General features: G+C 37.8%; 1 pseudogene; it reads right to left on the reverse strand.

Annotated features, from left to right (window-relative positions):
* Window positions 1-34,553: 34,553 nt before the first annotated feature.
* On the reverse strand, window positions 34,554-102,555 carry LOC122896604 (annotated as a pseudogene).
* Between the last annotated feature and the right edge of the window lie 27,005 nt (window positions 102,556-129,560).

A 129,560-nucleotide genomic window follows, 5' to 3' on the forward strand; every position in this document is an offset into this window, starting at 1 on the left:
AGCGAGGAGCCTGCTTCCCCCCTCTTCTCTTGGCCTGCCTCTTACCTATTGTGATCTCTCTGTCAAATAAATAAAATCTTTTTTAAAAAAAGATTACATGTCTATCTAAGCAACCCTGCTAATCAGTGTAACTCTGAATAAGGTAAATAACTTCTTTTAAAAAAACAATAGTAACTGTGATATAGTTCATATACTATGAAATTACTTTTTTACATTTCAGTGCCTTTTAATATATTCATAGAAATGTACAATCATCATTTCTGTACTACTGTAAAACATTTTTATCACCCCAGAAAGAAGCCCCATACCTATTAGCAGTAATTCCTCATTTTCCTCTTCTGCAATCCCTGCAACCGCTAATCTAACTTTTGTCCCTGTGGGTTGGTCTGTTCTAGACATTCATATGAATGGAATCCTACAATATGTGGTCTTTATGTCGACATCTTCTATTACATAGCATGTTTTGGTGGTTTACCCATATTATGGTATATGTTAGTATTTCATTCGTTTTTATGTTGAATAACATTCCACTTTATGGATTAACTTCATTTCTTCTTTTCATCTCTTGAAGGACATTTGGGTTTCCACCTTTTGACTTTCAACAAATAGTGGTATAAACATTTGTGTACAAGTTTTCATGTGGACATCTTTTCATTTCCTTTGGTATACATACACTTAGCAGTAGATAGCTTTGTAGTATGACAACTCTATTATAATGTCGTGAGTAATTTTGACAAACTTTATAAAATGACTGCACCATTTTACGGTATCACGAGCAATGTATGAGAATTTCAACTTATCCCCATTCTCACTTGTTACTTTTGGTCTTTCATAATAGCCATCCTAGTGGATGTGAAGTATCTCACTGGTTTTTACTATTTCTGCATTGAGCAACTTTTTATGTGCTCATTGGCCATTTGTATTTCTTTGCAGAAATGTTTATTCAGATCCTTTGTTAGAATTGGGTTGTCTTTTTTGTAGTTTTGTTGTGATAATTCTTTCTATACCTCGATAATAGACCCCTATTTGGTACTTCGATTTGCAAATATTTTTCCATTCTCTGTGTTGTCTTTTAACTTTCCTGTTTGCAGTATGTAAATTTTTAATATTGATGAAATCCATTTTATCTAGTTTTTGGTCACTTTTGATTTGGTGTCATAACAAAGAAACAATTATATTGAGGTCTGATCCATTTGGCATTTATTTTTATATATGCTGTGAGGTGTAAGTTCAACTTTATCCTTCCGCATGTTAGATATATAATTGTCCTACCACCATTTATTGAAAAGACTATCTTACTGAATTATCTTGATACCTGTATTGAAAATCGATTGATTCTAAATTCAAGGGTTTATTTGGGGCCTGTAAGTTTTTTCATTTATCTCTATATCCTTATATCCAGATCACACAGTCTTTATTATTTTCGTTTTATAGTAAATTTTGAAATCTGGAAGTATGAATCCTCCCAGCTTGGTTCATGATTGTTGGACGCTGAGTTTCTATATGAATTTTAGGATCATTTTGTCAGTGGCTATAAAATAAGAGCTAGAATTTTGATGAACATCACATTTAACCTTAGATCACTTTGTGGAGTTTTGCCATGTTAACTGTTGTTCTCTTAGTCCATTAACATGGGATGTCTTTCCATTCATATAGTCTTTAATTTCCTTCAACATTGTAATTGTCAGAATAAAAAGTCTTATATTTCCATATAAAAATTATTCTAAATGTGTTCTGTATTTTCTGATATTAAAAATAGAATTGCTATTTCATTTTGATTGTTCATTGCTAATATATAAAGTAAAATTATTCTTAATTGATATTGTATGTAAGCTTTCTGAACTCACTAGAGTTGCTTCTTTTTATTCTAATAGTTTTAATATTAGGTGGGGTATGGGGTTTTTTTAAATTGGTAGATTCCTTGGGATTTTTATGTATAAGCTTATATCCCCTATAAATACAGATCACTGTACTTCTTTCTTTCTAATCTCATTGGTTTTTATTTCTTTTTTCTGCCTAATTACTCTGGATAAAACCTCCTGTACAGTACTGGCAAGAGCAGGCTTCGTTGTCTTAGTGAAAATACACTTGCTTTTTTTCCATCAGTTAAAATGATAGCTGTACAGTTTTTGTAGATTCCGTTTGTCAAGTGTAGAAAATTCCCTTCTGTTCCTAGTTTGTTGAGGTTTTTGTTTTTTTAAATCATGAGTGGTTGTCATGAAATTTTCAAATGTTTTCTACATTTGTTGATATGATCATTAGGTTTCCTCTTTATTCTGTAAAAATAGTGTGTTAGATTTATTGATTTTCCAATACTAAGCCAACTTTGCTTTACTGAGATAAATCTGACTTGGTCATGTATATAATCATTTTCATTTCTAGATTTAGTTTGCTCCTGTTATGTTGGACATTTTTGGGAAATCTATATTCAAAAGGTAGCTTGCTCTGTTTTCCTCATTTTATCTTTGTCTAGCTTTGTTATCAGACTAATGTGGACCTCATAGAATGAGTTGGGAAGTGTCTCCTCGAATATTTTTTTTGGAACATTAAGCAAGGGATTGGTATTCTTTAAACGCTTCACCTATTACCGTTAAAGTCATCTGTTCAAGGACTCTTTGGGACTTATATAGATTAATTACCATATGTATTTTTATAGGTCTATTCAGATTTTTCTTCTTGAGTCCGATTTGGTTGTGTCTTTTTATGTTTAATGTAATTAAACATACTGCTCATATAGGACTGATGTCTGCTCTTTTCCAGTTTGTTTCCGTGTGTCTTAAGACTTTTTGTTTCTCTGTTCATTTATTACTGCCTTCTTTTGTGTACAATTTTAATTCCTTTGCTTCTTGTACTGTATTTTCTAATATTCTTTTCATGGTTGCTCTGATATTTCAGGGAACATCTTACTTAAAATAATTGTTTTCAGATTAATATCAACTTAATTTCAATTGTGTACAAAATTTGCTCCACTATATCTTTGTTCCCTCCCCTCTTCTTTTTGCTGTTACTATTATGCAAATTACATCTGTATGTAATGTAAATACCTCAAGGCAATCTTCTAGTTACTTGTTTATGCTATTGTCTTCAAGTCAGAAATGAGCAAAAAATGTTACAAATAAAAATAGAATTTTTTTTGTCTTTTAAATTTATTTATGCAGTTACTTTTACTCGTCCTCTTTATTTTTCATGTATATATGAGTTACTGTCTAGTTTCCTTTCTTTGCTGCCTGTAGGACGCTTTTGTACCCCTTGAGGGTGTGTCTATTAGCACTGAATTCTTTTAACTTTTGTGTATCGGGGAATGTCATCATTTCTCCTTCACTTCTCAAGGATAGTTTTGCTGGATACAGAATTCTCGGTCAACGGTCTTTTTCCTTCAGTAGTTTGAATATAATCATCCCACTATTTTCTGGTCTCTGTGGTTTATGAAAACTTACTTAAGATCCATTACATATGATGAGTTGTTCTTCTCTTGCTGCATTCAAGATTCTGAAGTCACTTTGACAATTTGATTATTATGAGTCTAGATTTGATTTGAATGTCTTAGAGTTTATCCTTCTTGGCATATACTGATCTTCTTGCATAATGTGTAGATTAATACTTTTTCATCAGATTTGGCAAGTTTGGGCCATTATCTGTTCACATATTCTTTGTGCGCTCTTCTCACTTTTGTTTGACTTCCATTATATTTGTTATGTTTACTGAGTAATTCTTTTTCATTATTTTATAATAAATAAGAACATAAGGTTCTCTGTAGTACTGGCTGAATCTCATAAGTGGTGTTCTTGTTTAATTGTATGTTTAGTGTGTTTGATCAGGGGTGCCTGGGTGGCTCAGTAGGTTAAAGCCTCTGCCTTCAGCTCAGGTCATGATCTCAGGGTCCTTGGATCAAGCCCTTCTTCGGGCTCTCTGCTCAGCACGGAGCCTGCTTCCCCCCACTCTCTCTGCCTGCCTCTCTGCTTACTTGTGATCTCTGTCTATCAAATAAATAAATAAAATCTTTTAAAAAGTGTGTTTGATCATAATTTACATTACTTTAAAGATTTTATTTATTTGACAGAGACAGCACATATTTTATAGTATATAAAATATATTGTTTTATCACATTGTGATTAGTGTGGTTGCTATCCTTTTGTACATGCCTAGTTCTTAATAACTATAGTACAGCAAGTCCCTCATTCTTTAAAAAAAATGGCTTTATTTTCATGTACTTATTCTTCCAGGAGACCTTTAGAAACAACTTGTCAAGTCCTCAGTATGAATACCATTGGAATTGCAGTAGGAATGGCATTGAATGCGTAGATTTAATTTTTGGAGAGCTATCGTCTTTATAATCTCCTCATACATGAATGTGGTATGTTTCTCCTCTTATTTAGGTTCTTTTTTTTTAAAGATTCTATCCATTTATTTGACAGAAAGAGAGCCAGAGCACACAGGCAGGGGGAGTGGCAGAAAGAGAGGGAGTAGCAGGCTCCCCGCCAAGCAGGGAGCCTGATGTGAGGCTCAGTCTCAGGACTCCAGGATCATGACCCCAGCAGAAGGCAACTGCTTAACCAACTGAGCCACTCAGACTTGTGTGTATCTGTTCTAGATAATAATGTTATCTTCATTATTTTTCCTTAATTTCTGGAAGAAATAGATGTCCTAGGAACTGAGATTCTGTTTGAAAAGTACAGATGTCATCTACATAGACTAGATTCTTCAGTATAAAAGATCATAACAAAATATATTTTTATATATGGTAACATTTCTTCCACGTGATCCTAGGAGTCTGCCTTATTTGTTTTGTATTAATTACAGAGATGATGTCTAATAATAGGGAAATTATGTAGTAAACCATTTGTTTTCAGTGCTGTCAGCATCCCTTTGATCCTCTTCTTTCCCATTTAGAAGTGCTTCCTCCATCCTGCAAGCTTCTGGGAACTCAGTGCCCATTGTGTACAGGATATGTACCCATTGAAGACCTTCATGCCCTCCAATATAAGGCTAACTGTGTTCTCACTACAGAAGTTTAGAATCAGAGAGGTAAGAGTCCCATTCCACTTGATGTTTTGTTTCAGTCTTAAAAGCAACTCTCTGAGAGGGAGCTAAAGAACATCCAGGATTCTCAGAGGGATTTGAACGTGGATCCTATGAGAAGCATCATAGGAATTAGAGCTGTTTAGATTGTGGGAGACAACACGTCCAAAGTAAATAGTTTGATAATCTATTTACAGATCTTTTGCAGAGTAAAGGATAGTTGATTTTTGCTGCTTTTGAAGGCAGTTCTAATTAATGGATAAACAGATATAAGAACTGTCCAAAGATATAAATATTCTCGGAAGTGATACCTAATGGTCTCTGTGACCACTTGGAATGGAATTTGAAAATCTCCCTGCACTGTAATGAGAGGTTGGATTACATGCACTTAAAGGTCACATTTATTTCTGAGATTCTGACTATCTCAGTAAGGACAAATGAAACTGAGTACTTTCTGAGGCATCCCAGGGAGGTAGAATAAATTTGTTAAGGTAATTCACCTAATTAATGGCAGAGCATACTTCTCCAGTGTATCTTAATCCACAATATTTCTCCTCCAGTATATATTAATTTACAATAGTAATTCCTTAAATTTGTATAGCACTTCATCATTTAGAAACCTGTCACAAGCATGGTTTTATTTGACCCTCATAAAAATTGGGTGAATTTGGAGGAACAGATTTCATATGTTTATTTTATAAGTGGAAAAACATAGGTTTAGAAACTCTGAGTTTCTCTAGGGTAAGAGGGCTCTGGGAGACCATTCAATACAGTCTCCATATTTTGCAGTTGAGGAAACTGAATACCAGAATTAAAAACCCGTGTATTTTGTAGGTATTCTTTGATTTGTTTTGGAGGGGGGAGAAGGTCAGGCTAAATGATTTCCTGGGGGTACAGAAGGGTTGTGTTGCTTTTATCCACCCTTTAGTATACACTTGATAAATGCCGACTCACCACATTAGATTAAATGGCATTTTAACAGGCATTGGTCAGAGGCAATAAGGGTTTAAGGAGAAAACTTAAGGCTTTAGGGAGCAGGTTGTGGAAGATACTTTGGGTCATGAGATCCTTCTTGGTAGCCCTGAAAACATTTGAAGTGTTTTCTGCTCCTGGTTTAAGGGACACCTGGGAAGCAGGGCATGAGAGAATGGGTTATGTTGTTAGTTTGCGATCAGTCTGGTATGGATGGGAATGAAGCCTCAGCCCCTGCCACAGTCCTGGGAGCCACTAGTCACTCGTGGGTGAGCATGATTGCTCTCTTGAATATGGCTTAGATTGCAGATTTAGAACCTCAGAGATGGAGGGACCTTAAAAACCTCATATCCAAACCAGCTGATTTCAGTTTGATCCTAATTTAGATTCTTCTAAAATATACCCAACAGATGGCCTTTAATTTTGCCAGTGGAGCGGTACAATTAGCGACAGGGAAGTCCTTCAGCTTGTCTCTTCTTGGAAGACTTCTGTGCAGTATTGAGTGGAAATATATTTTTCTTCAGCTTCAACTTAATCAGCATATTTGTGTTGTACCCCAATTAAAAAATACTGCCTTATTGTTCTCTCTCCTGCACCTCTAGTTTCTTCTCTCTGCTGCCTTTTGAGCTGCGGCACTATGCTGGGAGATGGGACTATGGAGACGAATTTAGGCACAGTCCCTGCCCTCAGGTGTTCTCAGTCTAGTGAGAGGGTTCGACGTGTACACAGATAATTACAACAGTATGGTATGCTCTACAATGGAGGTATGTACAAGATACTATGGGGTTTAGAAGAGAAATCATTTGATTGAGTATAGAGATGCCAGAGGTTGGAGAAACTGATGCTTAAGTGGCTTAAAAGAAGTTAACGCTAGACTAGGAAGAAGACAGGGAAGTACCTGTTAAACATAGGTGTGGACATTGGAGATAGAATGATGACATGGGGGAACTACAAGTAGTTCCTAAAATTCAGACGTGGGCTGACACTAGGTCCTTATGTAGTATTCAATGAAATATGGATTTCATTTTGAGTGTTTAAGTAGGAGATGCTTTTGATGGTCACTCTGGCAGTATTCTAGAGTATGTTCTGGAAGATACTCAGATCTGGACAGGGAGATTAGTTAGTAGGTAAGATGATAAATTACCTAAGGCCAGAAGGAGTGGGAGTGGAGGAATGGAGCTAACCTCTTAATGAGAGGCTGTACAAACATGGACATAAGAGAACATGGGAAAACTAATAGAGGGGGCAATTAAGGCTCTCAGACTTTGGCAAATGTGCAGTCACCTATCTCCATCCCTGGCCTTGATGAGAAATCCTCTCATGTTTTCTGGAAGAGCATTGCTGCTGTTTTCTTTTGAAACAGGGCTTGACTGTACTGTTTTTTGCAAGTTTCTTTTTGGGATGGCAGCTGTGTATGAAATGTTGAGTCTCAGAAGGACGTCTGAACAGCTGCAGACCTTTCATAGGATTACTTAGTTCCTGATCCTTCTCACCAGTAGCAATTCTCCCTCACTGCCACCTGTCACCCAAAGTCAGAGTGAGGCTCTCATCTCTCAGACCCCCTGGGGGAAGAGACAGCACTTGTTGTTACTGTCTCAGTTCTGTTTTGCTGAGGGATTTTAGTGTTTATGCTTACCTCCCAGTAAAACACATTCAGTAATCAAAAATCTATACATGCAGTATTCGTTTTCTCTTTTTTCAAAGCAGTAGGAACATGTCCTTTGGAAAATTCTCCACCCAGGGCTCAGAGGAGTGACCTTGGGAATTCAAGGAATGGATCTCTGTGACTAGAACAATTAACAGGAAATTATATTTAATTAGACCTTAGGTATTTTCAGTGAACCCTGTGTAAGTAGCCATCCTAGAGGGTGGTAAGGGGAAGAAGGGATGGGAAAGGGAGCTCTGAGTAGGACAGCAAAGCAGAATAGTAAAAGTTTGGGCCTGGGGACTAAATAGCCTAGGCTCAGATCTGCTCTTACATTCACCAGTGTGGTGTCAAGCACGGTTTTTCACCTCTCTGGTACTTGACTTTCTCTTACGTAAAATAGGGGTAATAATCTTTTTTGCAATGATTTGGGGAGGGGGTGATCTCAATGATTTGTAAGGATTTAATGGAATTGTTCGTGTAAATTGCTTGGAATGAATCTGAAGTATGCTAAATACTGTATCAACTATAATTGCTGCTGCTGCTGCTGTTGACCGTGAAAAGGATTAAAAGAAGATAGTTAAGAAGAGGTGCTTATTATATTTTACATTGTCAATGAGACTCTTGGGGTTCGAGAAAGAAAGGATAACAAACTGATGTGAAGGTTTTCAATGGTGTGCTAGTATGAAGTCAATTCGTCAATTCTCTGCCTTCTTTTTTCTTCTCTGCCAAATAGGTTGGGAAGCCAGATGAAGTTTGTCCATGCCCTGATCACTAATCTATTGCCTTTGCTCTTATTTCCAAATAGAAACCTGTTGAAAAGTTGTGTTACACCTGAATAAAGGTTATTCTAAAAATGTAGAAAAAATGCTTTGGAGTTGGTCAAAACTGGACTTGAAACCTGACTCAACTGCTTACTAGCTGTGTGATCTAAGGCATGTTATTACTTAACCTCATTGAACCTCAGTTGCCTCATCTAATATCATAATTAATTTGCAGGGTTTCTCTGAGGATATTTGTCAAGTGTATGTCATAAGCACTCTATAAATCATAGCTATCATTGTTAGTTCTTGGGATACTCACCATGTGACAGAGACAACAGCACGCCCTGGTGGCTGGGAGGACTGCATGGATCCATCCTCAACCTGGAGTTGTGCTCTTCTGAAGAAATCCTACTCGGATGGATATAATACAACCTGCTAAGTGTCCTAGCACTTATCAGGTTGTATTATCATTGTCCGTGTCTATGGCTCTCGTCTACCAGACTCTAAATTCCTTACAGGCAAGGACAGTGCCTTATTCATCTTTGTATTCGGTGCCTAATCCCGTGCACATTGTAGGCCTCATTAAATGTTTGTTGAATGAAAAACTGAATCATCAACAGACATTAATTGGGCGCCTGCTCTGTGATCTCCATGGGCTCAGCTTTTTCCCGCCAGTTGCCTACAACGTCCAAGCTGTCTTCAATATGCTTTCTCCTGAAGCTTACTCCTATCTTCTAATTCTTTTGCTGAGGACTTTTCTGTGTAGTGCAAGGAAAGCCAATATATTTACTTCATCTCAAGTACCATCTCCAACTGATTGAGAGTACCTGCCTTGATTGTGTTTATAAAAAGGATTCTGAAGCCAGGTCTCAGTTCAGTGTGAAAGAGCGTTATGACTAATCAGCAGTGTTTGCCAAGGGTGGGGGAGGGGGGCATAACAGCACAAGGGCCATATCTGTGTCTTATTTGATACTATGTTTGCCGTGAAATACTCTGTTTCTATGCCTGCATTTTAGTCTTGGCTACTTGCAGATGTTGCATGGCTGCCGCTGCCGCTGCCCCTACTACAGTTGCTGCTGGTTGCTCCCTGGGTAGGACCAAAGTGATCATTGATCAGAAACTTCATCCTCACAGTCTGGGGTTTGCTCCTGTGGCTGGTATTCACAGTTTCCCCTTTCAACTTTACCTCAGCTATCCCCTTACCTACCACACTGACAGGTAGGCTTCCCCTTTCCATTCACCACCCAAAAGGCTCATATTTCTTTTCTTATTTCGTATGATTAATTGTTCTTGTTCCATGAGAAGCCTTCTTTCTGTTAGAAGATGTGACAACTAGAATACAAGTTAAACGATTCCATCAGGGCACTACAGTGAGTCATATAAGCTTCCCCTTTACTGTGGGAGAAAATTGCAGACTTTAGGGCAGGAAGAACTGAGAAAGGATGTGCGTTGTAGATGTGGGAGAGGAAGACAATAGCAGATGGAATAAGATCCTGGGAAACAATGTAGGTTGGGAGGGTGAAACCTGTGGCTCTAAAATAGGGATGGAGGGTTGATAGCCTTGGTTGAAAGGAGTTTACCTCCTCACTGGAGCGTAGGGATAGGAGTCAGGAAGAGTAGCTGAGAGGGTTGTTGAATATTTGTAATTGCTGAGGTGAGTGATGGAGAGGAAGCTGACCCGGGACAGGATTATGGAGACAAACCAGAGTCTAAGGACTATTCGGGCCAAAAGGCTGGAGTGGGGCCTTTTGGTATGTTAAAGTGGGATACTATCATATTAAATGATAGATGATACATTCAGTTAAAGTGAGAAGCCAGTTTGAAACATGATTAGAAACTCAGGAAATTATAAAGTGGTCTTGGGCCACTGTCACAAGTAAATTTGATTGCGTAGGACCAACCTTTATTGACTGAGGAGTGGACAGCTAGCAAGAGAAGGGTTACACAGAAATGAATTTGGAAATCCAGACTATGTGTGGAAGGCGGTTAGGTCAGAAGTGAGCTCAGAAGTCTGAATACAAAGAGGACTTGGTGTGATCAAGATGGGTGTGGAATAGTTGGAATATTGCAATAATAGGACCTGTAATCAGAGAGTAGATTTTTAGAGATTTCAAAACTGGAGTGGTCAAGATACTTGTGAAACTGGGATGTTAGATAGTCAGCTACATAAATACTGAAGTGAGCCAGGATTATAGCAGAAGCTGGACTGGGAACAAACACTGGGGGCCAGATAGAATAGGCTTTGGTGCCTGAGGAGTGGTTAGAGCTTGGCTCATGGCAGCGGTGCAGGTGCAAAAGAGGAAAGGATGTGGCGGGATAGTAGTAGGAGCCCCAAAAGACTGGCAGGGATTATTAGAAGTTACAAAAAAAATTTAATTTGCACGTTGCACTGCGGTGTTGGCTTGCAGAAGGCCCAGCTAAAATGATCCCCTCATTTACTGAGCTCCTGCTCTCTCCCTGGCGCCTTGCTCTGTACTCTCCATTTACCCTCTTTGGGTCTATCACATAACCAGGTGTGAGAGAATGAGCAGCAGTCCCAAGCAAGGACAGCTAGGGTAGCTGCTGGCCCTCAGAACTGATGGAATGCTGTGGCCACCTCAGCAGACTGGGCAGCTTGAAGTGGCATAAAAAGATTTCCTTAGGATCAGAATTTTCCCTTGACATTGACCTAACTTTATTACATGGTACAAGCTCGTGTTGGCTGTTCCATAATGTACTCTGGCTTCCAAGCTTCTGAGTTGGGGAGTATGCTGGTACTGTCCTTTAAAAAACAAAAACAGGCACACTTGAAAAAACACGCATATTGATTAACTCTTAAATAAGACAGTCTGGTTATCTATTTGAGCTTTTAAGATAAAGGATAGATCAAAGAAAGCTCACATCGATGGGTGAATAACAAAACCACTTTGGAAAACCACTCTGAGGTCAGGATTTAGTGGACTTACTATAGATAACTGCTGTGCTGTTGGGAAGGAGGGCTAGAGATTGAGGCAGAAAATGTCCCTTAGGACCCAGAAGGTCAAGTTGAGGAGAAGAGAGTTTCTCTGTGAACCCTGTGACATTGCATGTAGTCATTTTTCTTCAGTTACAGTCTTCACATGAGTTACGAAATTTCAATGAAGGTTTAGAGCCACTGTGATAGACCAGGCCCTCAGACAGCCCATCCCCTCCTTTGGGGGCTGCTTTATATTTATTCCTCAGGAGGATCTGGTAGAAGACTTCGTGGGGGGAGAAGAAAAGGCAAGAAGCGGACAAGGACTACAGCCTGTCTTCATCTCAACTTCACAAAGCATGGTTCAGCAGAGGGATCATCCTCTTGAGACTCTCCAGACCACAGGTTGCTCCTTTCAGTTGCATGCTTAGCCCTCTCAGCTACTTTCTCTGTTCAGAAATTGTATTATATGTGTATATACGAACTGTCACTTCCATAAAGAGTACTCCACATTCCCAGGGGGAAAAAATCCCTAAAATAAGGTGTAAGGCTTGCTCTGTTAGGTTTCTAGTTGTCAAAAATTGCTGGATTCCCCAATGCTGGGGTATAGGCCACCAGAGAAGAGTTTGGGTTTCAACAGCAAAGGACCCCAGCATCATGGAAGGAAGGCAGTCAGCTGACTTGAAAGTAACCCCCATCCCTGCACTTCATATTACTACATTTTCCTTCTGCTCCTTGTCTAAAATACCACTGGCAACAGCGAACCAAAGCCATACTCTCTTCTCCCACTGGCACTTTTCTGGCCTGCGTGAATGCTGTTAGAAGTCACTCTTTCATTAGCACGTCCTTCCCATTTCTTAAGACCCAGAGAGTCATGAATGCTAGAGTTGGGGTCGAATTTGCCCTACTTGGCCTCTCTGGTTGGGGAATACTAATGTTAATCAGCCTCATACGCACTCACTCCTGATTTCATGACAGATGCTAGAGAAGCTGTAGCCAAGGCTGGCAACCCTGTAGACCCCAGCCCCGGGATTTATTTGATGTCTCAGCTGGTTACAGAATACTTGGAGGAGGGCTTGCCTTAACCCAGCCCCCCTTCTGAGTTAGCCATCAGAAATCAGGACTTGTCTTAGGGTATATGTTACATAAGGACAGATGCCTTAGGGATTAATAGTAAACAAGATCAGGAGTCCAAGTTACCTTTTCTGTCTCTTGGGGACGGGTGGCATAGGGTAAGTGGAAAGTCTTGTGACTTTCAAATATATTCCCAGTGATTCCTCAGGATACGCTGGGTCACACCATCTGCTATCTTATCCCGGGTCTTGCCTTTCCTTCAGAGTTTTTCTAGTGCTCTTCTTGGCTCTCACTAACCACCTTTTATTCCCTGCCCAACCCTGTTGGGTTTCAGCAGGTGTTTTTTTTCCTTTTCCCTTCCTCAGGCCACCTGTGACAGTCGTCACTTGGGGGGAGCCTTGTTGTGAATGAGTGAATGAAGCCTCAGTGAGTGAGTGGAGTGGCACTCATGTTTTTCTCTGAATATAAGGAGAGGGAAGGAGGCCATGAAATCCCATAATGGAGTAACAAAAATTTGACATTTTAGTAGATACTGGACCTAGAAGCCTACATGAATGAAGGAAACAAACCGGAGAGATCTTGGTTGTGAGTGAATGAAGATAGGAGTGAACTCCTTATTACCCTTAGTAATGGAGGAAGAGGGGAAAAAGTGCGAGGGAGGTCATAAAATCCTTTATGTCCCCAGAGGAGGCCCTGAAACCAGCTTCATAAACCAGTGACTTTTTAAGGTGGATTAAAGATGAGTTGTTGCACTGCACTACTTCCGTTGCTGTTTGTGTTGAAAGTTGCTGTTCCAAGCCATTTTCCCATTTTCTCAGGTACAGCTGCCTTTGTGGAGACTCCTCTTGACCCCTATTGAGAAACAGCCCAGAACAAGGTTTGCAACTTAAAACTCTCTGGATCAGTGACAGTTTTAAAGGGGTCGAGGACAGAGGAGGTAGCACAAGTAATACCAAATATCTCGGGTTTTTATATATATATAGGATGGATGGGATAGAGGTGGAGAGCACAATGGTTTTAGGCAACTCCTAACACCCGGTGAGGCATAAGGAAACAGTACACTGAAAGGTCAGCCCTTCAGCCTGTTATTTGTCAATCTCCAGAGCATGCTAGAATATCTAAAAGTTGTAAAAGATTCTTTCCTAGAAGAGATTCAGAAGAGGAGAACTTCCCATTATGTAATGTGGGTATTGCAGCTTTTAAAGAGTTCCCTACATAGGTCATGGAGATCGTTACTCATATCAGCCTGTGGGTGACCAGGCGAGTATTTTTTTTTTTTTTTTTGACCAGGCGAGTATTAACTTTGAGGTTTCATGCCCTTGGAGAGATCCTGCCACTCTCTTGCTTTGACAGGTGTTCATCTGCAGAATGAGTCCAGTACTTGAAGAAGTAAGAGGACAACAGGCATCAGGGGACAACAGTGTGGTCTTCTAACTGAAGATGGCAACAGAAAAGATCATGAACTTGGCTGGTTTGGGCTGGGCTTGTTTGTTGTTTCAGAATTTAAAAAATACTTTTTTTTTTCTTGACATTAAAAGTAACAGATGATCATTGTTGAAAAAGGTATAAATAAAAAAGTCAAGAACACCTGTAATCTTACAACCTAGAAAACAACTCAACATTTGAGTGTTTCCTTTTGCCCTTTTAAAAAAGAATGTCTGTAACACAGTTTTTCACATTTTTATTTTAATTTCCGTTAGTAAACCTACAGTGTTCTGTTCATTTCAGATGTACGATTTAAAAACAAAAATTGACATCATGTTGCATGTTTTCCATTTTTCTTCATTTGAAAATAACGTATTTCCATATCATTACCATTCTTTGAAAACACAGTATTGGTACAAAATTTAGTTAGGTAATTGAATGCTGCTGGACATTTTGCATATTACCAATTTTGCCTATAAAATGTAATAAATGTTGTATGTTAATCACTGTGTACATTTCTAATTATTTCTTCCCAGTAAATTTCTAGAATTGGAATTACTGGGTTTGATGAGCATTATTAGGGCATCTGAAAGGTACTGTTGAATTGTCCTCAGTATAGTTGTAAAAATTCATTCCCGTCATTGGTGTATGTACATGCACGTTTCTCCACACATTCATCAAAATATGGCCTTTCTTCTCTTTTTATAAATCTTTGCTCATTTAATAGGTAAATGTAAGAGATTGATTGATTGATTGATTTATATATTTATTTAAGAGGGAGAGCATGTGCATGTGTTGGGGGAGGGGCAAGGGGAGAAGCAGTCTTCTTGCTTAGCAGGGAGCCGAATGCAGGGCTCGGGACCCTGGCATCATGACCTGGGCCAAAGGCAGACCCTTAACTGACTGAGCCACCCGGATGCCCCTGTTCTATGGGTTTTGACCTAAGGCAAAGCCAACAGTTGAATGTTAACCTACTGTGCCATGCAGGCACCCCTCCCTGTTCTTTAAGTTTTTAAATTCCAGTTAACTTACATTGTTCTATCAGTTTCAGGTGTGCAGTATAGTTATTCAACACCCATACAGCGCCCCATGCTCATCACAGGTGCCCTTCATTCCCATCACCTGTTTCATTCATCCCCCAACCCCCCTCCCCTTGAGTAACCATCAGATTGTTCTGTATAATTAGTCTGTTTCTTGCTTGTGTCTCTGTCTTGTGTGTCTCTGTCTGTGCCTCTGTCTCTGTCATTATTTTTTCCCTTGTTTCATTTGTTAAGTTCCACATGTGAGTGCAATCCTCATATATTCTTCATACAAGTCCTTTGCCAGGTGTGTTATTTGGAAATGGGTTTTCAGAGTCTGTGGCCTGTCTTTCCATTAGCAATACTTTGCTCAGAGCAAAAGTGTTTAACAGAGTCTACCTTATCCAATATATGACAATGTAAGTTGGGATGGGTATAAATGGAGTTGAAGTGTAAGTGTTCTAAGCCACTTAAATTATCCAGGAGATGTTTAATTGTAACAAATATTTATTGTAAAACTATGACTCTAAAGATAGATCTAAAAGATCTATCATGATTCTTAACACTGTGTAATCCCCTTCCCTTAAATGTGGGCAGGACCTGTGTCTTCTAACCAACAGGGTATGGCAAAGTTGATGGGATGTTACTTCCATGAAAATGTTATGTAATATTGCATATACATTTAGAAATAGCCTCAGAATATACAAAACATTAATTGAAGTCCATGGAGAAATTGCAAATCTACCAAGTGAATGAAATAATTCAACACCTTTTTAGACTGAGAAATCGCATATAGGGGTGGCTGAGTGCTGGCTCAGTCAGTTAGGTATCTGACTTTGGCTCAGGTCCTGATTCCAGGGTTCTGGGATTGGGCTCACCACTCAGCAGAAAGCCTGCTTCCTCCTCTCCCTCTGCCTGCCATTTCTTCTGCTGTGCTCTCTCTGTCAAATAAATAAATAAAAACTTTAAAAATACATATTTTAAGGGGCGCCTGGGTGACTCCCATCATTAAGTGTCTGCCTTTGGCTCAGGTCATGATCCCAGAGTCCTGGGATTGAGCCCCGCATCAGGCTCCCTGCTCAGTGGGGAGCCTGCTTCTCCCTCTCCCACTCCCCCTGCTTGTGTTCCCTCTCTTGATGTCTCTCTGTCAAATAAATTAAAATTCTTTAAAACTTTTAAAATAAATATATATGTATTTTTTTAAAAAATCACATATACCAATCAACAGCATACAGAAGATTTAAACAACCCGACTCACCCAATGGAAATACTGTGCTTCTTCTTTGAAGAATTACAGAAATAATTCATCCAAAGCATTTGCAACAGGCACAAGAACTGGTTCTGCATTAGATCAGAAAGGTTACTTACTAATTTAAAAAATTGGCATTATAGGATTCATGCTGTCTTACCACACTGAAATTAAGTCATATATTAAAGGTAAATAAAACATCTACATATATTTCATAATTTAAACACATTTCTAAATACAGTACTTGGCTTTTTCCTGATGGGATTATTTCACTTAGCATTATACTTTAGCTCCATCCATATTGCAAATGGCAACATTTCATTCTTTTTAATGGCTGAACAATATTCCATTGTGTATATATAACACCTTCGCTTATTCATCTCTGGATGGGCACTTGTTTCCATAAGCTTAGCTATTATAAATGCAATAAATGGGTGCACATACCTTTTGAATTAAGTGTTTTCATTTGGGTAAATATCCAGTAGTGAGGGGCGCCTGGGTGGCTCAGTCAGTTAAGCATCTGCCTTCGACTAAGGTCATGATCCAGAGTCCTGGGATGGAGCCCCATGTTCCCTGTTCAGTTGGGAGTCCCTGCTCTCCCTCTGCTTGTCTCCCTAGCTTGTGTGTGCACACACTCTCTTTTTCTCTCTGAAATAAAATCTTCTTTAAAAAATACATCCAGGGGCGCCTGGGTGGCTTGGTGGGTTAAAGCCTCTGCCTTCTGCTCAGGTCATGATCCCAGGGTCCTGTGATCAAGCCCCGCATTAGGCTCTCTGCTCAGCGGGGAGCCTGCTTCCTCCTCTCTCTCTGCCTGCTTCTCTGCCTACTTGTGATCTCTGCCTCTCAAATAAATAAACAAAATCTTTAAAATACACATGCACACACAAACACATCCAGTAGTAGAATTACTGAGTCATGTGGTAATTCTATTTTTAATTTTTTGAGGAACACCCAAACTTTTCCACAAAGGCTGCACCAGTTTGTTTTCCCATCAACAGTGCATAGGGTTATTTATATGGATCAAGTAAGAAATGAGGGACATCTTAAAATTTAATGATAATGAAAAAACATTAAAAACTTGTGAGATGGGGGAGGAGTCAAGATGGCAGAGAAGTAGCAGGGTGAGAGGACATCAGGTAGCGGGAGATCAGCTAGATTATGAGACCATTCTGAACACCTACAAATCCAACAGGAGATTGAAGAGAAGAAGAGCAGCAATTCTACAAACAGAAAATCGACCACTTTCTGAAAGGTAGGACCTGCAGAGAAGTGAATCCAAAGTGACAGGAAGCTAGACCTGGGGGGGGGGGCGCTGGCTCCCAGCAAGCAGCAGAGCAATGGAGCACAAAATCAGAACTTCTAAGTCTGCTCCACTGAGGGACATCGCTCCAGAGGCTAAGCAGGGGTAAAGTCCCTGCGGGGACAGCATGGTCTCAGGTCCCGTGGGGTCACAGAAGGATCGGGAGTGCCTGTTGCAGAGCTCATGGGGAAGCCAGCTACAGAGACAGAGCTGAGGAGTGAGCTCTCAACTCGGGGTTACCTTAAACTGTCATCTGTGGCACAGTCAGACCACTGCTCTTTAAGCAGGGACCCCACAAGTGGCAGATTCAGGAAGAACCCCCTGGGAGAGCAGCACAGATCTGCTGGGTTTGGAGACTCCAGGTGGGGCTGTGTGCCAGAGATAGAGATGCTTGGTCACGGGCTGGGTGAGCTCGGAGGGCAGCCAGAGGTCAGGGAGATGGGAGTGATTGGGTGCTTTTCTCCGAGGGCACACTGAGGAGTGTGGCCACAGCTCTCAGCTACTCCAGGTGGAGATTGGGAGGCTGCCATTTTCATTCCTGTCCTCCAGAGCTCTACGGAAGGCAGAAAGCGTTCAGGGAACAAAAGCTCCCAAGAGCGAAACTGAGCAGATTACTTATCTGTAGCAAAGGTGGTGCAATTCTGCCTCAGGCAAAGACAGTTGAGAATCACTACAACAGGCCCCTCCCCCAGAAGATCAGCAAGAAATCCAGCCAAGATCAAGTTCACTTATCAAGGAGAAGAGTGGAATTCCAGAGGAGGAGAAAGCAAAGCATGGAATTCGTGGCTTTCTCCCCATGATTCTTTAGTCTTGCAAAGTTAATTTTTTTAACTTTATTTTTTCTTATTCTAATTTTTTTAACTTTTACTCTTTCCTCTTGTAACATATTTAACTAGTTTATCTTAACAATATGTTTCATTAAAAAATCTTTTTGAACCTTCATTATTATACTCATATTTTATCCTTCATTGTATCTAAGTTTATTTTTTGTATGCACATAGGGTTTTTTCTCCTAAAAAATTTTGGGATACAACTTCTTCTAATAGATCAAAATATACCTTAAATCTAGCACAGGGTTTTGTTCTAGTCTCCAGCCTGAGCAAATTCTCTCCACTTTCTTTTACATTCTTTTACCAACCAACTTATCAACTCCTTTTTTAGAATTTTTTTTTAATTTTCATCTCTATAGTCATCTTCCATCCCTTCACCCTTATTTTGTGTGTGTGTGTGTGTATTTTTTTCTTTAAAATTTTGGGAGGTAGTTTCTTCTAAGAGACCAAAATACTCCCCAAATTAAGTTGGGTAGCCCTGTTTGGCTCACCAGTCTAATATATATTTTTTTAATTTAAAAAAATGTTTTTGGGGGGCGCCTGGGTGGCTCAGTGGGTGAAAGCCTCTGCCTTCGGCTCAGGTCATAATCCCAGGGTCCTGGGATCGAGTCCCACATCGGGCTGTCTGCTCAGCAGGAAGCCTACTTTCTCCTCTCTCTCTGCCTGCTTCTCTGCCTACTTGTGAACTCTGTCAAATAAATAAATAAAAATCTTAAAAAATATATATTTTTTAACTTCTTTTTGCCCCCTTTCTTCCTCCCACAATTTGGGGTCTCTTCTGATTTGGTTAACACACCTTTTCCTGGGGTCTTTGCCACCCTTTTAGTATTTTATTCTCCTCTTCATATATTCTTATCTGAATAAAATGACAAGGTGGAAAAACTCACCACAAAAAAAAAAAGAAAGAAAGAAAGAACAAGAGACAGTACCGAAGGCTAGGGACCCTACCAATATGGACATTGGTAAAATGTCAGATCTAGAGTTCCGAATGATGATTCTCAAGGTGCAAGGTGGGCTCAAAAAAGGCATGCATAAATATCTATGCCCCTAACATGGGAACAGCTAACTATATAAGCCAATTAATAACAAAATCAAAGAAACACCTCAATAATATGATAATAGTAGGGGACTTTAACACCCCCCTCACTGAAATGGACAGATCATCCAAGCAAAAGATCAATAAGGAAATAGAGGCCTTAAATGACACACTGGACCAGATGGACATCATAGATATATTCAGAACATTCCATCCCAAAGCAACAGAATACATATTCTTCTCTCTTGCACATAGAACATTCTCCAGAATAGATCACATCCTGGGTCACAAATCAGGTCTCAACTGGTATCAAAAGATTGGGATCATTCCCTGAATAGTTTTGGACCACAATGCTCTGAAGCTAGAACTCAATCACAAGAGGAAAGTTGGAAAGAACCCAAATATATGGAGGTTAAAGATCATCCTTCTAAAGAATAAATGGGTCAACCAGAAATTAAAGAAGAATTGAAAAAATTAATGGAAACAAATGATAATGAAAACACAACTGTTCAAAATCTGGGACACGCAAAGGCAATCCTGAGAGGAAAATATACAGCAGTACAAGCCTTTCTCAAGAAACAAGAAAGGTCTCAAATACACAACCTAACCCTACACCTAAAGGAGCTGGAGAAAGAACAGCAAAGAAAGCCTAAGCCCAGCAGGAGAAGAGAAATAATAAAGATCAGAGCAGAAATCAATGAAATAGAAACAACAAAAAAAATAGAACAAATCAACAAAACTAGGAGCTGGTTCTTTGAAAGAATTAATAAGATTGATAAACCACTGGCCAAACTTATCAAAAGGAAAAGAGAAAGGACCCAAATAAATAAAATCATGAATGAAAGAGGAGAGATCACAACCAACACCAAAGAAATATAAACAATTATAAGAACATATTATGAGCAACTATACGCCAGCAAATTTGACAATCTGGAAGAAATGAATGCATTCCTAGAGATGTATAGTCTACCAAAACTGAAGCAGGAAGAAGAGAAAACCTGAACAGACCCATAACCGGTAAGGAGATTGAAGCAGTCATCAAAAATCTCCCAACAGGGACGCCTGGGTGGCTCAGTTGGTTAAGCGGCTGCCTTCGGCTCAGGTCATGATCCCAGCGTCCTGGGATCGAGTCCCACGTCGGGCTCCTGCTTCTCCCTCTGTCTCTTCCTGCCATTCTGTCTGCCTGTGCTCGCTCTCTCTCTCTCTCTCTTTCTCTCTGACAAATAAATAAAATCTTTTAAAAAAAAAGAAAAAAAGAAAAAAAAATCTCCCAACAAACAAGATCCCAGGGCCAGATGGCTTCCCAGGGGAATTCTACCAAAAATTTAAAGAAGAATTAATACCTACTCTCCTGAAACTGTTCCAAAAAATAGAAATGGAAGGAAAACATCCAACTCATTTTATGAGGCCAGCATTACTTTGATCCCAAAACCAGGCAAAGATCCCATCAAAAAAGAGAATGACAGACCAATATCCTTGATAAACACAGATCCAAAAATCTCACCAAAATACTAGCCAACAGGATCCAACAGTACATAAAGGATTATTCACTACAACCAAGTGGGATTTATTCCAGGGCTGCACGGCTGGTTCAACATCCACAAATCAATCAATATGATATAATACATTAATAAAAGAAAGAACAAGAACCATATGATATTCTCAATAGATGATGAAAAAGCATTTGACAAAGTACAGCATCTTTTCTTGATCAAAAGTCTTCAACGTGTAGGGAAAGAGGGTACACAACTCAATATCATCAAAGCCATCTATGAAAAAACCCACAGCGAATATCATTCTCACTGGAGAAAAACTGAGAGCTTTTCCGCTAAGGTCAGGAACACGGCAGGGATGTCCATTATCACCACTGCTATTCAGCATAGTACTAGGAGTCCTAGCCTCACCAATAAGACAACAAAAAGAAATTAAAGGCATCCAAATAGGCAAAGAAGAAGTCAAACCATCACTCTTTGTAGATGATATGATATTTTACATGGAAAACCCAAAAGACTCTGCTCCAAATCTGCTAGAACTTGTACAGAAATTCAGTAAAGTGTCAGGATATAAAATCAATGCACAGAAGTCAGTTGCATTTCTATAAATCAACAAGACAGAATAAAGAGAAATTAAGGAGCCAATTCCATTTACAATTGCACCCAAAACCATAAGATACCTAGGAATAAACCTAACCAAAGAGGCAAAAAATCTGTACTCAGAAAACTATAAATTATTCATGAAAGAGATTGAGGAAGACACAAAAAAATGGGAAAATATTCCATGCTCATGGATTATAAGAACAAATGTTGTGAAAATGTCTATGCTACCTAGATCAGTCTACACATTTAAAGCAATCCCTATCAAAATCCCATCATTTTTTTTTCAAAGAAATGGAACAAATAATCCTAAAAAACCAAAAAAGACCTCAAATACCCAGAGGAATGTTGAAAAAGAAAACCAAAGTTGGTGGCATCACAATTCCAGACTTCAAGCTCTATTATAAAGCTGTAATCATCAAGACAGTATGGTACTGGCACAAAAACAGACCCACAGATCAATGGAACAGAATAGAGAGCCCAGAAATAGACCCTCAACTCTATGGTCAACTCATCTTCGACAAAGCAGGAAAGAATGTCCAATGGAAAAAAGTCTCTTCAACAAATGGTGTTGGGAAAATTGGACAGCCACATGCAGAAAAATGAAATGGCAATTTCCTTACACCACACACAGAAATAGACTCAAAAGGGATGAAGGAGCTCAATGTGAGAAAGGAATCCATCAAAATTCTTGAGGAGAACACAGGCAGCAACCTCTTCGACTTCAGCCACAGCAACTTCTTCCTTGGAACATCACCAAAGGCAAGGGAAGCAAGGGCAGAAACGAACTATTGGGACTTCATCAAAATCAAAAGCTTCTGCACAGCAAAGGAAACAGTTAACAAAACCAAAAGACAACTGACAGAATGGGAGAAGATATTTTCAAATGACATATCAGATAAAGGACTAGTATCCAAAAATCTATAAAGAACTTATCAAACTCAACACCCAAAGAAGAAATAATCCAACTAAGAAATGGGCAGAGGACGTGAACAGACATTTCTGCAAAGAAGACATCCAGATGGCCAACAGACACATGAAAAAGTGCTCCACATCACTGAGCATCAGGGAAATACATATCAAAACCACAATGAGATACCACCTCACACCAATCAGAATGGCTAAAATTAACAAGTCATAAAATGACAGATGCTGGTGAGGATGTGGAGAAAGGGGAACCCTCCTACACTGTTGGTGGGAATGCAAGCTGGTGCAACCACTCTGGAAAACAGCATGGAGGTTCCTCAAAAAGTTGAAAGTAGAGCTACCCTACAACCCAGCAATCGCACTACTGGGTATTTACCCTAAAGATACAAATGTAGTGATCTGAAGGGGCACATGCACCCAAATGTTTATAGTAGCAATGTCCACAATAGCCAAACTACAGAAAGAACCTAGATGTCCATCAACAGATGAATGGATAAAAAAGACATGGTATATATATATATATATATATATATATATATATATATATACTATGCAGCCATCAAAATAAATGAAATCTTGCCCCCTTGTGAGGACGTGGATGGAACTAGAGGGTATTATACTGAGCGAAATAAGTCAATCAGAGAAAGACAATTATCATATGATCTCCCTGATATGATGAAGTGGAGAGGCAATGTGGGGGAGCTTGGGGGGTAGGAAGGGAATAAATGAAACAAGATGGGATCAGGAGGGAGACAAGCCATATGAGACTCTTAATCTCAAAAAACAAACTGAGGGTCGAAGGGGGGAGGGGGATAGGGAGATGGTGGTTGGCTTATGGACATTGGGTAGGGTATGTGCTATAGTGAGTGCTGTGAAGTGTGCAAACCTGGCGATTCACAGACCTGTACCTCTGGGGCTAATAATACATTACATATTAATAAAAAAATTTTTTTTAAAAACTGTGAGACATAGTGAAAGATTGTTTCAAGGGAAATTTATAGCCTCAAATACTTCTAAAAGAAAAGGGGGTGAAAATGAGGTTAGTATCCAGGCTAAGAATACAGTAAGAACAATAAGAAAAAGGAAAAGGAGGTATTAAAGGGAAAAGCATTAGTTCATGAAATAGAAAACAAAGACATATTAAAGATCAATAAAACCCCACATTTGTTTCTTTTACAAAACTAATAAAGGTGTCTGGGTGGCTCAGTCAGTTAAGCATTCAACTCTTGGTCGCCTCTGGTCATGATCTCAGGGTTGTGAGATCATGCCTCATGCTGGGCTCTGTGCTCAGTGCAGAGTCTGCTCGGGATTCTCACCCTCTGCTGCTGCTCAGACTCATGCTCTCTCTCAAATAAATAAATTCTTAAAAATAATAGACAAATGTTTGGCTGATTCATCAATATAAAAAAGGGTACATAGTAATAATACAGAAAAAGAGGGAACATAAAAACACAAAGATTAGGAATAATAATAATTCATGCCAGTATTATTGTAAACTAAGAGGAAATAGACAAATTCTTACAAAAATGTAACAAAAAACTGACAAAAATAGCTCATAAGACATAAAACATTAAGATAATTTAAGTAGTTATTCAAATTTTCCTCAATACCCCACTATATGCTTTCTACCAGAAATGCAATTTAAATAAAAATGCATAGGTAAGTTATATTATGCAACCACTTTTCAAAGGAAAGTTGGGATGACTATATTAAAACAAAAAGTAGATTTCAGAAGAAGTAATATGTTCAGGATAAAGAGAGGGCATTACACAGTGACAAGGAGGGCAATTTACCAAGAAGACAAAACAACACCTGAAACAAAAACTGACAGACTGCAAGGAGACACAGACAAATCCACAATTGTATTTGGAGATTTTAATACTTTTAAGAATTAACAGAAGAATTAGCTAGAAATTTAATAAGAATAAATCTAAACAACACTAGAATCAACTTATAATAACTGACATTTGTAGAACACTATACCCATTAAAAGTAGAATTCATATTCCTTAAAATTTCACATGAAATGTTCACCATGATAAGCTATATCCTAATTCCAAAATAAACTAAAAGACTGGCTACTTTCACTTATCAATATAAATTTAAATTTAAATGTCCTCCCTGTCTCTTCATGGCTGAGTATCTCGTTTTTTTAAAGATTTTATTTATTTATTTATTTATTTATTTATTTATTTGCAGAGATACAGGGAGAGAGGAAACACAGGCAGTGGAAGTGGAAGAGGGAGAAGCAGACCCCCAATGAGCAGGGAGCCTGATACAGGGCTCAATCCCAGGACTCTGGGATCATGACATGAGCTGAAGGCAGACACTTAACAACTGAGCCACCCAGGTGCCCCTCATTTCTTTTTGTACCTGGATAACATTCCATTTTATGGATGAATCTCACTTTAACCATTTACCTGTTATGGGACATCTTGGTTGTTTCCAGTTTGGGGCCACTATTAATATAGCTGGTATAAATATTCATGTGCACATTTTTGTGTAATCATAAGTTTTTACTCATTTGGATAAGTGCCTAGAAGGGCAATTGCTGTACGACATGGTAAGTCTATGTTTAGCTTTGTAAGAAACTGCCAAACCTTCTTTCAAAGTGACTGCCATTTTACATTCCCCCCAGAATGAGTTCCTCTTGCTCCAAATCTTTGACAATAGTTGGTATTGCTAGTATTTAGGAATTTAGCCATTCTAAGAGATATGTAATGATATCTCACTGTTGTTTTAATTTGCAATTCCCTAATGACATGATCGTGAGCATTTTCTCATACATTTTTCCATATGTATATTTTCTGTGGTAAGATGTCCCGATTTTTTCCCCATTTTAAAATCTGGTTACTGTTGAGATTTAAGAATTCCTTGTACATTTTGGATAAGAGTCCTTTATCTGATATATCTTTCGCAAATATTTTCTCCCAGTCTGTGGTTAACTGCTCATTCTCTTGACAGTGTCTTTTGCAGGGCAGAAATTTTTAATTTTAAAAAAATCCACTTTGTCACTTTCTTTCATGGATTATGCCTTTGGCACTGTATCTTAAGAAGCCACTGTCAAACCCAAGGTTAACTAGATTTTCTTCTATTTTCTAGAATTTTTATAGTTTTGCATTTTACATACAGGTCTATGATGCATTTTAGGTAAATTTTTGTGGAGCATATAAGGTCTGTGTGTAGCTCCTAGTCAAGGCTTACCATACCTCGGCTGGGTGTCAGCATTTCTTCTGCTCTCCAGTTCGAAGTTGGAAAAATCAAATTCCTGGTGAGTACAGCCAAGAGTCTGACAGCTCTTTTTCTTCATCCAGTTCCTATTGATAGGGCGGATATTTTACTCCAGGCATGGCAGGTCTAGAACCCTGGAATCCTGACTTCTCACCCTTGCTCCAGCTTTTTCATGGGGCAGAGGTTCCACAGAGGGAGAGAAAAAGCCAAGAGACTACCACTTCACCCAGAACCCATAGTAGTTTTTCAGAGAGTTTTTCAGGGGCAGAGACAGTCCATAAGAAAAGTGAGCTCCAAGCTATACCCAAAGCAAATGACTGAGAGTGTAGGAGGTTCAAGTCTAAAGAGCACTCTTGGCAAATGGCTATTTGAGAGTGTAGGAAGTTCGAGTCTAAGAGACACTCTTAAAATAATTAGTTTCAGGATACCTGGGTGGCTCAGTCGGTTAAGTGTCTGCCTTTGGCTCTGGTCATGATTCCAGTGTCCTAGGTTGGAGTCTCGAGTCTGGCTCCCTGCTCAGTGGGGAGTCTGCTTCTACCTCTGCCTGCTGCTCCCCCTGCTTATGATCTCTCACTTGCTTGCTCTCTGACAAATAAATAAATAAAATCTTTTTAAAAAATCAGTTTCTCCCATTTAAGAGCAAGAGGTTATACCATAAGCTGGCTAATTTGCCAGAGAAACCAGGGAAAAATACATCTAAAAAGAACTTCTCTGGGAGTAGAATAAACTACAAAGATTGGCTTCAAACTATACCTTCGTGAATTTAATTAAATCAGACTGCCAAGCAATTTATTCTTCAGAGCATTGTTGAAAACACTGTTAACAGTTGGATGGTAATTAGTGGAGACTAATAGGTAAAGTATAATAAAGCAGATAATTGAAAAGAGAGGTCAGAAAAAGAGTCAAAGAGCACTGCTACACTGTCTGTGATCCCAGGATGACTATGCACATGCTCAAGTCTTCCGTCTCTGAAGAACAATACCCAGTGCTTCACAGCACAAGCAAATAGACTTTACTAAAACAGCAAGCCACAAAACAACAATAACCAAGTAAACAAGAATAAAAATGAGTCTTGGAGAGGGTTAGAAATTAGGATCCAGTCTTCAACATATCATCTAAAATGTCCAGTTTTCACACAAAAAATGAGATATTCAAGGAAATAAGAACAAGTAACCTATAAATGGGGGGGAGTAGATAAGAAAAACTGCCTGTGAAAGAGAACAGATGACATATTTAAGAGACAAAGGTTTTAGGTAACCATTATTCAAAAAAATCACTTCAAAGCACTAAAGGAAGCTATACCTAAATAAAGGAAGGAGAGTATATTATGAAAAACTATATACCAACAACTTGGAAACCTAGAAGAAATGGATAAATTCCTAGAAACATACAAACTACCAAAACTGAAGCAGGAAGAAATAGAAAATTTGAACAGACCAATAACCAGCAAAGAAATTTAATTGATAATCCAAAAACTCCTGACAAAGAAAAGTCCATGACCAGATGGCTTTACAAGCAAATCCTACCAAACATTTAAAGAAGAGTTAATACCTATTTTTCTCAAACTATTTCAAAACATAGAAAAAGAAGGAAAGCTTCCAAATTCATTTCATAAGGCCAGAATTACCCTCATACCAAAACCAGATAAGAGACACCACAAAAAAAGAGAGAGATAAAGAAAGAACTATAGGCCAATATCCCTGTACATGGATGCAAAAATTCTCAGTAAAATACTAGCAAATGAAATAGAACAATGTTTTTTTTTAATCACCACAATTAAGGGGGATTTATTCCTGTAATGCAAGCATGGTTCAATATTCACAAATCATCAATGTAATACATCACAACAAGAAGAGAGGATAAGAACCATATGATCATTTCAATAGGTTCAGGAAAAGGTACAACATTCATTCATTCATGATAAAAAAAATAGGTACAGAAAAAGTACATTCATTCATGATAAAAAGCCTCAAAAAAGTAGGTTTTAGAGGGCATAAACCTCAACATAGTAAAGGCCATATATGAAAAACCCACAACTAATATCCTCAATGGGGAAAAACTGAAAGCTTTTCCCTCTGTGGTCAGGAACAAGATGAGGATGTCCACCCTCACCACTTTTATTCAACATTGGACTAGCCCCATCAATCAGACAACACAAAGAAATAGAAGGCATCCAAATTGTCAAGGAAGAAGTAAAACTTTCACTATTTGCAGATGACATGAGACTACACATAGAAAACCTGAAAGATTTGACCAAAAAACTGCTAGAACCGATGAACAAATTTAGCAAAGTTACAGGATACAAAATCAATGCACAGAAATCTATTGCATTTCTATACACCAATAATGAAGCAACAGAAAGAGACATCATGGAATCAATCCCATTTACAACTGTACCCAAAATAATAATAAGATACTTAGGAATAAACCTAACCAAAGAGGTAAAAGACCTGTACTTTGGAAACTATAGGACACAGATTTAAAAATGTAAAGGTGACACAGAGAAATGGAAAAACACTGGATGCTCATGGATTAGAAGAATATTGTCTATATTACCCAAAGCAATCTACACATTTAATGGAATCCCTATCAAAATACCAACAGCATTTTTCACAGAGCTACAATGAACAATCCTAAAATTTGTATGGAGCCACAAAGACCCCAAAGCAACCTTGAAAAAGAAAAGCAAAGCTGGAGGCAACACAATTCCAGACTTCAAGTTACATTGCCAAGCTGTAGCAATCAAGATAGTATGGAACTGGAACAAAAATAAACACACAGCTCAATAGAACAGAATAGAAAACCCAGAAATGCACCCACAACTACATGGTCAATTAATCTTCAACAAAGCAGGAAAGAATATCCAATGGAAAAAAGACAGTGTCTACAACAAATGGTTTTGAGAAAACTGGATAGCACCATGCAAAAGAATGAAACTGGAACACTTTATTACACCATATAAAAAATAAATTCAAAATGGACTGAAGACCTAAATGTAAGACAGGAAATCATTAAAATCCTAGTGGAGAACACAGGCAGTAATCTCTTTGATATTGGCCATAGCAACCTCTTACTAGATATGTCTCCTGAGGCAAGGGAAATAAAAGCAAAAATAAACTATTGGGACTTGATCAAAATAAAAAGCTTCTGCACAGCAAAGGAAACAATCAACTAAACTAAAAGGCAGCCTATGGAATGGGAGAAGATATTTGCAAATGACATATCTGATAAATGGTTACTATACAAAATCTATAAAGAACTTATAAAACTCAACACCAAAAAAAAAATTGAATAATCCTGTTTAAAAAATGGCAGAAGAGGGGCGCCTGGGTGGCTCAGTCAGTCAAGCATCTGCCTTAAGGCTCAGGTCACGATCCTAGAGTCCTGGGATTGAGCCCCCATTGGGCTCACTGCTCAGCAGCGAGTCTGCTTCTTCTTCTGTAAATGAAAACTATAATGAGATATCACCTCACATGTGTCTGAATGGCTAAAATCAACAACACAAGAAAAAAGAGGTGTTGGTGAGGATGTGGAAAAAGGGGAACACTCCTGCAGCATTGGTGGGAATGCAAACTAGTACAACTCCTCTGGAAAACAGTATGGAGTTTCCTCAAAAAGTTAAAAATAGAACTACCCTATGATCTAGCAACTGGACTACTTACCTGAAGAATACAAAAATACTAATTTGAAGGGATACATGCACCCTGATGTTTATAGCAGCATTATGAACAGTAGCCAATTTATGGAAAGAGCCTAAATGTCCATCAACTGATAAAAGGATAAAGAAGTTGTGGTATATATACATGCAAAGGAATATTTCTTAGGCATGAAAAAGAATAAAATTTCATCCATCTGTGTGGATGAAGCTAAAGAGTATTATGCTAAGTGAAATAAGTCTATCAGAGAAAGACAAATACTATATGATTTCACTTATACATGGAATTTAAGAAACAAATAAAATGCTAATAGGGGAGAAAAAGAGGCAAGCCAAGAAAGAGTCTTAACTATCGAGAACAAACTGATGGTTACCAGAGGGGAGGTGGGAGGGGGAGTGGGTTGAATAGGTGATGTGAATTAAGGAGCGCACTTGTTGTGATGAGCACCAGATGCCCTGTGTAAGTGTTGAACTACTAAATTGTACACCTGAAACTAATATTGCACTGTATGTTAACTAACTGGAATTTAAATGAAATCTAAAAAATAAAAATTAAAAAATAATAAAAAAGCTGAATGACAAATGTGTATATTCTGTACTATTCCATTTATTTATTCATTTATTAACATACAGCGTTATATTACTTTCAGGTGTACTATATGATGATTCAACAGTTCTATAGATTATTCAGTGATCATCATAAATGTACCCTTAATCCCCTTCACCTATCCACCCAGTTTGTTCTCTAAGAGTCTGCTATTTTGTTTCTCTTTCTCTTTGTTCATTTTTTTCTTAAATTCCACATAGGAGTGAAATCATATGGTATTTGTCTTTCTTTGACTTACTTCACTTAGCAATATACCCTGTAGATCCATCAATATTGCTGCAAATGGCAAGATTTCATTCTTTCTTATGACTAAGGCAAGATTTCATTCTTTCATATGACTATGGGAGGAGAAGTGAGTTGGGGGAAATTGAAGGGGATGACAAACCATGAGAGACTGTGAACTCTGAGAAACAAACTGAGGGTTTTGAAAGGGAGGGGTGTAGGGGGTTGGGTAAGCCTGGTGGTGGGTATTAAGGAGGGCACGTATTGCATGGAGCACTGGGTATGGTGCATAAACAATGAATCTTGGAACATTGAAAAAAAATAAAATTAGATTTTTCAAATTTGGGGGAAAAATAGGGCTTTTAGACTTTTAGACTTTTAGACTTTATTATACAAACCTCCCAGAAGACCAGCTGAAGAAGGGCTTAATGGAAGAGATTTTGTGGTGTGGTATTTATTCACAGGAGACCAAAAATTATTTTAAAATAATTATTTTAAATGACAACACAAAAACACCACAAAAAAAGAAAAAAAGGACTTTGAACCCTCAAAACCTCGAAGTGAGCAAACTGCAAAAGCTACACAGTTGAAAGTACAGGTTACCTATCATATAAAAGGAAGGGTAATATAGAGGGTGGAATAAAGTACCCTGAGGGAGAACCAAGAACCAAGGAAAATTATTCTTGGTCAGGAATGGGACTGAGTCCTAATAAAGTAACTTCTAAAATTTTCCCGCTTTCATTTCAGAATTTCTATGTATTCCTTTGTACCTCACATTTTCTCCCTGTTTGAATAGGAATGTCCATTGGGGTTTTCCTTTCATAGTCTCACCCTTTATGTTGAAAAAATGAAATGCACACAACTTCAGACTCAGGGGAACCATACTTGAGGTGATTTACTTAAGAAAGTGCACCTGAGAAAACTCATCTGCTCACAAATCTGATTTAGATGATGAAATCATGGACTTTGAGCTAATGGTGTAATGAGATATAATGAGAGAAGGCTTTTGTGGGCCTTGGTAGGAGTTGAGTGTATTTTGCATGTGAGAGGGTTGTAAATAACTTGTGGCCATAGAAAAACCTAGAGGGTTTTTAAATTCAAATAAACTTTACATGACATAAAATTCACCATTTTAAACAATTTAGTGGTTTGAGGCACCTGGGTGGCTCAATCATTAAGCGTCTGCCTTCAGCTCAAGTCATGATTCCAGGGTCCTGGGATCCTAGACCTGCATCTGGCTCCCCGCTCAGCAAGGAACCTGCTTCTCCCTCTCCCACTCCCCCTGCTTGTGTTCCCTCTCTCGCTGTGTCTCTCTCTGTCAAATAAATAAATAAAATCTTTTAAAAAATAAAAATAAAAAGATAAAAAATTTAGTGGTTTGTGGTATATTCACTAGTTTTGCAACCATCACTATAATATTGTGTATATTTATCTAACTCTAGAATATTTCAATGGACAACCCCCAAAAGAAAGAATCATACCTAACAGCAGTTAGTCCACATTCATCTTTCCTCTTATATGCTGGGAATTACTAACCACTTTGTATCTCCATGGGTTTGTCTATTCTGATTATCTTACATAAATGAAATCATACAACAGGTAGCCTTTTGTATCTGCTTCTTTCATTTAATGTAATGTTTTCGAGGTTTATCCATGTTGCAGCATGTCTCAGTACTTTTTTTTATTGTTGAATGATATTCAACTGTGTGGTTATACGACATTTTATTTATACACTCAAGAGTTGATGGACGTTTAGGATGTTTTCCTTTTTGGCTATTATGAATAATGCTGCTATAAAACAACATGTATGATTTATACATGTATATGTATAAGGGGAAAGGTGTTATAAGCCCCAAATACAGTAATACTGGCTTTTATATTTACCTATTTAGTTATCTTCCCTGCTGTTCTTCATTTCTTTATGTGGAGTTGAATTACCATCTAGTATCCTTTCATATCAGCCTAAAGGGCTCCTTTTAGCGCTTGTTTGAAGGGCAGGTCTGGTAGTGAAATAACTTGGTTTTTATAGATCTGAGTATGCCTTAATTTCTCCTTCATTTTTTATTGTGGTAAAATATATGTATTTTTTAATCATTTTATTCATTTGTAAGTGTAAAATTCAGTGGCATTAAATACACTCCACAATGTTCTGTAGAACATAGCATTACCAGTAAATCAATACTGAAACCTTATTCATCATCCCCCAAAAAAACTCTTTACCAGTTAAAGTTAAACAAAGACTTGCCCTTCCCCTAACTATAGTCTCTGGTAACCTCTATTCTACTATCAGTCTCTATGAATTTGACTATTCTAGGTATGTCACAAAATTGAAAGGACACAATATTTGTCATCTGTGTCTGGCTTATTTCACTACGCATGTTTTCAAGGTTCACCCATGTTATATTTCATATCAAAATTTCATTCCTTTTTATGACCAAATAATATTCTATTCATCTGTTGGCTGACGCTATGTTGGTTCCATCTTTTGACTATTGTGAATGCAGTTGTTATAACATTGTACAAATATCTGTTTGCGTCGCTGTTTTGAATTCTTTTGGATATATGCCTAGGAGTGGAATTGCTATATCATATAGCAATTCTACACTGAACCTTTTGAGAAATTGCCAAACGATTTTCCTTGGCAACTGTGCCTTTTTATATTTCCACCAGTAATGAATGCAAAAGGGTTCCAAATTCTCCATATCCTCACCAACACTTGTTTTCTTTTTTTTTTTTTAACTATAGACATCCTGAGGTGTGAAATAGCATCTCACTGTGATGAGCTTATTTGGAATTTGTATATCTTCTTTGGAAAAATGTCTAAGTCATTTGCCCAACTTTGAATTGGGTTCTTTGTCTTTTGTTGTTGAGTTTTAGGTGTTCTTTATATATCCTGGATACTAATCTCTTATCAGATATATGACTTGTTTTTCTAATTTCCTTATAGTTCCCTTTGATGCACAAAATTTCTTAATTTTCATGAAATCCAATTTATTCTTTCATTTTTTTCTTATATGTTTGGTATCCTATCCATGAAATCACTAGATCCAATATTAATAGGATTTTCTGCAGGGTCTTCTTCTAAGAGTTTTATAGTTTTACCTTATAATTTTAGGTCTTTAATGTATTTTGAGTTAGTTTGCGTATATGGTATAAGTTAAAGATCTAATTTTATTCTTTTACATGTGGATATCCAGTTTTTCAAGCACATTTGTGGGGAAAAAGAAACCTGTCTTTTCCCCCATTGATTGGCAACTTTGTCAAAAATCAATTAATCATATATATGAGGATTTATTTCTGGGATTTTATCCTATCCTATTGCTCTTTATGTCTGTCCATAACACCTATACCATACTGTTTCACATACTGTAGCTTTGTGGTACGTTTTGAAGTTCAGAATTCCGAGTCCCCCAGATTTATTCATTTCTTTCAAGATTGTTTGCACTAACATGGGTCTTCTGAGATTTTACATAAATTTTAGGATAGGTTTGTCTATTTCTACAAAGAGAGTCATTGAAATTCTGATATGGATTACATTGAGTCTAGATTATTTGGGTTAGTATTCTCATCTTTTTTTTAAAAAGATTATTTATTTATTTATTTATTTGACAGACAGAGAGAGATCACAAGTAGGCAGGCAGAAGGGGGGTGCGAAGCAGGCTCCCCACTGAGCAGAGAGCCCAATGCAGGGCTCTATTCCAAAACCCTGAGATTATGACCTGAGCGGAAGGCAGAATCTTAACCCACTGAGCCACCCAGGAACCCCAGATAGTATTCTCATCTTGACAATATTAAACCTTCCAATCCATAAACACAAGATGTCTTTGCAGTTATTTAGGTCTAATTTAATTTATTTCAGGAATGTTTTATAGTTCTTAGTGTACAAGTCTTTTGCCTCCTTGGCTAGATTTATTTCTAATGATTTAATTTTTAATTAATTTACTTTTTACAGGTTTTACTTAGGAAAGTATGCACCAAACACATTCACATTTTTTTAAGCAAATGACAAAGACCCAGCTTTCCAGTTTTCACTTTTTTAAACATAAGCTTAATGTTACATATTTAAACAATTGTTAAAACTTGCTAGGTTGGCAGTATTCATACACAATGAGAAAAATCCTCAATTTACATTAAATCAGACATGTGTTATGATTAATACACTATTTTTCACTACTAAATACTAAAAATAATTGAAATTATTTTTGTGGAAAATGCTTCTTGGCCCTATTAACTTCACAGAACACTGACACTACTTAACTCACATTTCAAACACAATGAAAAAGCAGGTCTGTGCTGGTGTTAGTGAATGAAAGTATCAGGGCCACCTTGTATTACATTTACTAAAAAAGCAAATTATAAACAACAATTTACAACAATTTCAAAGATAAAATATGCTACTATCAGGTAGTACCAAAAATAAACTCAAAAGTCTATAACAAATAGGGCCTCTGATGAGCTGTTTTTAAAAACTTTAGATGAGGTGCACTTATACTGAGAGCTGAATTCTTTTGAAATCCTCAAAAAACGTTCCTGTTAGCCTGCAAATAGTACTTATTATAGTTTAACATTTCTGTTAAATGTATGCATTGAATTACTTGTTACCCAAGCATAGCTGCTGCTCCTGCCATTTATTCTTAAGGACCTTAACTGGCCCTCTTTAATTTCTTTCTTGAGCATGTTTGACAATTCTCTTTGTAGTGATTTCTCTGCTGTGAACCATTTTAGTATAAGTTGACATAGATTTGAAGTTTCTCATCTGACTACCACCAAATGACATGGAAGAAAATGAAGTGAGCCCCTTCATTTCTGACCTAGTAAACCAAAGGAAGTAAATCCTGAATCAAATGAGAAAAAAAAAACCCTCCAAAAAATGGAAGAAGAATGGAAAATGGTGTCTTCCACCACAAAATGTCCTGAAAAAGTCATCTTGATTGTGGATGTGAAGCCAAATCAAGCAGACTATCAAAATTACTTCCATTTTCACCTCCATAATTTAATCTTTCTTGGCATATTTGTCATAGATGTCCCATTTTTTTAGTATCTGTTAATGCCTTACATGCCTCAGCTACTTGTTTGAATTTTCTCTCTGCTTCTTCTTTATTCTTGGGATTTTTATCTGGATGTCACTTCAGTACCAGTATTCAATATGCCTTTTTAATATTCTTGGCTGAGGTATGTCTCTGCACGCCTAGTACTTCATAGTAATTCACATGTTTTAAGAGGCTGTTGGAATAAGTCTGAGGATGCAGGAGTAATTAGCAGAAAGGAGAAAAAATGCGGTGGCAGCCTGGGCCTCCCCTTTGTTCTGGTATGACTGCTCTGGTGAAAGTGTCAGAGGGCACAGCTTCTCCTGCTTTACTCTCCTTAGATCTAGTATTTTAAAATATTATTATAAGTAGAACTGCATTTTTCATTTTTGGAATATTTTTTGTTGGTGTATAGAAATATAAGTGATTTTTATATGTTGATTTGTACCCTCCAAATTTAAATAATTTGTTTTTTGGTTCTAGTAGCTTCTAGTGGATTCTTTAGGGTTTTCTAAAAATTGGACCATATAGTCTATGAATATAGGTAGTTTTACTCCTTCATTTCCAATTCTGATGCCCTTTCCATCTTTCTTTTCTAACAGCTCTGACTAGTACTTCTGGTAAAACACTGAATTACAAAGGGCGAAGGTGGGCATCTTTGGCTAGTGAACTTAGGAGTATAGTTTTCATAGTTTTACCATTGAATATGATGTTAACTGTGGGGTTCTCATAAATGCCCTTTCTTATATTGAGACAATTCCCCTCTGTTCCCAGTTTTCTGAAAGTGTGTATCACAAAAGCATGTCGGATTTTGTTAAATGCTTTCCTAAATCAATTACGATGATTGTGAGGTGAAAGAAATTGAGGAAGACACAAAGAAATGGAAAAATGTTCCATGCTCGTGGATTGGAAGAACAAATATTGTGAAAATGTCTATGCTACCTAGATCAGTCTACACATTTAATGCAATCCCTATCCAAATACCATCAATTGTTTTTCAAAGAAATGGAACAAATAATCCTAAAATTTATATGGAACAAAAAGAGACCCCAAATAGCCAGAGGAATGGTTGAAAAAGAAAACCAAAATTGGTGGCATCACAATTCCAGACTTCAAGCTCTATTACAAAACTGTAATCATCAAAAAAGTATGGTACTGGCACGAAAACAGACCCACAGATCAATGGAACAGAATAGAGAGCCCAGAAATAGACCCTCAACTCTATGATCAACCAATCTTTGACAAAGCAGGAAAGAATGTCCAGTGGAAAAAAGACAGTCTCTTCAACAATTGGTGTTAGGAAAATTGGGCAATCACATGCAGAAGAATTAAACTGGACCATTTCCTGGGGCGCCTGGGTGGCACAGTGGGTTGGGCCACTGCCTTCGGCTCAGGTCATGATCTCGGGGTCCTGGGATCGAGTCCCGCATCGGGCTCTCTGCTCAGCGGGGAGCCTGCTTCCTCCTCTCTCTCTCTGCCTGCCTCTCTGCCTACTTGTGATCTCTCTCTGTCAAATAAATAAATAAAATCTTTAAAAAAAAACTGGACCATTTCCTTACACCACACACAAGAATAGACTCAAAATGGATGAAAGACATCAATGTGAGACAGGAATCCATCAAAATCCTTGAGGAGAACACAGGCAGCAACCTCTTCAACCTCAGCCGCAGCAACTTCTTCCTAGAAACATCACCAAAGGCAAGGGAAGCAAGGGCAAAAATGAACTATTGGGACTTCATCAAGGTCAAAAGCTTCTACACAGCAAAGGAAACAGTCAGCAGAACCAAAAGACAACTGACAGAATGGGAGAAGATATTTGCAAATGACATATCAGATAAAGGGCTAGTATCCAAAAACCTATAAAGAACTTACCAAACTCAACACCCAAAGAACAAATAATCCTACCAAGAAATGGGCAGAGAACATTTCTGCAAAGAAGACATCCAGATGGCCAACAGACATATGAAAAAGTGCTCAACACCACTTGGCATCAGGGAAATATAAGTCAAAACCACAGTTAGATACTACCTCACACCAGTCAGAATGGCTAAAATTAACCAGTCAGGAAACAACAGGTGTTGGTGAGGATGCAAGCTGGTGCAGCCACTCTGGAAAATAGTATGGAGGTTCCTCAAGAAGTTGAAAATAGAGCTACCCTATGACCCAGCAATAGCACTACTGGGTATTTACCCTAAAGATACAAATGTAGTGATCCGAAGGGGCACGTGCACCCAAAGGTTTATAGCAGCAATGTCCACAATAGCCAAACTATGGAAAGAACCTAGATGTCCATCAAGAGATGAATGGATAAAGAAGATGTGGTATAGGGCACCTGGGTGGCTCAGTGGGTTAAGCCGCTGCCTTCGGCTCAGGTCATGATCTCAGGGTCCTGGGATCGAGTCCCGCATCGGGCTCTCTGCTCAGCAGGGAGCCTGCTTCCTCCTCTCTCTCTCTGCCTGCCTCTCTGCCTATTTGTGATCTCTCTCTGTCAAATAAATAAATAAAATCTTTAAAAAAAAAAAAGAAGATGTGGTATAATGGAATGGAATGTGGTATAATGGTACAATGGAATACTATGCAGCCATAAAAGAAACAAAATCTTGCCATTTGCAATGACGTGGATGGTACTAGAGGGTATTATACTGAGCGAAATAAGTCAATCAGAGAAAGACAATTATCATATGATCTCACTGATATGAGGAATTTGAGAGGCAGGGCAGGGGTTGTGGGGGGTAGGGAGGAAAAAATGAAACAAGATGGGACTGCAGAGGGAGATAAACCATAAAGGCCTCAATCTTAGGAAACAAATGAGGGTTTCTGGGGGTTGTGGCAGGGGGATAGGATGGCTGGGTTATGGACAGTGGGGAGGGTATGTGCTATGATGAGTACTGTGAATTGTGTAAGACTGATGACTCACAGACTTGCACTCCTAAAGCAAATAATACATTATATGTTAATAAAAAAAGATGATCATGAGGATTTCTTCCTTTGTTCTATTTATCTGATATCTTACATTGATTGATTTCCTTTTTGAAACACCCTTGGCATAGCTGAGATAAATTCCACTTGGTCATGATGAAGGATCCTTTTTAATATGTTACTGGATTTGGTTTGCTAATATTTTGTTGAATACTTTTGCATCTATATTCATAAAGAATATTGATTTGCAATTTTCTTTCTTATAGTGTCTTTTTAAAGATTTATTTATTGATAGAGAGAGGGAGCGGAGGGGCAGAGGGAGAGGAAGGAAGAGGATCTCCAGCAGACTCCCCACTGAATGAGGAACCCCACAATCCCACCACCCCTAGATCATGACCTGAGCTAAAACCAAGAGTCAGACGCCCAACTCGCTGAGCCACTCAGGCACCCCTCTTGTAGTGCTTTTATTTGGCCTTGGATCAGAGTAATGCCAGCCTTATGGGATAAGTTAGCAAGTGTCCTCTTCTCTTGAATTTTTTGAAAGAGTGCTAAAAGTACTAGTATTGTATCTTCTTTAAATGTTTGGCAGAAATCACCAGTGAAGCTGTTTAACTCAGGATTTTATTTTCTTGGGGGGTTTCATATTAGTTATTCAATCTCTTTATTTGTTATGGGTCTATTGAGATGAATGTGTCCGTTTTTCTGTTATCTAATTTGTTGGTGGGCAATTTTTCATATTGTTTTCTTATAACTCACTTAATTTAAAGTTATTAGTAATGATGCCACTTTCATTTTTCATTTTAGTTATTTGTATCTTCTCTTTCTTTTCTCAGTCTAGCTAACCATTTGGTGATTTTTTTCTTTTCAAGGATCATCATTTTATTTCATTCATTTTCTTTATTGTTTGCTTAGTCTTTATTTTGTTTATCACTACTTTAGTCTTTATTATTTCCTTTTTCTGTTAGCTTTGGGATAGTTCAGTCTTCTTTTCTGGTTCCTTCAGGGATGAAATAAAGTTATTGATTTGAGATCTTTATTCTTTTTTGATGTAGACATTCACAACTATAAATTTTCCTCTAAGAACTATTTTGTCTACATCCCATCATTTTGATGTGTTGTGTTTTCATTTACACTTGTCTCTAAGTATTTTCTAATTTCCCTTGTGAATCATTCCTTTACCCACTGATTGCTTAAGAGTGTGTTGTTTAATTTTAATATATTTGTGAATTTTTTAGTTTATTTTGTTATTGATTTCTAACTTCATCCTGTCATGGGCAGTTAATATATTTTGTATCACATCCTTCTTTTTACATCAATTGAGACTTGTGGCTTACTATGTACTCTATCCTGGAGAATGTTCCATGTGTGTTTCACATGTGTGAGAAAATGTTTATTCTCCTATTCTTGAGTTGAGTGTACTTTATATATCTGTTAGGTTTATTTGGTCCATGAGTTGTTTGAGTTTTCTCTTTCTTTACTTATCTACTCTGTGGTTGCTCTATCCATTATAGAAAGTAGAGTATTGAAGCCTCCTACTTCTTATTGAAGAATGTCTGTTTCTCCCTTCAATTCTGTTCACTTTTGCTTCACATTTTGAGGATCTGTTATTAGGAGATAATTGTTACATCTTCCTCATACAGATGGCCAACAAACACATGAAAAGATGTTCAACATCTTTTCAATGATCAGAGATATGCAAATGAAACCCACAATGAGATTTTACCTCACGCCTGTCAGAATGGCCAGAATCAAACAAACAAGAAATAACAGGTGTTGGCAAGGATGTGGAGAGAAAGGAACCCTTAGTAGGAAAGTCAGCTGGTACAGCCAAGTGGAAAACAGTATGGGGTTTCCACAAAAAATAAAAATATAAATACCATATGATCCAATAATACCACTACTGGGTACTTATTTAAATTAAATTAAAACACTAATTTGAAAAAATAAATACACCCCTTTGTTTACTGCAACATTATTTACAGTAGCCAAAATATGGGAGTAATCCAAGTAGAAAATGTGACATGTATTTATATACGTACACACACATGCACACACACACACACAGAGGAATAAAAGTAACAGCATAAGAAATATATTCAATGATATTTTCATAGTGTTGTATGAGGGCAGATGGTAGCAATTTTTTAGAAGTTTTCATTTAAATTCCAGTTAGTTAACATACAGTTAGTATGTTGGTTATATCAGTTTCAAGGGTACAATCTAGTGATTCAATGCTTACATACAACACCCAGTGTTCAGCACAACACGTGTACTCCTTGATCCCTATCACCCATCCCCCCACCCACCTCCCTTCTAGAAACCATCAGTTTGTTCTTTATAGTTAGGAGTCTATTTCTTTCTTTCTTTTTTCTTTTTTTTTTTAAAAGATTATTTATTTATTTATTTGACATAGAGCACAGGCAGGGGTAGTGGGAGAGAGAGAAGCAGGCTTCCTGCCAAGCAGAAAGCCCGATGTGGGGCTCGATCCCAGGACCCTGGGATCATGACCTGAGCCAAAGGCAGATGCTTAACAACTGAGCCACCTGGGCACCCCAGGAATCTATTTCTGGGTTTGCCATTCTCTCTCTCTCTCTCTCTCTCTTTTTCCTTTGCTCATTTGTTTTGTTTCTTAAATTCCACATATGAGTGAATTTGTCTTTCTCTGACTTATTTCACTTAGCACTTAGCATAATGCTCTCTAGCTTCATCCATATAGTACAAATGGCAAGATTTCATTCTTTTTTATGGCTGAGTAATATTCATATTCATATATATGTATACATATATATGTGAATACATACACCATATATATGTGAATATATATATGAATATATGCACCACAACTTCTTTATCCATTCATCAGTTTTGGACTTCTTCCACATTTTGGCTATTGTGGACATTGCTGCTATAAACATTGTGGTGCACATGCCACTTTGAATCAGGATTTTTGTATCCTTTGGGTAAATACCTAGTAGTGCAATTGCTGGGTCATAGGGTAGCTCTATTTTTAATATTTTGAGGCACCTCCATACTGTTTTCCAGAGTGGCTGCACCAGTTTGCATTCCCACAAACAGTGTTAGAGGGTTCTCTTTCTTGACATCCTCACCAACATCTGTTGTGTCTTGTGTTATTTGTTTAAGCCATTCTGACTAGACATTTTTTCTTTTTGTCTCTCCTTCTTCTCCTCTTTGATCATTTGTTTTATTTCTTAAATTCCACATATTAGTGAAATCAAATGGTATTTGTCTTCCTCTGACTGGCTAATTTGACTTAGCATTATAGTCTCTAGATGCATCCATGTTGTTGCAAGTGACAGGATTTAATTAATTTTCATAGTTGAATGGTATTCCATTATATATAATATATATAATATAATAATGGAATTATTGGAATATGGAAATAATGGAATATATATAATGGAATAATGGAATACTATGCAGCTGTAAATATTACACACACATATCTCATATCTTCTTTATCCATTCATGTATCCATTTACACTTGGACTACTTTTATAGCTTGGCTATTGTAAATAATGCTGCAGTAAACATATATGACTTTAATTTAGTGTTTTCACATTCTTTGCATAAATACCCAGTAGTGTGATTAATGGATCATATGGTAATACTATTTTAACTTATTGAGGAACCATGATACTGTTTTCCACAGTGGCTGCACCAGTTTGCATTCCTACCAACAGTTCACAAGGGTTCCCCATTTCTCCATATCCTTGCCAACATTTGTTTCTTGTGATTCAATTTAGCTATTCTAACAGAGGTGAAGTGATACCTCATTGTGGTTTTGATTTGATTTCCCTGATGATGAGTGTTGTTGAGCATCTTTTCATGTGTTTATTGGACATCTGTTTGTCTTCTTTGGAGAAATGTCTATACATGTCTTCTTCCCATTTTTACCTGGATTATTTGTGTATTTGGTGTTGGTTTGGTGTATATGTTCTATTTTTTTTAAGATTTTATTTATTTATTGTCAGAGAGAGAGAGCACAGGCAAACAGAGTAGCAGGCAGAGGCAGAGGGAGAAGCAGTCTCCCTGCTGAGCCAGGAGCCCAATGTGGGACTCGATCCTAGGACCGTGGGATCATGACCTGAGCCGAAGGTAGCTGCTTAACTGACTGAGCAACCCAAGCATTCATGTTCTTTTTTTTTTTTTAATTTAATTTCTTCAGTGTCCCAAGAGTCATTGTTTATGCACCACACCCAGTGCTCCATGCAATACGTGCCCTCCTTAATACCCACCACCAGGCTCACTCAACACCCCCCACGCACCCCTCCAAAACCCTAAGTTTGTTTCTCAGAGTCCACAATCTCTCATGGTTCTGTATACGTTCTTTCTAAAAAAAAAAAAAATATATATATATATATATATATATATATATTTATTTATTTATTTATCAGAGAGAGAGAGCACAAGCAGGGAGAACAACAAGCAGAGGGAGAAACAGGCTCCCTGCTGAGCAAGGAGCCCAGTTTAGGGACCTGATCCCAGGGCCCTGGGATCACGACCTGAGCCATAGGCAAACACTTAAACAACTGAGCCACCCAGGCATCCCTATAAGTTCTTTATATATTTTGGATACTAATCCTTTATTGGTTATGTCATTTGCAAATATCTTCTTTGTCTTTTTTATTTTAGTCATTCTATCAATTAGTCTTTATTCATCCTCCTGTTAGGTGATGTATCACACTGATTTATTTGCAAATGTTGAGCCACCTTTGTGTCCCTAGAATAAATCCTACTTGATGATGTGAGATGATTTTTTAATGTATTGTTGAATTCAGTTTGCTAATATTTTGTTGAGGAATTTTACTTCTATGTTCATTGGTTATTGGCCTATAGTTTTATTTTTTAATTTTTTGGGGATCATCTGTCTTGTTTTGCTGTTAGACAAATGTCTTCATATAATAAATTTGAGTGTTTTCGTCCCTTTTCTCTCTTGGAATAGTTTGAGGATAGACATAGACTCTTCTTTAAGTGTTTGGTAAAATTCATTAAATTTTGGTCTTAGAATTTCATCTGGTCCTGGACTTTTGCTTTTGGGAGTTTCTTGATTACTGATACAATTTCATTACTAATAATAAGTCTGTTCAAATTTTCTATTTTAACTGTCTGTTTTGTGAGAGTATGTTTCTAGGAATTTATTACTTTCTTCTTGGTTGTCCAATTTTTTGATACATAGTTTTTTTTTAATTTTTTTATTTTTTTATAAACATATATTTTTATCCCCTGGGGTACAGGTCTGTGAATCGCCAGGTTTACACACTTCATAGCACTCACCAAAGCACATACCCTCCCCAATGTCCATAACCCCACCCCCCTTCTCCCAATCCCCCTCCCCCCAGCAACCCTCAGTTTGTTTTGGGAGATTAAGAGTCACTTATGGTTTGTCTCCCTCCCAATACCATCTTGTTTCATTTATTCTCCTACACACTTAAGCCCCCATGTTGCATCACCACTTCCTCATATCAGGGAGATCATATGACAGTTGTCTTTCTCTGCTTGACTTATTTCACTGAGCATGATACGCTCTAGTTCCATCCATGTTGTCGCAAATGGCAAGATTTCATTTCTTTTGATGGCTGCATAGTATTCCATTGTGTATATATACACTTCTTCTTGATCCATTCATCTGTTGATGGACATCTAGGTTCTTTCCATAGTTTGGCTATTGTGGACATTGCTGCTATAAACATTCGGGTGCACGAGCCCCTTCGGATCACTACGTTTGTATCTTTAGGGTAAATACCCAGTAGTGCAATTGCTGGGTCATAGGGCAGTTCTATTTTCAACATTTTGAGGAACGTCCATGCTGTTTTCCAGAGTGGTTGCACCAGCTTGCATTCCCACCAACAGTGTAGGAGGGTTCCCCTTTCTCCACATCCTCGCCAGCATCTGTCATTTCCTGACTTGTTGATTTTAGCCATTCTGACTGGTGTGAGGTGATATCTCATTGTGGTTTTGATTTGTATTTCCCTGATGCCGAGTGATATGGAGCACTTTTTCATGTGTCTGTTGGCCATCTGGATGTCTTCTTTGCAGAAATGTCTGTTCATGTCCTCTGCCCATTTCGTGATTAGATTATTTGTTCTTTGGGTGTTGAGTTTGCTAAGTTCTTTATAGATTTTTGGATACTAGTCCTTTATCTGATATGTCATTTGAAAATATCTTCTCCCATTCTGTCAGTTGTCTTTTGGTTTTGTTAACTGTTTCCTTTGCTGTGCAAAAGCTTTTGATCTTGATGAAATCCCAATAATTCATTTTTGCCCTTGCTTCCCTTGCCTTTGGCGATGTTCCTAGGAAGATGTTGCTGTGGCGGAGGTCGAAGAGGTTGCTGCCTGTGTTCTCCTCAAGGATTTTGATGGATTCCTTTCTCACATTGAGCTCCTTCATCCATTTTGAGTCTATTTTTGTGTGTGGTGTAAGGAAATGGTCCAATTTCATTTTTCGGCATGTGGCTGTCCAATTTTCCCAACACCATTTATTGAAGAGGCTGTCTTTTTTCCATTGGACATTCTTTCCTGCTTTGTCGAAGATTAGTTGACCATAGAGTTGAGGGTCTATTTCTGGGCTCTCTATTCTGTTCCATTGATCTATGTGTCTGTTTTTGTGCCAATACCATGCTGTCTTGATGATGACAGCTTTGTAATAGAGCTTGAAGTCCGGAATTGTGATGCCACCAACTTTGGCTTTCTTTTTCAATATCCCTTTGGCTATTCGAGGTCTTTTCTGGTTCCATATAAATTTTAGGATTATTTGTTCCATTTCTTTGAAAAAGATGGATGGTACTTTGATAGGAATTGCATTAAATGTGTAGATTGCTTTAGGTAGCATAGACATTTCACAATATTTATTCTTCCAATCCAGGAGCATGGAACATTTTTCCATTTCTTTGTGTCTTCCTCAATTTCTTTCATGAGTACTTTATAGTTTTCTGAGTATAGATTCTGTGCCTCTTTGGTTAGGTTTATTCCTAGGTATCTTATGATTTGGGGTGCAATTGTAAATGGGATTGACTCCTTAATTTCTCTTTCTTCTGTCTTGTTGGTGTAGAGAAATGCAACTGATTTCTGTGCATTGATTTTATATCCTGACACTTTACTGAATTTCTGTACAAGTTCTAGCAGTTTTGGAGTGGAGTCTTTTGGGTTTTCCACATAGAGTATCATATCATCTGCGAAGAGTGATAGTTTGACTTCTTCTTTGCCGATTTGGATGCCTTTAATTTCCTTTTGCTGTCTGATTGCTGAGGCTAGGACTTCTAGTACTATGTTGAATAGCAGTGGTGATAATGGACACCCTGCCGTGTTCCTGACCTTAGTGGAAAACCTTTCAATTTTTCTCCATTGAGAATGATATTTGCGGTGGGTTTTTCATAGATGGCTTTGATGATATTGAGGTATGTGCCCTCTATCCCTACACTTTGAAGAGTTTTGATCAGGAAAGGATGCTGTACTTTGTCAAATGCTTTTTCGGCATCTATTGAGAGTATCATATGGTTCTTGTTCTTTCTTTTATTGATGTGTTGTATCACATTGACTGATTTGCAGATGTTGAACCAACCTTGCAGCCCTGGAATAAATCCCACTTGGTCGTGGTGAATAATCCTTTTAATGTACTGTTGAATCCTATTGGCTAGTATTTTGGTGAGAATTTTCGCATCTGTGTTCATCAAGGATGTTGGTCTATAGCTCTCTTTTTTGATGGGATCCTTGTCTGGTTTTTGGATCAAGGTGATGGTGGCCTCATAAAATGAGTTTGGAAGTTTTCCTTCCATTTCTATTTTTTGGAACAGTTTCAGGAAAATAGGAATTAGTTCTTCTTTAAATGTTTGGTAGAATTCCCCCGGGAAGCCGTCTGGCCCTCGGCTTTTGTTTGTTTGGAGATTTTTAATGACTGTTTCAATCTCCTTACTGGTTATGGGTCTGTTCAGGCTTTCTATTTTTTCCTGGTGCAGTTGTGGTAGTTTATATGTTTCTAGGAATGCATCCATTTCTTCCATATTGTCAAATTTGTTGGTGTAGAGTTTCTCATAGTATGTTCTTATAATAGTTTGTATATCTTTGGTGTTAGTTGTGATCTCTCCTCTTTCATTCATGATTTTGTTTATTTGGGTCCTTTCTCTTTTCTTTTTGATAAGTCTGGCCAGGGGTTTATCAATTTTATTAATTCTTTCAAAGAACCAGCTCCTAGTTTCGTTGATTTGTTCTATTGTTTTTTTTTTGGTTTCTATTTCATTGATTTCTGCTCTGATCTTTATGATTTCTCATATCCTGCTGGGCTTAGGGTTTCTTTCTTGTTCTTTCTCCAGCTCCTTTAGGTGTAGGGTTAGGTTGTGTACCTGAGACCTTTCTTGTTTCTTGAGAAAGGCTTGTACCGCTATATATTTTCCTCTCAGGACTGCCTTTGTTGTGTCCCACAGATTTTGAACCGTTGTGTTTTCATTATCATTTGTTTCCATGATTTTTTTCAATTCTTCTTTAATTTCCTGGTTGACCCATTCATTCTTTAGAAGGATGCTGTTTAGTCTCCATGTATTTGGGTTCTTTCCAAACTTCCTCTTGTGGTTGAGTTCTAGCTTCAGAGCATTGTGGTCTGAAAATATGCAGGGAATGATCCCAATCTTTTGATACCAGTTGAGTCCTGATTTAGGACCGAGGATGTGATCTATTCTGGAGAATGTTCCATGTGCACTAGAGAAGAATGTATATTCTGTTGCTTTGGGATGAAATGTTCTGAGTATATCTGTGATGTCCATCTGGTCCAGTGTGTCGTTTAAGGCCTTTATTTCCTTGTTGATCTTTTGCTTGGATGATCTGTCCATTTCAGTGAGGGGAGTGTTAAAGTCCCCTACTATTATTGTATCATTGTTGATGTGTTTCTTTGATTTTTGTATTAATTGGTTTATATAGTTGACTGCTCCCACGTTGGGGGCATACATATTTAAAATTGTTAGATCTTCTTGTTGGACAGACCCTTTGAGTATGATATAGTGTCCTTTCTCATCTCTTATTATAGACTTTGGCTTAAGATCTAATTGATCTGATATAAGGATTGCCACTCCTGCTTTCTTCTGATGTCCATTAGCATGGTAAATTGTTTTCCACCCCCTCACTTTAAATCTGGAGGTGTCTTCGGGCTTAAAATGAGTTTCTTGGAGGCAACATATAGACGGGTTTTGTTTTTTTATCCATTCTGATACCCTGTGTCTTTGGATTGGGGCATTTAGCCCATTAACATTCAGGGTAACTATTGAGAGATATGAATTTAGTGCCATTGTATTGCCTGTAAGGTGACTGTTCCTGTATATTGTCTCTGTTCCTTTCTGATCTACCACTTGTAGGCTCTCTCTTTGCTTAGAGGACCCCTTTCAATATTTCCTGTAGAGCTGGTTTGGTGTTTGCAAATTCTTTTGGTTTTTGTTTGTCCTGGAAGCTTTTAATCTCTCCTTCTATTTTCAGTGATAGCCTAGCTGGATATAGTATTCTTGGCTGCATGTTTTTGTCGTTTAGTGCTCTGAAAATATCATGCCAGCTCTTTCTGGCCTGCCAGGTATCTGTGGATAAGTCAGCTGCCAGTCTAATATGTTTACCATTGTATGTTACAGACTTCTTTTCCCGGGCTGCTTTCAGGATTTTCTCTTTGTCACTAAGACTTGTAAATTTTACTATTAGGTGATGGGGTGTGGGCCTATTCTTATTGATTTTGAGGGGCATTCTCTGAACCTCCTGAATTTTGATGCTCGTTCCCTTTGCCATATTGGGGAAATTGTCCCCAATAATTCTCTCCAGTATACCTTCTGCTCCCCTCTCTCTTTCTTCTTCTACTGGAATCCCAATTATTCTAATGTTGTTTCGTCTTATGGTGTCACTTATCTCTCAAATTCTCCCCTCATGGTCCAGTAGCTGTTTGTCCCTCTTTTGCTCAGCTTCTTTATTCTCTGTCATTTGGTCTTCTAGATCGCTAATTCTTTCTTTTGCCTCATTTATCCTAGCAGTGAGAGCCTCCATTTTTGATTGCACCTCATTAATAGCTTTTTTGATTTCAACTTGGTTAGATTTTAGTTCTTTTATTTCTCCAGAAAGGGCTTTTATATCTCCCGAGAGGGTTTCTCTAATATCTTCCATGCCTTTTTTGAGCCCAGCTAGAACCTTGAGAATTGTCATTCTGAATTCTAGATCTGACATATTACCAATGTCTGTATTGATTAGGTCCCTAGCCTTCGGTACTGCCTCTTGTTCTTTTTTTTGTCGTGAATTTTTCCACCTAGTCATTTTGTCCAGACAAGAGTATATGAAGGAGCAAGTAAAATACTAAAAGGGTGGCAACAACCCCAGGAAAATATGCTTTAACCAAATCAGAAGAGATCCCAAATCGTGAGGGGGGAGAAAGGGGATAAAAAGAGATTCAAAAAAAAAAGAAAGGAAAAAAAAAGGAATTAAAAAAAGAAAACGAATAAAGAGAAGTATGAAAAAGAAAAAATATATATATTAGATAAACTAGTTAAAAAAACGTTAAAAATGAAAAGGGTAAAAGTTAAAAAAATTTAGCAAAAGAAGAGAAAAAAAATGAAAAAGAAAAAAATTACTTTAACTGCAAAACTAAAAAATCACAAGGAGAAAGACATGAGTTCCGTGCTTTGCTTTCTCATCCTCTGGAATTCTGCTGCTCTCCTTGGTATTGGAACCGCACTCCTTCGTAGGTGAACTTGGTCTTGGCTGGATTTCTTGTTGATCTTCTGGGGGAGGGGCCTGGTGTAGTGATTCTCAAGTGTCTTTGCCCCAGGCGGAATTGCACAGCCCTTACCAGGGGCCGGGCTGAGTAATCCGCTCGGGTTTGCTTTCAGGAGCTTTTGTTCCCTGAGCACTCTCCGTAGAGTTCCAGAGGACGGGAATACAAATGGCGGCCTCCTGGTCTCCGGCCCGGAGGAGCCGAGAGCCCGGGGCCCCACTCCTCAGTGCGCCCTCAGAGAACAGCACCCAGTAACTCCCATCTGCCTGACCTCCGGCCGCGCTCCGAGCTCACCGAGCCTGCGACCAGTTCAAGGTAACCCCAAGCTGTGAGCTTACTGTCGGCTCTGTCTCTGCAGCCGGCTTTCCCGTTCCAATATCCGCAAGCTCTGCAACACTCAGACACCCCCGATCCTTCTGTGACCCTGCGGGACCTGAGGCCACGCTGAACCCGCGTGGGCTTTGCCCCGGTTTAGCCTCTGGAGCGATGTCTCTCAGCAGAACAGACTTTTAAAAGTCCCGATTTTGTGCTCCGTTGCTCCGCCGCTTGCCGGGAGCCGGCCGCTCCCCCGGGGTCTGTCTTCCCGTCGCTTTGGATTCACTTCTCCGCCAGTCCCACCTTTCAGAAAGTGGTTGTTTTTCTGTTTCTAGAATTGTTGTTCTTCTTCTCTTTGATATGCCGATGGATTTGCAGGTGTTTGCATTCTTTAGATAAGCTATCGAGCTTATCTCCTGCTTGCTGAAGTAGTCTCAGCCTGCTACTTCTCCGCCATCTTGACTCCTCCTCCTGATACATAGTTTTTGATAATGTTCTCTTAAAATCCTTTGTGTTTCTGTGATGTTGTTATTTCTCCTTAATTTCTCATTTTAGTTTTTTGAGTCCTCTCTCTTTTTTCCTTGATGAGTCTGGCTAAAGTTTTATCAATTTTGTTGAACATTTCAAAGAACTAGCTCTTTGGTTTCATTGATCTTTTCCATTTTTCTTCATCTCTATTTCATACCTCCTCAAATCTTTATTATTTCCTTTTCTTTACTACCTTTGGATTTTTTTCATTTTTTTAAAGATTTATTTATTTATTTAGGGTGACAGAGAGAGAGACAGCAGGGAAGGGATAGAAGAAGAGAATCTCAAGCAGACTACAGCCTGAGCACAGATCCCAAAATGGGGCTCCATTCCATGACCCTGAGATCATGGCCTGAGCCAAATCCAAAAGTCGGATGTCCAACTGACCAAGCCACCCAGACACCCTTGTTCATTCTTTTTTTCTACCTCCTTGAGGTTTAACGTCAGGTTGTTTGTTGGAGATTTTTCTTGTTTTTTGAAGTATGTCTGTATTGCTCTAATCTTTCTTCTTAATGCTGATTCTGTTGCATTCTAAAGGTTTTGTACCATTGTGTTTTCACCTTCATCTCTCTATGAAATCTTAAAAATTTCTTCTTTGATTTGTTGGTTCACCCATTGTTTAGTAGCATTTTTTTTATCTTTCATATATTTGTGTTCTTTCAAGATTTTTTCTTGTAATTGATTTCTAGTTTCAAACTGTTGAGGTCAGAATTTTTTAAAATTTATTGAGAATTATCTTGTTCCCTAACATATGATTTCTCCTGGAGAATGTTCCAAGTGCACTTGAAGTTAATGTGTATTCTTCTATATTTTTATTGAATGTTCTGTATATATCTGTGAGGTCATTCTGTTCTAATGTGTTGCTCAAAGCCACATTTTCCTTACTGATTTTCTGTCTAGATTATCTATCCATTGATGTAAGTAGGGTGTTAATGCCCACTACTGTGGGAGGACACAATAAGGCTGGAGACGAGGACCAAACCAGGCCCTGACTTGTGCCTCCTTTAAAGTCCGAATAGCCTAACAAAAGGTTTGGGATGAGTAAAGTTGAGTAGCACTGAGAAAGGGTCTGTTCTATGTGTTGTGCGCTCGCCTACGTGACTTCCCACATGCTTGCCAAACAACTGAGAACAATTTGGTTGGGGTCAAAAGTTCGTTGCTGGCCCTTGCTGCCCTAATACTGCTCATAAATTACTTTCAGGTTTGCTCTATCAATACAGAACAATTGTACTAGCATCAGCCGTTTGGCGTCACGATGTCTGCTTATCGTTAAGTGTGAAACTTATTATGGGAACTCGTGGTTGTTTAACTGGACACAGGTGTATTGTTTCTCCTATCACTATATATATGACCTTAATGCTTTGAATAAACTTATCACTGTTGGACATCCTCCTCAGTGCTCCTCCTGCCCCCATCTCTTTGTCTCTTAACTTTTCTTCGTCCTCTTACCCTCATGTTCCTGGTTGATTTGTCGCGCTGGCCGCGACACACTACTATTATTGTATTACTGTTAATTTCTATATTTATATCTCTTCACATTTCTTTATTTCTCATGGTGTTCCCATGTTTTTTGCATAGATATTTACAGTTGTTTTATTTCTTTCTTCATTTGATCCCTTCATCATAATGTACCACCCTTCTCTATTGCTATAGTCTTTGTTTTAAAGTCTGTTTTGTGTGATATAAGTAATGCTACCCCAGATTATTTTGTTTTGCTTCCTTTTGCGTGGTGTATGGTTCTCTACCCCTTCACTTTTAGTCTGTGTGTGCCTTTAGATCTGAAGTGTGTCTTCTGCAGGCAGCATATAGATGTGTTTTCTTTTTTTTTTCCTTATCTTTTTCTACTTTTTAAAAATTAGTTTCAGGTGTACAATGTAGCAATTCAGTGTTTCCATACAATACCCAGTGCTCATCACAAGTGCACTCCCTATCCCCATCACCTATTTAACCCACTTACCCATCCACCTCCCCTCTGATAGCTATCAGCTTATTTTCTATGATTAAGATTCTGTTTCTTCTCTCTCTCTCTCTCTCTCTCTCTCTCTCACACACACACACACACACACACACACACACACACACACATTTCCTCCCCACCACATGCTCGTTTGTTTTGTTTCTTAATTCCACCTATGAGTGAAATCATATAGTATTTGTCTTTCTCTGACTGGCTTATTTTGCATAGCATAATACTCTCCAGCTCCAGCCATGTCATTGCAAATGACAAGATTTCATTCTTTTTTTTGGCTGAGTAATATTCACAAGCACGCGCGCGCACACACACACACACACACACACACACCACATCTTCTTTACCCATTCATCAGTCAATGGACACATGGGCTGTTTCCACAGTTTAGCTATTGTAGATTAAACTGTAATGAACGTTGGCGTGCATATATCCCTTTGAATTAGTATTTTTGTATTCTTCGGGTAAGTAACTAGTAGTGCAATTTTTGGATTACAAAGTAATTCTATTTTTAACTTTTTGAGGAACCTCCATAGTGTCATCCAGAGTGGCTACACCAGTTTTTATTCCCACGAAAACTGCAAGAGAGTTCCTTTTTCTCCACATTCTTGCCAAAACCTACTGTTTCTTGTGTTGTTGATTTTAGTTATTCTGATAGGTGTAAGGTGATATACCTCATTGTAGTTTTTTTTTTAAAGATTTTATTTATTTATTTGACAGAGATCACAAGTAGTAGGCAGAGAGGCAGACAGAGAGAGGAGGAAGCAGGCTCCCGGTGGAGCAGAGAGCCCAATGTGGGGCCCGATCCCAGGACCCTGGGATCATGACCTGAGCTGAAGGCAGAGTCTTTAACCCACTGAGCCACCCAGATGCCCCCTCATTGTAGTTTTGATTTGTATTTCCCTGATGATCAGTGATACTGAGTATTTTTTCATGGGCCTTTTGGCCATCTGTATATCTTCTTTGGAACAACGTTTATTAACATCTTCTGTCCATTTTTTAAAATATTTTATTTATTTATTTGACAGACAGAGATCACAAGTAGGCCAAGAGGCAGGCAGAGAGAGAGAGAGGTGGAAGTAGGCTCCCTGCCGAACAAAGAGCTCGATCCAGGGCATGATCCCAGGACCCTGAGATCATGATCTGAGCCGAAGGCAGAGGCTTTAACCCACTGAGCCACCCAGGTGCCCCTCCTCTGTCCATTTTTAAATGGATTATTTGTATTTTGGGTGTTGAGTTTTATAAATTCTTTATACATTTTAGATACTAACTCTTTATCAGATATGTCATTTGCAAATATATTCTCCCATTCCATAGGTTGCCATTTAGTTTTATTGATTGTTTCCTTCACTGTGCAGAATATTTTTTTTATCCTGATGGAGTCCCAATAGTTTATTTTTGCTTTTATTTTCCTTGCCTCAGAAAACATATCTAGTAAGAGGTTGCTACAGCCAATGTCAAAGAGCTTACTGCCTGTGTTCTCCTCTGGGATTTTGATGATTTCAGGTGTCACATTTAGGTCTTTCATCTATTTCAAATTTATGCCTGTGTATGGTGTACAGAAAGTGGCCCAGTTTCATTCTTTTGCATGGTGCTATCCAGGTTTCCCAACACCATTTGTTGAAGAGATGTCTTTTTTCCATTGGATATTCTTTCCTGCTTGGTTGAAGACTGGTTGATCATATAGTTATGAGTTCATTTCTGGGTTTTCTATTCTGCTCTATTGATCTATGTGTCTGTTTTTGTCCCAATACCATAGTGTTTTGATCACTACATCTTTGTAAGATAACTTAAATTCCATAATTGTGATGCTTCCAGCTTTGCTTTTTTTTTTCAAGGTTGCTTTGGCTATTCAGGGTCTTTTGTGGTTCCCTGCAAATTTTAGAATTGCTTGTTCTAGTGCTGTGAAAAAAATGCTGTCAGAACTTTGATAAGGACTGATTAAATGTATAGATTGCTTCGTGTAATATAGCTATTTTAACAATATTTGTTCTTCGAATCTATGAGCATGGGATTTTTTTCTACTTCTTTGTGTCACCTTCAATTTCTTTCTTCAAAATGTAATACTTTTCAGAGTACAGGTCTCCCACCTCTTTGGTTAGGTATTTTATGGGTTTTGTGCAATTGTAAATGGGATTGATTCCTTGATCTCTCTTTCTGCTGCTTTATTATTGGTGTATAGAATTGCAACAGATTTCTGTACATTTACTTTATATCCTATGACTTTACTGAATTCTCATATCAATTTTACCAAATTTTTGGTGAAATCTTTCAGGTTTTCTATATAGAGTATTATGTCATCTGCAAATAGTGACAGCTTGAATTCTCCTTGCTGATTCGAATGTCTTTTATTTCTTTTTGTTGACTGATTGCTGAGGCTAGGACTTCTAGTACTATGTTAAATAACAATGGTTAAAGTGGACATACCTATCCTGTTCCTGACCATAGAGGAAAAGTTCTGTTTTTCCCCATTGTGGATATTAGGTGTGTGTTTTTCATAGAAGGCTTTTGTTATGTTGAGGTATATTCTCTCTAAATCTACTTTGTTAAGGGTATTTGTCGTGAATACCCTTATTGTACTTTGTCAAATGCTTTTTCTGAATCAATGAGAGAATCATGTGGTTCTAATGTTTTCTTTTATTAATGTGGGGTATCAGGTTGATCGATTTGCAAATACTGAGCCACACTTGCAACCCAGGAGTAAATCCCACTTGATCCTGGTAATTATTCTTGTACTATATGGTTGGATTCAGTTTGCTAATATTTCATTGAGAATTTTTGCCTCTGCATTCATCAGAGATACTGATTGTATTTCCCTTTTTTAGTGGTGTCTTTTTTCTGTTTTCTTTCTTTGGTTATTTATTTTTTTAGTAATCTACACCCAACCCCGAGATCAAGAGTCATATGCTCTTCTGAAGGAGCCAGCTAGGCACCTTTTTATCTGGTTTTGGTATCAGGGTAATGCTGGCCTTATAGAATGAATTTGGAAGTTGTACTTCCTTTTCAATTTTTTGGAATAGTTTGAGACTAAGTACTAACTATTCTTTAAATGTTTGGTAGAAATCACTTGTGAAGCTATCTGGCACTGGACTTTTGCTTGTTGTTTTGTTTGCTGTGTTTGTGTGTTGTTTATTGAGAGATTTTTTTATTACCAATTCAATTTCTTTGCTTGTTATCAGTCTGTTCAAGCTTTTCCTTTCTTCCTATTTCAGTTTGGGTGTTTTATATATTTCTAGGAATTAATCCACTTCTTCCCAGTTCTCCAATTTGTTGGTATATACTTTTTCATAATATTCTCTTATAATTTTTTTGTATTTCTGTAGTGTTGGTTTTTCTTTCTCCTCTCTTTTTTATGATTTTATTCATTTGGGTCCTTTCTCTTTTCTTTCTGATAAGTCTAGCTACAGGTTTATGAATTTTTTAGAGGTTTATCAGTTTTATTAAGTTTTTCTATGAAGTACTTCCTGGTTTCATTTATCTGTTCTATTGTGTCTTTTTGTTGTTGTTGTTCTTTTGTGTCTTTAGTTTCTATATCATTTATTTCTGCTCTTTATTATTTCCCTCTTGCTGACTTTAGGCTTCATTTGTTCTTCTTTTTCTAGCTCCTTTAGATGTAGGGTTAGGTTGTTTATTTGAGATTTTTCTTGCTTCTTGAGGTAGTTCTTTATTGCTATATACTTCCCTCTTAGGACTGCTTTAGCTATATCCCAAAGGTTTTGTACCACTGTGTTTTCAGTTTCATTTGTTTCCACGGGTTTTTTTTAAATTTCTTCTTTGATTTCCTGGTTGGCACATTCATTGTTTAGCAGCATATTGTTTTACCTCCATGTGTTTCTTGTCTTTCCAATTTTTTTCTTCTGGTTGACTTCAAGTTTCATCGTGTTGTGGTCAGAAAAGTTGCATGGTATGATCTCAACCTTTTTGTATTTGTTGAGGTCCAATTTCTGACCCTATATGTGATCTATTCTGGAGAATGTCCCATGTGCACTTGAAAAGAACGTGTGTTCTGCTGTATTAGGATGGAATATTCTGAATATATCTGTTAAATCCATCTGGTCCAGTGTGTCATTCAAAGCCATAGTTTCCTGTCTGATTTTCTTTTTTTTTAAAGATTTTTTATTTATTTATTTGACAGAGCGAGATCACAAGCAGGCAGAGAGGCAGGCAGAGAGAGAGGAGGAAGCAGGCTCCCTGCTGAGCAGAGAGCCCGATGTGGGCCTCGATCCCAGGACCCTGAGATCATGACCTGAGCCGAAGGCAGCGGCTTAACCCACTGAGCCACCCAGGCGCCCTGTCTGATTTTCTGTTTAGATGATCTGTCCATTGTTGTTAGTAGGGTGTTAAAGTTCCCTACTATTATGGCATTGTTATGAATGAGTTCCTTCATGTTTAACTGTTCTATATATTTGTGCCTCCCATACTGAGTGCATAAATATTCACAATTTTTAGATCTTCTTGTTGGATTGTCCCCCTTATTATGATATAGTGCCATTTCTTTTTTTTTCCAATTTATTTATTTTCAGAAAAACAGTATTCGATATAGTGCCATTTCTTTATCTTTTGTTACAGTCTCTGTTTTAAAGTCTAGTAGTATTGCTATTCCAGCTTTCTTTTGACATCCTTTTGTGTGGTAAATATTTCTCCATTCCCTCATTTTCAACTGGAAGGTGTCTTTAGGTCTAACATGAGTCTCTTGTTGGCAATATATGGATGGGTCTTGCTTTCTCTCTCTCTCTCTTTTTTTTTTAATCTATTCTGACAACTTATGTCTTTTGATTGCAGCATTTAGTCCATTTACATTCAGACTAATTTCTGACAGATATGAAGTTAGTGCCATTGTATTAACTGTTATTTCATTGTTTCTGGAAATTTTCTCTGATCCTTTCCTGTCTTTGTTGCTTTTGGTCTTTCTTTCTCACTCGAGGTGTCTCTAATATTTCTTGCAGGGCTGGTTTAGTGGTCATGAATTCTTTTGTTTGTTTCTCTGGGAATCTCTTTCTCCTTCTATTCCAAATGATAGCCTTGTTGGATAGAGTATTCTTAGCTGCAGATTTTTCCCATTCGGCACATTGAATGTATCATGCCACTTTCTTCTGGCTTGCCAAGTTTCCGCCTGCTTTTGTTCATTTTGTTGGGAGTTTTCTGTGCCTTCTGAATCTGGATGTCTGTTTCCTTCCCCAGATTAGGAAAGTTTTCAGTTATTATTTCCTCAAATAAATTATCTGCCCCCATGTTTCTCTCTTCTTCTTTTGGGACTCCTATAATATGAATGTTATTATGTTTGATGGAGTCACTGAGTTCCCTAAGTCTATTCTTATGTTCCATAACTCTTTCTCTCTTTTGTTCAGTTTCATTGATTTCAATTATTTTGTCTTCTTGGTCACTAATTCCTTCCTCTCCTTCTTCCAGACTGATGATCATTACATCCAGTCTGTTTCCAATTTCATTTACTACATTCTTCATTTTGGATTCTTTTTTAACTCTTTTTTCTCCATGTAAGGGTCTCCCTGATGTTTTCCATTATTTCTCAAGCTCAGGGAGTATCCTTACGTTTTAACTTCTCCATCAGGCAGGTACTTATATTTGTTTCACTTAGATCTCTGGCCATAGCCTTACCTTGTTCTTTCATTTGGAATGAACTCCTCCATCTTGGCATTTTGTCTAGGTATCTGCCTTCTTCTCTGTGTTAGAAAAGCCAGTTTTGTTCTCTGTCCTGAGAGTAATGGCTTTATAAAGAAGTCATGTAGTGTCCATGGCCTGGTACTTCAGGGGGTGTCTCTAGTGTGTGCTGTGTGCACTCTGCTATTGTATTTTGGCTGCTCTATCCTTCAGGCTAACTGTCTGCAGAAGCTCTCCTTGCCTGCAGTGGGCCAGTGTTTGGTCCTTGGCCTGAATGTGGCAAGTTTTAACTAGGTGTGCTCTGGCCTGCTTGTTAAATGAGACCTGATACTACTTCCACTAGAACTGAAGCCCTGCAGAACACTTGTTTGGAGATGTGTTGTGGGCAGGGTCTCCTGGGGGAAGGATCCCACCACCCTGGGACTGAGGCAAGCTTGACCAAGAAGGGCAGTCCCACCAGAGTGCAGGGATGTGTAAGCAAGTTAGGCAGGTGTAAGCAAGTTAGGCAGGCAGTGTCAGCACTGCACTGCTTCCCACAGATGGCTCTGTGTTTATGTTGAGGAGTGGGGAAGGGGCATGGTGCCAGCCTTTGCCCCTAGAGAGGTGTCTCTCTGTAAACACTGCTTCTCAGGGATGCACTGGGAGAAGAGCAAATAATCTACACCCTGTGTGTCCCAGGTGTTCTTCAGATAGCTGTTTCCATGCTGTCTGCACCCAAGTTGTTTGCCCGCCTTCGCTCCAGGAGCAGGGCAGTGCCCTCATTGCTCTATCCCAGCCAAGCCTGCTGACCTTTAAAACTCAAGACCTACTAGTTTCTTGAACTAGGAAACCAGCTTCTCTCATTTTTCCAGCCAATGGCTTTGAGGAAATGTTCTCCTATGTGTTCCCATGTGTGCTGTACTCTCTCTTACCCTTCTCCTCAACCATAGCTCTCTCCCCTCCACAGCACCCATGATCCATTTCTCCCCTAAACCAAGTCTCCACAAGTCTTACTTTCTTCAATGTGGTCTCTTCTCTCCTTTTAGTTGTGTGGTTTCTTCTTTCAGGCTTCAGGTTTCTGGGGTAATTAGAGTGATTTGATAGTTACCCAGTTGTGTTCATGGACAAGATGAGACTAGGGTCCTCCTACTCCACTGTCATCTTCACATAGCCTTTTTAAAATCTATTCCACTACTCTATGTCTTTTGATTGGAGTATTTAGAACATTTACCTTAAAGTAATTATTGATAGCTATGTACTTATTGCCATTTTGTTTATTGTTTTCTCATCATTTTTACAGTTCTTCTGTCTTCCTTTCCTCTTCTTTTGCTCTCTTTCCTTGTGAGGGACAACTTTATTTAGTATTATACTTGGATTCCATTCTTTTTGTGTGTATATTAGTTTTTTGATTTGTGGTTACCACTAGGCTCATATTAACATATCATATGCATAGCAGTCTATATTAAGTTGATGGTTCCTTAAGTTCGAGTACATTCCAGAAGCACTAAATTTTTATTCTCCTTTCCATGTTTACATATATGATGTCATATCTTACTTCTTTTAATTGTATATATCCCTTGACTGATTTTTATAGGTAGAAATTATTTTACTACTTTCATGTTTTATTTTCTGTATTGGCTTTATAAATGTCTTCTACCTTTGGTACGAGTTTGCATTTACTGTGAAATTCTTTCCTTTTATAATTTTCTTGCTTCTAGTTATGGCCTTTTCTTTCCACTCATTCCCTTTAATGTTTCTTGTAAGGCTGGTTTAGTGGTGATGAACTCCTTTAATTTTTTTTTTCTGGGAAACTCCTTATGTCTCCTTCTATTTTGAATGTAAATGTAAGCCTTGCTGTATAGATTATTCTTGGTTGCAGGATATTTTCCTTTCAGTACTTTGAATATATCATGCCACTCTCTTCTGGCCTGCAAAGTTTCTTCTGACAAATCAACTGAGAGCCCTAAGGGATCTCTCTGGTATGTAACTGTTTTCTTTTGCTGTTCTTAAAATTTTCTCTTTATCATTACTTTTTGCCATTTTAATTATTATGTGTCTTTGCATGGACCTCATTGTGTTAATCTTGTTAGAGGGCTCTCTGTGCTTCCTGGATCTGATTAGGGATTACTTCCCCCAGATAAAGGATTAATTAGTAAATTAAAATGCAACAATTTGCTGTTCTCATTGAGAATCAACTGCAGTTTTTGGAATAAGAGTTGCCCAGGTTGGTTTAAGACTTTGGTTTATTTCCACAGTTCAAATAATGTTGATTTTGACAATTTTTGTCCATTTGTTCATAGATTTTGTGGAGGGACAAGATTAGGAGTCTTTTACTCTGTCATGATTGCTGGCATCTCTCCTATAATGGTTTAAAAATATGTCTACAGGGGCACCTCGGTGGCTCAGTTGGTTAAACATCTGAATCTTGATTTCAGCTCAGGTCATGATCTCAGGGTTGTGAGATCGACCCCTGCATTAGGCTCACACTGGTCGTGGAGGCTGCTTATCTCTCTCTCTAAGAAGAAGTCTACAAAGTCTCTCAAAGAAAAATAAAAGGTTTACAATCTCTCTAGTATCCATCCTTTAAATGGTGGCGGCTATCATTCTATAAACATGGGTTGTATTTAGTGACTCAATCATAATAAATAGAAAAAACTGGAAGTAACAGTACATGACTCAGAAGGACTAAGTCACAAAAAGCATCTTTCTTGCTCTCTCTCCTGGACTATTCACTCTTGGGAAAGCCAACTGCCGCATGCTGTGGGCCACATAGAAGGGTGCATTTCTGCCCAAAACAATGTGATTGAACAATCTTACAAGTTAATCCTACAACCCAGTCAAAACTTCAAGGTAACTGCAGTCTGAACAGACTCCTTATCTCCAATAGCCCAAGAGATGCTGTGCCAGAGCTATCAACTAAACTACACCCAAATCTCTAACTCCCACAAAGTACGTAATTAATGTTTGTCATTTTAAACCACTACATTTTGGGGCAATGTTTGTTACACCACAGTAGATAGCTCATAAACCTCCTTATAGAAAGAAAAAAAAAAGATTAAACTTTTAAGAGCAGTCTTGAAAAATATACAAAATGATAATCGTTTCCAGTGCTAATCAAATATTACCAGGTCAAAGCCTATTCAAGTGGATTCTAGATATAGTTCTTTACAACTATCTGTTATACTTCTGAAATTATCGCTATAGAGAAGGAGAAAATATTTATAAGAAGAGGGTCAGTTTCTGTAGTGAGTTTGGGAGTTTCTGAGCTGATCTAGGAAAAATATGTGACCACAAGGTGGCAGTAGCATACCATGAGCTTTATTCAGGTAGTATTTTCTTGACTAGGGGATGGGTTCGTTCCTTACAGCATGAGACCTTCCAGAGTCTAACCACTCAGAAGAAAAGGAAGCAAAGAAACTTCAAGGAAAAGAAGGGAATAGGAAAGGGGTCTTACTGTATAGGTAATACCACTCAGCCCCAAGATGCGGACTCTTGCTCGGAGAGCTCCACAGGGCAGAAGTAGCTTGGGGTCATTTATAGCACCGGGGTTTACCTTATCTGTGACCAACAGATTTAGAAGGACATTTTTACAAAGCATGCAAATCAGGCAAGCCCCAAAAGGCTAAACATATGCTTGTAAGGGCTACATTTAAAGCAACTGCATAACATGTATACATTTGTAAAAACTGTACAAATTTTTAAATGTGTAAAAAATTGAGTTTGCCACTAGTGGGCGTTTAAGCTAATTGCTCTGGTCTGCTGTGAAGGAAATACAGGACTAACATATAGGGGCCATCTTTGGCTAATTTATATAACAGTTTCCCCTATCACTTAATATGAAGACAAGACCCTGGGATCATGACTGAGCTGAAGGCAGATGCTTTAACCCACTGAGCCACCCAGGCATCCCGCTACAAACTTATTTTAAAAAGTGACAGGACCAATGGGTGTTGTTACCTAGACATAGTTCATATTTTAAGAAAACACCTAGCTACTGTGAACTCTATAGGTATATAAAATAATTTGCTTGCTTTTGAATGTTTTTATTAAAGCCTGCAATTGCAATTTACTCTTCAATAACTGGCATATTTAATATCATTACAGTAAAAAAAAAACAACAAAACATTAACTTTATTTCTATTAGTCTACAAAAAAATCTTGATGACAGACACTTGTGAATATATTAGAAAATATTTAGGGGATAAAGTATCATTAATGTAGCCCAACTTAAGAACACTGATAAGTGGTTAAAATGGTTCTCAAATAAATTTGCCAGAGTAAGGTATAATTGCTCTACTGGTAAATTTTTCTTTTTCATTTTGGGGGGCAAAAGAAGAGAGAGAGAATCTTAAGCAGGCTTCATCTCCCCAGCACAGAGCTCAATATGGGGCTCAGGCTCACAACACTGAGATCATAACCTAAGCCAAAACAAGAGTCAGACTCTTAAAAGACTGAGCCACCCAGAGGCCCCATCTACTGATAAGTTTTTCTAATTATAATTGCTCTAACCTTTTAATGTTAACATTTGACAATATTAAGAAACAGAAATAAGAATTTTAATCTAATGGTTAAAAATCAGTCTTCCGAAATTAATTTGAGCATTCTAAGCCCTGAGATTTAAATTTGAAAGTGTTATTTCTTACTACTTCACTTTACACACAAATAAAGTTGTTGTATTAGTCAGGGTTCTCCAGAGAAACAGTGTTCTATCATATAGATCTATATCTATATCGATATCGATATCTATATTGATATCTCAGATATATGTGTGTATATATATATATAACTTTGATATATACATAGAACTTCATGTAATATATACACACATACACACACATATATATGCAAATGTGTAAGAGGAAATTTATTACAGGATTTGGTTTATGTAGTTATGAAGGCTGAGAAGTCTTGTGATCTGCTGTCTATAAACTGGACAAATGGAAAATCTGGCGGTATAATTCAGTCTGAGTCTGAAGTTCTGGGAACCAGGGGAAACAATGGTTTAACTCTTAGTGAAGACTGAAACTCTAGGGGAGGGGGCAGAGGTGCTGGTAGAAGCCCTGGAGGCTGAAGCCTGGGAAACAGGAGTTGCAATGTCTGAGAGCAGAAAAGAGAATTCCTTTGCCTTTTTGTTCTATCCAGGCCCTCAACAGATTGGATGGTGCCCATCCGCATGGGTGTTAAGATCTTCTTTATTTAGTCTACTGATTCAAATATTAATCTCTTCTGAATACGCCCTCACAGAAACACTCAGCAAAAAAAATAAAACAAAACAAAAATGTTTTAAAGCTATCTGGGCATCACTTAGCCCAGTCAAGTTGAAGCCTGCTGTAACTCTGTTAAATTAACATTTGTTAAGAACTGCAGGTTGTCAAACGGCGATTCACGGCTCAACAAAAGACTGCAAGGGAAAGTGAAATAGGAACTTTGTTATTCACAGGTCCTGGAGGAGGTACATAGCATCCTCAAGGGGCCACCTGAGGGTATTCAAGGCAGGGTGCAGGCAGACAGAGCAGCGAAGGACCTAGGGCACATGTCCTTATTAGGGTCTGCAGGTAAAGTGCTTGGGATTCTCAGGCTAAGGACAGATTTGGCAATGCAAACCAAAAGAGCAGAGTTTTGTAAGTTTCTTGGGGGGTCTTATGTAAGACATGCACAAGGGGAAGGCGGAGGATGGGGAGAATGCTTATCACAAGGGCAGTTGCTGTAGTCCTATCAGGAACTTATATTTTTTTAAAGAGTCCCTTTTTAAAAGATTTTATTTATTTATTTGACAGAGAGATCACAAGTAGAGACAGGCAGGCAGAGAGAGAGGGGGATGCAGGCTCCCTGCTGAGCAGAGAGCCCCATGTGGGGCTCAAGCCCAGGACCCTGAGATCGTGACCTGAGCGGAAAGGAAGAGGCTTAACCCTCTGAGCCTCCCAGGTGCCCTATCAGGAACTTATATTTACTTCTAACTCTGTGGGCTGTTATCTAGGAGATTCCTGGGAAGGCTAGTGTCAGTTCAAGGTTCCTACAGGACTCTTGGCCATACAAAATGGATGCTGAGCAGCAATATTATAGAGTAGTTTAGCAAAACTCCCCAAAACATATAAAACCAACCCTCATGGTAGTCAACTACATATTACTTTTCATCCATCCTCCATTAAACAAATATATCCACAATAGGAACGTGGAGAAATTAAAAAAAAAAAATCGGGTGAACTAAATAAGAAAATGTATACTAGAATGTATAAAATTTTAAAATATATATGCAAAATCTATGATGTTGGGTCATCATACTGAATACAAATCAATATATTTTATACTCATATGATACGTTGGATTGAATTTTTTAAAAGCTAAGATCTCACCATTGTTACATTAAACAAATGGAAAACTGATGTTATAGGGGATCCTCAAACTTAAAAATGGGTTCTACATATAAAATGTATTTGTAAAGTATTTTTTTAAAGATTTTATTTATTTGACAGACAGAGATCACAAGCAGGCAGGGGGGGGCGGGGAAGCAGGCTCTCTGCTGAGCAGACAGACCCATGCAGGGCTCAATCCCAGGACCCTGGGACCATGACCTGAGCTGAAGGCGGAGGCTTTAGCCCACTGAGCCACCCAGGTGCCCCTAAAGTATTTTCATTTTGTCATTCATTTCATCACTCAATCATACAAAAATACTTATTGAATACAATTTAGTAGGCAGGCACTGTATTAACTTCTGGGATTGTGTTTAGAATACCATTAATTCTACTGATCAACTTGGGAAAACTGGCATCTTTACACTGAGTCTTCCAATCCATGGACACAGTGTCTCTCAACTAATTTAGGTCATTGACTTCTTCCACCACAATTTTGAAGTTGTGGCCAGTTTCCATAGTGTAGTAGTTATCACGTTCGCCTCACACAATTTTGAAGTTGAAAGGTTATTTAACTATAAATTGAAGTTCTTTCATTAATATGATCTTATTTAGATTTTCTATTCGTGGGAGAGTTGTAATAGTGTTTTACTATTGTTTAATGTCTTTAGGGTATTAGTGATGTCACCTCTCTTACTCCTAATTAGAATAATTTTGTCTTGTCTCTTTTTTCTTGCAGACTTTGGCTGGTAGCTTATCAAATGCATTGATTTTAAAACCTTTTATTTTTGCTAATTTCCCTTTATTGTTTCCCACTTTCCAATGTATTGATTTTTGCTCTCATATTTATTACCCATTACCGTTGCTTGCCTTCACTTTGTTTTTTTCTAGCTTTTTCAAGTTTCAATTAATTTAAATTCAATTAATTTCTTTAATTCTAATATAAGCATTCAGTGTTAAAAATGTCCTAGTTCATGTGCTATGGTGAGTGCTGTGAAGTGCGTAAACCTGGCGATTCACAGACCTGTACCCCTGGGGCTAGTAATATATTGCATGTTTATTAAAAAAATTTAAAAATGTTTTGAATGTCCTAGTTCTGTATTAGAAACTTCCAGTTTTGATGTTATATTTCCTTTTTATTCAGTACAAAATATTTTCCAATTTGCACCAAAATTCCTTAGACCAATCAACTTTTGGAGAAGTTGTTGCTTAATTTCCAAATATTGTGGTAATTATTAGAAGTCTCTGTTACTGATTTCTACTTTAATTCCATTATTGCCACAAACAATGCTTTCCGTGATTATATTACATTTGGCCAGATTATCTTTTGGTCAGGTATATAGTGAATACTTCTGAATGTCTCAAGTGAATTTGCAAACCACTGTTGTGGAATGGAGTGTTCCATAAATGTCATTTAAGTCAAGTTGATTGATAGTGTTCAGTCTTCTACATCCATAATATTTTCTGTCTACATATTTTAATAAATAATGAGACAGTGAGTGAATAATAATAAATTAATGAATAATGAGGGTATAGCTAAGGTCTCCAAGAATAATTTTGGATCTATTTTTCATTTTTTGTTTCATGTATGTTGAAAACCTGCAGTTAGTTGCAACCAAATCTAGGAATAACTTAGGTAATTTTCTCTGTTCTGAAGTCTTGTCCTTCCACCCTTCTTTTGATCCGTGTTCACAAGACTTATCATTTTTCTTCCTGCTACTATTGTAACATAACTTTGTTACTCTATTTAAAGTGGGTATTCATAGGACACCTGGGTGGCTCAGTCAGTTAAGTGTCTGCCATCAGCTCCGGTCATGATCCCAGGGTCCTGAGATCAAGTCCTGAATCAGGCTCCTTGCTCAGTGGCGAGCCTGCTTCTCCCTCTGTCTGCCACTCCCCCTGCTTGTGTTCTCTCTCCCAGTCTCTCTGACAAATAAGTAAAATTCTAAAAAAAATTAAAGTGGGTGTTCTTCTTTTCTAGGTTATTTATATTTTTAACAAATTATATTTAAATAATTACAGAGACAGAATATTGCAAAGACAGTACTGAGAGTTACTCATACCTCTCATCTAGTTTTCCCCACAACTAATAATGTAGCATCACTGTAGTACAATATCAAATCCAGAAAAGCAATGTTGATACAAAGTGTGTGTATAATTACATGCTATTTTATCTCATATGTAGATTGGTGTAGCCACCACAGTTCTAAATTCGGAACTATTCCAGCATTACAAAGATTTCCTGTAACTGTCCCTCAGAACAATTTATAACTTAAAATATAACCTATGAGAAATTTAGTTGCCAAGCATGTTTAGATATAGGCTTAAGAAAAATATATACTGGCAACAGCCTCTGGGGGAAGAGGATGATATACATCCTTGAGCCCAAGCAGCTGGGAACGCCCCGCCTGCTCAGGCGCTCAGGACGGACTCCGCCTACTTCATTTTTCCGTAATCTCCCCTTGGCCAGAGAGCACCTGTGGCTAATTAGATGCTCCCTTTGAATGTGCTTGCTCAACTATAAACTTTACACTGCCTGGCCAGATATATTCTGCCTTCCTTCTTGTTTATCTACAAGGCATATGATTAATGTGTAGCCTTCTTCAGCTCCTTTGTTGATTACTGTCTGTATCTAATAAATACGGGACTGAGGAGTTGTTCAGGGTAACAGTCTTTTCTACTGTTGTCCCCTGACCCCCTTCTCTTGCGACTGATTTGTTTGTACCTTCTTCTGCTGCGTGCCATCAGGAAGTGGCAATTTCCCTTGTGCTACTCTTTTGTAATCACACCCACCAATACCATCTGCCATACCTAACAGATGACAAGTAATAATCTGTTTCCATCTGAATGATTTTATGTTAAGTAATCATGCATATGTGACCATTTGAAATGAGTTTTTCATTCACTATACTACACTTGAAAAACATCCAAGTTTTTGTGTCTGTCAACAATTCATTGTTGTTGAGTAGTATTCCATGGTATGGATGTACCACAAAATTTTAACCATTCACCTGTTGACGGAAATGTAGATTGATTTGTTTGTGACTATTCCAAATAAAACTGTTGTAAATATTTAAATATAGGCTTTTGGGTAGATACTTTTCATTTCTCTAAAATAAAAACCCATGACTGAAATTACTGATTCTTAACTATGTGTTCAGTTTAAAAAGAAACTTCCAGGGCGCCTGGGTGGCTCAGTTGGTTAAGCGGATGGCTTTGGCTCAGGTCATGATCCCAGGGTCCTGGAATCGAGTTCCATATTGGGCTCCCTGCTGAGCAGAGAGCCTGCTTCTCCCTCTGCCTGCCGCTCTGCTACTTGTGCAATCTCTCTGTCAAATAAATAAATAAAATATATATATAAATTCTAAACTGGTTTTTAGAGAGTGGATTTGATGTACCCATCAGGAATGTGTAAGAGTTCCAGTTTCTCCACATCGTCCTCAGAATTTTGTATGGTCAGTGTTATATATCTCATTTTTTTAAAAGATTTTGTTTATTTATTTGACAGAGAAAGATCCAGCCGGAGAGGGAACACTAGCAGGGGGAGTGGGAGACGCAGAAGCGGTTTTCCCATCAAGCAGGGAGCCGAATGCAGGGCTCAATTCCAGCACTCTGGGATCATGACCTGAGCAGAAGGCAGATGCTTAACAAATAAGCCACCCAGGCGCCCTCAGTATTATATACTTTAACTCTTGTAACAAGTATGTAGTTTCATGTCATCATGGTAATAGTTTGGATTTCCTTAATTGCTAATGATTTTCAGTATCTTTCCACGCCTTTAGTGACATTTCTCTAGCCCCATCAAGAAAATGCTTTTACAACTTTCTTGTCCAATTTCTAACTATATGGTTTGCATTTTTATTGTTGAGTTTAGAGGTTATTTATGTGTTTTAGGCACAAGTCCAATGACATTAGTGCTCTGTGAATATTTTCTCTGAAAACGCAGACTGTTTTTCCATTTTCTTCATAGAAAACTATGCAGAACAAAAGTATAAAAGCTTAGTTTAGTCCAACTTACCAATTAATTTTCTTTAATGGGTTGTGCTTTTATTTTCATGATTAAGAACACCTTGCCAAGCCTGAGATCCTGTATTTTCTATCACTAGGTCTAAATGTTTCATAGTTTTGCATTTACATATAAGTTTATGATCCATTTTGAGTTAATTTGGGTAGAAGATACATGAGATTTATGCCAAGGCTTATTTTTAAAATTTAAAAATATTTAATTGACCCAAAACCTAGTATTGAAAATACCATCTTTCTTTCATTGAACTGGTTTAGAAATTTGCCAGAAGCCCAAAATAGGTATATTTCTGTAGGTCAGTTTCTGGGCTCTCTATTATTTCATTGATGTGTCTCTTTCCTTTCATCAAAACCATGCAGACCAATAATGGTGACGATTCAGTGTCTTAAAATCAGGTAGAGTGATAACCCTCACTATAGAAATCTTTTAATAAATTGTTTAAGCCATTCTAGTTACATTGTGTTTCCTACTGAGGGATATTTTAGTTGCTTCCAAATTTGGGCAATTATGAATACAGCTGCTACAAATATACACGTGCAGGTGTTTGTGTGAACATAAAATCTCAACGCCAGTCAGTAAATAACAAGCACAATTGGTGGGTCATATGGCAAGAGTATGTTTACTTTTTTTTTTTTTTAAGATTTTATTTATTTATTTGACAGAGAGAGAGATCACAAGTAGGCAGAGAAAGGCAGAGAGAGGAAGGGAAGCAGGCTCCCTGCCTAGCAGAGAGCCCGATGTGGGGCTCGATCCCAGGACCCTGGGATCATGACCTGAGCTGAAGGCAGAGGCCTTAACCCACTGAGCCACCCAGGCGCCCCAAGAGTATGTTTACTTTTGTAAGAAGCTGCAGAAGCATCTTCTTCTTCTTCTTCTTCTTCTTTTTTTAAAGATTTTATTTATTTATTTGAGAGAGAAACAGTGAGAGAGAACATGAGTGAGAAGGTCAGAGGGTGAAGCAGACTCCCCATGGAGCTGGGAGCCCGATGTGGGACTTGATCCCGGGACTCCAGGATCATGACCTGAACTGAAGGCAGTCGTCCAACCAACTGAGCCACCCAGGTGCCCCTGCAGAAGCAACTTCTAAAGTGGCTGGCTGTACCACTGTGTATTCCCACCAGTAATGTATAAAGCTCCTATTACTCCACACACTCATCAGAACTTGAGGTTGTGCTCTAGATTTTGATTAATAGGTGTGTAGTGTTATCTCCTTATTTTAATTTGCATTTCTCTGTTAACATATAATGGGGAGTGTCTTTCATGTGCATATTTCCCATCTGTATATCTTCTTTGGTGAGGTGTAAGTTAAATTCTTTGGCTCATTTTAAAATCAGATCGCATTCTTATTGCTGATTTTTCAGAGATCTTTGTATATTTGTCTTTTCTCAGATGTCAGGCTTGCAAGTGTTTTCCGCGTCTTTTATCAGTGTCTTGCAAATATCTTCTATCAGTGTCTGGCCAGTCTTCCTATTCTCTTGGCATTGTCTTTTGCAGAACACGTTTTTAATTCTAACGAACTCTAGCTTTTCAATGATTTCTTTCATGGATTGTGCCTTTGGTGTTGTACCAAAAAAAAGTCACTGCCATATCCAAGATCATCTAGGTTTTCTCCTATTTAACATGTAAATTTTGCATTTTACATCTAGGTCTATGATCAGTTTTTAGTTTTTGTACACAGTGTAAGGTCTATGTCTAGATTAATTTTTTCATGGGTAAGTCCCAACTGTTTCAGCAGTACTTGTTGAAGATACTATCTTTGCTGCATTGTACTGTCTTTGCTCCTTTGTCAAAGATCAGTTGATTATGTAGATACATTACTGGACTCTCTGTGCTACTCTACTGATTTATTTGCCTATTCTTTTGCCAAAACCACACAGTCTTAATTGCTGCAGCTTTGTCGTAGGTGTTGAAGATGAGTATCTTCAGTTCTGACTTTGCTCAACCTTCAGTTTTTATGTTGGTAATTCTGTCTTTTGCTTTTTCATATAAATTTAGAGTTAGTTTGTCAAAATCCACAAAATAACTCTGAGATTTTTACCTGGATTGCACTGAATCCATAGACCAAGTTGGGAAGGACTGACAACTTGACAACATTAAGTCTTCCTATCCATGAACATCAAGTATCTACTTATCTAATTCTTTTATTTAATTCATCAGTGGTTTGTAACATATTCTCTTAGATTTAGACCTAATTATTTCATTTCAGTTTGTGAGTGTGTGCTAATATAAATGGTATTTGCTTCTAACTTCAAATTCTACTTGTTGATTGATGATATATAGGAATGCATTTGACTTTTTTCTACTTTTTTAAAAAAGATTTTATTCACTTGACAGAGAAAGAGACATTGAGAGAGGGAACACAAGCAGGGGGAGTGGGAGAGGGAGAAGGCGGCCCCCCACTGAGCAGGGAGCCCAATGTAGGCTCCAACCCAGGACCTGAACCGAAGGCAGACACTTAACTGACTTGAGCTAACCAGGCCACCCAGCATTTGACTTTTAAATATTAACTTTGTATCATACAACCTTACTATAATCACATTAGTTCAAGGAATTTTTTTTGATACTATGGAATTTCTACATAATTATGTCATCTCTGACAAAGGTTGTTAAATTCCTCCTAATCAATCTGTTATTTCCTTTCCTTGTACTATTGTTATGACTCCCAGCATATTTTTAAAAAGTGATGAGATGAAATATCCTTGCCTTGTTTCTGATCTTAGCAGAAAATTGGCATATATCATCACTTTTTATAATTAATTTTTTAAAAATATTTTTTACTTATTTATTAGAGAGAGACACAGTGAAAGTGAGAATACAAGCAGGGGAGTGGGAGTGGGAGAAACAGGCTTCCCCTGCACAGGGAGCCCAATTCAGGGCTTGATCCCAGAACCCTGGGATCATGACTGGAGCCGAAGGCAGACGCTTAATGACTGAACCACCCAGGTGCCTGGCATATACCATCATTAAATATAATATTGCCTGTAGGGTTTTTGTGTAAGTTCTCAAACAAGTTGAGGATGTTACGCTCTATTTTTAAATTACTGAGAATATCTTTTCTCATGAATGGGTTTTAGATTTTGTGATATGATTTTTCTACATCTATTGATATAATCATATATGATTTTTCTTTTTTAAGCCTGTTGTGGATTACAGATTTTTGAATGAACTGATTTTTGAATGTTGAAACCATCTCACACACATAGGATAAATCTCATATGCTTGTGGCATAAAATTTTTATGCATTGTCAAAGTTAATATGCTAATATTCTGTTTGGAATTTCTGCAGCTGTATTCATGAAAGATACAGGTTTGTAGTTTCCTTATCTTTGTCTGGTTTTTGATATATAGCATTGATTTCATTGTATGAGTTAGGATGTATTTTTACAGCTTCTATTTTCTGAAAGTGATTGTAGAGTATAACTGTAGGGTATAACTTTTCCATTTAAACAGCTGATAGAATTCCCCGGTGAATCCATCTAGACCTTCTGATTTTCTTTTGGGAAGGTTGTTATTCATGGATTTAATTTAACACCTAACGGCTTTTTCGAATTGCCCATTTCTTAAGGAATTTCACAACTATATTTAAGTGGTACTAATCTGTAGTTTAATTATATTCTTACTGCCTTTGCCTTTGGTATAATAGTAACACTAACCTTAAAAAATGAGTTAGGAAATGTTTTTCCTATTTTCTGTAAGACATCACATACAAATTGGTGTAATTCTTTAAATATTTGGTTTAACTTTCCGGTAAAACTAACTGGGTCTAGAGATTATTTTCCCAGGAGTATTTAAATTATAAATGTAATTTACTAAGTTGCTGTTGGGTATTCATTTTCTTTTGTAACTTACAATAATTTGTGTTGAGGGATTGGTCCGTTTTATTTAACATCTAATCCAAGGATGACAATTAGTGTTTCCCCTTCTTATCCCCTTAAGGCCTTTATGATTTATTGTTGTATCTCATTTCACTTGTTATTGAGAATTTGTGACTTGACTTATTCCCAATCTTGGTAGGTTTGTGAATTTCAACCTTTTCAATGAAACAGCTCTCATTTTTTCCATTGTTTCATTTAACTAATTTAATGTAATTTAATTGATTTATGGTCTTATTTTCATTTTCTTCATTATTCTTGCTTTGGATTTAACTTGTTTCTTTCCCTGTTCCTTAAAGTGTTTTGTTTACTGGTTTGAAGTTTTTGTGTTTTCTATTAGAAGTATTCACTGATATAAAGTTCTCTCAGCACTGATTGGGCTCTTACACTCTTTATATTTTAAATGTAATTAACTTTCATGTTTTTATTACTGTTAAGACATCATCTTTGACTAATTGCTTATTTAAAAGTATGTGGTTAGTCTCCAAGTGTTTAAAAATTTTCCTGTTACCTGGGCATGTGTGTGGGGGGGGGGGGGTCTGTGCTCAGCAGGGAGTCTGTGGATTCTCTACCTCTGCCCCTGCTTGTGCATGCATGCATTCTCTCTCTCAAATAAATATTTAAAAAATAATTTCCCATTACCTTTCAGTTGCCTATTTCTACTTTGACACTGTCGTGGTAAAAACCCTCTATGATTAAAGTTCTTTTCAACATGTTGAGGTTTTGTAACCCAAAATTTGATTTATTTTTTGTATGGCCTATACGCATTTGAAAAGAAAGTACTTTGGCATTGCTAAATGGACTGTTCTACACATGTGAATTAAATCAAGGTAACTCATAGTTTTTATCAAGTCTCTACTAATTTTCTAATTCTATCCATTACTGCGAGAAATGTTGTATTTATCAATTCTATTGTTAATTTTATTATTCCTGTATCTGTTATTGCTTTCTCTATTCTGGAGTTCTGTTGTTTGATGCATAAAATTTAAATCTGTTCTATATTCTTAGTTGATTGTTTTGTAATGCAATCTATTTCTGGCCTCCACAGATTCTTTCTTTTTTTTTTTTTATTATTATTTATTTGTCAGAGAGAGCGCAAGCGAGAGCGAGCACAGGCAGACAGAGTGGAAGGCAGAGTCAGAGGGAGAAGCAGGCTCCCCGCGGAGCAAGGAGCCCGATATGGGACTCGATCCCAAGACGCTGGAATCATGACCTGAGCCAACGGCAGCCGCCCAACCAACTGAGCCACCCAGGCGTCCCTGGCCTCCACAGTTTCTAACGACAAATCTGTATTTACATTTTTTTCCTACAAGTAATGCATTTGACCCCCCTCTGGCCACTTCCAGGGTTATTTTTTGTTTTCAAAGCTTTGGTTATTAATGTGCCTCAGGCAGATTTCTTTGGGATTCTAAGGTTTAGGGTTCACTAACCACAGGTTTATGTATTTTCAAACACTGGAGGAATCCTTGGTCATTATTTTGTCAAACACATTTTGGACTTAACCACTTTCTTCCCCCCTTTTACAACCCCAATGACAACAATGTGGACCTTTTTTATTTATTTATTTATTTTTAACCTTCTCAAACACCATTGAGGTTTTCTCCATTTTTTTTTTTAGTCTGTTTGATCTCTGTTGCTCAGTCTGAATAATTTCAATTGTTTTAAGTTCACTAAGTCTTTTCTCTGCCATCTCCATTCCATCTAGTTACCTATTATATTTTTCAGCTGTAAAATAAACACTTGTTTTTTCATATCCTCTTTCTTGACTTTCTGGTATTTTGGTTCAAGTGTTTGTAATTGCTTGTTAAATCATTCCCATAAGGACTGCTTTAACATTCTCACCAGGTAATTCCAACATCTGTGTCATCCCTATGATGCAGCTATTTATTGTCTTTTCTCAAAGCTGAAATTCTCCTGGTTTATAGTAATAATGGGTGATTTTTTTAATCCTGTACTAGACGTTTAGGGTACATGAGACTCTGCAATTCATTTGAATCTTATTTTTACAGACCTCCTCTGAGACAACTCTGGGGAGGGAGGGAGATTCTGGCATCTAAGTACCAGGTAGGGGTGAAAGTATAGGTTCTCTTCTTGGCATTCTTTGAACTCTAAGAGTGAGGAAAGACTCATTATTTATTAATTCTCCTCACCGTATGTCCTCTCCAGATACCAAGATGGATGGATCTTAATGAGGGCTGGGTGGTCAAAGTACCAGCTTTCTACATGGGTTCTATCTGAAAACCAACAGGGAGTGGGAAGGGCTTTCCTTTTACTGGATGTGAATATAAATCCAAGATGTCTGCAAGGCCTCTACTTACGCTGTGATGGGATTAGTCTTGCCTTCAGTAAAGAAGTAAAGACTTTGCTGTGCAGTGGGTTTTCTCTGATACCATCCTGACACTGGTTGAGGGGGGATGAGAGGCTCATTATAGCTTGGTACTGTGTGAAGTCTGTGATCTCCACTCAGCCTTTGCTGATGGGGGTGTGGATTGAGTGATTTTTATCCTCAAGTTTGGATGGAGTAGGGCAGCTTTATCTAACTGTAGGAAAAGGGTTCTCCTAGGGCTTTGTTCTATTTGATTTTTGGTCTCTGCCTGTAGATCTATTTGCTAAATTCTCCAGCACTTAACCTGAGATGTATTAGGAAGAAGGGGAAAACAAAACAAAACAAAACAGGCATACAATGGAATACTATGCAGCCACCAAAAAGCCCCCAATCTTGCCATTTGCAAAGACGTGGCTGCAACTAGAGGATATTATGCAAGCGAAGTAAGTCAATCAGAGAAAGACAATTATCACATGATTTGATATAAGGAATATGAGAGGCAGGGCAGGGGGTCATGAGAGAAGGGAGGGAAAAAAAAAAAGAAGGGACCAGAAAGGGAGACAAAACATAAAAGACTCTTTATCTCAGGAAACAAACTGAGGGTTGGGAGAGAATGTGCTATGATGAGTGCTGTGAATTGTGTAAGACTGATGATTCACAGATGTGTATCCCCGAAACAAATAATAAATTATATTAATAAAAAATAAAAATAAGGAAAATGGTAACCATATACTTTAAAAGCCTCATTGGGTTTCATCAGAAAATAATAATTCCACTTTTGGAAGTGACTGGAGAATAGATAGTACATTCTGGGGAGCATCCTCAGTAACTGATATTTTATTTTAATGTAGTTTCAAAATTACATTACAAAAATCTGATACACAGAAGACAGTATAAATTATATACATATATATATATATATATGTATATATGAAGGGTAATTTAACAAGCCTAAGAAAGAAAATATTCCCAGTATCACTAAAGTGGCATGCATTCTATTTTAATTATATTTTCACCCAGAGGAACCACTATCCTGACTTCTTGTTAATATATTCGGCTGCACTGCTGAAAACAACGTGAGATACATACATAACATATAGTTACAGTTCATTATTTTTCATTGCCATAATCCACTAAAAGAAAACACCACCAAAATTAATGTATCTATTCTGCTGATAGATGCTTGCATGTTTTCCAGTTTAGAGCTATCATGAATAGTGATGATACATTAACACATGTCTTCAGGTGAACATATATGTATCCATCTTTGTGGTCATATACATGTAAGTTCAATTTTGGAATCACAGGATATGTGCATGTTCAGCTTTACAAACATATCATTGAAAGGTCTTCTAACATGATTTTCACTAATTATACTCCCACGGCTATTCTATGGAAGATACCTATTAGCAAAATATTCACCAATATCTGGCATCCTCAATCAATTTCATTTTAGCTATTCTAGAGGGTGAATATTAGTACTGTTTATAGTCTGTTATTTTTCTGTTGCCAAATGAACTTGAGACCCTACAGCTGTGTTTTATGTGGAAAACGCTCAAATCTTTGGCAATCTCCTATGGGATCAACTGCCAATTTCATACTGATTCCAAAGAGTTGTTCAGAAATTCAGAAAAAGTAGCATTCTGCAAAAAGTCAGATATACTTACTATAGTCTGAGTGATGTCTTTAGTCATCTCATAAAAATTTGTAATTAGTTGTAATAAACAGATTGCAAATTACCTTAAATAGATCCAGGCGAAGGATTAGTAAACTACACCATGCAAGCCAAACCTGGCTCTCCACCTATTTATTTTTTAGGTAACAAATTCCTTTAACTTTTTTTTTTAAGGCAGAGAGCACTAGTAGGCACAGTAGGCACAGAGGCAGGCAGAGAGAGAGAGGGGGAAGAAGGCTCCCAGCCGAAGTAGAGAGCCCAATGTGGGACTCGATCCCAGGACCCTGGGATCACGACCTGAGCCACCCAGGCGCCCCTCCTTTAATTTTTTAAATGAGGTTAACACCCACATAAATAAAATTCACCATTTTATTAAATTTTTTACTTAAATTTTTTTGACACACAATATTTCATTGGTTTCAGGTGTTGCTACGTTTGGTATACTTGTACTTTATTAAGGTTTTTGGCATTTATAGTCATAAGGTACACTGACCTATAGGTTTTTCTTTGTGTTCGTCTGACACTGATATCACGGAAATGTCTCAAAATGAGTTCAAGTGTTCCCTCAATTCTGTTTTCTGAGAGAGGCTGAAGACAGGTGTTAATTCTTCTTTAACATCTGAAAGAAATCACCAGTGAAATCATGCAATACACTAGGCTATTCTTTTTGGCAGGTTATATTTTAAACCATAATTTCCTAATGTTAAATCCATATAACATTAAAGTAACAATTGTAAACATTAGTAGCATTAAAGCACATTAACACAATCTAGTTGCAAAATGTTTACCTCACTCAAAAGTAAAACACTACAGTCATTAAATAGTTTGTCCTGACACTACCTCTCCTCCCAGGTCCTGGCAGCCACCAATCAAAATTCTTGTTTCAAACGAATTCTATGTATGGAATCATGCAACATATGACCTTTTGTGTCTAGTTTCATTCACTTAGCATGTTTTGTAACTTCATCTACACTATAGCATGTTCTCAGTAATTCGTGACTTTTCATGACTGAATAGTATTTATTCCCTTCTATGCTAAATTTATCCAAAATGTTGTTATCTTGGACATTTGCACTTTATAGCAGCTGAACCACTTTAAATAGCAGTTATGGAAACAGGTTTCAATTTATGCACATTTTTGCCAACACATTATTTTTCATGCTTTTTAAATTACAAAGTAGTGGCTGTGAAATAATCTCACTGTGGTTCTGATTTGCACTTCACTTATGTCTCATATGAAGAATCTTTCATGTGTTTTTTGTCCATTTACTTTGAAAAAATGCCTTCTTAAAATGTTGCTCATTTTTATTTTTTTAAAGATTTCCTTTATTTGAGAGAAAAGAGCACAAGCTGGGGCAGGGGCAGAGAGACAGAGAGAAACAGACACCCTGCTGAGTAGGGAGCTCAACGTGGGGCTCAAATCCAGGACCCTAGCACCATGACCTGAGCCAAAGGCAGTTGACTGAGCCACCCAGGTGCCCCAAAATGTCACCCATTTTTTAACTGTCAATGTGTTATTGAGACCTAAGCAGTTTTTTTTTCCCCAAGATTTTATTTTTATTTATTTACTTGACAGAGAGAAACACAGTGAGAGAGGTAACACAAGCAGGGGGAGTGGGAGAGGGAGAAGCAGGCTCCCCGCCAAGCAGGGAACCCCATGCAGGGCTCCATCCCAGGACCCTGGGACCATGACCCGAGCTGAAGGCAGATGCCTAAGGACTGAGCCACCCAGGCACCCCTGTAAGCAGGTTTTTAAAAAAATACATAATATACTCTTGACACAAAACCCTTATTTAGTATAGGTTTGTAAATATTTTCTCATCTTCTGCACATTGTCTTTTTACTTTCTTGGTAAAGTCTCAGTGAAAGTATTAAATTTTGATAAAATTGAATATGTCTCTTTTTGCTTCTGCTTTAGGAATCACAATTAAGATACCATCATCAAATCCAAGGTCATGAAGATTTATTCCTGTTTTCTATTTAAAAGTTCTAGAGATTTATCTTTTGTATTTGGAATGCTGATGCATTTTGAGTTTTGTAGATGATGTAATGTAGAGGTCCAATTTCATTTCTTTCAATGTTGTCCAAGCACTATTTGTTGAAGGGATGGTTCATTCCTGTAAATCATCTTGGGACCCTCATCAATAATAAACTGGATACAGGTGTATGGATTTATTTCTAGAACCTCAATTCTATTCCAACTCCACTAAGCTTTGAAATAAAAAAAAAAAAATCTTGAGTCCTCCAACTTTACTCTTTTTCAAGACTGATTTGGGTAAAAAGAAACCCTAGCAATTCTGTATGAATTTGTGGATTAGCTTTTTCACTTCTGCATAGAAGGCTGTTCAGATTTTGACAGGCACTGCATTAAATCTGTAGATTACTATGGGTGGCACTGACATCTTAAGAACATTATATTGCAATACATGAACACAGGATGTTTTCCCATTTATTTACATGTTTTCCTTTTTTTTTTTTTTTTTTTTTTTAGATTTTACTTATTTGACAGAGAGAGACAGTAACAGAGGGAATACAAGAAGGAGGAGTGGGAGAGGGAGAAGCAGGCTTCCTGCTGAGCAGGGAGCCAGATGTGGGGCTCAACCCCAGAAACCTGGGATCATGACCGAGGCCAAAGACAGATGCTTAACAACTGAGCCACCCAGGTGCCCCAGTAAAGTTGCTGGAATTTTTTTTCTTCTTTTTTTTAAAAAGTAGGCTCTACAAGGGTATTAGAGAGGGCACGCATTGCAGGGAGCACTGGGTGTGGTGCAAAAACAATGAATACTGTTATGCTGAAAATAAATAAATTAAAAATAAATAAATAAATAATAAAGTAGGCTCTACGCCCACCAGAGTCCAATGTGGGACTCGAACTCATGACCATGAGATCAAGACCTGAGCTGAGATGAACCAACTAAGCCACCCAGGCACCCCCATTCCAGCAAAGTTTTGCATTTTTCACTGAACATTTATTTTACCTCCCAAGTTAAATTTATTCCTAGGTATTTTCTTCTGTATGCATGAAATTATTTCATGAATTTTTGTCAGGCTATAATTAGCTTAAGAAAAAAAGCAACTGATTTTATGTGATTTTTTTACCCTTTAACTTTGTTGATTCTGTCTTAAACTGTGCCCTGTAGGTGTTAATGAGGTTGAAACTAGCAGAAAATTTAAAGCCTGTGTTTCAGAGAACTGTTTTCCTCTGATCAGTCCTTGTGTCTTTTCATACCCCAATTAACAAATCCACTCACTGTCTCTGCAGAAGCCTGGACTCAAAGTCAACTGATATGGTTCCAGCCTATGAACAAGCAAAATCCTACATTCCTTACCAAAGATAAGGAGCCCAAGATTCCATCTAGTTTGTACCAGTTCTGAATGCATGTACAGAGTTCCTTCTCCTTGTCTTAAGATAACCTCCTGACCATCAGGGGCTGAAGTTTGCCTCATTCTGTTAAATCTCTACCCTAAAGTCAACATGGAATGTATGTTCCATATGTTTGCTCAATGAGCATGTTCCATCTTTCCTCATGAACAGTCACAAGTTCCCCCGACCATTTCATCAAAACCATTTGGCTTTTACCAAAACATCATCTATATGTAGACATTTTCAATACAGATTCTTTCACCTACCAAAATCCATTTGAAATTCACCTATATTGCTCATGTATCAATAGTTCATTATGCATTACTGCTTAGTATTACAATATATGGATGTAGCATATTTTACTCATTCAATACCCTGTTCAGGACCATTCAAGTTCTTCCCAGTTGGGGATGACCAAAAAAAGCTACTATGTTGTGATGGTACACAACACTAATAAGCAGTTCTATGTTAGAACACAGGTTATTATTTCAACTTGGATAAATACCTAACGAAGTAACTGCTTAGCCATACAATAGATGTAGGCTTAATTTTATAAGAATCTGACAAACTGCTTTTACAAAGTACATGTTCCATCTGATAAGCAATACATATGACTTCTATTTATTCTGTATCTTTAGCAGCACTTGGAAATGTTGCTTTTTCTTAATCATTCTAGATGTTTAGCGATATTACAGTAAATTTAATTGCCATTTCCTTAATGGCAAATGAATGCTAAGTATTTTTCTATTTACTTATGCATTTTACCTTAATGTTATTTCTATCTTCTGTACATTTTATTGTGTTAATTCATATACCATAAAATTAACCCTTTTTACTACCCATTTATCACTCCTTCTAGTCTCTGAAAACTACTCCTTATGTGTTCTCTATCACATAATAAATGGCATTATGTCTAGCTCTGTCACTTGCATATTTTCAAATGCATCCATATTGTACCAAGTATCAGTACTTTATTATTTTTATTATAATTTCACTTTCTTGACAGCATCTCTTCAAGCATAAAAGTTACTGATTTTGATGTATTTTATGTATTTTGTCTTTGGATGCCTGTGCTTTGTATATGTCAAATTCAAGGTCATGAAGATATACATACTTTAAAAGTCTGGTAATTTCAGCTCTTAAATTTAGGTCTTTGATTCATGCTATCCTCATTTTTGCAGTGTTAAGTCTCTGGACCAACTTCATTCTTGGGAATGAGGATATCCACTTGTCCCAACATTATTTGTTGAAAAGATTATTGTTCTCCACTGCTCTGTCTAGACATCCTTGTCAGGAATCTACTAATCATACACATCAGAGTGTATCTGTGGACTTTCAATTCCATACTTGCCTATTTAACCTATAGGTCTACCCTTACAATATTACTATTCTTAATTACTGGATTTTTGTACTAAATCTTAAAATAAATGTTCTCCATTGTAGTCCTTTTTCAAGACTGCTCTATTCTGTATCTATATTTCCATGTGATTTTAGAATCAGCTTGCCAATTTCCACAAAAATGCCAGTTGGAACACCAACATGAGACTGCACTAAATCTCAAAATCTATTTGGGGAGCACTGCATTTGAGGAGTATTCATTTCCTAGAGCTGTTAGCAAATTACCAAATGGAAAGCTTAAAACCAGAAAAACTGGTTCTTCCACATTCTGGAGACTAAGTCTGAAATCAAGATACTCGAATCCATGCTTCTTTTGAAGGCTTTAGGAGAGACAACATTCCATATTTCTCTAAGCTTCTGGTGTAGCTACCAATCCTTAGTGCTCCTGATCTTGTAGAAACATTACTCCAATATCTGCCTTTGTAATCACATGCCATTTTCCCTGTGCATCTCTGTCCTCTCCTCTTCTTAAAGGGTATGAGTCACACTGGATTAAAGCCCCAACCTATTCCAGTATGACCTCATATTAACTTAATGACCTCTGCAAAGCCCCCATTTCCAACTAAGATCAAATTCATAGGAAACAGAGGTTAAAAGTTAATACATCTTTTAAGGGTACATAATTCAGCCCATGACACCACCTTAACATTACTAATTCTTCCAATTCATGAACAAGAGGTCTTTTTTTTTTTTAAGATTTTATTTATTTATAGACAGAAATCACAAGCAGGCAGAGAGAGAGGAGGCAGAGAGAGAGGAGGCAGCAGGCTCCCCGCTGAGCAGAGAGCCCGATGCGGGGCTTGATCCCAGGACCCTGGGACCATGACCCGAGCCGAAAGCAGAGGCTATAACCCACTGAGCCACCCAGGCACCCCAACAAGAGGTCTTTTTGTTTACTTCTCAAATTTCTTGTAATGTGGTTTTCCGTGTGAAAGTCTTACACACTTCTTTTGCTCAATTTATGCCTAAGTATTTTATTCTTTTGGATAATATTGTAGAGGGACTTTTCTTAGTTTCATTTTCAGATTTTTCATGGCTACTGTACAGAAATACAACTTATTTTCCCTATTTTTCTTATATTCTGCAGTCTTTCTGAAATCATCAGATCTTATGTGGGTTACCCAGGATTTTCTACATACAAGATCATTTCATCTGTGAATTTGGTTTTTCTTCTTCCTTCCTAATCCAGATGCAATTTGTTTTTCTTGCCATAAATAAACTGATTTCCAGTATAACGTCAAAAATAGTGAGAGGAGATATTCATGTCTTGTTCCTGATCTCAAGGGGAAAGTACCCAGTCATTTAACATTAAGTTTCTGTGCTCGCTTCGGCAGCACATATACTAAAACATTAAGTTTCTTAGCTGCAGGTTATCCCTAAACAGCTATTAACTGGTTGAGAAAATTACCTTCTATTCCTAGTTTGTTAAATGTTTTTAACATGAACAGGAGTTGGATTTTGCCAAGTGCTTTATATGCATCTATAGTGCTTATGTATATTTTAAAAAGTGGGCTGGTGGGGCACCTGGGTGGCTCAGTGGGTTAAGCGCCTGACTCTTGGCTTCAGCTCAGATCATGATCTCAGAGACTTGAGATCAAGCCTTGAGTCTGAGTAAGGCTCTGCGCTCAGCAGGGAATCTGCCTGATATTCTCTCCCTCTGCCCACTCCCACTCGTGATCTCTCTAAAATAAACGAGCAAATCTTTTTTAAATTAACAAGAAGTGGGCTGCAGCTTTTAATACTGTATAGATATTTGTAAGATAAATGTGTTGCAATTTACTCTTCCACTTTGTGGCTTCTTAATTTTTTTCATTTTTTTGGCACCTTCCCTTGAAAATACAGTTTTCACTTTGATAAAGTCAAATTTACCTGTTTTTCTCATTTACGGATAATGCTTTTGGTGTCCTATTGAACAATTCATTGCCTAACCCATGGAAAGATCTTCTCTTTTATTGTAGAAGCACCAAAGATTTATTTATTTTTACATTTAGCATATGATCAACACTGGGCTAATTTTTTATAATGTGCATTAATTTTTTCTAGGTTAATTTCATCAAGGTTGACTTTCTACTATATAGATAGCCAGTACCAGCATCATTTGTTGCAATGACCATTCTTTCATAAAATCAACTTCAAACCTCTGTAAAATATCTATGGACCATATTTGTATAGGTCAACTTGTGAAGTATCTTCTATTTCATTAATTGATGGCTCTATCCTTAGACAAAGAACACTGATGTCATGACATAGATTTATATACTAAGATTCTTTTTTTGTAGATTGTTTATTCACTTGAGAGAGAAAGCACAAGCAGTGGGGAGGGGGAGAGGGAGAAGGATAAGCAGACTCCCTGCTGAGCAGGGAGCCTAACCAGGGGCTAGATCCCAGAACCCCGGGATCATGACCTGAACTAAAGGCAAATGCTTAACCAACTGAGCCACCCAGGAGACCCTGAATTGTGTTTTCTTAAAGTTTTACTTCAAGATTTTGGCTCTTTCAGTGACGATGCCTTTCCATATAAATTTTAGAATCATTTTATCAGTATCTAGAAAAATACCTCATCTTAATTAGTGTAGTACTAAATCCACATAAATTTGGGAGAATAAACAATATGGAGTTTTCAACCCATGAATAATTTGGCTGCTCCAGTTATTTGGGCAGTTTTGTACTTTTCAGCACACATACTCAGTGTATCTTTCACTGTATTTTTACCTTCCTACAGATGTATTCTCTTTGCACAGTTCTAATATTCAGAGATTTGTTACCATGCCTTAAATAATACATTTGAAAACAACACCAAAGTTCAGTTACAGTGATTTGGAAGCTGAAAAAATGGGTAAAGTAATAAGATTCCCTGTTATCTTCCTTCCAAAAATGACAAATAACTAATGCACATTATGTTCACTGACTACTCCCGTCACTTCTTTAAAAAAAAGGTGGGTTGCTTTTTTTTTTTTTTTTTTTCCTGGTTCAGGTTCACAAAAAAATTGAGGGGAAGGTACACGTATTTCTTATTTACATGCTGTCTCCATGCATATTCTCCCCCATTATCAACACATCCCAACAGAGTGGTACATTTGTAGTAACTGATAAACCCATGCATACTTCCAGATAATCACCCCAAATCCCCAGATTACTTTATGGTTCCCTCTTGGTGTTGTATATTCTATGGATACATAAAATGTATAATAACATATCTATCATTAAGATGAGTATTTTCATTGCCCTAAAAATCCTCTGTGCTATACATATTCATCCCACTATTTCCTAACCTCTGACAACCAGTGATCCTTCAATTTTCTCCACAGTATTCCCCTTCTGTCATACAGTTGGAACTATTATGTAAGCCTTTTCAGATTGGCTTCTTTCACTTTTTAATATGTACATAGAGCTCCTCCATGTCTTTTCATGCCTTCATGTATCATAGTTTTAGCACTGTATAATATGTCATTATCTGGATGTAGCACAGCTTATTCATCCATTCACCTACTGAAGGACAACTTTGTTACTTCCATCAGGGCAATTATGAATAAAGCTGCTATAAACATTCATGTGCAGACTGTGTAAACATAAGTTCTCAACTTTTTCGGTAAATACAAGAGCAGGATTGCTAGATTGTGTCATAAGAGTATGTTTGCTTTTATAAGAACCAATTTGAATTTCTACTAGCAATGGAGTGTTACTGATATTCCACATTCTTACTAGTGCAAGATACTGTGTTTCAGAATTTGGCCATTTTGATAGGTCCGTAGAGGGATCTCACTGATTTTTAAATTTGTATTTCCTGCTTATGTTTACATTTTATCTGTATATTTTGTTTGGTGAGGTGTCTGTTAAGGTCGTTGGCCCATTTAAAAAATTGGGTTATTTTCTTATTGTTGAGTTTTAAGAACTCTCTGTATATTCTGGATTAACAGTCCTTTATCAAATAGGTTGTCTGCAAGTATTTTCTCCCAATCTGTGGCCTGTCTTCTCATTCTCTCGACATCGTACTTCACAAAGCAGAAGTTCATAATTTAATAAAGTCCAGCTTATCAATTATTTCTTTCAAAGACTTATTGGCATACCTACGTTCATCTAGGTTTTCTCCCATATTATCTTTTAGAACTTTAGATTTGCATTTTAAATTCACTGTTAAATGCTTGGGATCCATTCAGAGTTAATTTTTGTGAAACTGTTAAAAATCTGTGTCTAGATTCATTTTTCTTCCCTATGCATATCCAGTTGTTCCAGCACTTTTTATTAGAAAGACCAGTTTTGCTCTATTATATTGCCATTGTTTCTTTGTAATAGATCTGTTGGCAATATTTATTTGGGTCTATTTCTGGCTATCTACTCATTTTCATTGATGTATTTTGTCTACTTTTTGGGTAATACCACAGTATCTCGATTACTGGAGCTTTAAAATAAGTCTTGATGTAAAATAGTATCAGTCCAACTCTGTCCATCTCCTAAAGTGTTAGAAATGTAGGATCTTTTGTTTCTCCACACAAACATTAGAAGTAGTTTATTGATCTACACAAAATAAATTACTGAGATTTTGATTAAGATTACACTGAGTCTATCAATCCAACATAAAGAATAGGCATCTTGAAAAAAATAGAGTCTTCCCTATCCATAAACATCAGTATCTCTGCATTTATTTTGTTCTTGATTCTATCATCAGAATTTAAAAATTTTCTTCAAATAAATATGGTATATATTTTGTTCAATTTATACCTAAGTATTTCATTATGGGAGGTATCAAAGTAAATGGCACTGTGTTTTTAATTTCCAATTCCACTTGTTTAGTGCTGGTATATAGAAAAGCAACTAACAAAACCTTATATCCTGCAACCATGCTAAAATCATTTTAGTTCCAATTTGTGTGTGTCAATTTGGATTTTCTACACAATTCCGTCACCTGCAAGACAGTTCTATTTTTTCCTTCCCAATTTGTATTCCTTTAATTTCTATGTTTTGTCTTATTGCATTAGCTAGAATTTCCAGTACAATGTTGAAAAGAAGGGATCAGAGGAGACAACCTTACCTTTTACCTGATTTTAATAAGAAAGCTAGTTTCTCACCATTAAGTATGATGTTTGGTGTAGGTTGTACATAGATCATCTTTTATCAGGCTGAGGTAGTTACCCTGTAATCCTAGTTTACTAGTTTAGTTTAAATCCTAGTTTAATCCTAGTTTAGATTTCTCATCACAAATGGGTATTGGATTTTATTAAATTCCTTTTCTATATTTATTGCTATGATCATGATTTTGCTTTTTTAAATCTGCTGATATGAAGGCTTACATTAATTTTCAAATATTGAAATACCTTGCATATCAATTCCAAATTCCATTTAGTTATTATGGGCAATCATTTTCATACACTGTTATACTTGATTTGCTAAATATTGTTGAGGATTTTTGTATCTATGTTTATGAAAGATATTGGTCTGCAGTTTTCTTGTAATGTCTTTGGTTTTCACAGTAGGGTAATGCTAACCTCATAAATGAGTAAGAATAAATTCTCTTAGCTTCTATCCTCTGAGATTGTTGAGTATCAGCATCTTCCTGTCCTTTAGAGTTTGGAGGAATTTACCAGGAAGCCACCTGAGACTGGTGCTTTTGTTTGGTTTTGGAAGGTTATTAATTATTGATTCAATTTTTTCATAGATACAGGCCTAATGAGATTATCTATTTTTATTGCTCTGGCAAATTGTGTACAATGAGACTGTACACAATTCAAGTGAAGTTGAAAATGCTCCTTTAGTACCTACCATATTCACTCCTCTTTTCTATTTGTTGCCCTTTTTCTCGGTTCCTATTTTTGTCTTCCATCATTTTCTGCCTTTTGTTGTTTCAACAGAGTATTTTAAATGATTCAATTTTCTCCCCTTTATTAACATATCAGTTACACTTCTTTTGGAACTATTTTTTAGCATCTGCCACAGTTTGCAATACACTTTTACATTTAGAATTAATCTGTTTTCAAACAACACCATACATTTTCTGGATATTTTGAGTACCTCATGATAACAAAATAATCCTAATTCCTCCCTTACACTCCAAGTATCATCGCTTTCATTTATTTCACTTATATGTAAGTATATATAAGCATATACATGTGTATACAATATGTCAAAAACATACATATATGTAAGTTTACATAATCAAATACATTGTTAGTATTAGCAAACTATTTACCTGCTGGATCAACTAAGAATTTAAAAAAATAAGTTTTGATTCACTTTTATTTATTTCTTCGATGTTCTTCCTTACTTTACAGGAAACTCAAATTTCATGCAAATATAGTTAAAACTGGCTGACAATGGGAATGATTACATTACCATTACATGAGACCTCTATATAAGTACCATGGAAACTTATCAATATAAATAAGAATAGTAATTACACTGAAAAGAACTAAGATGTTTAAAAAGGAGTGACATCAGTAAAAAAAAAAAAAAAAAAAAAAAACCTTTATATTAAAGAAAATTTCATAAATACATGGTATTGAAAGCACAACAGATGAAATGTTGAAAGGAAATCTGACTTTATAAAGGGAGAGGGCCAATTCAACAAACTACAGTGTAAGACACTCCTTATAATGGGGTGCCTGGATGGACTGGTTGTTAAGCAACTGCCTGCCACTCAGGTCATGATCTCAGGGTCCTGAGATTGAGCCCCACATCGGGCTCCATGCTCACTGGGAAGCCTGCTTCTCCCTCTCCCACTTCCCCTACTTGTGTTCCCTTTCTCACTGCCTCTCTGTCAAATATTTATTTAATCTTTAAAAAAAAAGATACTCCTTATCATAAGTTTAACAAGAAGCAAGCAAGCATTATTAATGCATGATACTTTTTAATGAAATAAAATAATCTAATATTAAAAATGATTCTAATGTTTCATATTGTAATATGAAAATTACTTTAAGGTTTTCATTTTCCTATGTATCTGTAATTGACAATAAGAGAATTTTTAGTATTTTGACAAAAAATTTCTCAGGTAATAGAACAACTGTTATTTTTCCACTAATAAATACTGGTTTGCATGGTTTCAGCTAGCAGTCATTTGTACATTCCTACATTATTCTGCAAAACAAGACTCACCTGTAGCTCATGGGGTGTTTTGGAGGGGGGTGAGTGGGTAATACTGTAAATTAAATTTTGATTTCCAGATATACTAGTATATCAAAATACATGCTGTTCATTGCTTTTTCCTGCCTTATGGCCCTGGGTAAAAACTTCCAGTGCTGAACTGAAAAGCAGTAGTGAAATCTGAAATACCCACCTCCTGTTCCAAGAAAGAAAAGCCAATCTTTATTTTTTTCTTAAAGATTTAACTTATTTCTATGACAGAGAAAGAGACTGAGAGAGGGAACATAAGCATAGGGAGTAGGAGAGGGAGAAGCGGGCTTCCCACTGAGAAGGGTGCCTGATTAAGGGCTCAGTCCCAGGACCCTGGGATCATGACCTGAGTCGAAGGGAGATGCTTAACCATCTGAGCCACCCCAGAAAAGCCAATCTTTAATAATTAATGTATTATCATTAGTGTTTATGAGAGTCCATTTATCACATTAATAAATCTGCCTTCTTTTCCAAATTTGCTAACAATTTTTATAAGAAATGGGTTTAAATAAATCAAACGCTTTTCTTTTTTTTCTACTGAGATGTTTTCCTCTTCTCTTCAGTGTGCTGACCTGATGAATTATATAATTGACTTCCAAATATTGAATTACTCTTTTTTTTTCTTTTTTAACTTTATTTATTTACTTGGCAGACAGAGATCACAAGTAGGCAGAGAGGCAGGAAGAGAGAGAGGAGGAAGCAGGCTCCCTGCTGAGCAGAGAGCCGGATGTGGGACTCGATCCCAGGGACCCTGGGATCATGACCTGAGCCGAAGGCCGAGGCTTTAACCCACTGAGCCACGCAGGCGCCCTGAATTACTCTTTCAGTTCCCAACCAGATCAAATGCCATCACGTATTTACCTTATTATGTATTGCTGGAAATAACTTGGTAATACTTAACAGAATTTTTAAGTCTATGTTCATGAGTAATAGTCTATAGTCTTTATAATACCTTTCTGCAGTTTTGGTATCAGGGTAATGTGGGCCAAATAAAATGAAGTTGAAATATAACTGTCTTTTGTACTTCCTGAAAAAGATATATAAAATTGATGCTGGGGTGCCTGGTGGCTCAATCGTTAAGTGTATGCCTTCAGCTCAGGTCATGATCATAGGTCATGGGATCGAGTCCCACATGGGGCTCCTTACTCAGCAGGGAACCTGCTTCTCCCTCTGCCTGCTGCTCCCCCTGCTTGTGTATACGCTCTCTCTCTGGGAAATAAGTAAAATTAAAAAAAAAAAATACAAATTAGTGGGGGTAGGGGGAAACTGGGTGATGGGTATTAAGGAGAACATGTGTTGTAATGAGCACTGGGTATTATACATAACTAATGAATTTCTGAACACTACTTTTATGGTTTCAGGTATCACATTTAGGTCTTTAATCCACGGAGTTTATTTTTGTGAAGGTATAAGCAAGTGGCCCATTTTCTGGACAGCTACATGTAAAGAATGAAACTGGGTTGGGGGCTGGGACTTGCTGAGGCAGCAGGCGAGTAAGTGTGCCCAGAATCTGCTACTGTCTGTACTACCAAAATGGAAAGAAATATAAAAATCAGTGCTCCAGCAGCCCTTCCAACCCTTAAGAGAATTCCAGCAAACCACAAACCATTTGGTGGAGGATTAGTTCCTTTATACTCTAGATGCCTTTTTCAAATACAGTTTTTCTGTGGCCCAGAGCAGATAAATCTGCTCCTGGTCCCTCAGTACTATCCTTGTCTACCACAGTTGTATGCATCAGGGGTGGGTTTCCCATTATTACTGTCTCTCCCCCCAACTATTCTCTATGTTGTCTCTTTCCATCCTTCGTTGTACAGAGCTGTTAAAGCCCTCAGTTCTTTTTCAGGAGGAATTATTCTGTATGTAAGTATAGATTTAGTGTCTGTGGAGGAAATGAGTTCAACATTACCCTGTGTCACACCATCTTGGAACCTTCCCCCAACCTTTTTTTTTGATTGGTGTTTGATTGCTGTATCAAGTTCTAATCTTTTACCTTAACATATCTATGTTAGGATACTGAAAGGAGGTATCTTGTAGATAGCATATAGCTGGGTTATGATTTCTAAATAATCTAACAGGCTCTGAGGTTTGCTTGATCATTTGTGTATTTAATCTAATTATAGATATGTTTGGATTTATGTCTACGACATTATGATATTTCGACCGTATCCTGTATTTTATACTTCTTTAGTTTAAATACTCTGTGTATTTGTTTGACTCTTAGCTTATACCTCTTTGGGGAATTTTACTAATAATTTAGAGTTTTTTAAAGATATTATTTATTTATTTGAAAGAGAGAGAAAGCATAAGCAGAGGGAGCTGCAGGCAGAGAGAGAAGCAGGTTCCCTGCCAAGCAAGGAGCCCAACACGAGACTCGATCCCAGAAACCTAGAACCATCACCAAAGCCGAAGGCAGATGCCCAACCCAGGCGTACCTAGAGACTTTTTTTTATAACTTCTTTAAGAGAGAGAGAGAACGTGAGAGAGTGAGCATGCGAGTGAGGGAACACAAGCAGGGTGAGTAGCAGAGGGAGAGGGAGAATCAGACTTCCCAATGAGCAGGGAGCCCAATGTGGGGCTCGATCTCAGGACCCTTAGATCAAGACCTGAGCTGAGGCAGCCGCTTCACTGACCTGAATCAGGGGCCCCTATTTAGAGTTTTTTTTTAAACATTAATTAAAAATAATTTTTGTCAGTCTCTTCAACAAATGGTGTTGGGAAAATTGGACAGCCACATGTAGAAGATGAAACTAGACCGTTTTCTTATACCATATATAAAAACAAACTCAAAAAAAAAAAAAAAGGATGAGATCTTGCCATTTGCAACAATATGGATAGACCTAAAGGTTATTATGCTAAGTAAAATAAGGCCAATGCTAAGTAAAATAAGGCCGACTGAGATAGACAAATACCATATGATTTCAGTCATATGTGGAACCTGAAATGCGAATAAACAAAAAACAGAATCAGACCTGTAACTATAGAAAACAAACTGATGGTTGCCATAAGGGTGAGGAGTGCCATAGAGGATGAGGGGATGGACAAAATGGGTGAAGGGGAGTGGAGATACAGGCTTCTAGTTACAGAATGAAAAGTCATGAGAATAAAAGGCAAAGCAAAGGGAATATAGTCAATGACAGAAACAATAAACAAAACTAAAAGGCAGCCTACAGAATGGGAGAAGATGTTTGTAAATGACATGTCTGATAAAGGGTTAGTATACAAAATATATAAAGAATTTATCAAGCTCAACACCCAAAAAAAACAAATAATCCAGTTAAGAAATGGGCAGAAGACATGAACAGACACCTTTCCAAAGAAGACATCCAGATGGCTAACAGACACATGAAAAGATACTCAACATTACTCACCATCACGGAAGTACAAATCAAAATCACGATGACATACCGCTTTATCACACCTGTCAGAATGGCTAAAATTAACACACAAAACAACAGGTGCTGGTGAGGATGCAGAGAAAGGGGAACCCTCGTGCACTGCTCGTGGGAATGCAAGCTGGTGCAGCCACTCTGGAAACCAGTATGGAAGTTCCTCAAAAAGTTAAAAACAGAACTACCCGGGTGCCTAGGTGGCTCAGTCCGTTAAGCCTCTGCCTTGAGCTCTGGTAATGATCCCAAGGTCCTAGGATCGAGCACCAAATTGGGCTCCCTGCTCAGTGGGGTGTCTGCTTCTCTCTCACCCTCTTCCCTATACTTCTGCTCTCTCTCTCTCACTCATGCATTCTCTCTAATAAATACATAAAATCTTTAAGAAAAAAAAAAAACAGATCTACCCTACGATCCAGCAACTGTGCTACTAGTTATTTACCCAAAGCATACAAAAATACTGATTTGAAGGGGTACATGCACCCTGATGTTTATATCAACAATAGCACAACAATGGAAAGAGCCCAAGTGTTAATTGACATGAATGGATAGAGAAGATGTGATGTATACATACAAAGGAATATTACTCAACCATCAGAAAGTATGAAAGGTTACCATGTGGGATGATGTGGATGGAGCTAGAGTGTATTATGCTAAGTGAAATAAGTAAGGGAAAGACAAATATCATATGATTTCACTCATATATGGAATTTAAGAAACAAAACAGATAAATATAAGAGGGGGAAGGGAAACAAACCCTAAGAGTCTCTTTTTATTTTTAAATCTTTTAAAATATGTTTTTTATTTAAAGATTTTATTTATTTGACAGATATCACAAGTAGGCAGAGAGGCAGGGAGAAAGAGAGAGAGAGAGGGAAGCTGACTCCCCGCTGAGTAGAGAGCCAGATGCAGGGCTCGATCCCAGGACCCTGAGATCATGATCTGAGCCGAAGGCAGAGGCTTAACCCACTTAGCCACCCAGGCGCCCCTAAGAGTCTCTTAATAATGGAGAACAAACTGAGGGGTAATGGAGGAAGGTGGGTGGGGGAGGGGATAGATGAGTGATGGCTATCAAGAAGTGAACTTGTTATGATGAGCACTGGGTGGTGTACTTAAGAGATGAATCAATGAATTCTACTCCTAAACCAATACTGACTGCCCTGCATGTTCACTAACTAGAATTCAAATAAAACTAAAATATAAAAAATAAAGGAATATAGTCAATGACATTTTAAGAGCATCATATCACATATATATGTATGTAATCAATGTAAACAGGTAATATGGAGCATCTTTTCATGTGCCTGTTAGCCATCTGGATGTCTTTGGAAAAGTGTCTGTTCATGTCTTCTGCCCATTTCTTAACTGGATTATTTGTTTTTTGGGTGTTGAGCCTGATACATATATACACACACACACACACACACACATATATATGTACACATATGCACACATATATATAGATGGCGCCTATACTTTGTTGTGAACACAGCATAATGTTTAGGATTGTTCACTCACTATGCTATATACCTGAAACTAATGCAACACTGTGGGTCAACTATATTTGAATAAAAAAATTAAAAATACATAAAAGAATCTAAAAGCCCCCAAATCAATTGTATTTCTTTACCAACAATAAAATATCCGAAAATGGAATTAAGAGCATCAAAAAAAAAAAAACATTAAAGAATAAATTTCACAAAAGAAAAAACAATTTATATATTAAACACTATACAACATTGCTTGGAGAAACAGAAAAAATTTACGGAAATCTATGTTCATGCACTGGAAGATGCAATATTATTATATAGACAACACTCACCAAACAGATCTATAAAGTCAATGAAATCCATACTGAAATCCCAGCAGGATTTTTTTGTATTTAAAAAAATGGGGGGGGGGGCGGCACCTCAGTGGCTCAGTCAGTTGGGTGTCTGCCTTCAGCTCAGGTCATGATCCCAAGAGTCCTGGGACTGAGTCCCACATTGGGCTCCCTGCTCAGTGTGAAGTCTGCTTCTCCCTCTCACTCTGCTCCTCCTCCTCCTGCTCATGTTCTTTCTCCCTCAAATAAATAAAGAAAGAAAATCTTTAAAAAAAAAAAAAAAAAAAGGCAAGCTGATCACAAGTGCAAAGCATACAGAATACCCAAAACACATTTAAAAAACAATGTAGGTCTTCTGTTACCATATTTTAAAATTTACGTTAAAGCTATAATAATCAAGATAATATAAAATTGATTAAAGAGGGGGACCTGGGTGGCTCAGTCAGTTAAGCATCTGCCTTTGGCTCAGGTCATGATCCCAGGGTCCTTGTATGGAGCCCCACACCCAGCTCTCTGCTCAGCAGGGAGCCTGCTTTTCCTCTCCTCTGCTTCCAGCTCTGCCTAATTGTGCTTTATCTATCAAATAAATAAAATCTTTTTTAAAAATTGATGAATGAGTAGATACAGAAAATAACAGATAAACTGGACCTCATCAAAATAAAAAAATACAGAAAATGAAGAAACAAGTTACACATTGAAGAAAATTTAAGTCATTATTTTTTATAAAGGACTTGTGTTCAAAATACATGTATGTATATATAAAGAACTTATATAGTACAGTAAGAAAAATTAGAAATGGAGAAAAGATTTAAATGATATTCCACCAAAATCATATGAATGAGCAATAAGCAAATGAAAAAATACACAATCTCCTTAGAGCTTAATTAAGGAAATGTAAAATAAAACCATAATGAAATACCACTTCACAGTAACTAAACTGACTATAATCAAAAAGACAAGAAAATAACAAATGATGAAGATGTAAAGAAATATTAACCCTCATTTATTGTAGGTGGTAACATAAAATAATATAGCCACTGTGGAAAACAATTTGGCAGTTTCTATAAGAGCTAACCAAATACTTATGCTATGACCCAGCTATTCAAGAAAAATGGAAACATACAAGGACATGTACATTAATTTTCATAGCAACATTTATTAATAGCCAAAGGAAATAAAAGGAATTTAAGTCAACTTTGTGTCAAGTGAATTGTGAAACAAAAATGGTATATCTATAATACTGAATATTTAGCTCTAAAAAAATATATAAATACATGCTACCACAAGGATAAACCTCAAGAAAAGCAGTAAGTGTAGGAGGTCAAACTCAGCATCATGAACATTCTGTAATTTCATTCATACGAAATATCGAAGAAAGGCTGATTTTAACATAGGGGTCAGTAGTAACATAGGACAGAGGATGGGAATAGGACTGACTATAAATGAACTAGAGAGAATTTTTGGAAATAATGTCCTATAACTGGACTGTGCTAATAGCTACAGACTATACAAATTTAAAGAATAAATGGTGTACAAAAAAGAGAATAAATTTATATGATATACACATAAAAAGAACCAAACTGAAGTTCTTTTTTTTTTTTTCCCAAACTGAAGTTCTTAACTAAAAATACAATGTCTATGATAAAAAAAAAAAATTCACTTGAGGGAGAACCTCGATGGCTCTGCTGGTTGAGTGTCTGACTCTTGGTTTCAGCTCAGATCATGATCTCATGGGTCTAAAGCCCTAGGTTGGTTCTATGCTCAGCAAGGAGTCTGCTTGAAGATTCTCTCCTTCTGCCCCTCCCCCCACTTGTACACTTGTGCTCTCTCTCAAATAAATCTTTATTTTTTAGAAAGATTTTTTTTATTTATTTACTTGACAGAGAGAGCAGGTGTACATGTAGGGGGAGCAGCAGGCAGAGGGAGAGAGAAGCAGGCTCCCACTGAGCAAGGAGCCCGATGAGGGGCTCAATCCCAGGACTCCAAGATCATGACCTGAGCCAAAGGCAGACAGTTAACCAACTGAATCACCCAGGCACCCCTATAATAAATCAATCTTAAAAAAAAAAAAAATTCACCTGAGATCTCAATAGCAGAAAGGGCACAAGAAAACAATCAATAAATCTGAAGACAGATCAACAGAAATTACTCAATCTAAGCAACAGAAAATAACAAAGAGGTTGAAACAAAACAGTCTCAGAACTTATGAAGCAATATTAAAATGTCTAGTATACAAGTCATCGGAGTGCCAGAAGGAAAAAAAATTTACAGAAAAAAATGTCTGTTGGAATATTACTGGAAAACTTCCCAAACCTGATGAAAGATAAATCCACATATTCAACTACTTAAGCAAATCCAAACAAGATAAACTGAGAGAAAAACCCAGAAATATCACTTTCAACAGTCAAACTAAAAACGGAAAATCAAAAAATGTGAAAGCAGCTACGAAAAGCAACACAGTTCAGATGGACTATCAAAGATTCAAACTACTGTAGACTTCTCATCAGAAACCATGGAGAACAGAAATGGTAGAAAAACATCTTTAGAGTGCTAAAAGAAGAGGGGCGCCTAGGTGGCTCAGTCAGTTAAGCATAGGACTCTTGATTTTGGCTCGGATCATGGTCTGGGTTCCCAGGTCAGGGTCCAGACTCAGTGGGGAGTCTGCTGGAGATTCTGGCCTTCTCCCTGTGCCCCTACCTGTACTTTCTCTCTCTAAAATACATGAATCTTTAAAAAGTAAAAAAATTAAAAAAAAAATAATAAAGTGCTGAAAAAAACTTCCAACACTTTTTTATACAGTGAAGAACTCCTGCAGGAATGAAGGTGAAATGAACACGTTCTTAGATGGAAGAAAATGAAGAGAATTCATTTTAAATGGAGTTGAGATGAAATAACAGAGTTCTTTACTCTGAAGCTGAATGATACCCAGGGGAAGTTAACATCTTTAGAAATGAAGAAAAAACAGAACTGGTAAATGAGTAAATATAAAGGCTCACTTTTCTCCTCTTAGGTTCTTTTATATAGGACTCTTAAAAGCAGAAATTATAACACAGTCTGATGGGCTTTTGAATTATGTAAATGTAAAACAAATGGCAACTATTAAAAAATCATTTTTAAAAGTATGACTTTTGTTCACCTGAAATGTTAAAACATTAAATCTATATATAAACCATTAGGTGATGCCTAGGTTATATTTACTATAATCCCTACAGCAACAACAACAGAACAAATTTCAGTGTTATAACCAAAAAATTTAAAAGAACATTAAACTGGAATACTAAAAATATTTAAAAACTGCAAAAGAACCCATGGGGCGCCTTTGTGGCTCAGTGGGTTAAGCCTCTGCCTTCAGCTCAGGTCATGATCTCAGGTTCCTGGGATCGAGCCCCGCATCGGGCTCTCTGCTCAGCAGGGAGCCTGCTTCCCCCCACCCCCGCCCCCGCCTGCCTCTCTGCCTACTTGTGATATCTCTCGATCTCTCTCTCTCTCTCTCTCCCTCCCTCCCTCTCTGTCAAATAAAGACATAAAATCTTTAAAAAAAAAAAAAAAAAAAAAAGTGCCGTGATCCTGAGCTCAGGACCTCTTAGCGTCACCGGCAACGAGGGCGCAGAGGTCCGGGTTTGAACTCGTAATAAACGACCCTTGCTGTTTGGCTTTGGAAAAAAAAAAAAAAAAACTGCAAAAGAAAAAAATGAAAAACAGAGACACAAGCAATAACAAAGACAAGGTTCAGACATGCAAAAAGCTAGAAAGAGTATCACTACATCCTTTAAGAGAAGAAACAGGCTTAACAACTGCAAATTAGTGATTCTATTAACCATAGAAGTGAAGTCACAGAGTAAAAAATTTTATGGAAATTTAGAGACAGGTAAGTACCTGCAGAGAAAAACACAATCTGATCATCTGATCATTGGAACAAAAGCCACAAAACGTGGTAGGAAAGAAGGAAAATGTAACTAAAAATTAAAATATACTGCTAAGGGGTGCCTGGGTGGCTCAGTGGGTTAGATTCTCTGCCTTAGCTCAGGTCATGATCCCAGGGTCCTGGGATTAAGCCCCACATCAGGCTTTCTGCTCAGCGGGGACCCTGCTTCCTCCTCTCTCTCTCTCTCTCTCTGCCTGCCTCTCTACTTGTGATCTCTGTCAAATATATGAATAAAATCTTAAAAAAAAAAAACTGCTAAAGGCAAAGTGTAGGCTATCATGAGAATGGCAAGCCTTTGCGGGGAGGGGCATTTCAAAAAACAGGGAGCGAGCTGCACCCACCTGCATATTTTACAAACAGGTGGCCAAAGCAAAGATCACAGAGAGATTCCCTTGGTGCTATTTGGGGGAAGGGAGCAGCAAGTATGGCTGAAATTCTCCCTATATATGTTCTTCTTATCTCTCTTATTAAAAAAAAAATACATTCTTAAACTAAAAGGAAGATCATTAAAACCTATACTCTGGGGGTAGGATAGCAAGATGGCGGAGGAACAGCAGACTGAAATGACATCAGGTCACAGGAGTTCAGCTAGATAGTTCTCAAACCATTCCGAACACCTACAAACTTAACAGGAGATCAAAGAGAAGAGCAGCAGTTCTAGGACCATAAAATAAACCACTTTCTGAAAGGCAGGACAAGCGGTGGAGCAGCAGAGCACAAAATCAGAACTTTTAAGAAGTCTGCTCCACTGAGGGACATCACTCCAGCTGGGGTGGAGCCCTCGCAGGGACAGTGTGGTCTCAGGACCCGTGGGGTCACTGAACGTTCAGGGGTGTCTGAGTGTGGCAGAGCTCTCAGGTATTAGAATGGGGAAGCTGGCTACAGAGACAGAGCCAAGGGGTGAGCTCTCAGCTTGGGGTTACATTAAACCGTGATCTGCGGCACAGTCAGACCACTGCTCTTTGAGCAGGGAACCTACAAGTGGCAGATCCAGGGAGACTCACTTTCCTTCCTCCTCTGGAGGCAGGAATCTTCTGGGTTTGGCGATTCCAAACAGGGCTGTGCGACTGAGACAAAAACACTTGGTCACAGGCCAAGTGAGCCCAGAGCATAGCCAGAGACCGGGGAGACGGGAGTGACTGACGCCTTTCCTCTAACGGCGCACTGAGGAGTGGGGCCCCAAGCTCTCAGCTCCTCTGCGCTGTAGACTGGGAGGCCGCCATCTTCATTCCCGTGCTCCAGAGCTCTACGGAAAGTGTTCAGGGAACAAAAACTTCCAAGAGCGAACTTGAGCAGACTTCTTAGCCTGGCTCTGGCAAAGGTGGTGCAATTCTGCCTTGGGCAAAGACATCTGAGAGTCACTACAACAGGTCCGTCCCCCAGAAGATGAGCAAGAACATACAGCCTAGACCAAGCTCACTGATCAAGAACAACTGTGAACTCCAGAGCTAGGAGAAAGCAATGCATGGAATTCATGGTTTTCTCCCCATGATCCTTTAGTTTCCCAAGGTTAAGTTTTTTTAGTTTTTTTTTCTTATTCTGACTTTTTAAAAACTTTTCCTCTTTTAACATTTTTTAACTAGTTTATTTTAACAATATCTTTCTAAAAAAAATCTTTTTAAACCTTTACTATTATAGTCATATTTTATCCTTCATTGTATTTAGCCTTACTTTTTATATACATACAGGGTTGGGGTTTTTTTTTTGTTTTTTTTTTTCCTAAAAAATTTTGGGATACAATTTATTCTAACAGATCAAAATATACCCTAAATCTACCACAGGGCTTTGTTCTAGTCTCCAGTCTAAGCACATTCTCTCACCCAATTTTTTTCCTTCTTTCTTTTTCCAACCAACTTATGTTATCAATTCTATTTTTTAGAATTTTTTTTAAAATTTCCATCTTTACAGTCATATTCCATCCCTTCATCATGCTTACCCTTATTTTTGTACATATATGTTTTTCTTTCTTTAAAATTTTGGGAGTAGTTTCTTCTAAGATAAAATCAAGTGGGTGGCACTCTTCCATTCACCAGTCTAATATATACTTATATATATATATTTTTTTTTAATTTCTTTTTACCCTCCTTTTTCCTCCCCCTGGTCTGAGGTCTCTTCTGATTTGGTTAGCATATATTTTTCTATGGTCTTTGCCACCCTTTTAGTATTGTATTCTTTTGTTCATATATTCTTATCTGGATAAAATGACAAGGTAGAAAAACTCACCACAAAAAAAAGAACTGGAGGCAGTACTGACGGCTAGGGACCTAAACTGTGATCTGCAGCACAGTTAGACCACTGCTCTTTGAGCAGGGACCCTACAAGTGGCAGATACAGGGAGACTCACTTTGCTCCTATGGAGGCAGGAATCTTCTGGGTTTGCAGACTCCAAACAGACTCCAACAGAGAATGGCAGAAATTTCAGATGACAGCAGGCTAATCCAAAGAGACCTGGCAGGCCAGAAAGAACTGGCATGATATATTTAGAGCACTAAATGAGGAAAAATATGCAGCCAGGAATACTATATCCAGACAGGCTATCAATGAAAATAGAAGAAGAGATAAAAAGCTTCAATATATAGTAACAGTCACCTTATAGGCAATACAATGGCACTAAATTCGTATCTCTCAATAGTTACCCTGAATGTAAATGGGCTAAATTCCTCAATCCAAAGACACAGGGTATCAGAATGGATAAAAAAACAAAACCCATCAATATGATGTCTACAAGAAACTCATTTTAGACCCAAAGATACCTCCAGATTTAAAGTGAAGAGGTGGAAAACAATTTACCATGCTAATGGACATCAACAGAAAGCTGCCATGGCAATCCTTAGAGCAGATCAATTAGATTTTAAGCCAAAGACTATAAGAGGTGAGGAAGGACGCTACATCATACTCAAAGGGTCTGTCCAACAAGAAGATCTAACAATTTAAATATCTATGCCCCTAACATGGGAACAGCCAACTATATAAACCAATTAATAGCAAAATCAAAGAAACACATTGACAATGATACAATAATAGTAGGGGACTTTAACATCCCCCTCACTGAAATGGACAGATCATCCAAGCAAAAGATCAACAAGGAAATAAAGGCTTTAAATGACACACTGGACCAGATGGACATCACAGATATATACAGAACATTCCATTCCAAAGCAAAAGAACACATTCTTCTCTACTGCACATGGAACATTCTCCAGAATAACCACAATGCTCTGAAGCTAGAACTCAATCACAAGGGGAAAGTTAGAAAGAACTCAAATATATGGAAGCTAAAGAGCATCCTACTCAAGAATGAATGGGTCAACCAGAAAATTAAAGAAGAATTGAAAAAATTAATGGAAACAAATGATAGTGAAAACAATGGTTCAAATCTGTGGGACACAGCAAAAGTGGTCCACAGAGGAATGTATATAGCGATACAAGCCTCTCTCAAGAAACAAGGATAGTCTCAAGTACACAACCTAACCCTACACCTAAAGGAGCTGGAGAAAGAACAGCAAAGAAAGCCTATGCCCACCCAGCAGGAGAAGAGAAATAATAAAGATCAGGGCAGAAATCAATGAAATAGAAACCAAGGAACAGTAGAACAAATCACAAACCTAGGAGCTGGTTCTTTGAAAAAGTAAGACTGATAAACCCCTGGCCAGACTTATCAAAAAGAGAAAAGAAAGGACCCAAATAAATAAAATCATGAATGAAAGAGGAGAGATCACAACCAACACCAAAGAAATACAAACAATTATAAGAACATACTATGAGCAACTCTACACAAACAAATCTGACAATCTGGAAGAAATGGATGCATTTCTAGAGACATATAAACTACCACAACTGAACCAGGAATAGGAAACCTGAACAGACCCATAGGCAGTAAGGAGATTGAAACAGTCATCAAAAATCTCCAAACAAACAAAAGCCCAGGGCCAGACGGCTTCCCAGGGGAATTCTATCAAGCATTTAAAGAACTAATTCCTATTCTCCTGAAACTGTTCCAAAAAACAGAAATGGAAGGAAAACTTCCAAACTCATTTTATGAGGCAAGCATCGCCTTGATCCTGAAGAATTACAGACCAATATCCTTGATGAACACAGATGCGAAAGTTCTCACCAAAATACTAGCCATTAGGATCCGACAGTACATTAAAAGGATTATTCATCACGACCAAGTGGGATTTATTCCAGGGCTGCAAGGCTGATTCAACATCCACAAATCAATCAATGTCATACAATACATTAATAAAAGAAAGAACAAGCCATATGATACTCTCAATAGATGCTGAAAAAGCATTTGACAAAGTACAGCATCCTTTCTTGATCAAAATTCTTCGAAGTGTAGGGATAGAGGGTACACAACTCATTATCATCAAAGCCATCTATGAAAAACCCACAGCGAATATCATTCTCAATGGAGAAAAACAGCTTTTCCGCTAAGGTCAGGAACTCGGCAGGGATGTCCATTATCACCACTGCTATTCAGCATAGTACTAGGAGTCCTAGCCTCACCAATCAGACAACAAAAAGAAATTAAAGGCATCCAAATTGGCAAAGAAAAAGTCAAGCCATCACTCTTTGTAAATGATATGATACTTTACGTGGAAAACCCAAAAGACTTCACTCCAAATCTGCTAGAACTTGTACAGGAATTCAGTAAAGTGTCAGGATATAAAATCAATGCACAGAAATCATCTGCATTTCTTTACACCAACAACAAGACAGAAGAAAGAGAAATTAAGGAGTCAATCCCAATTACAATTGCACCCAAAACCATAAGATACCTAGGAATAAACCGAACCAAAGAGGCAAAGACTCTATACTCAGAAAACTATAAAGTACTCACGAAAGATTGAGGAAGACATAAAGAAATGTAAAAATGTTCCATGTTCATGGATTGGAAGAACAAATATTGTGAAAATATCTATGCTACCTAAAGCCATCTACACATTTAATGCAATCCCTATGAAAATACCATCAATTTTTTCAAAGAAATGGAACAAATAATCCTAAAATTTATATGGAACCAGAAAAGACCCCAAATAGCCAGAGGAATGTTGAAAAAGAAAGCCAGTGTTGGTGGCATCACAATTCCAGACTTCAAGCTCTATTTCTAAGCTGGAATCTTCAAACAGTATGGTACTGGACGAAAACAGACACATAGATCGGTGGAACAGAACAGTGAGCCCAGAAATAGAGCCTCAACTCTATGGTCAACTAATCTTTGACAAAGCAGGAAAGAATGTCTAATGGAAAAAAAGACAATTCTCTTCAACAAATGGTGTTGGGAAAATTGGACAGCCAGATGCAGAAGAATGAAACTGGACCATTTCCTTATACCACACACAAAAATAGACTCAAAATGGATGAAAGACCACAGTGTGAGACAGGAATCTATCAAAATCCTTGAGAACTTAGGCAGCAACCTCTTCGACCTCAGCTGCAGCTGAGGGAAGTATATAGCAATACAAGCCTTTCTCAAGAAACAAGAATAGTCTCAGGTACATTCCATGTGCACTAGAGAATGTTCTTCCCAGGAACATCACCAAAGGCAATGGAAGCAAGGACAAAAATGAACTATTGGGACTTCAACAAGATCATAAGCTTTTGCACAGCAAAGGAAACAGTCAACAAAACCAAAAGACAACTGACAGAATGGGAAAAGATATTCACAGATGACCTATCAGATAAAGGGACAGTATCCAAAATCTATAAGGATCTCATCAAATTCAACAACCCAAAGAACAAATAATCCAATCAATATATGGACAGAGGACATGAACAAACATTTCTGCAAAGAAGACATCAAGATGGCCAAGAGACATAGGAAAAAATGCTCAAGATCACTCTGCAATGGGGAAACACAAACCCAAACCACATGAGATACCACCTCACACAAGTCAGAATGGCTAAAACTAACAAGTCAGGAAAAGACAGATGTTGGAGAGGATGCGGAGAAGGAGGAACCCTCCTACACTGTTGGTGGGAATGCAAGCTGGTGCAGCCACTCTGATCCGAAAGGGCATGTGCACCCGAACGTTTATAGCAGCAATGACCACAACTGCCAAACCATGGAAAGAACCTAGATGTCCATCAGCATATGAATGGGTAAAGAAGATGTGGTATATATATATACAATGGAATACTCTGCAGCCATCAAAAGAAATGAAATCTTACCTTTTGTGATGATGCGGATGGAACTAAAGGGCATTATGCTGAGCAAAATAAGTCAATCAGAGAAAGACAATTATCATATGATCTCCCAGATATGAGGAATTTGTGAGGCAAAGTGGGTGGTTTGGGGGGTAGGGAAGGAAAAAAGTGAAACAAGATGGAATCAGGAGGGAGACAAACCACAAGAGACTCTTAATCTCACAAAACAAACTGAGGTTTCCTGGGGGAAGGCGGGGTATGAAGAGGCTGGTCGGGTTATGGACATTGGATAGGGTATGTGATATGGTGAATGCTGTGAAGTGTGTAAGCCTGATGATTCACAGACCTGCACCCCTGGGGCAAATAATACATTATATGTTAATAAAAATAATTTTTAAAAAACCCTATACTCTGAAGCACTAAATACAGGCAGTCAAAAGTTAATACCAGGCCTATCTTCCCTAAGGAACAAAAGCCTAAGGTACACAATGTAGAGATACAGTGGTGAAAACCAACTATAGCTGGGTAAGGGGTGAAAAACCAACTAAAGCTTTAGCCCTGGTGGAAAACTGAAATACATGCTGGCAATAGCATTATACCTGAAGGTACAAGAAAACGTGTGATGACCATACCACAAAACCCAGATTCACAATGTCTGCTTAAGACTAAGTCTCAATCCAAACATAAGAGAATGCTCCCATTTTCTACCCCCAAACACATGCTGACAAGTACGGAGTGAAAATAGAAGACAACACAGAGGAAAGCTGAAGAAGATAGAATCCCCTCTGGGGTGTAGTGCAAAAGCACAAAAACCACACAGGAACACAATAAAATATCATTACAAGGTTCCAAGTCTCTGGTGCAGAGAGAAACCATAGTAAGAAACTCTAAAACCAGTCTAATTCTGACTAGCCTGACACAAAATTCTACATAAATAGCATAGAAAAAGGGAGGGTTGCTTTTCTCAAAGAATAAAAAATATTTACTTCATGAGGAGGAGGAAGATGTCAGAGTAAAAGGAACCTGAGCTCACCCTATCCCACGTTTACAACTAGATATCATCCACATTCAAGCCAGTAAATCAGACAACAATCTGAAGACTGATAAAAGAAACTCCACAAGTAAATATGGAGAAGCTGCTCAATCTGAAAGGTCAAGTAGGTCAGAATGGCATAGAAAGGCTGCCTGCAGGAGGGAGGAAGCTGCATGCATGCAGAGAGGGCAAAGAAATGGGCCCTAATACCAGGGAGCTAACACAGGGAAGATTAATCCCCATAATGTTTGGCTTTTAAAAACACAGGCTGGTACAGGTGAGTCAGGAGAGGTTATCAAAGATGATATTAGGCCAAATCCATTACGGTACTACTTGGCTCCTAATATGGATAATGAAGAGGAAGGAGATGATGATGACGATGACGAAGGAGGACTGAAGATACTGATGAAGGGGTGCCAGGGTGACTCAGTCGGTTGAGTGTCAACTCTTGGTTTCAGCCTGGGTCTTGAAGATGTGAGATGAAGCCCCTCACCGGGCTCCAAGTTCAGCCAGGAGTCTGTCTGAGGACTTCTCTCCCTCTCCCTCTCCCCCTGCTCACTTGCATGCTCTCTCTCTCTCTCTCTGATAAATAAATAAATCTTAGCAAAAAAAAGAAAAAAAAAAAGATCGATGAAGAAGGAGATGACGATAAAGGTAAAGATGAGGTAGAGAAGGAAGGACAGGAGGATGAAGGAGAAGTGACTAAAGAAACACTGATGGATTCCAACCTTCCTTTTCTTTAATTTCCTCCAGTCCCTGGGAGCAAGCTGCAGTCTTATTGTTTCTGCCTTTTGTGCTCACCCACCCTGTTTTTTGAAGTCCTTTTTCTCTCCCTTTAAAACATGGTTCTCAACTTATGCTGGGGGAAATACCTTGAGTAGAATACAGTGGGAAAAGTATCTACCACTTTCCTTTCCAAATTTTTATCCCTTCCTGTCTCAACAAAAACATTATGAAATCCAACATCACCATGCTCTGTGGGGGGAAAAGGAAAACTTGCTCCCTTACCTCTGCTGGAAGCTGGAGAATGCTAGGCCCCTGTATTGCAGTATATGGAATTCTAACTTTTTTCCTCCTTTCTATGTATAATGTGCTCAGAGATTACACTGTGTCTTCATGTGAATATGGGCAGTTAGTGTTTGCCAACATGTATCTTTCCACTTTCTCTTATTTTAAAAAAGAAAAAGAATTTAAAAATGAGATTACAGGGACGCCTGGGTGGCTCAGTTGGTTGGACGACTGCCTTCGGCTCAGGGCGTGATCCTGGAGTCCCGGGATCGAGTCCCACATCGGGCTCCCAGCTCCATGGGGAGTCTGCTTCGCTCTCTGACCTTCTCCTCGCTCATGCTCTCTCTCACTGTCTCTCTCTCTCAAATAAATAAATAAATAAATGAATAAAATAAAAATAAAAATAAAAATGAGATTACAGAAGGTCAGGAAAGGATGGGTTTGAGATGCCTGGGTGGGTTAAATGGGCATTTTGACAACATGGCTCTTCCTTTGGCGTGTTTAATTGTGATGTTTAATGGACATCCTTGCAATTTAAGATGATACTTTTAAAATTATATTCTTTACTACTCAGTAGAGCAGTAGAACCTATATATAGGATCTTACTTAGAACTGACATTCCCTATTACAGTTTTGCTCCTGTTTATTTTTAAATTTTGTGTTTCACTGGAAAGGAAAGATGATGCTCAGTTTTAAACGTTAAAAATGTACAAGCTTTATTACAATAAAACTACCTACCTACCTAACTAGTACAGACATACATACCAAAGGGGTTGAATTTCATCAGTTTGCAAAACCAGTAGGACTTGGAGCTTGGAGCTTTAAAAGTCAGCTGAGTCAGCACTCAGTAAATCAGGAGAGCTAGTTATAGCTGGGTCACAGGCCTTAAAGAGACAGCAGCTTATGTGGAGAGACGGGCGTCTGGGTGGCTCAGTGGGTTGGGCCGCTGCCTTCGGCTCAGGTCATGATCTCAGGGTCCTGGGATCGAGTCCCGCATCGGGCTCTCTGCTCAGCGGGGAGCCTGCTTCCCTCTCTCTCTCTGCCTGCCTCTCTGTCTACTTGTGATTTCTCTCTGTCAAATAAATAAATAAAATCTTTAAAAAAAAAAAAAAAACCAGCAGTTAACACAACACTATGGGCAAACGGGAGAGACCTATTCATACTGATTTCAGAGTGTGTTGGGGGACTTCTCCAAAAACAAGAGAGCTAGCAGGGGCCATTTTCTTCTCCTGCCCCCCAGCATAAACACAGAGCCATCTGTGGGAGGCAGGGCTACAGAGACACTTGTTACCTAATCTGCTAGCAGTGTACCCTGCCCAAGGTGTCTCCTGAAGACTCCCCCACTCCCAGCCTGCTAGCTTCAGCCCTGGCCTCAGGGCAAATTTTAAGCCCCTGCATTCGCCCCACCCAGCCAGAGGGAACATAGTGCTGTTTCAAGTCACACCCATCCATCACAATCCCAGTCCAGTCCAATCCAATCCAAGCCAACGTGTCCCCCAGCCATCACCTTGCACCACACTCACCTACATGCTCCCCCAACCACTGCATTCAGCCCCTAGCTGCCACAGTTTCAGGAGATCAGGCACAGATTAGTGGCCCAGTATAAACTCTGTTAATACCACTACCCTGCCCCCAAGTTCCCTGGTAGGCACGCCCCCTCAAAGCTGGCCTGCCTGGGTCCCACTAATGCCACAAACAGCAATTACAGCCCACAACAGGCAGAGAGTCAGTGCAGACAACTGCACTAAAAGGAAAAATGACTCAGACACAACAACAGGGTATATGTAACACACATAGGTGCCAGGTTCTGGTGAATAAGGCATACTGCACTACAGGACACTCCAGGGCCTCTTCTTCATAAAGCAACTACTTCCAACAGCAAAAGACAAAGATGAATTTCTTAACATACAGAGACAGACACAGAAAGGCAGAAAAAGTGAGGAGACAGAGAAATTTATCCAAAGGAAAGAACTGGGTAAGATCACAACCAGAGATCTAAGTGAAACAGATAAAAGTAAAATGACAGACAACATAAAGCAATGATCACAAAGATATTCACCGGAATGAGAAAAGAGACAATGAGAGCCTTAGCACAGAGATAAGGAATAATACAGCAGAGATAAAGGGCTTGATATGAAATGAGAAACATACTTGTTGGAATTTACAGTAAGATGGAAGCAGAGGAATCAAACAGTGACCTAGAAGACAGGGAAATGCAAAGTAATCACAGTGAACAAAAGACAGAAAAAATATTTTGCAAAGTGAGAACTTAGGCAACTCAGTGACTCCATTTAAATGTAAAAGCATTCATATTTTAAGAATCCCACAAGAGGAAGCAAGAGAAAGGGGGGCAGAAAATTTATCTTAAGAAATAATAGCTGAAAACTTCCCTACCTGGAAGGGAACAGATATCCAGATCTAGGAGGCAGAGAAAACACCCATCAAAATCAACAAAATTAGACCCATACCAAGGCATTTAATATGTAACAAAACATAAATTTGCAAAATATAGAGATAAAGAAAAAAATTTAAAAGCATCAAGACAAAAGAAGCCATTAACTTACAAAGGAAAACCCATACAGAGAGCAGGAGATTTTCACAGAAAATTGTAAACCAGAAGGGAGTGGTATTGATGAAGTTCTAGAACCTAGGTGAGGTTCGGTGGGGTGAGGTTCGGAGCCGACAGCTAAGAAAGAATTCTTAAGACGTCTTTGGTGCAGAAAGGTGGTTTATTAGAGCACGGGGACAGGACCCGTGGGCAGACGGAGATGCTGCCCCGTTATCCTGAGGAGTGGCTGATTATATACACAGGAGTTGGGTAGGTGAGAACAAAGGGGGTGATGTTAGTCTCTAAGGAATTTTGGAAGCAAGGTCTCCGGGACCTTGAAGGGCTAGCTATTGTTGGGAGAAAAGTTATTTATTACTAGTAGTAAAAATCTTCTGAGACCCTTCAGATGTGTATCAGTGGGCCATATGCTTGGGAATGATTTTCGACACTATCTTGGAGATCTAGAGATAAAGTTTCACATTTCTCCTATCAACTGTCCTTGTTAGTGAGATTTGGGTTTAGAAGAAATTTAACTTTATTTAGGGCTTGAGGAACTGAGTTATTTGCCTCTGGAAATTGTGCTATTGTTAAGATAGCTTCTTTGTTGTAAATCTCTAGGACATTGGTAAACCAGGGCAGACGCCTGTCTTGCAGGATTGTGATCTCTGCAAGTTAACTATTTGTTTTTCTTGTAGGGCAGCCAGAGGTGCCTGAGGAATGTCACACATATTACCAAGGGGAGCGGGTGGAGAGGGGGTACAAGGTGCTAGCTTTTGCTTTGTCCTCAGCCAGCCTCCTGCTCCCTCATCAGTATGATATAATCATATATTCATAGTGCTGAATGCGAAAAATCTACAGCCACAAGCATTCTTTCCAGCAAGATTATCATACACAATAGGAGACACAGTTTCCTAGATAAACAAAAACTAAAGGAGTTCATTACTAATGAACTAGCCCTATTGAGAAAATACTAACTGGGACTCCTTGACGGAAGGAAAGATGAAAAAGGACAGTACAAAGTAAGAAATACAAAAGCAGTAAAAATGAGTATTTTTGTAAAAAAAAAAAAAATCAGTCAAGGAACTAACCAACAAAAAGGGATATGAAAATAATTAAAACATCCCTAAAACATGGGGAGGAGAGGAGTAAAGAATTGGTTCATATTTAAATGACCATAAAGTTAATATAGACTGCTATTTGCAGAAGAGGTTATATACAAGCCTACTGATAATGATATATCTAAAACCACTAATATATAGGCAAAGAACAAAGAAAAAGACACGCAAATATATCACTAAAGAAAATCATGAAAGAAAAAAAAGCATCAGAGAAAACCTTTAGAAACAACCAAAGAACAAGTAATAAAATGGCAATAAATATTTATCAATAATTACTTTGAATGTAAATGGATTAAAGGCTTCATTCAAAAGACACAGGATGACAGAATGGATAAAAGAAAAACAAAACCCATCTATATGCTGCCTACAAGACTCATTTTAGACCTAAAGACACCTGCAGATTGAAAGTGAGAGGATGGAGAAGGCTCTTTCAAACAGACATCAAAGAAAACCAGTCTAATACTTATATTGGACAAAACAGACTTTTAAAAAAGACTTTAACAAGAGACAAAGCAGAACACTGTATTATCATAAAGGAGAAAATATAACAATAAAATATAACAATTGTAAATATTTATGCACCCAACATAGGAGTACCCATATATATAACAGTTAATAACAAACATAAAGGAAATAATTTCTAAAACCATGATGATAGTGGGGGACTTTAACACCTCACTTACATCAATGGACAGATCATCTAAACAACATCAAGGAAACAATGGCTTTGAATGACACACAGGAGCAGAAAGATTTAACAGATCTAGGCAGCAGCTCTTTTTGTCCATGGATCCTGTCCCTATGCTTTAATAAAATCACCTTTTTGCACTAAAAAAAACAAAAAAGCAAAAACAGATATATTCAGGACATTCCACCCTCATCAGCAGAATACACATTCTTTTCAAGTACACATGGAACATTTTCCAGAACAGATCACATATTAGCACATTAAAAAAAACCTCAACAAGTTCAAGAAGATCAAAATCATACCATGCATATTTTCTGACCACAGTGCTATGAAAATAGAAATCAACCGCAAGAAAAAAATCTGGAAAGACCACAATACATGGAGGTTAAATAACATTATTAAACAATGAATGGGCCAACTAGGAAATCAAAGAAGAAATTTTTAAAAAAATACATGAAAACAAATTAAAATAAAAACACAATAATCTAAAACCTGTGGGATGAGGCAGGGATTATAAGAAGGAAGATTACAGCAATACAGGCCTACCTCAAGAAGCAAAAGAAAGGGACGCCTGGGTGGCTCAGTTGGTTGGACGACTGCCTTCGGCTCAGGTCATGATCCTGGAGTCCCGGGATCGAGTCCCGCATCAGGCTTCCAGCTCCACGGGGAGTCTGTTTCGCTCTCTGACCTTCTCCTCGCTCATGTTCTCTCTCACTGTCTCTCTCTCAAATAAATAAATAAAATCTTTAAAAAAAAAAAAAAAGAAGCAAAAGAAATATCAAGTGACCTAACCTTGCACTTAAAGGAACTAGATAAAGAACAAAACTAAAACCAGCAGATGGAAGGAAATAATAAAGATAAGGACAGAAATAAATGATAGAGATTAAAAAAAAAAAACACACAACAGAACAGATCAATGAAACCAGGTCCTGATTCTTTGTAAAAAAAGAAAACCAATAAAATCGATAAAGCTCTAGCCAGAATTATCAAGGAAAAAAGAGAAAGACTCAAATAAAATCACAAATGAGAGAAAAGAAATCACAACTAAAACCAAAGAAATACAATCACAAGAGAATATTATGAAACACTGTATGTCAACAAACTGGACAACCCAGAAGAGATGGATAAATTCCTAAAAAGATATAAACTACCAAAACTGAAACAGGAAGAAACAGAAAATTTCAACAGACCATTAGATAATCAGCAAAGAAACTGAATCTATAATCTAAAAACTCCCAACAAACTAAAGTCCAGGATCAGTTTCACAACCAAACTCTACAAAACATTTAAGGAAGAGTTAATACCTATTCTTCTCAAACCATTCCAAAAAATGCAAACGGAAGGAAAACTTCCAAAATCATCTTATGAGGCAAGCATTACCCAGATACCAAAACCAGATAAAGACACCACAAAAAAAGTACAGGTCACAATCTCAGGGTCATGGGATTGAGCCCCGTGTCAGGCTCCATGGAGCCTGGAGCATGGAGTCTGCTTGGGTTTCTCTCTCTCCCTCTTTCCCTCCCTGCCCCCCCCCCGAACACTCCCCTTCTCTTGCTCTCAAATAAATAAATGAATAAACCTTCCAAAAAAAAAAAAACCCACAAAAGTACAGGCCCATATTCCTGATAAACATGGATACAAAAATCCTCAACAAAATACTAGCAAACTAAATTCAACAATACATTTTAAAAATTATTTTTAGATTGTATTTATTTGACACAGAGAGAGAAGAGTGCACAAGCAGGTGGAACAGCAGAGGGGCAGGGAAAAGCAGATTCTCTGCTAAACGGGGACCTTGATGCAGAACTCGATCCCAAGACGCTGGGATAATGACCTAAGCTGAAGGCAGACACTTAACCAACTGAGCCACCCAGGCACCCATCAACAACACATTTATTTCAAAAAAAAAAAAAAAAAATCATTCACCAAGAGTGACTGGGATTTATTCCTGGGTTACAAGGGTGGTTTATATCCACAAATTAGTCAATGTGAAAGATACATCACTAAATGAAAGAGTAAGAACCATATGATGTTTTCAATAGATAAAGAAAAAGCATCTGACAAAACACTACATCCATTCATGATAAAAAGCCTCAGCAAAGTTGGTTTAGAAACCTATCTCAAGGGCGCCTGGGTGGCTCAGTGGGTTAGGCCGCTGCCTTCGGCTCAGGTCATGATCTCAGGGTCCTGGGATTGAGTCCCGCACCCGGCTCTCTGCTCAGCAGGGAGCCTGCTTCCTCCTCCTCTCTCTCTCTGCCTGCCTCTCTGCCTATTTGTGATCTCTCTCTGTCAAATAAATAAATAAAATCTTTAAAAAAAAAAAAAAAAGAAACCTATCTCAACAAGATAAGAGCCACCTACAGGGGGGAAAAAACAGCTAATATCATCCTTAAATGTCAGGAATAAGACAAGGATATCCATTCTCGCCACTTTTATTCAACATAGTACTAGAAGTCTTAGCCACAGAAATTAGACAACAAAAAGAAATAAAAGAAATCCAAATCAGGGAGGAAGAAATAAAACCTTCACTATTTGCAGATGACATGATATAAACGATATACAGAAAACCTAAAAGACTCCACCAAAAACCTGCTAGAACGGATCAACAAATTCAGTAAGGCTGCAGGATACAACATTAATGTACAGGAATCTGTTGCATTTCTATACACCAATGATGAAGCAACACAAAGAGAAATCAAGGCATCAATTCCATTTACAACTGTACCAAAAATCATAAGATACTTACAAATAAACCTAACCAGAGGTGAAAGAGCTATACTATGAAAACGATAATTAAAAACACTGAAGAAACTGAAGATGATACAAAGAAATGGAAAAACATCCCACGCTCATGGATTAGAAAAACAAATATTATTAAAATGACTAAATATTATTAAAATGTCTATACTACCCAAAGCAATTTACGCATTTAATGCAATTCCTATCAAAATACCAGAAGCATGTTTCACAAAGCTAGAACAACTCTAAGATTTGTATGGAACCACAGAAGACCCCAAATAGCCAAAGCAATCTTGAAAAAGAAAAACAAAGCTGGAGGCATCACAATTCCGGACTTCTAGTTAAATTACAAATGTGTCGTGATCAAAACAGTATGGTACTGGCACAAAGACACAGAGATCAACAGAACAGAAAATCCAGAGATAAACCCACAATTATATCATCAATTAATCTTTGCCAAAGCAGGAAAGACTAACCAATGGGAAAGACAGCCTTTTCAACAAGTGATATTGGGAAAACTGGAGAGCTACATGCAAAAGAATGAGACTAGACCACTTCCTTACACCACTTACTTACACCACATACAGAAGTAAATTCAAAATGGATTAAAGACCTAAATGTGAGCTCTGCCACCGTAAAAGTCCTAGAAGCAAACACAGGCAGTAACTTCTTTAACACATCGGTTGTACCAGTATCTTTTTAGAGAAGTCTCCTGAGACAAGGGAAAACCAAAGTAAAAATAAGCTATTAGGACAACACTGAAATAAAAAGCTCTGAACAGCGAAGGAAATAATCAACAGAACTAAAAGGCAACCTACAGAATGGGAGTAGATATTTGCAAATAACATACCTGATAAAGGCTTAATATCCAAAATATATAAAGATATATACAATATATATACAAAATACAATATATATACAATATACAACTCAACACCCAAAAAACAAACTTTAAAAAAGGCAGACAATGGGGTGTTTGGGTGGTTCAGTCAGTTTAGCATCTGCCTTTGGCTCAGGTTATGATCCCAGGGTCTTGGGATCAAGCCCCACATCAGGCTCCTGCTTTGCAGGGAGCCTACTTCTCCCTCTCACTCTGCTTGCCGCTCCCCCTACTTGTGCTTGCTCTTTCTGTCAAATAAATAAATAAAATCTTAAAACAAACAAATAAATAAATAGGCAGAAGACATTAACTGGTATTTTTCCAAAGACCTACAAATGGCTAACAGACAGATGAAAAGATGCTCATCATCTCTTATCATTAAGGAAATGCAGAAGTACAATGAGATGCCATGTGACACCTGTCAGAATGGCTAAAATCAACCACAGAACAACAGGTATCGGTAAAGATGTGGAGGAAAATGAACACTCATGCACTGTTGGTGGGAATGCCAACTGGTGCAGCTGCTCTGGAAAACAGTATGTAGGTTCCTCAAAAAGTTAAAAACAGGGACGCCTGGGTGGCGCAGTTGGTTGGACGACTGCCTTCGGCTCAGGGCGTGATCCTGGAGTCCCGGGATCGAGTCCCACATCAGGCTCCCAGCTCCATGGGGAGTCTGCTTCGCTCTCTGACCTTCTCCTCGCTCATGCTCTCTCTCACACTCTCTCTCTCAAATAAATAAATAAAATCTTTAAAAAAAAAAAAAAAAAGTTAAAAACAGAACTACTTTATGATCCAGTGATTGTACTACTGGGTATTTACCCCCAAGAATTCAAAAACACTAATTCAAAGGGCTACATGCACCTCTACTGTTATAGCAGCTTTACTCACAACAGCCAAAATATGGAAACAGTCCAAGTGTCCATCTACTGATGAATGGATAAAGATAAAGTGGTATATACATACAGTGGAGTATTATTCATCCATAAAAGAATGAAATCTTGCCATTTCAACAACATGGATGGGGCTAGAGGGTATAATGCTATGTGAAATCAGTCAGAGGAGGACAAAAACCGTATCATTTCACTCATTCACTCAAACCATACCACTTCACTCAGAATTTAAGAAACAAAGCAAGCAAATGGAAAAATAAGAGAAACAAATCAAGAAACAGATTCTTAATTATAGAGAACAAACTGATGGTTACCCGAGAGGAGGTGGGTGGGGGGACAGGTTAAATAGGTGATGGGGATCAAGGACTACACTTGTGATGAACACATGGGAATGCGACATATGGGGTATACTGAACACCTGAAACTAATACAACATTGTATGTTAACTAACTGGAATTAAAATGAAAACTTAAATACTTCAGTATCTACTATCTTATATAATATGCCTTCCAGCAAAATTATAATGTATATAAAAACAAAGGGACAAAAAATAGTGAAGAAAATGCAATCTTTTTTTTTTTTTTAAAGATTTTATTTATTTATTTATTTGACAGACAGAGATCACAAGTAGATGGAGAGGCAGGCAGAGAGAGGTAAAGCAGGCTCCCTGCTGAGCAGAGAGCCCAATGCAAGGCTAGATCCCAGGAGCCTGGGATCATGACCTGAGCTGAAAGCAGAGGCTGCCACCCACTGAGCCACCCAAGGAGCCCAAAGAAAATGCAATCTTCAAAACCAGATTGAGATATGAGATGTAGAAACTAACAGTAAATTTAAAATAACTAGGATACGTTAAAAACATAGACAACAGGCCATATCACATAGGTAATAACAAAAGAGTTGGAAATTATATTAAAAAGAATCAAATGAAAATGGTAGAAATTAAAAACATTGACAGAAATGAGTATGCCTGCTTTTAAGTACACTCAACAAAAATGAAGAATCAGGGAACTTCAACATAGGTCAACAGTAATTACCCAGTCTAAGATGCAAGCAGAAAGTAGAGCGGGAAAAATCATTCAGAACAGAACTATGGAGGCAGTAAGATCAGTGTTACCATTGGGGGCTGAGGAGGAATAATAAATAGGTCAAAGACAAGATTTTCAAGGCAGAGACTGTATGATACTTCAGTGATGGATAAATATCGTAATACACTTGTCCAACCTGTGAGCCCTAATGACCTTAGATGATGATGTGTAAATAATGAAGGTTGTAGGGGCGCCTGGGTGGCTCAGTGGGTTAAAGCCTCTGCCTTCGGCTCAGGTCATGATCTCAGGGTCCTGGGATAGAGCCCCACATCGGGTTCTCTACTCAGCAGGGAGCCTGCTTCCTCCTCTCTCTCTCTCTGTGCCTGCCTCTCTGCCTACTTGTGATCTTACTCTGTCAAATAAATAAATAAAATCTTAAAAAAAAATAATGAAGGTTGTAACAGTTGGAATAAATGTACCACTCTGGTGGAGGATGTAGATAATGGGAGAGGTGATGCATGTGTGTGTGGGGGGGGATATATAGGAAACTTCTCTATCTCCCTCTCAATTTTGCTATGAACCTAAAACTGCCCTAAAAATAAATTGTTAAAAAAAAAAAAGTTGTCCATACTTTTTTAAGAAATAAATTTAAGAAATATATTTATCAATTAGCATTAGTATTGTGCCTTCAGTGCTCTTTCTAAAACTGTAGAGGTTTTCCTATGTTTTCTTCTAGATGTCATATAATTTCTCTGTGACTCATTTTAATTAATATTTGTATAATGAATGAAGTATGTGCTCACACTTCCTTTTGGCATGTGGCCCTCCAATTGTTTCAACAGCTTTTGTTAAAGAGATTATCCTTTCAACATTTGAATGGTCTTTGCATCTGTGTTGAAAATAATTAACTAGATTTCTGTAGCTGTCTCTTTCACTGATCATTGTCTTCCTCCTTTCACCAATACCAAATACTACTGATTACCATCTTTATCATGAGTCTATAAATAGTGTATCCTTTCAAAATTTTTGAGAAAGAGAGGGAGAGTGAGAGGGAGTGGCAGACCCCCTGCTGAACACAGAGCCTGATATGGGTCTCGATCCCAGGTCCCTGAGATCATGACCTGAGCAGAAGTCAGAGGCTTCACTGACTGAGCCACCCATGCGCTCTGCCGTTCCAACTTCTTATCTTTTAGAACTGTTTTGGTTATTCTAGTTTCTTTGTATTTTCATATAAATTTTAGAATTAGCTAGCAATATCTACGAAAAGACCTTGCTGAGATTTTGACTGAGACAAACTACTGAATATACAGATGAAATTCAGAATATCTGATATCTTACCAAATCTTCTGAATCAGGGATGTTGTATTAATCCCTACTTATCTAGAACTTCTTTGATTTATTTTACTAACATTTTGTTGCTTTCAGTAAAAATTATAACAGAAAAAAAACGCACAAATGACCCGAAGAATCTTTACTGGTGATTTCTTATGAGAAACAATGAGGACCAGAGGCTTAGTTGTACAAAAAGTAGTAGTAGTAGTAGTAGCAGTAGTGGTAGTAGTAGTACAAAAAGTCCTAAAAGGAAAAAAAGGAGGGGGCAAGCAAGAAGCTTATATCCAAGAAACTATCTTTCAATAATGAGAAAAAATTAAGGACAAAAAAGGACTAAGAGAGGAGTGCCTGGGTGGCTCAGTGGGTTAAAGCCTCTGCCTTCAGCTCTGGTCGTGATCCCAGGGTCCTCGAATGGAGCCCCACATCCGGCTCTCTGCTCAGCAGGGAGCCAGCTTCCCTTCCTCCCTCTCTGCCTCCCTGTGATCTCTGTTTGTCAAATAAATAAATAAAATCTTTAAAAAAAAAAAAAAGGGACTAAGAAAATTCAGTTAGTTGACACTGCCTTCGAAGAAAAAACCAAAGTTTTCAATTCAATTGAATTAAAGTCAAATTCCTATGAAGAAATAAAAAAGAAGCCCATATGAAGAAATAAACAGGCTCTGAAAAGTTAATTACACAGATAAACGTAAATGACAGAAGAAATATAATTTTTACTCCTTTTTTCTAAAATAATTTGAGAAAAAAATAAAATAATTTAAGAGAACTGCATAAAAGATACAAGTATAATGTACATTATAATCTCTTGAGCAACAATTTTAAAATGAATTAAAAAATAAACTAGAAATGAGCGTTTCCTATTGCTATACATTCCAGCCAGCAACTGGAATTTTCAAAAAATTTTAATCATTCTAATATGGGTATGGGGATTTCTCTTTTTTTAAAAAAAGATTTTATTTATCTGACAGACAAAGATCACAAATAGGCAGAGAGACAAGCGGGGGGTGGGGGAGGCAGGCTCCCTGCAGAGCAGAGAGCCCAATGCAGGGCTCCCAGGACCCTGGGATCATGACCTGAGCTGAAGGCAGAGGCTTTAACCCACTGAGCCACCCAGGCGCCTGCAATTTCTCATTTTTTTTTTTAAAGATTTTATTTATTTATTTGACAGAGAGAGGGATCACAAGTAGGCAGAGAGGCAGGCAGAGAGAGAGAGGAGGAAGCAGGCTCCCTGCCGAGCAGAGAGCCCGATGAGGGACTCGATCCCAGGACCCTGAGATCATGACCTGAGCCGAAGGCAGCGGCTTAACCCACTGAGCCACCCAGGCGCCCCTCATTTTTTTTTTAATTGTATTCCTCCAACTGCAAATGAGCATCTTTTTATTTGCTCATTGGCCATTTCTGTATCTTCTTTGATGAGGTGTATGTTCAGATCTTTGCCCAATTTCTAATTGGGTTGTTTTCTTATTAATGAATTTAAAGAGTTCTTTGTATATTCAAGTCCTTTATAAGATATGGGTTTTGCAAAATTGTTTTCTAGTCTGTGGTTTGTCTTTTCATTTACTTGACACTGCTTTTTTTCAGAGCAAACATTTTTAATTTTAATAAAGTCCTGCTTACCGGGCGCCTGGGTGGCTCAGTGGGTTAAGCCGCTGCCTTCGGCTCAGGTCATGATCTCAGGGTCCTGGGATCGAGGCCCGCATCGGGCTCTCTGCTCAGCAGGGAGCCTGCTTCCTCCTCTCTCTCTGCCTGCTTGTGATCTCTCTCTGTCAAATAAATAAATAAAATCTTTAAAAAAAAAAAAAATAAAGTCCTGCTTACCAATTTCTTCTTTCATGAATTACACTTTTGATGTTGGATCTAAAACTGATCACCTAACCCAAGTTCACATATTCTTTTGTATTTGCTTTTAGAAGTCTTACAGTTTTCCATTTTGTATTTAAGGTCTAAGATCCATTTTGAGCGAATTTTTATTAAAAGTGTAATGTCTCTAGGTAAGTTCACTTTTTAAACTGTGAACATACAATTGGTTCCAACACTATTTGAAAAGACCACCCTTTCACCACTGAGCACTCTGTCTGCCTTTGTCAAAGATGAGTTTACAATATTTGCATTAAGTCTCAGTTCTCTATTCTATTGATCTATATTCTGCCCTATCTTCGTAACTATACTTTTATAGTAAGTCTTGAAACAAATGGTGTGAGTCCTTCAACTCTTATGCTTCTTCCATACTACATTATTTGTTACAATGTTTGCCTTTCATATAAAGCTCAGAATCAGTGTCACAAATGACGCCAAAGACACTAATAGGAAAATGAAGAAATACTACAAACAACTATATGCTCTCTCTGGGTCAAGATTGAGCACTGACTCAACTCCTTGCTCAGTACAGAGTCTGCTTCAGATTTCCTTTCCCTCTCCTGCTCTGTGTCCCTCCCACTCATGCTCATTCACTCGCTCAAATAAATAAATCTTTAAAAAAACAGCAACAACAACAACAAAAAAACCCTCCAGACACTCAATAGACTGGGAAGTGCTTAACCTACTAAAGGGCATCTATGAAAGACCTATAGCTAACAAAGATTGGAAAGAAGGAAAGTATGCCATCCCATTCCACACTGTATTGGAAGGCCTGCCAGTTCAATAAGCAAAGAAAAGCTACCGTAAGGCACACATGTTAGAAAGGAAAAAGTTAATCTGCAGGAAACATTACTATCCATCCAAAAAATCTCAAATAACCTACCCAAAAAAACCCCCCCAAAACCCTTTTAGAATGAAAAAGTGAGTTTAGCAAGGTAGCAGAATATAAGGACAATAGACAAGTCAATCATATTCCTATATACAGCTATAACTGGAATTCAAAATGAAAAAAATAAAGATAATAAAATTTATAATATCATCCCCCAAAATAAAGTTATTATGTATAAATCTAACAAAATACATGCAAGAACAGTATGTGGAAACAAAATATTAATAAAATATATCAAAACAAATCCAGAAAAATAGGGGGACATATTATGCCCATGAATTGGAAAACTTAGTAAAATATCAATCTATCAATCTCTCCAATTTATCTATAGATTCAATGCCATCCCAATCAAAATCTCAGCAACCTCTTTTTACAGATTTTTTTAAAAAGGTATTTTTGTAGATAAAAGGAACATTAATGTGGAAAGAGACCTTCTCTGACACATAGCACAAAGGAAAAACTTAACCTGAAGTTGAAATAGTCATTTAGGAAAACTAGAAGCTACTACCCTAGCCAAACAACTCTGCTCCCTAAGTGAGGGTGTCACACTGAGAAAAGCAAGTCATTTCCCCTCCTCTCAGCTCTGGAGCAGCAGTGCAGAGGTTGTGACAAGGGGCAGAGACAAGCTGTAACAGAGAGCTCAGAAGGTATCCCCAAGGGAATACATTGGGAATATATTTGGAATACACGGGGGGGGGGCAAAAAAAAAATCAATCCTAAGAATACTCCCAAGAACAACAGAAATTTTGCTGGTAAGCAGTTGAATGGAGACTGGTAACTACATGAGAGCAACAAGCTAAAAAACACCAGTTAGAAGTTTACCAGAGAGAACCAGAGAAAGAGTGAGATAACAGCATCCCTCTTGTGGTCTGTATATACACTATCCGACCACAATGGAATTAAATCAGAAATCAGTAACAGAAACATAAATGGAAAACCCCCAAATACTTGCAGATTAAATAACACAATCCTAACAATCTGTCAAAACACACACAAGGAGGGGCGCCTGGGTGGCTCAGTGGGTTAAAGCCTCCGCCTTCAGCTCAGGTCATGATCCCAGGGTCCTGGGATTGAGGCCCACATCGGGTTCTCTGCTCAGCAGGGAGGCTGCTTCCCTTCCTCTCTCTCTCTGCCTACTTGGGATCTCTGTCTGTCAAATAAATAAAAAATCTTTAAACACACACACACACATACATACATACATACACACACACACACACACGGAGAAACAGACAATCTTATTAGGCCAGTATCTATTAAAGAAATGGAATCAATAATTAACCTTCCAAAACAGAAAGCCTCACACCCAAATGGGTTCACTGGTGAATTCTACCAAACATTTAATAAAATATAATACCCAATCACTAAAGTCTCTTTCAGAAAATAGAAGCAGAGGAAATAAATACTTCATTCTATGAGGCCAACACTACCCTAACAGTGAAATGAAAAACATTACCAGAAAAAAATACAGCATATCAACATTTCTCATTAATAAAGATGCACAAATACCCAACAAACTAGCGAACTGAATCCAAAAATATAATTATACACCATGACAAGCTGTATGTCTCAAGTATGCAAGCCTAATTCAACATTAGAAAATCAATGTGGGGGCGCCTGGGTGGCTCAGTGGGTTAAGCCGCTGCCTTCGGCTCAGGTCATGATCTCAGGGTCCTGGAATCGAGTTCCGCATCAGGCTCTCTGCTCAGCAGGGAGCCTGCTTCTCTCTCTCTCTCTCTCTCTGACTGCCTCTCTTTCTCCATCTACTTGTGATCTCTCTCTGTCAAATAAATAAATAAAATCTTAAAAAAAAAAAAAAAAGGAAAGAAAAAGAAAATCAATGTGGGACGCCTAGGTGGCTCAGTTGGTTGGATAACTGCCTTCGGCTCAGGTCATGATCCGGGAGTCCCGAGATCGAGTCCCGCATCCGGCTCCCAGCTCCACGGGGAGTCTGCTTCTCTCTCTGACCTTCTCCTCACTCATGCTCTCTCTCAGTCCCTCTCTCAAATAAATAAATAAAATCTTTAAAAAAAGAAAATAAATGTAAACCATCACATTAATAACTAAAGAAGAAAAATCAAAAGATAGTATCAATAGATAGAGAAAAATCATTTGCTAAACCCCAACACCCATTCATGATTAAAAACGCTCAGCAAATTTGGAATATAGAACTTCCTCAACTTAATAATGAGCCTCTACAAAATAAATACAGTTAACATCATACTTAATGGTGAGAAACTGGAAGAATTCCCACAAAATTCAAGAAGGTAAGGACTAGAAGTCCTAACTAATGCAAAAAAGACAAGACAAGAAAAGGAATACAGACTGGGAAAAAAGAAATGTGACTGTCTTTGTTCACTGATGATATGGTAGTCTATGTAAAAAAATCCTACTAAAGAACCAACTAAAAAAAACCAAATTGGAGCTAAGAAGCAATTACACCAAAGCTGCAAGATACAAGGTTAATATTCAAAATCAACAGCTTTGGGGCGCCTGGGTGGCTCAGTGGGTTAAGCCGCTGCCTTCGGCTCAGGTCATGATCTCAGGGTCCTGGGATCGAGTCCCGCATCGGGCTCTCTGCTCAGCAGGGAGCCTGCTTCCTCCTCTCTCTCTCTCTCTCTCTGCCTGCCTCTCTGCCTACTTGTAATCTCTCACTGTCAAATAAATAAAATAAAATCTTTAAAAAAAAAAAAAATCAACAGCTTTCCTAGAGACCAGGAATAAGTGGAATTTGAAGTTAAAAACACAATACTGGTTACACTCATATCACCCAAAATGAAATACTTAGGTGTAAATCTAACAAAACATATACAAGATCTGTATAGGGAGGGGCACCTGGGTGGCTCAGTGGGTTAAAGCCTCTGCCTTCGGCTCAGGTTGTGATCTCAGGGTCCTGGGATCGAGCCCCGCATTGGGCTCTCCACTCGGCGGGGAGCCTGCTTCCCCCTCTCTCTCTGCCTGCCTCTCTGCCTACTTGTGATCTCTGTCAAGTAAATAAATATAATCGTTGGGAAAAAAAAAAAAAGATCTATATGGGGAAAACTGCAACACCCAGATGACAGACATCAAAGAACTAAAAAATGGAAACATATTACAGATAGATAGGAAGACTAAATACTAATCTTCATCTACTCATGTTGAGGTTATATCCCCCCAAAAAACTCTAAGTTGAAAATGTAAGTATACAATGTGTTTAATACATCTAACCTACTGAACATTATTGCTTAGCCTAGCCTAACTTAAACATGCTCAGAACAATTATACTAGCCTATATTTGGGCAAAGTCATCTAATACAAAGCCCATGTAAAGTGCTGAATATCTCATGTAATTTACTGAATAATGTTCAGAAAGTGAAAAAAAAAACAAAATGGCTGTATGGGTACAGACTGGTTTTCAATGTATTGGTTGTTTATCCTTATGATCTCATGGCTAGAAGATCACTGCCACTGCCCAGTATCACGAGAGTATCATACAAGATATTGCTAGCCCAGGAAAAGATCAAAGTTTAAAATTTGATGTACAATTTCTACTAAATGTGTATCACCTTTCTACTACCATAAAGTTGGAGAATCTAAGTTGAACCATTGTAAATTGGGGACCATCTGTATTGTCAAGGATGTCAATTCTTCCCAATTTGTTTCAACATACTCAGTGTAATCCCAGTCAAAATCCCAGCAAATTATTCTACATATTATCAACAAACAGATTCTAGAGTTTATATGGAGAAGTGAAAGATCCAGCATAACTAACGCAATATACTGAAGAATAACAATGTTGTAGGACTGACACTGTCTGACTTCAAGACCTGCTGTAAAGCTACAGTAATCAAGACACTGTGATACTGCAGAAGGAATAGACAAATAGATGAACAGAACAGAAAGCCTAAGCCCAGAAAGAGACTCACACAGACACAGTCAACTGATCTCTGACAAAACAGCTAAGGTCACTCAGTAGAAAACAGTGTCACCCGTAAGTGGTGACCGAATAATTGGATATCCACATGTGAAATTAACTCAAAATGGGTCACAGACCTAAATATAAAATGCAAAACTATGAAACTCCTAGAAAGAAACACAGAAAAATCTAGATGAATTTGGATATGGTGAAAACTTTCTAGATATACCAAGATCTATGAAAAAAAATTTTGATAAGCTGGACTTCATTAAAATTCTAAACTAACGCTCTGCAAAAGATGAAAAAAAAAGGGCACAGACTAAAATATTTGTAAAAGACATTATCTGATAAAAGACTATTATCCAAGGGCACCTGGGCAGCTCAATCAGTTGAGCGCCTGCCTTTAGCTCAGGTCACTATCTCAGGGTCCTGGGACTGAGTCCCATGTCGGGCTCTCTGCTCAGCAGGCAGTCTGCTTCTCCCTCTCACTGTCCCTCTGTGCCCTTCCTCCGCAAATAAATAAATAAAATCTAAAAAGACTTATCCCAAAATATACAAACCCCCTTAAAACTCGACAAGAAAACCCAACTAAAAAATAAGCAAAACACCTGAACAGACACACCTGACCAAAGATACATAGATGATAAATAATTATGTAAGATGCTCCACAACGTATCATCAGGGAAATGCAAACTAAAATAACAAGGAGATACCACTATATACCTATTACAATGACCAAAATCTGGAACTCTAAGAACAACAAATTACTAAAGAGGTTGTGGAGCAAAAGGAATGGTATAGCCACTTTGTAAGACAGTTTGTTAGCTTCTTAAAAGATTAAACATACTCTTATAATACAATTCAATAATCACACTTCTTGGTATTTACCTAAAGGAGCGGAACACTTACATCCACACAAAAACGTGCACACAGATGTTTCCAGCAGCTTTATTCATTAACTGCCAAAACTTGGACACAATCAAGACATCCCTCTATAAATGAATGAATGAACTGGTACACTGAGATAACGGAATATTCAGGGCTCAAAAAGAAATGAGCTATCGAGCCATGACAAGCAGGAACCTTAGATGTGTATTACTAAGTGCACGAAGTCAATGTGAAGACTACATAATGTATGTGATTCCAACTATCTGATATTCTGGAAAAGACAAAATCATTAAGACTGTAAAAAGATCTGTGGTTGCCTGAGGCTAAGGGAGAGAGAAGCACAAACTGGCAGAGCACAGGGGATGTTTAGGGCAGTGATGGGAAAACCAAGAAACTAGAAGAGCCAGAACAGTTTTGGGGGAAAAAACTACAACTGGAGCACTCACAATACCTGTTTTCAAAACTTATCTCAAAACTTATGCAGTATTAGCAAAATGACAGACAAAGAGATCAGTGGAACAAAACAGTGTGTCTAGAAATAGACCCACACATATATGGTCAATTAATTTGTGGCACTGATTGATGTAAAACGAGTGCAAGCGAAAAAACACAGAACTGTCAACAAACAGTACTGGAGTTATCAGAGAATGAGGAGAAAGGGCTAACTATAAAGGAGCAGGAGAAAAATTTTTTAGGTTATGAAACAATTTTTTTTTTTAAAGATTTTATTTATTTATTTGACAGAGAGAAATCACAAGTAGATGGAGAGGCAGGCAGAGAGAGAGAGAGAGAGGGAAGCAGGCTCCCTGCTGAGCAGAGAGCCTGATGTGGGGCTCGATCCCAGGACCCTGAGATCATGACCTGAGCCGAAGGCAGCGACTTAACCCACTGAGCCACCCAGGCGCCCCAGGTTATGAAACAATTTTATATCTTGACTACAGTGATAGTTATACTCTGAAGCCCTTTGTGAAAACTCAGAAGTATAAAACTAAGGAGAGTGAATTTTATATTATTTAAATTACACTTCAGTAAACTTAAATATTTAAAAGCTAGATACTACATAGGGAGAAAGTAAAAATCGTAATATAAATACATTAAGATAATAGAAAGGACCAGCAGTTGAGTATGTATATAATATAGCTGAATTCAGGGTGGGAGTAAGAAAGGTATGTGTATGAAGGAGAGTTAAATATTATCCAGGGTGGGCAGTCAATAGATAATGGCTAAAACGAAAAATTTAAAAAAAAAAAGTTATATTAGCATATTATTTAGATACAATAGAAAAACTGAAATTTCAGCATGATTTGGTTTGCTCTGAGAATGGAAAAGTAAGGGATGAGGGAAATCAGACAACTGTGTTTTATTTAAACAACCTTATAAAGCTATATAACTCTACCATATGGTAGATCTTTTATTTTTAAGTTTAAATCAAAAGAAGTACATCTACATCTTGAGCATGTGCCATGAGTTCTCTGGTAACATTAAACTATTGTTTAGTTAACCTATAAACTGCATTTTACATAAAGTTTAGAATCCCTTCAAGGAAGCACAAGATGGGAATGTGGAGACTTCCAAATATGAAGGAACAGCTTATTCTCTACGTCCAAATATTACTTAAACAAACAACTAAGTAGCTACCTAGTGTAAAACTGCAACTCAATCCCTAGACTCTCTGAGGCTGGGCATTCACCACAGGAGTAATTCTGGAGTTCCATTCCCTACCAGTTAGGAAGACTGAAACTATTCCACTACAAAAACCTGGTATGTAGTATGACAAAGGTAGCCCTGATCACCTATGCTTTCACCAAACTGGAGCTTTCCTCGAACCTCCTATTCTCAGTCTATATGACTAGCCTTCACTCCTATTAGGAGTCTTGCTCTGTATCTCGATCTTTTTTTTTTTTTTTAAAGGATTTTTAAGATTTTATTTATTTATTTGACAGAGAGAGACACAGCAAGAGAGGGAACACAAGCAGAAGGAATGGGAGAGGGGGAAGCAGGATACCCACAGAGCAGGGAGCCCAATGCGGAGCTTGACCCTAGGACCCCGGTATCATGACCTAAGCTGAAGGCAGATAGATGTTTAACGACTGAGCTACCCAGGTACCGCCCGCCCACCCCAACCCCCCCACCCCCACCTCAATCTTTTGTTTTGGGTCCTGCACCAATCTAAACCAACCATCGGAGAACGACAATCGGTCTGCCTGACTAACATAACTACCTAGAAGTATCTGCTGAAATGCTCTACCTACCAATTTGGATCCCATCTCCCTGAACATAAAGCCAGATCAGACATGTATCTGCCATGTCCCCTACCCTCAAACATGAACTTCAGACCAGTGGTTTTAAAGCTTTTAGAAGAGTTTATACTCTTAAGACTACTGAGAAAACAAAGAGCTTTAGTTGATTTATTTACAAGTAAACTAAAAAGCCTTTTAAATACTTAAAATACCTATTTAATAATCAATTTAATGATTAACTTAATCGATTAACTTAAATGGTTAATGTTACGTATAATTCTAACCCTAACTCTAATATATCACATACATAACAAATTTTACATAATGAATTTTTGTGCAAAATGACTGTACTTTGAAAACCAAATAACCCTGGGGGGCGCCTGGGTGGCCCAATGGGTTAAAGCCTCTGCCTTTGGCTCAGGTCATGATCCCAGGACCCTGGGATCAAGTCCTGCATCGGGCTCTCTGCTCAGCAGGGACACTGCTTCCCTTCCTCTCTCTGCCTGCCTCTCTGCCTACCTGTGATCTCTGTCTGTCAAATAAATAAATAAAATCTTAAAAAAAAAAAAAAAAACACCAAATAATCCTAGCAATGAATAGCATTGTCTTACATATATTTATGTATGTTTGCAATTCTCAGTAATGCTTGGTTTAATAGAAGACAGCTGGAACCTCATATCTGCTTCTCCATTTGAGCTATTATGAAATGTTTTTGCTTGGGTGGAAATAGATGAAGAAAGTCCTACTGACATGAAGTTGAAAAAAATATATATTAATATCTTTTCAGATAATTATGAATATTCTCCAATGGTACTATACCAAAACTCAACAAGTGATAGTTTCTCAAAGATCAGCTGAAACGTAGGAATCTAAAAACATGACTTATATTTTGTTATTTTAAAATCCACTGGTCTTGCCCTTTCAATGAATATTTAACCCATGCATGATTGTGGAACACCCTACAAAGGTCATTTGGAAAATACTGGTTTACTGAGTCATGCAGATCCTCAAAATGTTGCACATTTCATTAGATGATATTTTAAAAATCATATTCATTAGGGGCCCCTGGGTGGCTCAGTGGGTTAAGCCTCTGCCTTCGGCTCAGGTCAGGATCTCAGGGTCCTGGGATCGAGCCCCACATCGGGCTCTCTGCTCAGCAGGGAGCCTGCTTCCCCCTCTCTCTCTGCCTGCCTCTCTGCCTACTTGTGATCTTTGTCAAATAAATAAATAAAGTCTTAAAAAAAAATCATATTCATTAAAATATCTCATGTAGCGGCGCCTGGGTGGCTCAGTGGGTTAAGCCTCTGCCTTCCGCTCAGGTCACGATGCCAGGGATCCTGGGATCAAGGCTCACATCGGGCTCTCTGCATAGTGGGGAGCCGGCTTCCCCTCTCTCTCTGCCTGCCTCTCTGCTACTTGTGATCTCTGTCAAATAAGTAAAATCTTTTTTTTTTTTTTTAAATCTCATGTTGGGCGCCTGGGTGGCTCAGTGGGTTGAGCCTCTGCCTTCGGCTCGGGTCGTGATCTCAGGGTCCTGGGATCAAGTCCCGCATTGGGTTCTCTGCTCAGTGGGGAACCTGGTTCCTCCTCTCTCTCTGCCTGCCTCTCTGCGTACTTGTGATCTCTGTCAAATAAATTAATAAACTCTTTTAAAATATAAATAAATAAATAAATCTCATGTTATCACAAAAATCTTAACTGTAAGCATTGGTGAAACTATAAAGCTCATACAGATGGACATAAGTTCACAAAAATTGTAAAATTTTGTTTGAAATCCAAAATTTTAAATGGGTAACAAATACTATCAATTGTTTTCCTTGAAAGGAGCAGCTCACTTATTTACTTAAAAAAATATATATGCTTAAAAGTCAAATATAAAAAACCATAGTTTCTCTAACAGTTATTCTACTAAGTAAACTGTTTTAAGTGAAAAAATTGAATAGCAGTTTTCTATGATGCTACAGGTGATTTTCCAAGGCAATCACCATAACTCAGTTTGCAGAAGTGATTCATGCTTACTCTCCTTTTTAATCACACAGTATTAAGACATGTACTCATGGGTCTATATTTAATATAATTTAGTAACATTTTTGCTCAAAAACATTTTTTTTTAAATTGACCTTTTTTTCACCTTTGTTTTTAGTACAAGTGCATGGTGAAGAATACAATGACCACTGGTACAATTTGGTACCTCTGTTCTCAGGCAGAAGCAGATTTATTTTCCACTGCTTTGACACCATCAGTGCAGATATCAACACAGTAAAAGTAAAGTAACAACTTAGTACTATCCTGAAAATATCTTCCACTCTGCAGTTCCCTCGAAAAGTCCAAACACTGAAAATTGTATTATACTGTTGGCCACCACCTCAGATGTCATGTCCCCCTAGATGTGCCAATTCCTCTATTATGGCTTACTGCCCTTTCCCAACAGTACTACTGACATCTACACCAGTCTAAGCAACGACAATTTCACTATTATTTCATCTGTTTTGTAGAAAACAAGAGATAAAAAAAAAAACACTATGCTTCATTTCCAAATCAATAAGGCTTTCTCACTCCTCCCAGGAACCACTAAAGCTGTATCTTCTGAATAGGTGAGTTTTCTCAATTAGCTGAGGGTTTACACAATATGCAAACTTTTTTTTTTAACTTTAGAAGAGAATCCTAAAATGTGTAACATACTTTTCCGACTAACAAAACTGAAGATGTAACTATAACTTAACTTTTTCTAGACACCCTCTACATTAAACTGTCCCAAACTATTTTATATATATTTGCCTCCTTACCTGCAGTCAGGCTATGAGCTGCACTTACAGGAACAATCAATGTATTCATGCTATCACTCCTCTCCTACTTTCAAAATCTGTCATGGACCTGAAAACCAGATTTATTAGAATTATGTATCAAGGTTCCAGGTGAGAGATTCACTGAAATGAATTCAATATGAGCTCTAGTGCAGACACTGCTGTACCTCTTTTACTCAAAATGCTTTTTATTCTACTTTTGAGCTGTGTTCAAAACACATTAACTGGCTAAACAGCTGAATTTCAGACATTAAGATGATACTATACTTGCACACTGAAAATGAAGCCTTGGGATGCCCGGGTGGCTCAGTCAGTTAAGGGTTGGCCTCTGGCTCAGGTCATGATGCCAGGGTCCTGGGGTCAAGTCCTATATTGGGCTCCTTGCTCAGTGGGAAGCCTACCTTCTCCCTCTGCTTGCCGCTCTTCCTGCTTCTGCTCATTCGCATGCTCTCTCTGACAAATAAAATCTTAAAAAAAAAAAGTTTTCTTTTAAAAAAAGTTAAAAAAATGGGCACCTGGGTGGCTCAGTGGGTTAGGCCGCTGCCTTCGGCTCAGGTTATGATCTCAGGGTCCTGGGATCGAGTCCCGCATTGGGCTCTCTGCTCAGCAGGGAGCCTGCTTCCTCCTCTCTCTCTCTGCCTGCCTCTCTGCCTACTTGTGATCTCTCTCTGTCAAATAAATAAGTAAAATCTTTAAAAAAAAATAAAATAAAATAAAAAAGTTAAAAAAAATAAAATGAAACCTTGTCCAGGTAACTTGAAATCTATAAAGGTTTGATAAATCAGTAATTCAAGACCAGAGTCTTTTATAATTAACCTGTAATTTTAAGATAAATGTACATTCATATGCAGTTCTTAGAAATAATACAAAGATAACCCTTTTACTGTCTACCCACATTACTCCAACAGCAACAGCTTACAAAACCAAACTACAGTATCACCACCACCACCAGGATACTTTTATTATAGTCAAGATGCAGACTTTTTTTTTTTTTTTAATTTTATTTATTTGAGAGAGTGATTGGGCAAGAGAGTACATGAGCGGGGGTGGGGGGCAGGGGACAGAAGAAGGTGATTAACAGACTCCTTGCTGAGCAGGGAGCCTGACTCAAGGATTGGATCCAGGGATCATGATCTGAGCGAAGACAGAAGCTTAACTGACTGAGCCACCGAGGTGCCCCCAGAGCACTTTCTTTAACACAAAGATATTTTATGTGATCTTACAACTCATCA

The sequence above is a fragment of the Neovison vison genome, chromosome X (assembly GCF_020171115.1).
Source record: "Neovison vison isolate M4711 chromosome X, ASM_NN_V1, whole genome shotgun sequence".
Taxonomy (NCBI): domain Eukaryota; kingdom Metazoa; phylum Chordata; class Mammalia; order Carnivora; family Mustelidae; genus Neogale; species Neogale vison.